The sequence below is a fragment of the Schistocerca nitens genome, chromosome 10, assembly GCF_023898315.1.
Source record: "Schistocerca nitens isolate TAMUIC-IGC-003100 chromosome 10, iqSchNite1.1, whole genome shotgun sequence".
NCBI classification, from domain to species: domain Eukaryota; kingdom Metazoa; phylum Arthropoda; class Insecta; order Orthoptera; family Acrididae; genus Schistocerca; species Schistocerca nitens.
Genome location: NC_064623.1, coordinates 54,381,331 through 54,525,509, shown reverse-complemented (window position 1 = coordinate 54,525,509; position 144,179 = coordinate 54,381,331). Strand labels below are relative to the sequence as shown.

Here is a 144,179-nt window from a genome sequence, read left to right as displayed (position 1 = left end):
TCTTCACAATGTATCTGAAAAGATTCTCCAATAATAAAAATAATATCGTCAGGTCAAATATCAAAGCCATGCTTCTAGTTTTCTCTGACACTGAAGGATTAGTTCGTCACCAAATCGTGCCACAGGGCCACACTGTTAATCAGTGGTACTATCGGGACGTTGCGACGCCTGCGTGAAAATGTGAGGAGGAAACGGCCTGAAATGTAGTGAGACAGTTCACGATTCTTTTATTACGATAACGCACCCGCACGTTCATCCCCGTTACTGCCTGACTGTTGCACACAAAATGATACCACGGTGCTGCCTCAGCCTCCGTACTCTGCAGACCACGCCCTTCCGGTCCTTTATTTCTAAAGCTGGAAACCCCATTGCAAGGACGAATATTTGCAACGACAGAGGAGTTAAAAGAAAATTCGTGGACGGCGCTTCGCGCGATCCGACAAGTAGCTTCCGGAAGTGGAATCTATGTAGGGAGCGGTGTATCAATGGTGGACGGGAGTATTTCGAAGGAGACCATGTACAGTAAGTAAAACGTAAGTGTGGCAAAATTCTGCCGACAACGTCCCGGAATTTCTTTAAGAGATCTAATACAGTCTTTGATGATCAGAAACTCCTCTACGTTGTACAACCCACAGGCCAACCACAGAGCAGACATTAACTCTTTTGAAAAAATGTGGAACCTAGGAAAGCCTAGAATTGCACAATTTGTAGCGAATTAAGTTTTAAAATATTACCTGCACATGTTTAAATAAAAAAAACGACAGTTGACTCCAGCTAGATTTGAAAGTCCGTCCTTTACGTTCGTAAACCGTCAGTCTATCCACTCAGCCATTGAAACGGGGGTGAAACGCTTGTCGATGTAGTAACTATACTGACGAGTTCTTATATGTCAACCGTTTCTACGTGACCGAATAATTATTTTCGAAGAAACGTATGATACGTTAAACTGCAGTGAATCTCGTAATGTACTGTATCCTATCATACAGCTTAAGGAATGAAGAGGAAAGGCAGGCTTTCGGGACAAAAGTATAGGAACTATAAGGAACTGGACACATGGAACAACGTTCTCGTAGAATGAAACAAGTGAGAGCCCTAAGCAAACTACTGTTGAAAAAAAAAAGCAAAAACGAAGTTCATTTATTGTACCTCCAAAAGCGTTATTCTAGATTTAAAACAATAACAATGCTTGACAACTTATAAATTTCAAATACGTTCATCACGTTTTCCATTCTTCAAGCAAATTCCTCGAAATACGATGATCGCTCACGACAGAAAACAGGAAACCCTTCAACGACGAGAAGGGAAATAACAAGAGGTCCCAGTGTGCCACCACGCCATCTGGCCTCTTAGCAAGCGACCACAGAAACGTCAGAATCTGAAAGCCAATCGAAAAGACGTTCTACTCGCTTGTCAGTAGTGAAGGGCCGTACACAGAACTAACCGACCGACCGACATGGAGATGTGGGGTGGACAGACCCCCACCACCACACAATAATTCAATAACAGGGGAGTTTTAAGGACAGAGTTTCTGGAGAAATTTAAAGACTGCATATGCTTTGTGGTAAATGTCGTGCTATAAGTATAGCGACACAGGTACAAGAAATGAGACACTGTCAGTTTTATTAACGAATCGCTAATAGTTTCGTAAGGCACATAGAATAAAACTACGATGGTCTTCAGTATCTCTTTTAATGTTTTATTTCCGATACTTATCGCACACGAATTCTAAAAACAGAAATATCGACATTCAATCGACGTTAATTATAAAACATACTTGCTTCATTGTTATAAGTTTTAAAACGTCCAACCTATATCCATGTTCTATGCTACGAGTAGGGAAGTGCTGGATTTTGTTTTTTTTACAATTCGGACACTTGCTTTTCTTATATATCTGTTGTATTCATTAGATGTGTTTTCTTCGTATAATCAGAAATTAGTTTGTTTAACTGAAAGATCTATTATACTACAAACAACATTCAACGACCGAAAGTAGTGTAACTTAGGGTAACGAAGATTAAGTGAAAACGGACAACCCACACGGTGCAACAGTGCATCTCGCCGGTAGCGCCCGTTTTCAAATGTGTCTACTTTCTTGGCTTGCAGTGCGATTAGACTTCGAGATACAGAAGTATTTAATTTTCAACTATTCTTCAAATGAATGTAGCCGTGACCAGGAGGTCTGAGCTGTGTCACCAACTGGGCGGCCAATAGGAATTTAAAAAAAAAATTGAATTTCAAAGCCCCTTTCCCCCTTGCGACGCCCTTGTGATAACGTTTACATGAATGTTTTATTTATTTTCCATAACCATGATTTTATTCCTCCATGAGCTATAAATCACAGAGCAGGTTTCAGAAAACGAGTTAATAATTGTGGGGGATGCAACAGCAGTGAATCTGAGGCCCTCAACTTCTGCCAGTAACTACGATTCGTAATGCAGTTTATAACCTTTCCTCACAGCTTACAGCTCCACTCATGCAGGGTTCATCCCGTATTAGATAATTACGAAACTCGTCGACTCCCAGCTAGTTAAGTAAGAACGCAGATGCAGTTAAAAATACAGTACCATCTTTGTACATATTCAAAAGTGTACTGTATACAAGAGCGCACTTTAGTAGTTTACGTTTGTATTCAGATTTACGTAACTGAAATAAATATAGAAGTGATAATCTGCACGTAGAAGTAATAATCTGCATGTAGAAAGACCCAGAAATACCAAAACTCGTAAACATTTGAACCATTAGGGGGTCAACAGAAACATCCGATCTCACGCGTCGGCTTTGACCCGTGACGTAAGGGTGTTGTGGTGTGTGACGTCATTACGGCGCGGAGTTTGGTTTGTGAGTGTGGCGTGTTTGTAGATGTTGCCTCGTTGACGTTACCTTAGTAGGAGTTTTAGGGCCTGTAATATATAGTTTACCTTTTTACTGTACTTTTTGTTTTAACGTCGTCTATGAGGCTTTTATCAGTTTGCCATTAGATTGTTCAATCTTTATGGTCTATATGTTTTGTCGCTACTCGTTATGTCTAATGAATCAATATTGTTTTTTCTTTTTTTTATCTTTTGATTGACCTACACATTGATCTGTAGCGTAGCCCTGAATACGAGGTTAGGTTGGGAGTGTTTTTTGGCGGGGGGGGGGGGGGGGGTCAGGGGGGGGGGCGCAGCCCCCCCCTGCCTGGCCTTGAGTACCACTTGTTTATCATCATCTTTGTTTGCTATCAATGTTAGCAGATTGTTCTTGTGAAACCTTTGTGTGTGTTGTTTTTCTATGTGTTTTCGTCTTCGTGATACGTATGCAACGTTTCTATATCCGCCATATTGGAATTGTCGTTTCCGCTATATTTGTGACGTCATGGGTCCAAGCCGACGGGTTAGATCGGACGCTTCCGTATTTCCCCATTAGGGAATAAAGCTGTGTAATTCTGTCAATTTGCATCAACTGAATTGAAGACGAGAGAAAATTTAAGACAGTTTCCAGAAATGACCGTTAAACGTTTTTATAACATACATGAACTTGAATCCTGGTGGCACTAACACTTATTTTCTTCATAATTCTGTCATGCTATTATTCTTAATTTTATATTTTGGTAACTGCAAATGACGTGATAACTGTTTCTCCAAGTGCACTGCATGTATGCAAGTCGTCAGAGCATGTGTGAAGCCAATGCAATGGTTCTTTCTGATTTTTAATATATTGTAAAATGTTAATTTTATTATAGTTATGTATCTAACTGTGGTGTGCATATGCTGAATGGTATGACAGTTCCCCTTATCACTTAGGAGATGCAAAGGATACGAATAACCCAAACTAAAACTTGACCCATTTGGCAGCTAAAACGAAGCACACACTGTACCAGAAACCAACACACTGAATTCTTCAAATCAGTCATGCAACCTTACTTATATAACACGAAATACACTGTACGATATCGAAAAGTCTCCCACATAACTAATATCAAAAACAACCTATCCAAAGATGGTAAACCAGAATACACGACACCTACCAACCACAATAAAACAAAGTAAAAATAAACAGTGCAACCATTGCTGATTAAAAATTTCAACCGACTAACAAATCTGAACAGGGGAACAAGAAATATAAATTCATTTTGCTATTAATTTTCAAAGAAATTATTCGGAATGAGCACTTTACTCAGCAATTGGTTTACTTGTTCAAGAACTTAATAGCACTGCAAAATACGATTTACAAGAAACATAAGGGAGTTCACTTACTGTGGCTGTCGTGCCTGAAGTTTTGTCCCTCCTCTGCAGAAAAAAAGACTTGTGCTGAGGCAAAAAACTTACAAAAAATAGCAAAACCACGCACACCAAAATGAAACATATACACGAAGAGTAACACACTCACACACACACACCCACACACGCCAAAAAAGAAACCAGCACACACTAGAGCTACAGTACTGATACCACCCTGACACCACAACAACTAACACCCAACTTCTGTACTGCCACAAAAACTGCTGTATTGACGCAGCAACTGTACTGAGACAACTACAACACTATTCACACAATAACACAGCACACACTGATCCACTATATTCTTCAGAAATCGCGCAAACGTTAACGGTTACTGTCAGGAAGCGAAATGACTCACAACCCTTTGTTTCGTAGGGCGCGGCAGTGAGCCAGACCACGCGACTCGCCAGCGGCGCCTCTCATGGCGCTTCACGGCCCTACATACGCACCAAGCGGCCGACCATCTAATTGGAGCTATGTCGGTAGACTGCCCGACCGACCGACGAACGTGCAGTGCCAGAATGTCGGGCGCGTAGCGTCAGCCAACAGCCACCCCCCTGGCTCTCTGACACAGCGGCCGCGCATACCTGAGTGGTCAGCGCGGCAGAATGCCACACGAAAGGGCGCGAGTTCGATTCCTGGCTGGTACAGGAGAATTTTCTGCTCACCGACTGGGTGTTGTGTTGTCCTTCTCATCATTTCATCTCCGACGCGCAAGTCGTCCAATGTGGAGTCGAATGCAATAAGCACTTGCCCTCTGCGGCCGAGCTTCCCCGAATGGGGGACTCCAGGCCCACGATGCCGTACGCTCGTTTTCCTTAACCCGATTCAGCGACCGTGTCGTGTGTAGCGCTTTCGTGCCAACCGCTCGCGTTTCGTCACTGCGCGCAAGATTTAATACTGCTCTGATATACATGACAGGGTGTGAGGCGGACGAAACTTTAAGGGCGGAGCTTTTAGAGGAATTTAAAGGATTCAGATGTTAGTGGAACACATCGTGAGAGGAGTATAGCAATAGAGATGCAAGAAAAGAAGCACTTGTTTCATTTTTTAAGGAATCCGTCTGGTTTCGTATGGCACATAGAAAGATGTAAAGTCTGTCGGCCTTCTGCATTTCTGTTTTCAGGTTTCATTTCCTATACTAATGAAATCTAAAAACTGAAATATCGACATTCCATGGACGTTAATTCATAAACTCTACTTGCTTCACTGTTGTAACTGTTAAAAAGTCCAACCTACATCCTAGCCCTCTGCTATGAAGAGCAAAGTGTGGGACTTTTTTTTCCAATTCTAACAGCTGTTAAATGCTTCATTTCTTATGCATCTGTTGTATTTATTAGAAGATGTGCACCACCACTACATGTAGTATTTCTTTCTCGAATTTGAAATGAGTCTCCTGAATTTACAGGTCATCTTTTATGTTACAGCCATAAATAAATTAATAATAACATTATCAACATTAAGCCTCTGTCTTGACTGCATTATTTTTCTTAAGAATGGTTTGGTGACGTTCAGCAGCTCCGAAATGCGTGATTCACCCATTCTTCAATAATTACGAAAATCGTCTGCTCCCAGTTGGTTAAGTAACAGAATATGGGCGAATTTATTTCCTTGCATTAGCCACTTCTTTGCTCACAGCTTTATCCTGGCTTTGTTTGGCCTTGTTACCTCTAACACAGTCAAGACCGCCCCCGTTTTTGTTCCTGTGTAAAACCAAGCGTGATCTCATAGATGTAGTTCAATGAACTTAAGAGAAACAAAACAACAGGGCGGCTCTGTAGACGGGATGTGTGTTAGGCTGCCACAAAATCGGTCGGTCGGACGATAAATTGGTGCATGTGTAGGGGCCTTAAATGTTGTTTTCGGCACACTGGAGGTTTATTATACACACGTCACCGTACGATTTTTTATGATTAAATGTCAATAAATAATAATGCACTGGAGGTAAAAGCCTTATGGAAACTCTAGGAATGAATGATAATAATAATGTTGCCGACTACATTTAATTAGCCGTGGACGATGGTTCGAGCGCTGCTGTAAGCTTTTTTTTTTTTTTTTTTTTTTTCATCTTTGCGTTTTTAATAGATTCTCGGACCACCAGTCACATTGGCATTCGTCCTTGTGCAAAACTAACATGCCATATCTGGTTCTTTTCGTATTTATATTCAATCTGTATATTGAGCAAGCAGTAAAGGAAACAAAAGAAAAGTTCGGAGTAGGTATTAAAATTCATGGAGAAGAAGTAAAAACTTTGAGGTTCGCCGATGACATTGTAATTCTGTCAGAGACAGCAAAGGACTTGGAAGAGCAGTTGAACGGAATGGACAGTGTCTTGAAAGGAGGATATAAGATGAACATCAACAAAAGCAAAACGAGGATAATGGAATGTAGTCAAATTAAGTCGGGTGATGCTGAGGGAATTAGATTAGGAAATGAGACACTTAAAGTAGTAAAGGAGTTTTGCTATTTGGGGAGTAAAATAACCGATGATGGTCGAAGTAGAGAGGATATAAAATGTAGACTGGCAATGGCAAGGAAAGCGTTTCTCAAGAAGAGAAATTTGTTAACATCGAGTATAGATTTAGGTGTCAGGAAGTCGTTTCTGAAAGTATTTGTATGGAGTGTAGCCATGTATGGAAGTGAGACATGGACGATAACTAGTTTGGACAAGAAGAGAATAGAAGCTTTCGAAATGTGGTGCTACAGAAGAATGCTGAAGATAAGGTGGGTAGATCACATAACTAATGAGGAGGTATTGAATAGGATTGGGGAGAAGAGAAGTTTGTGGCACAACTTGACTAAAAGAAGGGATCGGTTGGTAGGACATGTTTTGAGGCATCAAGGGATCACAACTTTAGCATTGGAGGGCAGCGTGGAGGGTAAAAATCGTAGAGGGAGACCAAGAGATCAATACACTAAGCAGATTCAGAAGGATGTAGGTTGCAGTAGGTACTGGGAGATGAAGAAGCTTGCACAGGATAGAGTAGCATGGAGAGCTGCATCAAACCAGTCTCAGGACTGAAGACCACAACAACAACAACTTACGTATTACGAAAATACGCTGTTTCAGTGATACGCTGCATTAAATATTTCTCCAAAATCGTGTCATTTTTTAGTACGCCTTTTTCTGCAAGTGTTGGGAAATGTACATAAACGTGAAACGCGCACGTTAATGTTACACTGATTTGAAGTCCCAACTTAGCGTTGCATATCCGTTTGTAGGCTGACGGTTTTCGTTGGCTTCTCATTACAACAGAAGACGAAACCTGGAAACAGAACAATAATTAACAACGACCAACGTAACATGAATGAGGGCGCCGGTTAGGAGCAAACGGAAACATTTACGATGGCGATTGTGTGGCATTTCATAAGCTGACGCTTGTGAACTGCGGCCTCAGTGTGGAAATCTAGACAACTTAATTTGAATACATTAATGCTACTTTCAAGAAGTTTCGACTTAACCATTGATGTAGCAATTTCACGGCGGATTACATGTTTTTTAACGGTTCAAAGTATCTGAAATTTTTAAAGTGAAATTCACTTTCTCCTACATTAATGAGAAGTTCATGCTTCATATGACAGTCTGCAATGGTTTTCACTGCCACACGTACTTTTTTTCGTAATTGAAATATGTTGGGGTTTGCAGTCTGCATTTCCTTATTCAGCTTATTAAACATTGCAAAAATCAAGAAAATAGTAAGTACAAATGGCTCATTTCTGGAACTTTGCAACTGCAAGCTGCACTCGTACGTTCATTACGTATATTCCCGTACAGCGGAGACATTTTAATTGCCAGTCGCCTGCCCGATGTTGATGAATAAGTGCCATATTGCAGTGCCTGTGTGTTCATAATTACGAAGTATGCGTGCATGCTTTTCCAAAGGACCACAGCATCGTAATTTTGAACCACACAGGCAATGGAATATCGTACAATACTTCGTAAATTCGGACATTTAGTTCTTGATTAATTTTCTTCCTTGTCTCAGTTCAATGATTCCATCTGATTTACAAACTAATTCGTAAAGTTTTCACCAGCTGTTATGATGGTTTTTATACAAAGACTGAAATGCTGTTTTGAAATCCACTTGGTAAATCACTAATGCCTCATACACAAGTGGAATATTCTCCGGGGTTCAGCGTGGTAATTTTTTCGGAGAACGGCATTTTCACCTTTGCCGGTTACCTTTACTTAATGGATCAACAACGAACTTCAGCGGGCGTCAGGTGACGTCCGCCACGAACAATTGAAACGAACAACGAACAAAATGAGATCACAAAAAAATAAAAATAAAAAATAAAATAAAAAAAAATAATTTGGAAAAAAAGAGGTAATCGTCGTGCATTGAGAATGGATGGTTACCTGTTCCCGTCCAACATTATTATTATTATTATTTTTTTACCATATTTCGATCCTCATCTAAAATTATGAGTCTGATTGAACATTGAAGATAATTCGCTTCACATTCTACCCACCAGCAATATCAAGAATTCCAGAAACAATTCCACAGGACAGCTCGTGGCTGCGTCGCAATCATAACAGCTTACGCTCGAGCGTTTCCTCGCGCTGCAGCGGCTACCGGCCACCGGCCAGACGCCACCCGCCGCCTGAAATCCGGCGCCGCCCATGTGAACGCGGCGCCACGCTGTCAGTATATGTATCAACTGTCATTATCGAATTTGTAGTTATCATGTTGCAGTTAAGCATTGGATCTTGCTTACTTGAAAATCATAAACTACAGTTAAGCATTGTAAAATAGAGTCGCAAGTGGAAAATGGTGTAACATCTGCAACACAACGTTTACTTTTGGTATAACAGAGGGGTAAATGCAGAGAAGGCAGCTAGAAAGGTTTGAACTGTGTTTGGAGCGAGTGCTTTTGGGAAAAATACTCCAAAAAAAGATATTCTTGTTTGACCAAAAATCGTTCTGGCATGAATGCTTTTCCACATTAAGGAAGTCTTCTTCTTCTTCTTCAGTAGCTCTACAGCCCTTGGTGAGCCTTGGCTTCTTCAACAATCTTCCTCCACACTTCTCGGTTATTTGCTGCTCTTTTCCACCCCCGGACTCCCATATTGCTGATATCCATTATTACCTCATCGATCCATCTTCTTCTAGGTCTCCCTTTTCGCCTAACTGAATGGATCATACCTTTCATCATTTTCTTTGGAATTCTATCCTCTGCCATTCTCTCCAAGTGTCCTAGCCATCGTATTCGCTGTGATCTAACAAATTTTACTATGTCTCTGCCTTGTATTAACTCTTGTAATTCAGCATTGTAGCGTATTCTCCAGCCTTCTTCCTCCCTTATTGGCCCATAGATTTTGCGTAGTATTTTCCGCTCAATGCTTCTTAGAGCATTTTTATCGTGTTCTGTCAACGTCCATACCTCTGAGCCGTATGTGATAACTGGGCGGACTAGGGAATTATATATTAGCAATTTAGTTTTTCTTGTAACAAGGTTACTTTTGAAAAGCTGCATATTTGCAAAGTAAGCTCTGTTTCCTGCTTGTATTCTTTCCCTTATAACCTTTCCAATACCGTTATCATTTGTTATTAGGGCTCCCAAGTAGTTAAAAGAGGACACTCCATTGAAGCATTTCCCATTGATGTTTAGGTTTTTAGGGGTTCTTCTGGCCTCAGATTGTGACATTACCATATATTTTGTTTTGTTTACATTTACTATGAGGCCAATTTTTAAGGCTTCTGTTTCCATTGCCCGGTATGTTTCTAGGAGTGTATTGGTATTTCTTCCTACTATAGCAATGTCATCAGCGTATGCACATATCTGGCTAGTTTTCATAAATATGGTGCCTCTTTTGTTGATTTTATTTACTGCACTATGCAGGGCAATGTTGAAAAGGACAGTGGAGAGACTATCCCCTTGCTTCACACCTTTATTAAAGTCAAAGCTTTCACTTGTTCTGCTAAGGACCTTTACTTTTGCTCTTGTCTCTGTCATTGTCATTCTAATTAGTCTTATTAATTTAGCACATATACCAAGCTGGAAGTAGACAATGAAACCAATGATGCAAGAAAACCAACACGACAAGAGGTCTCCCAGGCTGTGCACAAGTCAAAAAGCAATCGAGCCCCTGGGGAAGACAGCATAATTGCTGAATTAATAAAAACTGGTGGTGAGGCTGTAATAAAGGAACTGCACACATTAATATCAGATATATGGGAAACAGAAACTATGCCAGATAACTGGAAAATTGGAATAATAGTCCCCATTTATAACAAAGGGGACAGAACAGCATGTGAAAACTATAGAGGTGTAACACTCCTAAGTACAGCTTATAAGATCTTCACAAGTATATTAAACGAAAGGATACGGAAGTGTGCAGAAGGCATACTAGGGGAATATCAGTGTGGCTTTCCACCAGGCAGAGGAACAACTGATCAAATATTTGTGATTAGGCAAATGATGGAAAAGTTCTATGAATATGATACAGATCTGCATTTCTTATTCACCGATTTCAAACAAGCCTTTGACAGTATAAATCGGCAAGAACTATACAGAGTACTTAAGGAAGTCTTGACTACTGATATATGTGATAGATTACTATTTACCATCATGCAACATTTGCATTCAACAGGCAAAGTTCAGAAGTCTGGTGTAGGAGTACTGCATGCTCTAATTCGAAATAACTAAAATCAACGGAGTGACTATTATTGAACGTCATCAGGTCGCTCATTGAGCATTCCTATGCAGTACTGTTACTGGTGACGCGTCATGATGCCATTATCGTTAACTTCCTAAGAAGAAATGAAAGGCTGAGCCCCACCAAAAGACGTAAACTAGAGCAAAGAGTAGTGTGAATATAATATTTTACATCTGATAGCTCCAAAAGTGTGTTTTGGGCTACGAATTCGGCCCCAAGGGATGTGTGCAACACAGCTGGAATTTGTCAACAACTGAGACACATTTCGGTCGCAGTGTAAGAAAATCGAGCAACAAAACTACATCACCTATGCTACTGCATGATAACGCACTATGTTGATTTGAGAAACAAAACTATCCAGGAGAATGATAGGAAAGTCGTCTCTCCGGCACTTGTGTTGATAGGGAAGTCCTCTCTCAAGCATTCGTCCCTCTCGTCGTATATTCGTAATATTTTACCTTTCCCGCTCTTGATTGATCAACCGTCAAGGCAATTCATTTATAGACGAAAATACTCTTAAAACTACTCTGGTTTAATGACACCGTTAGAACCTGTAGGTTTCTACGCGCGTAGAATTTGTAAACAACTTTTACATTGTCAGACTGTTTTAGATATCGTGAAAGAAAATTATGCTGCTGATTAATTTCTCTTTGATGATTACTGTTGCGTTTAGTAAACTAACAGAAAATGCTATTAAAATGTTCACTGTACTAATACAAATTAAATTCAGCTTACTACAGAAACATCACGACGGCAGTGTATCTTAATAAAGGATTAAGTGTCTGTAAGACGATTGTGCCTATTTTAACACGAATTAGTAGGATATTACCGACATTAGATTTCGAAAACATCTGTATTTACTTCATTTCTGTATCATTCGCAAGTATTATGAAAATATGGCATTTCATAGATAAAATTATGTATTCACAACAACAAAAAATATGTCGGTAGAAAATAAAAGTGGCATTAAGAATTTGGCAGTACCTTAAGATTTTCGCTCTGACACTAAGGGTTATTGAAAGTAGCAAGACGAATTTTGCTCGAGCGTTGTCTTACGATTCCCTTACTGGGTTTGTATCTGCCTGCTTGTAGCTCTGCTACAAAAGAATTGAAAATCTGGCTTTCAGCGAGTCTCGAAAGGCGAACGAAAGCAGCTTCCAGCTGGTAGCCAAGAAATGTTACCTGGGAACTGGTTTTTACCTAAAGTGGTAAGACATCCTTTTGTGGTTGAATTGTTGGCAAATGTAAGTCAGACGTGTACTGTTGGTCTAAGCGCTTCGGTGTGTTGAATTTGTATCAACGATTTTTCTACAGGTTTTTTTCTGTCCCAAATAGAGAGCTGAAGCCCCCATTAATATTTTCACATAATCTTGGTGAATTTTGCTCATAATATTTTCGAGTGCGTTCCAGAATTTTTCGACATTTTCGGTGTCTTTCTTATTTTCGATGTTGGTGGGGACATGTGCATTGATGAGTGTATATTTTTTACTGGGGCTCTGAATGAGCATAGTCGTAAGTCGATTGTTGATGTTCCGGCCGAGGTGGCCGAGCGGTTCTAGGCGATTCACTCCGGAACCGCGCGACTGCTATGGTCGCAGGTTCGAATCCTGCCTCGGGTATGAATGTGTGTCATGTCCTTAGGTTAGTTAGATTTAAGTAGTTCTAAGTTCTATGGGACTGATGACCTCCGCTTTTAAGTCCCATAGCGCTCAGAGCCATTTTAACCATTTGATTGTTGATGGGTGTTCAAAAATGGTTCAAATGGCTCTGAGCACTATGGAACTTAATGGTGACCCACATAATTTAGCGCTGACTACCTACTCGAGTAAAGATAGTGTTGTGGCGTCGTCGCTTCTCTTTATTTGGCTCAGACGGCTCTGAGCACTATGGAACTTAACATCTGAGGTCATCAGTCCCCTAGAACTTAGAACTACTTAAACCTAACTAACGTAAGGACATCAGACACATCCATGCCCGAGACAGGATTCGAATCTGCGAACGTAGCGGTTGCGCGGTTCCAGACTGTAGCGCCTAGAACCGCTCGGCCACCCCGGCTAACATGTATACTGACCATTCGTTATTTGACTAAATATGAACTAAAATCTGATTCGTATGTAAATGACATGGGTTAGCGCCGGCACTAAGCAGTGATTAAAGGTTGGATGCCGTTGGAGTCCCGTTACAATGATGGCAAGACGAATGTTCGCAAATCACCTCTATTGCCTCAAAAAACAATTGCATCTTAAATATCGATGGTCCGACGTCCACACTGTCACAGCACGTGAAATACAGCAACGACGGCAGATGAAAATTTGTGACCGACTGGGTTCGAACCTGGACCTCCTACTTACTAGACAGACGTGCTGATCACTGCAGTATTATTTGTTTTAAAAAGTTTGAGAAGACTTTCAGCACCAAGTAGGCGGAGGCAAAGAGGGCAGGAGTCGAAGATCCGAGGCCTGGCCACAATGCCTCCGCTATACCTGTCAGTGAGCAGCGGCATTATTCCCATGTATTCCATGTTTTCACCCATATGTTCCTTTAAATTGTAGAACAAAATTTAAGTAGTAATTAAGGTAACATAAATTACAGATTGCCGTCTCCAATGGCGAGCATTCTTTGTGGAACATAACTTATAACAGTAAAAAGGGTGACGGAAAATTATATAACAAACATTCATTCAGAAATATATTCACAATTTAAGTTTTTATGCATTGGATGCATATGAGGTCTGTAAGGAAGCCATCTATTTTTCAACAAATGAAAAAAATTTCGGAGCCGGCGGGATTTTGCCAAATTAGAACAGTTCTGAGTTTAGAACCAAAGTAAATGAATATTCCAAGAATAAAAGAAAGTTAAAGAATAGTATTCTGCATCTAATCAAGAAAACTGTCCACCTCTTCGTAGCCCACATAAGGCAATAGACAAAAAAATTGAAACCATTCCTTATATTTGTTATTCTTGTTCAGCTTGAAATGTTCTTCTGCGCCGGCCGGAGTGGCCGAGCGGCTCTAGGCGCTACAGTCTGGAGCCGGGCGACCGCGTCGGTCGCAGGTTCGAATCCTGCCTCGGGCATGGGTGTGTGTGATTTCCTTAGGTTAGTTAGGTTTAAGTAGCTCTAAGTTCTAGGGGACTGATGACCATGTGGTGTCACCGCCAGACACCACACTTGCTAGGTGGTAGCTTAAATCGGCCGCGGTCCATTAGTACATGTCGGACCCGCGTGTCGCCACTGTCAGTGATCAGACCGAGCGCCACCACACGGCAGGTCTCGAGAGACGGACTAGAACTCGCCCCAGTTGTACGGACGACATTGCTAGCGACTAGACGTACGAAGCCTTTCTCTCTCATTAGCCGAGAGACAGAATAGCCTTCAGTTAAGTTAATGGCTACGACCTAGCAAGGCGCCATTTGTCACAGTGCATGTATCTTAAAAGTCTCATTTGTATAATCAGGAGAGATGTATCCCAAGGATAAAGTAAAAGTTAAGTATTAAGAAGCTACGTACTTTTCTTTAGTGCATTCATACGTATCCTGTTCCAGACTTCACGCCAGTCGGCGTGAGTGTACGCGTGCCTTATCGGTCACCCGTCACTGTGGACTGTCTGACTTGCCAGTACCACAACAGACCACAGCAGTTAAGTCCCATAGTGCTCAGAGCCATTTGAACCATTTGTTCTTCTGCAATATAAAACATGTACTCTTCTAAGTTTTTGTTTGTTACGACGTGAAACACAAACTGTCCCAGAAACCACGAATAACTGTTATTCTTTGCGGACGGGCAACATTTCCAGTCGGGTTGTAAAGCTTCAGTTATCGGTATATGACGTTCTGTGGTTCTGTTGATAGTGCTAATTTCTTCCTAGTCCAGTTCCAAATTCTGATTCTGTTTTCACATAAGAAGATGTGCGCTACAGTTTCTACAAGCCGACATTTGTCGCAGTATGGAGATGGTCTCAATCTGATTTTCCATAATCGTTCCGCTGAGGGTATGGTTTCGTTTACAACGTCGCACCATACGGCGCTGACTCTAGTTGATAGAATTATATTGTTGATATTTTTCCAGACGTTCCTCCAGTTTTTTGTAGGTTAATTTACCGGAATTGGTTTGTGAAGACGATGTCTGTTAATATAATCATAGACGGTTCTAGTGTTGGTTTGTGCTGGTGGAAGTCTTATACAGTTCCAATCGCCATAGTACTTTCGGACGTAATCTAGGCTGGCATGCTACTTTAACAGGAGCGCTCCTATCCCCACGATCTAACGAGGGGAACAGAAGTTTCGTGATGCCCGTCTTAATGGCATGTATTAGTTTAAAAGCACGTCTTTAATTCCAGGTCCTCCGTTTTGCCTCTGCAAAGTCGCCGTGTGGAAGGATACTTTGAAGATATTTTATTTCCACACATACCAAGAGGCTACAGCAAATATGTTTTATGTGCAGTGACCTGCAGTATCGGTAATACTGCTACGACATGATATATTTTGCTAAGTATGTACGTATTTATAAACTCAACTTTCTGCAGTCGTTCTAACGATCGCATATCATGGTCCTTCAACAAGGTTCCGATGACATTAAGTTTCCGATGACATTACGTTTCCGCTCCCAATTGTTCGTGGTCATGCGCTTGGGATTCGCCCTTAACCACAATCCGAGTTGGAGTCTCTCTTCAGTTACATCTAACCAGTGCGCACTTATTGGACTATCGTAAGAACCGAGAAGCAGGTTGATTTGGCTACAAGAATGCGTATGTTCCTCCAGTATGACGGGGCTCCTGCACATTCTAGTTGTGAGGTGACACATTATCCAATCCTAACATATCCCGGAAGGTGGATCATTTGATATGGGCACTTTCCTTGGCCTTCAAGGTCCCCGGACCCTATCTCTTTGGATTTTTGCCTGCCGGGATGGTTAAAGGCGAAGTCTACAAAGAAAAAGATAGCCCAAGAGCCAATTTGACCGTTCGGATAATGAATAGTGCAGCCCTCATAAAAGAACGCAAAGACGACCTCAGTAGAGCTACACGTGGTGTTATCAGGAGAAGTTAAATGTGCATTGAAGTTGGTGAGTGAATTTTTGAAAATCTACTTTGAATGTCCTCATTTGCCTTTGCTTTGAGTTTGTTTGGGTTACGTACTGACAGCTGTATCTCTGTACTCAATAAAAAGTGGACGCATTTATATGGAATTTTTTTGGTCTGTACTACCACCTGCTAAAATATCTACTATTTCTCCTGAAACACCCTGTATATGGATATATGTGTGGTGTCTGTCCTTTCGGACATGTCCGAAAGAAAATGCTTCATGGCATTCTGCAACGACCTTCGATCTAGTTGCAGGGGCTGATACAGATTTCAGAGCTGCTTGGCTGTCTGAATAAAAGTAGATGCTACGATTTTTGTAGGGTCTACTATAATTCTCCTTCGTGCACATGCTGATAGAAAAAAAAAGTGTAATACTGTGGCCATCTTCCCTAAAGATATTCTATGCAGTACACCAGACCCCATACTTTAATCTGTTTTCGACCTGTCAATAAACCGGTATATTATGTCTCCTGCACGGTGTAGTGGTTCGTTTTTCCACTGCTCCCTGCTTCCAACTGTTACATGGCAAGGTTTATTGAAACAGCTAGAAGTAATTGTATAGTTAGTCGGCATTTACCCAGCCATCGCCTTACTGATTTGGGATTCCGTATATTCTAACTATATCCAGCTATTTCCAATTTTTAGCCTTTATGTCCCTGCCGCTGCCTCCATTTTAAGCCACAGGTGTAAGGCGGGCATGTCTAGCATTATATCCATTCCAAGAGCGGATGTCCTGCTAATTCCATCTGTTTGTGAAAGCAGGCCAGTCTCTGCACTTTGCCAGACTCCCCAGCAGCCACCTTCTGTTCGACTTCGTTCATATTATAGGCCAATATTTTATCATTATTCTTTTAGTATGGGTGTATATCCAGTACGTACTGGGTTTAGACCCCAGTTTACCCTACAGCAACTTCTAGTGCTTATAAGATTATCTTTCGCAGTGGAACATATTCTTTATGTGAGGTGTTCATAATACTTTTCCATCCAGGGCTACCTCTAGATACACTACAACCCTCTCGAGAAACATAATTTTTCAGTATGTGTGCTGGACATGCTTCCCCATAAATAATACTTCACCAGTTTTCGTCGGGCTCGTCTTCAAATACTTTTTCACGATGTTCAGAGCACATAGGTTTAACACTACTAACAAATTTCCTAAGTCTTACTGCGAATAAATCGTCTACTTATTCTTTTCAAGAGTAGTCTCCCGCATTCAGCTCATCTACGAGTTCATTCACCACTAAGTTCTTCATTTCTAACCATTTACTCCAAGGTCGTGTAACTAGAACCCCCTCGACATCCAGGAAAATACAGAGAGCATCCAGAAAGGCTAGTGCTTTTTCTACCTTCCCGACAAGTTGGTGAAGTGTTACTTCACATGATTTGCTTCGCAAGTATTATGAAAATGTGGCAATTTACAGATAAAATTATGTATTCACAACAACAAAAAATATGTCGGAAGAAAACAAAAGTGGCATTATGAATTTGGCAGTACCATAAGGTTTTCGCTTTGACACTTAGGGTTACTAAAAGTAGCAAGACGAATTTTTCTAGAGCGTTGTCTTACGTTTTCCCCATTGAATTTGTACCTGCCCGCTTGTAGTTCTGCAACAAAAGAATTAAAAATCGTGCTCTCAGCCAGTCTTGAAAGGCGGACAAAGGCAGTGTGCACCTGACAGGCAAACACGTTACCTAGGAGCTAACGAACAGGTGCGGGTCTTTGACGCACTTATTAGCTCAGTAGCCGCTATGGCAGATAAATCGCAACATAAGAGACGAGAGTAGTTGTATTTCCTGTGTAGAACCACTTTCGTTGACTCAAAAGCATTAACTGATATCCTTATGTCACATCTCAAGAGACAATCACTAACAGTATTCAATTGAAATGACACAATAATATCAAGTGAATTTAGCAGGATAGTTCTGTGCCATCAAGGAAGTAACTCGTCGGTCACAGAGTTGCCAAACGTATTCTGCGCTGTTGCCAAGTTTCAGTTATACTGGCAGGAAGGATACCGCCTGATGTGTTCTGTGAGTGACCTCGGAAGTGACTATAGCTTCGTCTCAAAGTTGTGGATGGCAAGGGCCGCAAGATCCTCATTATATGTCAATGAATCTTATTCGCATTTCTGTAACTATGTTTAGGGGCTAGAGTACAATTACTTGCAATACATCGATGCACTGAATGCAAACTAAGTGTCATAAATTAATAACTGCGACAATTATTTTTTGTTTTACTGTCTTAATCGGACCAAAGTCTTGCAAGCGTATTCACCAGACGCGATTCACAATTTTGGAGCTTCTCCAGTGGTTGAGTTGGCAATGTATCTTTGCTGTACAATATTGGTTTTGAGATCACTGTCATTGCCACATCCGCCAGAAGACAGGCGGATGTTGTCAGCTTTCCTGACGGATATTCTGCCTATGCTCGAAACGTGAAGACTTAAGGTGAATTCGAACATTCCATATGGCGAAAATTTGATGTTTCTATTCATCCAGCTCTAAGATTCAAATAACAGTTACAATAAGCGGCAGAAATGCGCCTGTGAACCAACAGTTAATAATGCAGTCATAATTAGTGGAATCTGACAAATTCCATCTGTCATCTTATAATTGTGTAAAACTACTTTCTTCATCTCCACAGCACCACAGTATGAACTCAATCGTTTCATAGGATACCTATGCTTAATTTCGTTGTGATTGTTTTCAATGACAGTAGGGGAGGAGCAAAACCATCTGACTTGAAACATACTTTTCCAGTGGGATTTGAATCTTTGGCTACAGTTGCAGTAGCACGTCCAGTGAGGTATCAAAAATGTGAGCAACCACTCATTACTATAGTATAGGCTAGGGCAGAAAGAAGCAGGCTTCCGACACAGTAAAAGATGAGACACTGTCGCTGTCACTTATTAAACAGGAATTGTTCAGAAAATTACAACTATATCTGAAACGTCCCCTTTGAACTATTTTATACACGACTGTGCTTAACCTGACACACAATATTTTTAGCGCAACGCGATCTGACTTTCACAAAATCCCTACAAAAGAATGGCCCTGACTAACATTAAACTATACCTTTCACAAATCACTTACCTCACAAAAATCTTCGCTACTCAAGCTACTGCAATACAGCGAGCGCCACTACTGCCAGCAAAATAAAAGATTCAAACTACGGAAGGCACTAACTACTGATAGGGATAGTTAGCAAATGAAAGATATTAATAGAGAACAAACAATGTATTTACCTTGATATCATCATATATAAATGTAGCAGTTCATGACAAATTTCAAAACTCCGCCATCTCTCTCCCGACATCCACCACTGCTGGCGGCTCACCTCCAACTGCGCAACGCTACGTGCGGTTCACAGCCAGCTGCCTAACAATACAATGGCGAGTATTACAACAATGCAAAGCAGCCACACACTGCACACAGCACAGCCAGTGATTTTCATACAGACGTGGCGTTACCAATAAAAAAACCTAAACAGCCTACTTACATAGCCCCCATGCTCCCCACAAAAAATTTTACAAATTTTTTTTGGGCACTGGCCAATACAGATTTGAAAAATTTTTTCATAATTACAATAACAAAGAAAGCAAATGCACACACTTATTGATACAATGTTGGTCAAAAGCAAAAATTTTCTCGCAGTCCATAAAGACAGTCCTGATCGTTGAATTGCAGTGTTTTTTTCAAAGTCTGAGCAGTAAAAGAAAATGCACACGGGAGTAGTGGATTTCCATGCAGTCTTGAAGAAGTAGTGTTGTCCTTCCAACGGAAAGACAGTGCTGACTCGACATGCAGACAGGTAATGGGCCACAACAGAGTAAACCCACAGCAGAGTCAGTCGACGTTTTGAAGAATATTGGTAGTTAGGTCATCACAGAGTAGACCCACTGTAGTCCTGGTAGAGATTACAGTATTGGTGGGCCACCAGAGGCGCAGACCCACTGCAGTCCTGGTAGAGATTGTGGTATTGGTGGGCCACCAGAGGTGCAGACCCAGTGCAGTCCTTGTAGAAATAATGGTATTGGTGGGCCATCAAAGATGCAGACCCACTGTAGTCCTTGTAGAGATTGTGGTATTGGTGGGCCACCAGAGGCGCAGACCCACTGTAGTCCTTGTAGAAATGGCCAGCAGCCATCTGCTGCGACTGTGCAGGTGCACAATCACCATCGAAGAGTCTTGCGGATAATGTAGCAAGTCCATAACCACCACTTGTGCACTCACAAAGTTTTTGGAATTGTCCTTAGAACCAGCAATGCTGTTATCCAGTCCCTTGCTGAATTTTTAACACACGTGCAAGCACTAACAGTCCCTACTTCTCACATATTGTCCATATACTATGACCAACAGAAACGTGTGCAGTGAAATGTAACTTACAAGTTAATAATATGATGAACTGGTGTCAATTACAATTTTATAACAAGTGAATACAATTACAAAGGTACAAAATACATCATTAAAGAACATAACAATACAGATAACATTTGTAGTAATACAGGCTTTACAAAAGAATAAAAATATATACATCAGTGTCACAAAAATAATGACATAAGTACATACATAAAAGAGCAAAATAACTTTTGAAACATCAACCTCACACATGAGCATTAAAACAAAACAGAATAAATAATGTCTATACATCTTTACAAAGTAAATAACATAGTATTAGAAAAATTCTACAACATAGCTCTCATCAGCTAAACACATAAAGACAGGAAAAAAACAAATATAAAAGAGTACACAAACACATAGCGGAATAACAGAAAGGGAAAGGACAGGGTTTGTTTTACTGCAGTATCTTGCAAACAAAACTTTCTTTAATTCTTGGAGATCTCCCTTCGTTCTTAATTATTTCAAAAAGTGCTATCTATACCTGCTTTCTGTACTTTTTGTAAGACTTCTCAATGCATTTCTCCCAATTCATCGCAACTCTTTCTCTTATGTAGTCTACCCCCTCTTAAGCTAACTTAAATCTACTGAGCTCAGATGCTAAACTAAGGGACGAGGCAATGCAGCAGCATAAAACAATTAATACAAATATCAATGACAAAAAATTTAAATAGGCAAAGCAATTGCAATATTACAACTAATATAAGGCACTGTGCAGCAAACAAGAAAAATAAATCAGTAGTAAAACTAGCTTAACAGAGTAATACAAAGTGAAATTTTGTAGCACTATGCCTGGCAAACAGCCGCAGCAAATGCAATAACTTATATCTAAACATGAGAAAGCTCAAGCAGAAAAATATTACAGTAAAAATGGCCATGTTTAATACCTATGTCACATCTTAACACTAGAGTGATGCATCACGAGAACTTACACTAGCAGATAAGTTACCAAATAGTAAAAAAATTATTTATGCAATTCCTGTGAAGGGAAATGTCTTTTTGTGCTCCCTCATTTTTTTTTAAAAAATTATTATTTACTCGATCTGTAGACAGAAAATATTAGTACATCTATAAAATTTTATTTTAACCAATGCTGCAGTGCAGCTAGAAACTAGATATTAAACAAAATGAGTAAATAAATACATAAAGCAAGCCATATGGCATTTCTCTCAAGTAGCAAGACAATAGCCCCGAAATGTTTCTCATCGTTTCATTAGGCATTTTAGTGTAATCATATGTTTTCAAGTTCGACCGTGTCGTTTTTGCGATGCTGTCTACAAAGGAATGTCAGAAGCGAGGTTAATGGCCTCCTTTTTTTTTTCTACCTGTGCCGCTGGAAGGCACACGCTAATGGCTTTTTTTCGGGCGGCTGTCGCACCTGGCCGCTCGCAACGCATTATGTCACGGTCACTTACCTTTCTTACTGAAATATTTACGACAGCAGTTTCCGCTACAGTGGCAGTCTCATATAAAAATATTTCACAGGTCAAGAATTTGCGTTACAAATCTGTAGAAACAAAATCCTGTAAATATAACAGTGTCCAAAAAATTTTCGTCGGCATCGTGATACAGTCACGCATTTACACACATTTCATAACTCTTAAAGTACGATTCTCGGTTTTCAACATCCTTTTTCACAAACCAGAGTCCCTAAACTTCTATTCATTATTCATATACATATAAACACGTAATCACATTCCTTATATAGCATCAGCTTATTGATTATAAACATACCTCAACAGCATAATACACATCGTCGTCATAAAAATAACATCGTAACACCTCAGTCAATTCTCAAAATCGTCGTAGCTTTCTGCAATAATTTCAAATCCTAAAAAAATATTCTCTGCTCAAGTCAAAAGTGTCATCTGCCTGAAACGTACTTTAAAAATCGTGATCCCAAACCAAATACATCATTCAAAGCTCTCATAGTATCACAATGGTTCCGAAAAAATATGAACAGTTTACAAAGTACAGACAAAATACTATTTCATAAGTGTGAAGTTATCCAACTGTGTAATTACGTAAACATGTGTCACTGATGTAGTAAAAAAAATGTTTATCTCTCAGTTAAATGATCAGATAGCTGTGTAATTCTGTGTTAGAGAAATATGGTACCGATGTGTAAAGTTGTATAAGCAAATACCATATTAGCTAGGGTTCCTTGTGGTTGCCACACACATGGTACACAAAGTAGGCGTGTACCCCCCTGAGGATCAATGTAATTATACCCTCAGGTGTTACAGATTACAGCAATGGAATGAAATGTATCACAGAAAACTTTCTTTGTAATTCAAAAATCTTGAAAAATAAATGTTTTAAGTATAAAATTAATCTCTCAAATGCATGTCCTGTAGTGCTAAATGTGCGTCTTGCTGTAAGATAATTCTGTGGAAGTGTCGTAATCATCGTCCTCCGAAAGCTAAGTTCTGCAGAAGTCAATGTACTTACCTGATGATAAACAAAAGTGAAATGCTTTGTGTATAGATATCGTAGTTATTACGCTTATTGTTGTGATGAAGAAAGTACTGTACTGTAACGTATTGTTGTGCCACGAAAAAGGCTGTCTCATTGTAGCTATACCACAAAAGTTACTACTAAAACATGTTTTTCTTTCCAGAAGAATTCAGAAAACTGTGCAGATATAAAACAGATACACTGCAAAAGCAACATTGTAAATTGTCACTCATTAGTAGCGTCGTGATAACATCGTGTAGCTGTCACATAAACTAACCACTGTGTCCTCTGGTATCTCACAGAAAGTACTTTAAACCCAGAATGTATTTTCAAGTAAACCAAAATGTTGCATTAAAATCTCATTAGCAGTACCAGTATGTGTCCTAAGTATGTAAGCCTGATAGTCATTACTTAATCGTGCAGCTAACAAGCAAGAATGTACAAATAACAACACTGTGTCGTCTGTTCACTATAACAATGCATTCGTAATTTCTGTTTAAATAAGTTCTCTTGGTTCTTGACTGGATATTTAACTTCAAACATTGTTGCATGTTAACAGATTCTAAGTCTGACAAAGCATACTAGTAATGTAAAGTGAAAAATTTTATAGCAAAGACTAAGTTAAAAAGCAGATTATCTTACAATAAACTGTTTTACATGTGAAGTGTGGTGCTATCCTTTACTCTTCATAGTACTCACAGTTTGATTTGAATGCAATTATCATGTTGTACACGTCGGTAAAGAATACTGGAATTTTTTTTCTCAAGGTGAGCGTCAATGTTATTTTTCCCTGAGCCAGCCGGTGCAGGTGGCTGCCTGCGGTGTGAGTCATTGTCTGTTTCTTTGTTGGCGCGTGCCATTATTGGGATTAGGAGACCTAATTTCTACAAATTCACCGTGACGAGAGGGCCCTGCCCTGTTTGAAGCTCGCCAGTTCTGATGGAATTCAGGTCTGTCGTTTTGTCGGTAGTTTACACAGTTTCTTTCTTGTCGGTCACGTGGTGGAGAATTTCTCCCTGAATCGTAACTGCGCGCTGAACTGTTGCGCCAGATTTTTTTTTTTTTTTAACAGCTTATAGTCAAAATCATCGTGTCGGCGAGTCGCATATCGGTCATTGTTACGTCGTGTCGGCGATTCCATCTCAAAATTCGGTGTACCTTGCCAATTTCTTTCGTAATTTCCGAAGTGCCCTGTGTTGTTATTTTGTGTCTGTTCCGTATTTCTATGTCCCTCTTCCTGTGCTGGAGCGCGAGTGTCCTCTGAAATATGTAATTCTTGTATTACTTGTGCCAAATGATCTTGTACTTCCCGGATTTCTCTTTTGTACTGTGTATTGATTTGATTTTGATTTTGTTTGAGTTTTCTAATTTGTTCATACTCTTCTGTGTCAGTGAAGGCTACAGGTCTTGTGTCATTCAGATCATCATCTACCTTTGTAAATAAGTTAGTGACCTGATCCGAAAGTTCGGCTACTTTCTCCGATAGTGAACACATTTCCTCAGTGTGTTTTTCTGAACCAAGTTTCAGAGTGTCCATTTGTGTTGAAATCGAATCTACTGTGTCCTTCAAGTTTTCCTGAGTTTTTGCAAGTTGCGTAACCGAATCGGTAGATGCAACTGAGTCAAATTTAGCTTGCAAGGTCTCATGATTTTCATGAACAGTAGTTTGCAGTTCTTTTATGGCTGCTTCGTGATTCTGTAGTGCATTTTCATGCTGTGAAAAAATAGGTTGGAAATGCTCACAAATTTGTGTTTTTACGTCATTACAGACTTTTTGACATTTCGATTCAATGTGATGTAACTCATTAGTTAAATCCTCACGTGTTTGTTCAAGAGTTTGCTCCAATGAGTCTAACTTTTTAAGATTTTGTTCCATTGTGTCTAACTTTTGAAGCTTTTGCTGTGTTTGTCTCTGATTTTGTTCCATTGTGTCTAACTTTTGAAGCTTTTGCTGTGTTTGTCTCTGATTTTGTTCCATTGTGTCTAACTTTTGAAGCTTTTGCTGTGTTTGTCCCATTTGTTGTATTAATTGTAATAACAATGCATTGGTGTCTGAAACATGTTCCTCAGTGCTTTTCGGCAGTGAATTTGCACCGGCAACATTCACATTTTGACAAGTGGAAAATGTGTCTTGACTCATTTGAGAAAACGGTGAGGACCCAAAACCTGAATCTACAATATTTGCAAAATTGTTTCCTGTCATTCTCGATTCCTGAGGCGAGCTGTTGCCGACCGATCGATCGATAATGCTTCCCTCTTCACTAATTGTTTCACTGTCCACGCCATTGTTTGCCGTCCGCTCCATTTCCCTATGCACAATTACCAAATTACTACTTTGAACATCAGTTAATTCATTACTCGGTGGCGCTAACACACTGCTTTCGTCTTCGCTGTCATTTCTCAATTTACTTTGGAGTCTAGTATTACGTTTTTCACACGCCATTGTTGTCACAATATTTCACACGACAACACCAAAAAACACAATTTGAAGAGCAAAAATAGGGTAACACATTAACATAGGGCACTGAAAATAATATCTAGTTAATTGCTGCTACGAAATACTTGGTGCAAATCTACATGCATGCCACAACTGTTTTACTATACACAATGAAAAACTACAACTACAAAGGAGATTTTCTCAACAATTACGCGCTAGCAATAAACAAAAGCTACACTAATTACACAAACTACAAGAAAAAATCAGAAGATTCCAGTGAGGTATCCTGGCAGGGTCGCCATATGAAACGTCCCCTTTGAACTATTTTATACACGACTGTGCTTAACCTGACACACAATATTTTTAGCACAACGCGATCTGACTTTCACAAAATCCCTACAAAAGAATGGCCCTGACTAACATTAAACTATACCTTTCACAAATCACTTACCTCACAAAAATCTTCGCTACTCAAGCTACTGCAACACAGCGAGCGCCACTACTGCCAGCAAAATAAAAGATTCAAACTACGGAAGGCACTAACTACTGATAGGGATGGTTAGCAAATGAAAGATATTAATAGAGAACAAACAATGTATTTACCTTGATATCATCATATATAAATGTAGCAGTTCATGACAAATTTCAAAACTCCGCCATCTCTCTCCCGACATCCACCACTGCTGGCGGCTCACCTCCAACTGCGCAACGCTACGTGCGGTTCACAGCCAGCTGCCTAACACTTGATATCATCATATATAAATATAGCAGTTCATGACAAATTTCAAAACTCCGCCATCTCTCTCCCCACATCCACCACTGCTGGCAGCTCACCTCCAACTGCGCAACGCTACGCGCTGTTCACAGCCAGCTGCCTAACACTACAATGGCGAGTATTACAACAATGCAAAGCAGCCACAGACTGCACACAGCACAGCCAGTGATTTTCATACAGACGTGGCGTTACCACTAAAAAAACCTAAACAGCCTACTTACATATCTAGTGAAATGAGTAGGTTGATGCAGCTCCGGCCCGGCACTATCACGGAGTTGCCAAACATTTTCCGAATAGCGCTTAGGATAAAAATGTGTGTGTGTGTGTGTGTGTCTGTTCTTTCGGACATTTCCGAAAGAACAGACCCCACGAATCGAAATAGACAACCTTGTTAATCAATTAAAGATTGAAGGACAGATGTCCAGGCTGTCATGGGCATTAAAATAGAACAACGGCGTGAGATGAAAATTTGTGCCTGACCAGGTTCGAAACCGCATTCGTAGTGTCTTTTCTTTTGGACATTTCCGAAAGAACAGACACCACACACATATCTACATACAGGGTGTTATAGGCATTTTTTCTGCAATTAGTATATACTACCACCTCCTACAATATTTACTATTCCTCCTGAAACATCCTGTATAATTATTTGGGTCTAGACGGGTCATCGAAAGTTTTCAGTGCTACACGCACGACATCGTCCGAAGCCTCGCGTGGATACAGTGTGGCCGCGTGCGCGTGCAATCATACACGCGGGGGGGGGGGGGGGGGGTGTAGGGTACCGCGCATGTGGTATGCGGCAAATGATGGGAATTCGCGTCTGACGAGGAGCGTGTGTAGATAGGTGCTGCAGAGAGGTTGGCTGCGGTGTCCCGACAGTGCCCACCGTCGGAGGTTCGAGTCCTCCCTCCGGCATAGGCGTGTGTGCTGTGAATAGCGTAAGTTGGTTTAAGTTAGATTAAGTAGTGGGTAAACTTAGGGACCGATGAACTAAGCAGCATGTTCTCATAAGTTCTTACCACGAATTTACAAAATTTTAAATCCAAAATACTGCATCGCAGTTCTTACAATAGTGCACTAGGTGCGCACTTGTTAGATGTAACTGAAGAGAGACTCCAACTCAAATTGTGGTTAAGGGCGAATCCCAAGCGCATGGCCACGAACAATTGGGAGCGGAAACGTAATGTCATCGGAAACTTAATGTCATCGGAACCTTGTTGAAGAACCATGATATGCGATCGTTAGAACGACTGCAGAAAGTTGAGTTTATAAATACGTACATACTTAGCAAAATATATCATGTCGTAGCAGTATTACCGATACTGCAGGTCACTGCACATAAAACATATTTGCTGTAGCCTCTTGGTATGTGTGAAAATAAAATATCTTCAAAGTATTCTTCCACACGGCGACTTTGCAGAGGCAAATCGGAGGACCTGGAATTAAAGACGTGCTTTTAAACTAATACATGCCACTAAGACGGGCATCACGAAACTTCTGTTCCCCTCGTTAGATCGTGGGGATAGGAGCGCTCCTGTTAAAGTAGCATGCCAGCCTAGATTACGTCCGAAAGTACTATGGCGATTGGAACTGTATAAGACTTCCACCAGCACAAACCAACACTAGAACCGTCTATGATTATATTAACAGACATCGTCTTCACAAACCAATTCCGGTAAATTAACCTACAAAAAACTGGAGGAACGTCTGGAAAAATATCAACAATATAATTCTACCAACTAGAGTCAGCGCCGTATGGTGCGACGTTGTAAACGAAACCATACCCTCAGCGGAACGATTATGGAAAATCAGATTGAGACCATCTCCATACTGCGACAAATGTCGGCTTGTAGAAACTGTAGCGCACATCTTCTTATGTGAAAACAGAATCAGAATTTGGAACTGGACTAGGAAGAAATTAGCACTATCAACAGAACCACAGAACGTCATATACCGATAACTGAAGCTTTACAACCCGACTGGAAATGTTGCCCGTCCGCAAAGAATAACAGTTATTCGTGGTTTCTGGAACAGTTTGTGTTTCACGTCGTAACAAACAAAAACTTAGAACTTAGAAGACCACATGTTTTATATTGCAGAAGAACAAATGGTTCAAATGGCTCTGAGCACTATGGGAGCCATTTGAGTCAAATAAAGAGAAGCGACGACGCCACAACACTATCTTTACTTAAGTAGGTAGTCAGCGCTAAATTATGTGGGTCACCATTAGCGTTACTGTAAGCAGTTTGACAGCATAACACCACCACTACTACTGACAACCTAAACCGCATTATTATCACGCAGTTGTAACTCGCAGTCATTACAAGTTGCTGAAGTTTATCAAGAATAGCGGGAAGCGCCTCTGAAGTTCCATTTGCATTACGCCTAGGACGGAAAGAATCCTAAATGACAGTTATAGGTCACCGAGAGAGGAGAAGAGTCCTCGTACCATCTCAAGTTCTTGCAGTCTGGTTTTAACGCAGTTCCGGATGGTTTCACACTAACGGGTTCTTTTGGCTATCGGAATATTCATATGGGAATTATAAAAGTGTAATTGCTAGAACGCTCAACGACCTTAATAACACCTCATTCTGGATTGAATACGACTCGGAAAGTGACGTCAATTTGACGTTCCGTCTATCTCCTGACGTCTTACTAAATAAAGTCTGAAGTGCACGCACGGTTGTGTTGCCTGCCGCAAGGTTTCTTTGAAGTATTGTGGCAGCTGGCAGTCATTGCTGAATACAGACATGTGCAAATATCCCCACTGCTCTGGGGGAAATCGACTTTGTTGCATTTTTTTCCATACCGTAATTAGCACAGTAACATAAGGCTTGTTCTGCTGAAGAACTTGATGCCCACAAGTCCTTAAATAAGTATCTCCTATCGGGAGTAATGCATGTAAGGAGACAGACTGTTGGACAAAAGAATGGACAGCTCCCTGCTTTTTGCGTTTCCTATAGCGCCTACAATAAGAATCTGGTGTCATATTATGCTTCACAACCTAAAACTGTTAATTTTTATACTTCATACTAAAACAAAAGTTATGATATGAGAAGAGGAAATGACTGATATGCTTCTCAGAACTTTAGTTTTTCGTGTTTATTTTCTACTTCATACCAAAACAAGGGCGTTAATATGAGAAGAGGAAATGAAATATACGCTTCCAAGACATAATATTTCCTTGTGTGCTACTACTGCATACATGAAAGTCCTAAAGTTAATTTTTGTGTATTGGATAAATTTTGATATCACCTCACATTCCTTTGTGAGAAGTTTCCTATTTTCTTGGGATTCAAACAGAGTGGACATTTCATCACTGGTTAATATTCTGATGACTAATGACATGATACTCGTTCCAATTGCTCCATGGCACCTGTGAGTAGAGCCTCACGTTGGTTAGTATAAGAACACGCAGGCAGTGATATCCGCTCACTGCAGTCAGAGCCAAGGTGATTCCTTTCTGTTTATGGCGAAGCGTCTGCTGCAGTGTCCACGCTCAGCCAACATAAACAAATCCCGGCGGCATTGGGCACTGCTAATTGCTTCACTTGTCGCGAGCCTCGACAACAAGAGCGCACTGTCTCTGCTAACGATGCTATGGAGTTAATACATCTTACATAACGTAATATGCAGATCGTGGATTGGGTAAAAATTCAGTTTGTAACTGCCTATCGCATTAAAATACATTACAGTCATATTTGATGCAATATTTATTGATGGTTGTCTCTCTAATGTTAACAGTATTGATTCAGATTGTGCGTGAACACGAAAACACACACACACACACCCAGACAGAAACAGTCATTGATTGCAGTGAGGGTGACAACTTCTATGTGTTGAACAACAAAAAATGGCTCTGAGCACTATGGGACTCAACTGCTGAGGTTATTAGTCCCCTAGAACTTAGAACTAGTTAAACCTAACTAACCTAAGGACATCACAAACATTCATGCCCGAGGCAGGATTCGAACCTGCGACCGTAGCGGTCTTGCGGTTCCAGACTGCAGCGCCTTTAACCGCACGGCCCCTTCGGCCGGCTGTTGAACAACACATGCGCCAGTCAATTCCTCAGTTGGCGTCGAGTGGATGAGATTTTTCAATTACCTTGCATTGCAAGAATTGTAAGGAGGAGACTGAAAGTAAATGCTAAAGAGCTGCGACAAAGCAAAGCTTGACCCATTATCAGATAACTGTCCACATGGGTTTTGTGGACGAGTATACTTTTAGTAACCAACCCACCCACGAGCATTACGTAAGATTTCTCGAAGGCGTTGGGGCATTGTTTTCATTAAGTCGTCGGCAGTGTAGCGTGATGGTTTACGTCCCACCATACGTTTTCTATATTCGTCCAAAGGTCGCTTGCATTTGTAGGTCCACATGGCAATGGCATTGGTATCTCTGCCCACATAGTCTCTATTTGGTTGATGTTCGGTGATCGTGGAACAAACAGCAACAGCTTTATCCTCTCTTGGCCCTGAAACCAATCTCGCACCGCTCTGCTATGATGGATGGTGCTCTGCTCCTGTAAATTTATTGTTATCTCGTTAGTTCATATATTTATATTTAATTAACTTATTTGTAATAAGCACGTTGTATTATTATTTTCGACAGTGTTTAAGAATTCAGGCCCTGTCATAGATAAGTGATCTATATTCAGCAGTCCGATTAAGAATGTGTGTTCAAATGTGTTTGAAATCCTATGGGACTTTACTGCTAATGTCATCAGTCCCTAAGCTTACACACTACTTAACCTAAAATATCCTTAGGACAAAACCACACACCCATGCTCGAGGGAGGACTCGAACCGTCCGCAGCTCGTGGTCGTGCGGTAGCGTTCTCGCTTCCCGCGCACGGTTTCCCGGGTTCGATTCCCGGCGGGGTCAGGGATTTTCTCTGCCTCGTGATGACTGGGTGTTGTGTGATGTCCTTAGGTTAGTTTGGTTTAAGTAGTTCTAAGTTCTAGGGGACTAATGACCATAGATGTTAAGTCCCATAGTGCTCAGAGCCAGGACTCGAACCTCCGCCGGGACCAGCCGCACAGTCGATTAACAATGTGGTTTACCCAGTCTATCACATGATGAGACTCGTAATCGGCTATCCCTACTAAGACTGACTAAATGAATCCGATTAGAACGATCTGGTATCGAAATGAAATTACAGAAATCGGATAATTTGAACGTCTGTATTGCAACAATGCTGCGCACATAAATTCCTATGATGGAGTAACAGGTTGCAACGGTCTAAGAAAAAGTGAGAAATATGTCTACTAGCAGCAATGTAACGTAATTGTAACCATATTTATGTGATGGAAGTACTGAATCGAACAATACACATCTAATTCAGTGGTGGGAAGATACACCATATGGGATTTGCTGATGACATAATGAAAAGAATAATAATAAAAATCCCGTGTGGCCGATAGGGGAAACACTCCCCCATATGGGTGGTACCGAGGAAATCAAATACTTGGGGTGAACCAAATACCAATACAATCCTGAACGGCTATTCAATCCGTTGAACACAAAATCCAGACACGTCTGAGTGAAAATCACTGCTACTCTGGTCACTGTCTGTTAGCTCAATGACCTCGGCTGAAAATATTTGTTTCCAAAGGTTTCAACACCCTCTGGTCATGTCCGGTCTTGGTATTACCCAAACCAAACCAATGAAACACAAGAAAACATGAACTGTGCAAGCAAATTCAACTTTACCCCACATGGTACACAACCCGGCTGTCGACAGGCGGCAGCCGGATTTTCGGATTCTGGGGAGTCCAGGTTAGTACGGCAGAGAATATCTAAGATCGCTGGTAAATTTCCCTACAAGCAGAAAACATGCATTTGAAAACTAAACATCGATACACCGATCCAAGCACGAAGACGAAATAATCTCACAAAAGAAATCGACCGACAAAAAATTCTCAACCTTGCTCTTCGAGAACCACGACTAACTGACAATGAAACCTTGCATTGCGGAAATCAATGCACTTCAAGAGAAAAATACAACAAAAGGTAGCGAAAGGCGTACCAATCTTCGGCAATGTATTTCTCAAACACAGATCTATCATCAAATCTGTCAAAGAAATCACACCCATCAACAAACAAATGGTTCAAATGGCACTAAGTTCTAGGGGACTGATGACCACAAATGTTAAGTCCCATAGTGCTCAGAGCCATTTGAACCATTTTTGAACACCCATCAACAATTAAATGGTTCAAATGGCTCTGAGCGCTATGGGACTTAAAAGCGGAGGTCATCAGTCCCATAGAACTTAGAACTACTTAAACCTAACTAACCTAAGAACATCACACACATCCATACCCGAGGCAGGATTCGAACCTGCGACCGTAGCAGTCGCGCGGTTCCGGAGTGAATCGCCTAGTACCGCTCGGCCACCGCGGCCGGAACATTATCAATCGACTAATTACTATGCTCATTCAGAGCCCCAGTAAAAAATAAACACTCATCAATGCACATGTCCCCACCAACATCGAAAATAAGAAAGACACCAAAATGTCGAAAAATTCTGGAACTCACTCGAAAATACTATGAGCAAAATTCACCAAGATTACGTGAAAATATTAATGGGAGGCTTCAGCTCTCTATTTGGGACAGAAAAAACCTGTAGAAAAACCATTGGTACAAACTCAACACACCGAAACGCTTAGACCAACAGTACACGTCTGACTTACATTTGCCAACAATTCAACCACAAAAGGATGTCTTACCACGTTAGGAAAAAACCAGTTCCCAGGTAACATTTCTTGGCTATCAGCTGCAAGCTGCTTTCGTTCGCCTTTCGAGACTCGCTGAAAGCCAGATTTTTAATTCTTTTGTAGCAGAGCTACAAGCAGGCAGATACAAACCCAGTAAGGGAATCGTAAGACAACGCTCGAGCAAAATTCGTCTTGCTAGTTTCAATAACCCCTATTGTCAGAGTAAAAATCTTAAGGTACTGCCAAATTCATAATGCCACTTTTATTTTCTGCCGACATATTTTCTGTTGTTGTGAATCATAATTTTATCTATGAAATGCCATATTTTCATAATACTTGCGAATGATACAGAAATGAAGTAAATACAGATGTTTTCGAAATCTAATGTCGGTAATATCCTACTAATTCGTGTTAAAATAGGCACAATTGTCTTAAAGACACTTAAAGCTTTATTAAGATACACTGCCGTCGTGATGTTTCTGTAGTAAGTTGAATTTAATTTGTATTAGTACAGTGAACATTTTAATTGCATTTTCTGTTAGTTTACTAAACTCAACAGTAATCATCAAAGAGAAATTAATCAGCAGCATAATGTAAAAGTTGTTTACAAATTCTACGCGCGTAGAAACCTACAGGTTCTAACGATGTCATTAAACCAGAGTAGTTTTAAGAGTATTTTCGTCTAGAAATGAATTGCCTTGACGGTTGATCGATCAAGAGCGGGAAAGGTAAAATTTTACGAATATATGACGAGACGGACGAATGCTTGAGAGAGGACTTCCCTATCAACACAAGTGCCGGAGAGACGACTTTCCTATCATTCTCCTGGATAGTTTTGTTTCTCAAATCAACATAGTGCGTTATCATGCAGTAGCATAGGTGATGTAGTTTTGTTGCTCGATTTTCTTACACTGCGACCGAAAGGTGTCTCAGTTGTTGACAAATTCCAGCTGTGTTGCACACACCCCTTGGCGCCGAATTCGTAGCCCAAAACACACTTTTGGAGCTATCAGATGTAAAATATTATGTTCACACTACTCTTTGCTCTAGTTTACGTCTTTTGGTGGGGCTCAGCCTTTCATTTCTTCTTAGGAAGTTAACGATAAAGGCATCATAACGCGTCACCAGTAACAGTACTGCATAGGAATGCTCAATGAGCGACCTGATGACGTTCAATAATAGTCACTCCGCTGATTTTAGTTGTTTCGAATTAGAGCATGCAGTACTCCTACACCAGACTTCTGAACTTTGCCTGTTGAATGCAAATGTCGCATAATGGTAAAATGGTAATCTACCACATATATCAGTAGTCGAGACTTCCTTAATGTGGAAAATCATTCATGCCAGAACGATCTTTGTTGAAACAAGAATATCTTTTTCTGGCGTATTTTTCCCAAAAGCACTCGCTCCAAACACAGTTCAAACCTTTCTAGCTGCCTCCTCTGCATTCACCCCTCTGTTATACCAAAAACATACGTTGTGTTGCATATGTTACACCGTTTTCCACTTGCGACTCAATTTTACAATGCTTAACTGTAGTTCATGATTTTCAAGTAAACAAGATCCAATGCTTAACTGCAACATGATAACTAGAACTTCAAATTCGATAATGACAGTTGATACATATACTGACAGTGTGGCGCCGCGTTCACATGGGCAACGCCGGATTTCAAGCGGCTGGTTGCGTCTGGCCGGTGGCCGGTAGCCGCTGCAGCGCGAGGAAACGCAAGAGCGTAAGCTGTTATGATCGCGACGCAGCCACGAACTGTCCTGAGGAATTCTTTCTGGAAGTACTTGTTATTGCTTGTGTGTAGAGAGTTAAGCGAATTTTCGATATTCAATCAGACTCTTAGACCGAAATGTGGTAAAAAAAATGCAGTTGGACGCGAACAGGCGACTATAAGTTTAGAGTGCAGGACGATTACCACTTTTTTTTAATAAAAACATTTATTAAAAAAACCAGTGTCACTCATTCCAAATACATACCAAGTCATGCATACGGTTTGATCATTTCAATTGCACTGACGTTAAGGAAAAACAACAGAAGATTGTGTTACTGACGAAATTACCAGAAAGAATTAAGTTAAACATCAAGAAAATTTTTTTTTAAAGAGATTCAAACTTCAACCTGAAGAAGTAATATCTGCACTTTGAATTACATGAGTTGCAATCTTTACAGAGGCATAATTAGTTCTTTATGAGGGATATCAGCAAGTTGGTGGGATAATTTTAAATATAAAACAATTTAATAATCATATTAGACAATTTCTGAAATATTTGAGAATGGCGGAAAGGAGATATATAATAAAGTTGACCAGCCTTCCAACTACACTTTCTGGACATTAATTGAATCTTAAGTATCGTAAGTGATCAGATCTATATAAACAGTCTTTCACTGCGAAACTGACCTACACACCACAGTGCAAAAATGAACAGTGCAATGTGCCAGCCATTGAATATTACATTTATCAGATAGAATCTTATGGTTTTAACCAATCGATGAGGACATTTCTATAAAAACTGTCTATTTCCAAATTTCTAGTATAAGCCAATAATGCACCTTTAATGTTTTGTATTTTGACACTATTAGACACACAATCTCAATGTCACATAAGTTCTGTACATTAGCTTATAAATTTCAAAAAACTACTCTCTGAAGTAGAGAAAGCACACATCATAAATATACTGTAAAACCTTAAATAGTATCCTTAAGGTAACTACAATACTTCACTGTCAACACAGTCTTTTTTTTTATATATTAACCAATGCCCATTCTTTCAAATACAATTTTTAGCATATTACCAAACTTTTTTTTTGTGATTCGAATAGCTTCTAATTTTGTAGAACTCACAAAGCATGTGTACCTTGAACTCTATGATGCTATCGGATCCTAATTTGTTAAGGACGTAGTTAACAAAATTTCCCAGCAACCAGTACACAGCGCTATTTTTTGCTTCTGGGAAATAGCGTGCTTCAGGCCTGTGTATCAATGACAGCAGTATGTTCTTGTAATCAGAGCTATTTGCTCCCGGATTCACTTCCAACTAATCATGTGACCACTGCAAGTATATCTATGAATTACTGTGTCAACTACATGGCATTGTTGACATAAATTTGTTTCACATAGTCCGATTGCGTGCAGTCTTTCATTGGTGCTAACTATGTTGTTAACTGTCTTGTACCATGAAGTTTTTATATTAGACGTGAGCACATTAGAACTAATGTTTTTCCGAATCTCAGTCCACTCAATGTTTGGAAACTGTCGTTCTATTTTGTTTCTTCCTTTGCTTTTCTTTCGTTGCCGCTTTATGGCTCTCGATTTTAAGTGTCGGGACTGCCTGAGTTCGACACTGACATAACTAAACTCAACATAGAAAATCCTCACGTGCACGTAAGCGACTGTTGATATTCTGCACGTCAATCGGGGGAAGCAGGCTTGGAGGTACATGCATCACAAGATCAATAGCAACTGATAATGGCGCCTTGCTAGGTCGTAGCAAATGACGTAGCTGAAGGCTATGCTAACTATCGTCTCGGCAAATGAGAGCGTATTTTGTCAGTGAACCATCGCTAGCAAAGTCGGCTGAACAACTGGGGCGAGTGCTAGACCTGCCGTGTGGCGGCGCTCGGTCTGCAATCACTGATAGTGGCGACACGCGGGTCCGACGTATACTAACGGACCGCGGCCGATTTAAAGGCTACCACCTAGCAAGTGTGGTGTCTGGCGGTGACACCACAGTTACCTCGTCATTATTCCTTATAATGACCCCTATATCGTCAGCATAGGATCTTATAACTTTTATTTCCTGATAATGTTAAGCCTTTTAATGTAGCATGGACATGTCGGAGGAAAGGTACCAGCGAAATGGCGAAGAGCGACATGGACAGAGGACTTCCTTGAGGAACACCTCGTTGTTTTTGCATCGGCCTTGATTGTTGACAATTCACCGCTATTTTAGCATTTATTCCATTTGCTATGTTCTTAATCAACTGTATGACTCTGTCGTTGAAACCTATTTTCTTCAATGTCTGGAGAAGATATTCATGATTTACTACATCGAACGCTTTATAAAAATCTAAAAACAATAAAGCACACTTTATGTTTGTTACAGAAGTTATTGAAATGATATCCCGCTAGATTTTGAAAAATGGTTCTGCCTTGCGCACAGTTCTGATGTTGACTAATAATTTTATCTGTAAGGCATGAAATTCTCTTGTTTATTATTCTAGCTATTAATTTATAATCAGAATTCAGCAGTGAAATTGGACGAAAATTATATAAATCGTTGTTTCCCTTATTTTTTGGCACCAGAACAATTTTACTCTCCGTAAACTCAACCGGAATCATTTTACCCCGAATAACCTCATTTACAATGTCCGTGATTTTCGCACCTACTATTGGCCAGTAACGGATGTAAAACTCTGCTGGCACACCATCCGGTCCTGGGGATTTTTTTCGTGGTGAGGCGCACAGAGTCTCATACACGTCTTCTTCACTGACAACCTCGAGAAAATTTTCGTTGTCATCTTCTGTCAGCTGTGGGGCAAGGATTTCAAGGAATTCTTCCAACGGAGCATCACTACTTTGATGTACAGAATATAGCTCGCAATAATAACGATAAATCTCGTCCATGATATCCTGCTCTGTTCTGAAAATCCTACCGTTTTTTGTTCGAATTTCATCAATAAAAGTCCTTCTCCCGTTTTTCGTATGCTTCACTAAGTGACATAGGGAAGTAGTTTCATCTTCTGACACCGAATTTGCCTTCGATTTTATTTTTAACCCTTCCATTTGACTTCTCTTGATATTAAGTAACTTGCATTTGACTTTTTTGATGTCTGCTATCCGAAGTGAGGAACCTGCTGAGACTTGATCATATAGATCTCTCAAAACGGAATAGTAATACTCTATAGTGCATTTCATTTCCCTTGCGCTCTGGGCACTTTATTGAATAAGAACTTTTCTCAACTTTGGCTTTGAAATTTTAACGCACCAGTCAATAGCAGTGGCATATCTACTACGGGCTCGCAAGCATATTGCCCATGTTTCTTTAATCAGATCTTCTAAATCATGATTTACTAACAAGGAAGTGTTCAAATCCCACTGATTCTTGAATCGGCGAATCGGCTGTCTTGTTAGATTTATGCAAGCTAAGACACTTGAATGGCCTGAAAAGTACGTAGGAATGGTTTGTAATTTTGTCACGGAAGTTTCAAGATTTTTATAAATATATAGTCTATCAATCCTGCTACGTGATGTTGCCGTGACATGTGAACTCAACAGTGGTGGGGTATTTGATTTCCCATATATCCTTTAATTCTAAACCAGTAACGAATTGTTTTAGTTCACTTGAGAAATTAAAATTAGGTAACTGATCTTTTCGATTTAAAACACAATTAAAATCATCTCCAAGTAATAACTGTCTTGGCGATTTCCTTAACAAGTATATCAGGTCATCTTTGAAGAAACGTGCCATGTCAGCTCGATGAGAACTTCCTGAAGGGGCGTACAAGTTGATGATAGTCACATCATAGATATTTAGTCCTATTCCCCTTCCGGATTCCAGTCGTTCCTCCTCGCTTACTGCAATCCCTTCCCTCACCAACGTAGCTGTTCCAACACTTGTCCGGATTTCAGGCGGCGGGCGGCGTCTGGCCGGTGGCCGGTAGCCGCTGCAGCGCAAGGAAACGTTCGAGCGTAAGCTGTTATGATTGCGACGCAGCCACGAGCTGTCCTGCGGAATTGTTTCTGGAAGTACTTGTTATTGCTTGTGTGTAGAATGTTAAGCGAATTATCTTCGATGTTCAATCAGACTCATAACTTTAGACCGAAATGTGGTAAAAAAAAAAAAATGCAGTTTGACGCGAACAGCCAACGATAAGTTTAGAATGCACGACGATTACCATGGTCTACCATGGGCTCACACAACCCGAGAAGATCTCGGAAGTAGACAACACTTCCTCCTAACACTTCGGCATCTTACAGTGTTGCCAGATTGTGCAGATCGACTCGGACTTAGTCCCTGTGGCGGCCGGCCGGCGCTCAGTTTTTACCTGTACCTACACAATTGCCCCCACGCCGTACGTTGACATGATATGGAGACGTACAGTGTTTTTTTATATTTGTTTGTATGTTTGAATTTAGCGTGCTAACAATAGTGTTCAGTTTGCTTCATTCTCGCTGCCGGCTTTCGTGCTGGCGCACCGGCCGATGTGGCGGCTAATTGCTAGACGCCAACTATCAGCATGCTAGAAGCTACCGTCGCACGTGCGTGCACTCGCTTTCTTTGTGCTGATTTCACATTAAGTGTCACACTTTCACCTGAGTGTCACTTATCGAAGAATGCTGTGGCTTTTGTCTTCAGTCTGGGTGCAGTGGGTGTGTGCTTATTGTACAAAATCCGAAGCTGTGGCAGAAAATCTCCATTTTTACGGCCCGGGAGTCATTATTACCCGTCGTACTCGCCATTTTCAGCTGAGAGAACCCTGTGCAACAGCTTCCGTCGATGAGGTAAATACCTGGTGGAACAACTATAGTTCACATGTCGATGTGTCAAGCATTGCGAGCCACGACACTCATATAAGTTATTTCGTTGCAGACGCATGTTCGTGTCACCACACTTGGCTGCCCACTTGTTTTAAGACACATATACACGTCAGAAACATTCTGTAAATTGCTTGTCTTTAAAGTTCATTTCTTCGTATAGAGTTTGGTTTCCAATGAAAATTCGTACAAGTATTGAGTTGCAACAATGTACGTAACGTGATAGCTTATACCTATGGCTGACATTCCATCCATCGCTTATATTACGAACATAGTTGTCTTAAGTTTTAAAACGTCATAAAATTTTCATTTACTGGATTCTGTTACTACAGTTTGTTTGTTAATTTCAACTTCTCTTCGTTCACATCACATGTACAAATTAATTACATACACATTATCATGATACAGTACAAGCGTATGATACATTTATGTTTAGGTCCTTAGGTAGAGGAGGGACGAAAAAAAAAATAGGACTAAACCAATGCGAATTGCTGGCCTAACTACACTTGGCGCCGCCTCCTTAGTTTGGAATGGAAGAAAGGAAAAATACTCATCTACCGGTTCAAGGAACTTTTGCTTCATTGAAATTGTGGTGTCACAGCCAGGCACCACACTTGCTAGGTGGTAGCTTAAATCGGCCGCGGTCCTGTAGTACATGTCGGACCCGCGTGTCGCCACTGTGTGATCGCAAACCTAGCGCCACCACAAGGCAGGTCTCGAGAGACTGACGAGAACTCGCCCCAGTTGTACGGACGACATTGCTAGCGACTGCACGTGCTAAGCCTTGCTCTCATTTGCCGAGAGATAGACAGTAGAATAGCCCTCTGCTAAGTTAAATGGCGACGACCTAGCAAGGCGCCATTTGTATCAGTGCATGTATCTTACGAATAGTCAAGAGAGATGTATTCCAAGGAATAATTAAAAGTTAAGTAACAAGCAGCTACGTACTTTTCTTCTTAGCATTAATAAGTATCATGTTCCAGACTTCACGCCAGTCTGCGTTAGTCTAGCGTGCCTTTCAGCTTTTTATCTACAAGGTGTTGGCCCAGCGGCCGACACATCACATGGCGACGAGTCAACGTGTTCTTTCTATTTGTTTTGCCCTAACTTGCTTGTGTCATGGCTTCGCCACAATCTCCAGATGTACTGTCCGAATTTTATCGCTTGCAGAATCAGCAGACGCAGGCGTTATTGGATGCCCTTGGACAGCTCGTCCAGGGTCAACGTGCGCTGCCACACGATGCGGCAGCCGCCGCTTCATCGCTACCGCAGCCACAACACGCTGTTGCACCTCCCTTTAGACCATACGTGGCGGCCGAAGAAAGCTGGACTGAATGGTTCAGCCAGTTCCAGTTTCACCTCGCCGCCTACAGAATTCAAGGTAATGAGCGGCAACCATTTTTGCTTTCTTGTGTCGGTGTGTCTACCTACCGTGTGATAGTGAAATTGTTTCCCCGACGCGACGTAGCAACTCTGTCCTACGACGAAATTTTGTCTGCTTTAGATGCCTATTTCAAGGAAACAGTAAATGTCGTTGCAAAAAGGTATACGTTCTTTCGTACAAAACGTACGGCCCGTCAGACTAATAGGGAGTGGGTTGCAACATTGCAAGGACTTACTAGGGACTGTGCGTTTGCCTGTGAATGTGGCCTCCCTTATAAAGATACTATGGTGCGTGATGCAATTGCACAGAACGTTTCTGATGTTCGCATAAGGGAACAGATTTTGAAACTAGTTAATCCCTCCCTTCAACAAGTGATAGACATATTGGATAGGCAAGACACACTGGACTTTGCTCAGGAATCATTTGAAACTTCGCCAGCCGTGTGTCACATTGACCGGCCCGCCGGCCGCGCTGCACGGGACGCTACACGGCCCTCGCGCCCGTCCGCACAGCTGCGGCCTAGCTCGCAAACACGTGTGCCGCGTAAGCATGCCAATGCAGTTCTAAAATCATGCCTGCGGTGTGCAACTAGACATTCGCGTGAGAATTGCCCGTCTCGCCAAGCTATTTGCTTTTACTGTCATAAGAAGGGACATGTTCAAAGTGTTTGCCAGAAAAAGCTCAGATCAGACAATCGCAACGATTCCAGGCCCTTTGCTTCGCGCCGGAATCGAACCCAGAATACTCGGGCGCGTGAACCTTCGCCCATGGACATTCATCTAGTTAATGCCACTCCGCCCAGTGTTCCTCTCGCTAACAGTGACAGTGTTCATTCCACAAAAAGTGTGCGTCGACGTCGACGGAAGTCCCGTCACGTCGCACGTGATTCTGTACCAGTGTCTGTTCAAGTTGCACAAAACAGTCGCTTTTGTCGTCAGCAGGACAATAAACTTTTTGTAGATTTGGACTTTGCCGGACAAGTGATACCATTCCAGCTCGATACCGGAGCTGCAGTTTCATTGCTCAATCACGACACGTACAACCAACTGGGCGCACCTCCGTTGCGTGCCGCAAATGTTCAAATGTTCAGCTCAGTAGTTATTCAGGACAAGCAATCCCTGTGTTAGGACAGTGCAGCCTTCTTGCGACATATAAGGGACAAACAAAACGTGTGTCTTTTTACGTTCTTCGTTCTTCTTCGGCAGTGAACTTGTTTGGTTTAGATTTATTTCAATTATTTAACTTGTCTATCGTCAATCAGTTCCTATCAGTGAACCAGACTGTGCCTTCAGCCAGTGTTTCTAGTCTTTGTGAAGAATTTGCAGACATTTTTGCACCGGGCCTTGGTTGCGCTAAGAACTATGAAGCGCATTTGGAACTGAAAGTGAACGCGCAACCGAAATTTTTCCGAGCGCGCAATGTTCCCCACGCATTGCGTGATGAAGTCGCTCGAACATTAAACGATTTAGAATCGCAAGGTGTCATTGAACGTGTGCAGGCTTCTCTCTGGGCCTCACCCTTAGTAATTTTGCAAAAACCTTCCGGAAAATTGAGACTTTGTGTGGACTTCAAGGCAACTGTGAATCCACAACTTGTGACTGCAAGTTTTCCTTTGCCCCGCCCGGAAGATCTTTTTGACAAACTGTGCCCGGGAAAATACTTTTCGAAGTTGGACCTAGCTGATGCGTACTTGCAAATACCGGTGGACGAAGAATCCCAGCGCGTATTGGTGGTTAACACGCATCTTGGATTGTACAGATTCAAAGACTGCCATTCGGGTGTGCATCCGCCCCTGCATTGTTTCAGCAATATTTACAAACTGTTTGTGCGTCGGTCCCTACTGCTGCAAACTATCTGGACGATATAGTGATCTCCGGAAAGACGGAAGCAGAACATCTTGCAAACCTACGAACATTATTTCAGGTCTTGCGACAAAATGGTCTTCGCTTGAGGAAGGACAAATGTGTGTTTTTTGCTCGTGACTTACGCTACCTGGGACATGTCATAAATGCCCAAGGTATACCTCCGAGTCCAGAGCACCTCCGTGCCATACAGGATTTGCCTGCACCGCAGAACTTGAAACAGCTACAGAGTGTGTTGGGAAAACTTAATTATTATGCCAGGTTTGTGCCGCGCGCTTCTATTTCGGCTCCGCTTCATCGCTTACGCCGTAAAGGTGTTCCGTTCGTCTGGACGACGGAATGCGAACGCGCCTTTCGCCAGTTGAAATCGGCGTTGCTTTCGAATTTTTGCCTTACGCCTTTCGATCCCCAGAACCCCCTTTTGTTGATGGTAGATGCATCAGATTTCGGGATCGGTGCTGTGCTTGCGCACAAAGATGGATCGCATGATCGCCCTATTGTCTTTGCGTCAAAATTGCTCTCATCTGCGCAAAGAAATTATTCCCAAATAGAGAAGGAAGCTTTGGCTCTCGTGTTTGGTGTTACTAAGTTCCATGATTTCTTGTATGGTCGTCACTTTACCATCATCACGGACCACAAGCCTTTGACATCGCTTTTTCATCCGAACAAGCCTGTACCTTCACGTACAGCGCAGAAATTCATTCGCTGGTCTCTTTTCCTCTCGCAGTACCGCTACGATATCGTGTATCGGTCCACTGCTAAGCACGGAAACGCTGATGCGTTGTCCCGTTTGCCTGTTGCTGAGAATAAAGCTTCTCCACCAAGGACATTGGGGTATAGTGCGAACGAAACAACTTGCTCGTCGGCACTGTACTTGGTTCGGAATCGATGCTGCGATTACGAATATGTGCTCTTCTTGCATGGCGTGTGCCGCACAACAATCCGCACCGCCGCGGAAATTCTTTGCATGGCCGAAAGCCACTTCCCCTTGGCAACGCTTACACATCGATTTTGCTGGTCCATTCTGGAATGCTCGATGGTTGGTTGTTGTCGATTCTTTCAGTAATTTTCCTTTCGTTGTCCGGATGTCTTCCACGACGTCTTCTGCCACAATCCAAGCGTTGTCTGCTATCTTTTGCATTGAAGGTCTTCCGCAGACTATAGTTTCCGACAATGGCCCACAATTCATGTCCGCAGAATTTCAGTCATTCTGCCAGGCCAATGGTATTCAACATCTGACGTCCGCGCCGTTTTCGCCTCAGTCAAACGGTGCCGCTGAACGATTGGTCCGGACTTTCAAGTCCCAGATGTTGAAGTTGAAAGTGTCGCATTCTAGGGAGGACGCATTGTTGCTCTTTTTGTCTTCGTATCGCTCTCAGCCCCGCGATGGTCGCTCGCCGGCTGAGTTGCTCCACGGTCGTCCTCATCGAACATTGATGTCTTTGCTGCATCCGCCGCATCAGGTTCCTGTGCAGCGGCGGACTCCTGCTTTTGCTCCTGGCGACGTTGTCTTTTATCGCAACTATCGCGGTTCACGGCGTTGGCTCGCAGGGCGCATTCTTCGCTGCCTCGGCCGCGCGATGTATTTGGTTTTGGGGGCCTCTGGTGAGGTGCGTCGGCATCTCAATCAGCTGCGCCTCTGTCGTCGCCCGGGTTCTGCCGCTCCCCGTTTGCTTTCAGCGACGGTGCCGTCCGGTCAGCGCCCTGGGGACCCATCTACTGGCTCGCCTCATCCCCAGGTGTTACCGACGATGCCTTCCATTTTGCCCCATGGCGTCGCCGCCGCCGCAGCTGCCGCAGCCGCCGCCGCTGCCGCCGCCGGCGCCGCCCGCAGTGGACGCTTCGCTGCAGCCGCCAAGCGCCTCCCTGGGTCACGCGCCGCCGTCCGCTTCCGTGACCAGCTGTCCTCCGCCATGGAACTCTTGCCCGCTCCGGACCGGATGTCATCGTGTGTCGGCTCCCCCGACGCAATGGAGGTCGACCCTTCGGCCCCTCCTGTCTCATTACGGGCGCATACACCGCATGTTGACGTGCACCCTGGACTAGGTTTTCAGGCGTTTCCTAGCTCCCCTCGGACCGAATGGCCGGGTGCGGGTGGCACAGCCTCGCCTGTTGTTAGGCTCCCCACCTCATCGCATACGTCAACATTGGGGTCCTCCCCACGGCGGGCGGAAGCCTTATCACACGACCGTTCGCCGATTTGCGGGGGAGGAATGTGGTGTCACAGCCAGACACCACACTTGCTAGGTGGTAGCTTAAATCGGCCGCGGTCCATTAGTACATGTCGGACCCGCGAGTCGCCACTGTGTGATCGCAGACCTAGCGCCACCACATGGCAGGTCTGGAGAGACTTACTAGAACTCGCCCCAGTTGTACGGACGACATTGCTAGCGACTGCACGTGCTAAGCCTTGCTCTCATTTGCCGAGCGATAGACAGTAGAATAGCCCTCTGCTAAGTTAAATGGCTACGACCTAGCAAGGCGCAGTTATCCATATCTGGAGAGAGTCTCACTTGCATTACCAAGAACAATGTACAAGAAGACATTAAAGTTAAGTATATGAGAAGTTCCGTTCTTTTCTTTATAGCTTTCATCCAGTATCCTGTTCCAGACTTCACGCCCGTCTGCGTTAGTCTAGCGTGCCTTTCAGCTTTTTATCTACAAGGTGTTGGCCCAGCTGTCGACACATCACTTATATTCATACATTTTCCATTCCAAATTTACACCTTTTTTTTTTACTAGAACACTTTTAAGAAAATTGGGAATAGCCCATCATCTCCATTCATTTCGAAGGGCTGAGATATTTCTTTCATAAATTTCACATTACGTGCTGTGTCTGTAGGTATTTCACGAATTACACTTACTAATTTAGACTTTACAAAGTATTCTCCAATTACTTTATGTGGGCTCATAGTTTTTACATCAACGAAATCAAAGACCTTTTTGAAATAAGCAAACATTACTACAATATCTGGTGTAAAATTCTCTTTAATTAATTACAGTAGTCCTAAGATGGAGAAATCAATAATAATTGAATGCTACAATATCTTTTGTATTCAGTAATCAGTGGCAAAGGATTGATTTTAGATTAATCCTAGATTACTAAAGCTTCATAAAAACTTACAATTGAAGTCGTAATCAATTCGTAGTTCCCAACAATCTGTTATTGTCATTATAGGGCGTAAAACAGGACACTTTCTACTCTTTTGTGTGATGAACCATACGAGATCTTATAATGGCAATTAACTAGTGCATAAACTGCAAATTATGACTTCCTCTAAGTAAAATATGGAGTAGTAAAATTTACTATGGTTTAGTAATAATGTCGTCCCTTCAGTGTTCTATGGTTAAACATTTCTGCCCTTCCTAAATCACCTTCATATTCAAGTAAATGACTGTCCAGTGTTGTTTCTATTCCACTTAGTAAAATATAGGAAAATATTTTATGTGTAGCAGCTCACAAAGAGATTACTCTGTAGCTGTTAACATCTTGGTTATTGCCTCCCCTGTGCAGTGAATGTATGAAGGCTTCGTTCCAGGCCCCTGGAATTTTTTTCTGTTTTCTAGGTTTCCTCAAAAATTAACTTTAGCTCTTTTATAAAATTTTTGGTTGCGATCATTTCAAATGTCCTTCTGTTGTAGAGTCTTCTCTACTAACTTTATTGTTTCTTAAGGCTGTAAATACTTCTTCAATGTCTTTGATATTCAGAGTTAAATCTTCTTCTCGATTTTCATGAATTTTTGACAATTCCAGTTTATGGATTGGTTCTAGACAATTAAGAAGTTGATCAAAATATTTTGCAAATATTTCGCGATTTTCAGTGCTGCGTAAGCCAAGTCTGCTCTTAAATGTCTGATAAAATCAGAGCTATTATTTTTTAAAGATTTCCTTCATTTCTGTCACTTTCTTCTTTTCAAGTTCGCTTTTAGTTATTCTAATTGCCCTTTCTCTTACCTTTCTTTGCTCTTTATTATTATTATTATTATTATTACTATTACTCTGATGTTCATTTTTCCATATGTTGGTGTTCGTTAGCAAAATATTTTCGCATGCAGATAAAAAAGTTGGTGAATTAAATTTTGTTAGAAGATCTCACTGCAACGAAAAACAGAATCGTTTTAATTATTGCCAATCTAATTTGATTATCGCATCCATGACACTCTCTTCCCTATTTCATGATATACAGAACTAGCTACCCTCCTTTGAACTTTTTCGATGTCTTCCTTCAACCCTGTCCAGTAAGGATTCCATGCTGCGCTGAAATACTCCAGAAGAGAATGCACCACCATAGCGTAGGCACTCTCTTCTGTGTTGCATCTTCTAAGTGCTCTGTGAATAAAACTCAATCTCTGGTTCACCTTCTTCACAACAATTTCTACACTCCTGGAAATGGAAAAAAGAACACATTGACACCGGTGTGTCAGACCCACCATACTTGCTCCGGACACTGCGAGAGGGCTGTATAAGCAATGATCACACGCACGGCACAGCGGACACACCAGGAACCGCGGTGTTGGCCGTCGAATGGCGCTAGCTGCGCAGCATTTGTGCACCGCCGCCGTCAGTGTCAGCCAGTTTGCCGTGGCATACGGAGCTCCATCGCAGTCTTTAACACTGGTAGCATGCAGCGACAGCGTGGACGTGAACCGTATGTGCAGTTGACGGACTTTGAGCGAGGGCGTATAGTGGGCATGCGGGATGCCGGGTGGACGTACTGCCGAATTGCTCAACACGTGGGGCGTGAGGTCTCCACAGTACATCGATGTTGTCGCCAGTGGTCGGCGGAAGGTGCACGTGCCCGTCGACCTGGGACCGGACCGCAGCGACGCACGGATGCACGCCAAGACCGTAGGATCCTACGCAGTGCCGTAGGGGACCGCACCGCCATTTCCCAGCAAATTAGGGACACTGTTGCTCCTGGGGTATCGGCGAGGACCATTCGCAACCGTCTCCATGAAGCTGGGCTACGGTCCCGCACACCGTTAGGCCATCTTCCGCTCACGCCCCAACATCGTGCAGCCCGCCTCCAGTGGTGTCGCGACAGGCGTGAATGGAGGGACGAATGGAGACGTGTCGTCTTCAGCGATGAGAGTCGCTTCTGCCTTGGTGCCAATGATGGTCGTATGGGTGTTTGGCGCCGTGCAGGTGAGCGCCACAATCAGGACTGCATACGACCGAGGCACACAGGGCCAACACCCGGCATCATGGTGTGGGGAGCGATCTCCTACACTGGCCGTACACCACTGGTGATCGTCGAGGGGACACTGAATAGTGCACAGTACATCCAAACCGTCATCGAACCCATCGTTCTACCATTCCTAGACCGGCAAGGGAACTTGCTGTTCCAACAGGACAATGCACGTCCGCATGTATCCCGTGCCACCCAACGTGCTCTAGAAGGTGTAAGTCAACTACCCTGGCCAGCAAGATCTCCGGATCTGTCCCCCATTGAGCATGTTTGGGACTGGATGAAGCGTCGTCTCACGCGGTCTGCACGTCCAGCACGAACGCTGGTCCAACTGAGGCGCCAGGTGGAAATGGCATGGCAAGCCGTTCCACAGGACTACATCCAACATCTCTACGATCGTCTCCATGGGAGACTAGCAGCCTGCATTGCTGCGAAAGGTGGATATACACTGTACTAGTGCCAACATTGTGCATGCTCTGTTGCCTGTGTCTATGTGCCTGCGGTTCTGTCAGTGTGATCATGTGATGTATCTGACCCCAGGAATGTGTCAATAAAGTTTCCCCTTCCTGAGACAATGAATTCACGGTGTTCTTATTTCAATTTCCAGGAGTGTATGTGATGGTTCCAGCGTAAGTTATTCGTAATTGTATCCCTAGGTGTTAAGCTAAATATGCAGCCTTTAGATCTGTGTGATTTATCATGTAAGCGAAATTTAGCGAATTGTTTTTTGTAATCGTGTGGATAACTTCACGATTTTCATTATTCAGTATCAACTGCCACTTTTCGCACCATACAGATATCGTGTCTATAATATTTTGTAATTGCTTTAGATTATCTGATAACTTCACGAGACGGAAAATTACATCATCTGCAAACAATCTAAGAAGGCAGCTCAGATTGCCTCCCAAATAGTTTTGTATGAATTAGGAAAAGCAGAGGATCAATAATACTTCCGTGAGAAACTGCAGATATCGCGTCTGTCTCATTATATGACTTCTTGCCAGTTGCTACAAAGTGTCAATTTCTGACAGGAAATCACGAATACAGTTACACGATCCCCCCCATGAACCATGGACCTTGCCGTTGGTGGGGAGGCTTGCGTGCCTCAGCGATACAGATGGCCGTACCGTAGGTGCAACCACAACGGAGGGGTATCTGTTGAGAGGCCAGACAAACATGTGGTTCCTGAAGAGGGGCAGTAGCCTTTTCAGTAGTTGCAGGGGCAACAGTCTGGATGATTGACTGATCTGGCCTTGTAACATTAACCAAAACGGCCTTGCTGTGCTGGTACTGCGAACGGCTGAAAGCAAGGGGAAACTACAGCCGTAATTTTTCCCGAGGACATGCAGCTCTACTGTATGATTAAACGATGATGGCGTCCTCTTGGGTAAAATATTCCGGAGGTAAAATAGTCCCCCATTCGGATCTCCGGGCGGGGACTACTCAAGAGGACGTCGTTATGAGGAGAAAGAAAACTGGCGTTCTACGGATCGGAGCGTGGAATGTCAGATCACTTAATCGGGCAATTAGGTTAGAAAATTTAAAAAGGGAAATGGATAGGTTAAAGTTAGATATAGTGGGAATTAGTGAAGTTCGGTGGCAGGAGGAACAAGACTTTTGGTCAGGTGATTACAGGGTTATAAATACAAAATCAAATAGGGTTAATGCAGGAGTAGGTTTAATAATGAATAAAAAAATAGGAGTGCGGGTTAGCTACTACAAACAGCATAGTGAACGCATTATTGTGGCCAAGATAGACACAAAGCCCATGCCTACTACAGTAGTACAAGTTTATATGCCAACTAGCTCTGCAGATGATGAAGAAATAGATGAAATGTATGACGAGATAAAAGAAATTATTCAGGTAGTGAAGGGAGACGAAAATTTAATAGTCATGGGTGACTGGAATTCGTCAGTAGGAAAAGGGAGAGAGGGAAACATAGTAGGTGAATATGGATTGGGGGGAAGGAATGAAAGAGGAAGCCGCCTTGTAGAATTTTGCACAGAGCATAACTTAATCATAGCTAACACTTGGTTCAAGAATCATGAAAGGAGGCTGTATACATGGAAGAAGCCAGGAGATACTGACAGGTTTTTAGATAGATTATATTATGGTAAGACAGAGATTTAGGAACCAGGTTTTAAATTGTAAGACATTTCCTGGGGCAGATGTGGATTCTGACCACAATCTATTGGTTATGAACTGCAGATTGAAACTGAAGAAACTGCAAAAAGGTGGGAATTTAAGGAGATGGGACCTGGATAAACTGAAAGAACCAGAGGTTGTAGAGAGTTTCAGGGAGAGCATAAGGGAACAATTGACAGGAATGGGGGAAAGAAATACAGTAGAAGAAGAATGGGTAGCTCTGAGGGATGAAGTGGTGAAGGCAGCAGACGATCAAGTAGGTAAAAAGACGAGGGCTAATAGAAATCCTTGGGTAACAGAAGAAATATTGAATTTAATTGATGAAAGGAGAAAATATAAAAATGCAGTAAATGAAGCAGGCAAAAAGGAATACAAACGTCTCAAAAATGAGATCGACAGAAAGTGCAAAATGGCTAAGCAGGGATGGCTAGAGGACAAATGTAAGGATGTAGAGGCTTGTCTCACTAGGGGTAAGATAGATACTGCCTACAGGAAAATTAAAGAGACCTTTGGAGAGAAGAGAACCACTTGTATGAATATCAAGAGCTCAGATGGAAACCCAGTTCTAAGCAAAGAAGGGAAGGTAGAAAGGTGGAAGGAGTATATAGAGGGTTTATACAAGGGAGATGTACTTGAGGACAATATTATGGAAATGGAAGAGGATGTAGATGAAGACGAAATGGGAGATAAATTACTGCGTGAAGAGTTTGACAGAGCACTGAAAGACCTGAGTCGAAACAAGGCCCCGGGAGTAGACAACATTCCACTAGAACTACTGATGGCCTCGGGAGAGCCAGTCATGACAAAACTCTACCATCTGGTGAGCACGATGTATGAGACAGGCGAAATACCCTCAGACTTCAAGAAGAATATAATAATTCCAATCCCAAAGAAAGCAGGTGTTGACAGATGTGAAAATTACCGAACTATCAGTTTAATAAGTCACAGCTGCAAAATACTAACGTGAATTCTTTACAGACGAATGGAAAAACTGGTAGAAGCTGACCTCGGGGAAGATCAGTTTGGATTCCGTAGGAATGTTGGAACACGTGAGGCAATACTGACCTTACGACTTATCTTGGAAGAAAGATTAAGAAAAGGCAAACCTACGTTTCTAGCATTTGTAGACTTAGAGAAAGCTTTTGACAATGTTGACTGGAATACTCTCTTTCAAATTCTGAAGGTGGCAGGGGTAAAATACAGGGAGCGAAAGGCTATTTACAATTTGTACAGAAACCAGATGGCAGTTATAAGAGTCGAGGGGCATGAAAGGGAAGCAGTGGTTGGGAAAGGAGTGAGACAGGGTTGTAGCCTCTCCCCGATGTTATTCAATCTGTATATTGAGCAAGCAGTAAAGGAAACAAAAGAAAAATTCGGAGTAGGTATTAAAATTCATGGAGAAGAAGTAAAAACTTTGAGGTTCGCCGATGACATTGTAATTCTGTCAGAGACAGCAAAGGACTTGGAAGAGCAGTTGAACAGAATGGACAGTGTCTTGAAAGGAGGATATAAGATGAACATCAACAAAAGCAAAACGAGGATAATGGAATGTAGTCAAATTAAGTCGGGTGATGCTGAGGGAATTAGATTAGGAAATGAGACACTTAAAGTAGTAAAGGAGTTTTGCTATTTAGGGAGTAAAATAACCGATGATGGTCGAAGTAGAGAGGATATAAAATGTAGACTGGCAATGGCAAGGAAAGCGTTTCTCAAGAAGAGAAATTTGTTAACATCGAGTATAGATTTAGGTGTCCGGAAGTCGTTTCTGAAAGTATTTGTATGGAGAGTAGCCATGTATGGAAGTGAGACATGGACGATAACTAGTTTGGACAAGAAGAGAATAGAAGCTTTCGAAATGTGGTGCTACAGAAGAATGCTGAAGATAAGGTGGGTAGATCACGTAACTAATGAGGAGGTATTGAATAGGATTGGAGAGAAGAGAAGTTTGTGGCACAACTTGACTAGAAGAAGGGATCGGTTGGTAGGACATGTTTTGAGGCATCAAGGGATCACAAATTTAGCATTGGAGGGCAGCGTGGAGGGTAAAAATCGTAGAGGGAGACCAAGAGATCAATACACTAAGCAGATTCAGAAGGATGTAGGTTGCAGTAGGTACTGAGAGATGAAGAAGCTTGCACAGGATAGAGTAGCATGGAGAGCTGCATCAAACCAGTCTCAGGACTGAAGACCACAACAACAACAACAGTTACACGATTGTGGCAGTACTCCATAGACACGTAATTTGATTAGAAGCATTTATAGGGAACACTGTCAAAATCCTACAGGCAATCTAGAAATATATAACAAGCTTGAAATTTTATATTGGTAGCACTCATCACTCAGTGTGAATAAAGAGTCAGTTGCGTTCCACAAGGTCGATGTATTCCGAATACTTTCTGCACTCTTAGAAGTCGGAATGCTTCAGCCGGTAATTATTTGTTTTTAGCTGCAACCAACGTCAGTTAGCTGATCGAACGGTATGAGGAATGCAGCCATTGCTGTCTGCTGCATTTCTGTGTTGTACTTCACTTTCCTTAGTTTGTCGTTGTGAGAAGTGTATAACTTGTTGCAGTTGGAATCTTCAGTAAAAATTTCGGCTAAAGTGCACTAAAGTGCCACTGAATAAATGAGAGCAGGATTTCACAGGGCCAGAAAATGCATCAACACCTTTCTGAATAACAAACATTTACTGTAGTGGGTGACTGACAGTCTTCAGAACATGAATCCACGAGGAACTGCAGTGTAGGTTGGAGGGTCTTGGAATTGTTAGCATCCTTCTATTTATGTTTCGTAGCCATTGACTGTGAAGATGATTGGCTCACTGCCAGAAAATCCACTGTGATTGCCAGCATCTCTGATGGTGTACTCTTCCTACTGGGAGCCCCCCTTGAGAAGGGGATTCATACCTCAGGTCACACCTCCCGAACATCTCACAGAGGGACCAATCTGCAATTTGGGAAGGTAGCAGCTCAGCCAGTCACCCTCCAAGGGCCTGACCTGTTCTAGGGTTACGTGCAAACCATACCTGGGGCTGTGAATTACGCATTACCCCATCATCTGTTATGCATCAGACGCATGGGACAACCTTCAGGAGCACACAGGGAGGAGGAGGAGGAGGGGGAGAAGGAGGAGGAGGAAGAAGAAGAAGAAGAAGAAGAAGAAGATCCTCAAACACAGAAGCAGGGAAAAGATAGGAGGAGGTCAACAAAGAAAAGCAAAAGAACAAAAAACAGTGCAGAGTATTCTTATTATGACTGCTGAAAATGCATAATACATTTCCAAACCAGCCCAGACATGATCCCCAAGAGACAGAAATCAGATCTGCTAGAGGATAGGCATGATGCATGGAAGGGAAAAGATGCTGCAAAAGCTGGGGCCCTGTGGCAGTCAAGCACGAACCCACCTGGGATGGCTTTGCCATATTGCTAAGATGGATAAACGTAAAATGCAGTCAACAGCTCATGAGTCAATTCCTAAAATGGCTGATAACTGAGATGGGAAACGTACATTAGAATTGAAGTGGTTAAAAGAAAGGGGATTCAGTCCAAAAATGGTGAACTGTCAATGGTTAATGACAACGAACACAATGTGGTGGGGGTTCTCCAGTTAACAAAAGGTGATGGCTAAATTGACAGTGCCCTACATGCAACCTAGCTAAAATTATCTCTCAGAAAGGGCCAAGAGGTGGTCAGCCAAGAGGTGGTCAGCCAAGCCACCGGGAGAGGTGTTTTTCCCCAGAGCTTGTTGCCATAAAGGGAAGATGAGAGATGGTTCCAAAGTGACACCACCTGCTAATAGATGCCGGCATGGAGACGATCAGTTTGGAAGAACTAGTGGGTCATGGTAGGCAGACTGCAGCCTTGGCAGCAGCATCAGCAGCCTTGTTTCCAGTCAGACTGACTTGACCAAGGACCCAGTCAATTGTCACAGTGCCTCCCTCAAGACTGAGCAACTGGACTCTTTCTTGGACCTGTTGAACTGTGTACATCATATGTAGGTTTGGAAGCGCACAGAGAGAATACGAACAGATGATAATTGAAAAGCCTGTGTTGCCGGATGTACAGCATGGCCTGATACAGGACCAAGAGCACGGTTGCAAACACTAAGCATTGCTTTGGAAACCAATACCAAAAATCTTCAGTGCCAGTGATGAAGGCACACCTGAACCACAGTCAGAGTCATCATGTACACATACGTACTTTCATTAAGTTCCCAGGGATGTTCGAGAGACTTACATCAATATATATAGAATTTGGATTAGTTTCTTTAGAAAGCCAATGAAGTCCAAGGTGAACTTGGACCACTACATGAACTGAAGGTGGTGAATGGTTCACACCCATCAGAAAATTGGAGGGTAGCATGAAGTTAAGCTGCCAGAGTGAAAGTGAACTGCAGAAGGTAAAAGAAGAGAGATGCTCACCAAACTGGCCGTCAAAGGAGTCATTGAAGGAGGCATAGAAAGAGTGGCAGAGCATGGAAAACAAATGGCATGTGTGTCTGCTGACTAGAGCATCATGCCAGTATGACAGCAGTAGTTTGGCAGCTTCTTCATAGGTACTTTCAACCAGGCTAGTTTAAAATGCACCAATGACTCAATGGATTCCATTATGGTGGATTTTATTTAGATGACATAAGGTCACTAGTCTGCGAGGAATGGTAAGAATGGTACTGTAAGTGCCATAAGGTAAAACACAGGGCTTTCAACTAGCCAACAACCTGTTAGCAACACGGTAAGGTACATTTTCCTTCATGTGGATTTCCTGGAGAGCCTGCTCATCAAGAGGCACAGGACATTCTTGTGACGAGGCGGCATCGTCTCCATTACAATTGATACAGTGGGGAGGAGGAGGTGGGCAATCATCCTCCTGAGCATCCCTGCAACAAGTAAAGCATTTTACAGTGTTTTTACAGGAGATTAGAGTGTGGTTTTAATGTTGACATTAGTAGCAAAGCATCACGTTTCAAATGTATGATCAGACTGTGATAACTTCAAAACCTGCTCTGATCTTTGATGGAAGCACAACTTTATCAAAAGTGCATAGGAGTAATGTAGCATTAACCATTTATGTTACCTGATGCACTGCAGTGATGCCCTGATCAGAGAGGTAAGTATGGATTTCTCCCTCGGTCAGACCATCAAGTATCCGAGTGCAAAGAACAACTCAAGAAGAATTGTGTGTTCGGTGGTGCTCAACATAAACAGGATAACGATGGAGCAGAGAAGCTTTATGCAGTTGTTGGGCTTTAAAATCACTATTGGTTTCTAGAAACAAAATACCATTACGTAGACAAAAATCAAGATTTCACCGGGTCAGCAATTACACCAAAACATTTTTGAATAATGAATGGATTTACAGCAGCAAAAAAATGACCATATTCAGTACATGGTATCATGAGAAGCCAAATTGCAACTCAGAGTGCCTTATTCTTCAGCCTCATACCATTCATGTTACATAGAATGAAACTGAGATGAAGGTAAGTGGCCCATTGTGAAAAAATTGCCAATGGCTGACAGCATCTCTGATGGCAAGCTTCTTCCAACCAAGCAGAACAACCTTTTTGGTTGTGTGCCTGATGTCCACTTTTATGGAAGTTGCAACTAATGAATTTCGTCATTCAGATCTATTTTGAAGCTAGACAAATTTTCTCATAAATTCTGACCTTAGAATGGAGGTCAGTATAGGTAAATTAAGATAAGGGAGTATATGACTCAAGTTTAGTCAGAATTGACTCAATCTCTGCATCCAGTTTAAAAAAAAAAATGTTGAATGAGCTGTCAAGCATAAGGCAGCTAACACTTATGAATTTCGATAGTTACCTTAGGTTCTGATTTTACCTACTGATGTTCCTACTTTCTTTACACATTATTAAACAGCCTTTAATATTTTCTGAGCCCAGACTCTCACCATTTTATTTTCCACCCACCAAACAGTGTGAAACATCTGTGGGAAAACAGATGTGATTGTAATATTATTGAAATCAATAAGGCAGGACTGAATGTTTTTAAATAAATTATGTAAAGCTCTTACACACTAGTACAACTCAAGTCAGCATGCACTATATGTAAGCCCCATATCCCAAAGTCCATAAATGCAGGACCCTCTGGATTACCCTAGACTGTGAGCTCCACGGACACATAACAACTTTTCTTTTCCATTTTAGCTTAGAATAGCATGCATCTACCTCACATCCAATATTCTTTTAGTGCAATTTTTTTCCTAAAACACTGAAGTAAGACAGCTGCTCTGAATCTCACCCAACACTAATCCAAAAATGGAAACAAAACTGTACAAATAGATCAAACTCAGTCACTACCATGTCACAGGTGCCAACATTATCCTACAGTTGTTTAGTTAAAAATGCCTTAGTCTGAACATGATACTGTAATTTATTTTTGACTTAAAGATGCATTTTGGAGGCAACGTTACTGTCAGGGAACGCACTTGGTAAGAGATAAACGAGCTGCCAATGTTCCCAGAAGATAGGTGGTTCACAACAGCTAGACACAAATGTATCTCTGCCTCCATCACAGCACCCTCTGCAAGTAATGTAGCATCATTGACCATTGGCCAGAAGTTCCTGCAGTACGTGCTCAATGTCACTACTTCAGGGTAGGATCTACATAGTTGCTAGGACACACCACAACTGTATGATACACTCCCTGCATGCACAACAGTAGGTGAATTAGAAATACTACTTTTCTTTACTGAAATTAGTAATGTCACACTGCCTGCAATTCTTTCTTTCCATTTCTTATGAGCCACTTCCAACCCACCCACTTATTTACGTATCTCCTTGACAGGGTCCAAAGACAGGCAATAAAATTTTCCGTATGTACGTGTAATTGAAAGTGGTTTATGATGACGCACAGCAGCATTGGAAGTGTTAGCCAGTCAGTACAGAAATGATGCAAGGAGTTCCCAGATAGTCCCATAGTCCTCACTCACGCTGTGGCCACCTGAATTTCACCGTTGCTGGAATGGGCTTTAGCTCAATGTTAACTAAACCAACAACCATAAGCCAAAGACCAGTAACTGCTTGTTATTGTTCTAATTACACTATTTTATTCCTACCACTGAAGAGCCATAATCACTAGTTCATACACAATGCTATCAGAATTATTGCTTTTGGCATGTACAGCAGTAATTTTTTAATATATATCCAAAACAATGTTCTGTGTGCATTCCTAGCACACCCTAAAATTGCTGGTTCAAAAGAAATTGATATGAATAGCCCACAAATTCCCCAAAAACGAAACATTTGTGTGATTAAATTATATTAGCAAACAAGGTAATACATTTGGATATATGTGAATACAAACAGCACCATATATTCCTGAATGTAAACATCAAATATTCATCACAGCTCCTAGTCAGTCAAATCATGCTGCAAAAGCACAAGCTCTAATTAGTGTAACTGAGGCCACACTGCAGCGACAGGCATGCAATCCATTCCATATCGACAACAAACCTCCGCACAGCTTGTCTGCATTCAGCCAGCCCAGACTGCCAACTTAGCAACTGCTGTGGACTGCATGGGCGGGAGAAGTTGGGGAATGCCAAAGTCGCGACGGATGGTGGTTGTGAAGCACCGATGTGAGTGCGAACAGCGAGAGCAGCACTGCATTGAGCCAAGCAGGGGGGCAAGTGAATGCCTCTGCTCCAAGAAGCAAATCAAATACTGTGCCTTTTCCAGGGTTTTTAGGTAAAATGCAAACATTACTTGAGTTTCCCCAAGTTTCACCACAACAACAAAAATTCTGGAGTCTTCCCTTTTTTCCAGGATGCTGGACACCATGTTATCACACAATGAAAGTGCCTCTTTGTGTGCTACCACTTGCAAAAACGTCATTTCAATATCTTGAACTATTTATTAAGTATGACCTATGCTACTACCTAACAATTCACAATGCACACTAGAGAAATAGGTTTACTGCCCCCGACTGTCCGCCAGATATGAAAAATGGATGAGTTATCATTCTGTTCTCAATTTCATGTGAAATGTGATATCTACATTTCATACACACAGATTTAATCAGTCATCTATTGAGCAAAGTTAGACTAACAGCCCAAAATCAAATTTTTTCACTGAACAGCTTTCTTAAAATTGGACGATAAGTAATTGGTAGTAGCGGGAGTGGCATGTCAGTAGAGGTGGCAGCATTACGTGAGCAGTACAGTAACAATGAAGCCATGGTCAGCACAGATTGCAGCGATACACCTGTAGCAGTCTGAGGTTTAAAGCATTGGGACTTGTCAGCTGAATGATGAACAGTTGTATCTGCTTAATTAAAACAACTAAGAACAACAAATCAATACAGGAGATGAAAATTAACTGGTGTATAAACTAGCAATAAGTGAAAATAGTTTTATAGGCTTTAGGAATGAGTATAGATAACTTCTTACGACACTGTTGCGCAGCAGAGTATTATTCTTAGCGCGGTTAGAAAAACTTGAAAGTTGTTCCCCATGCAATGCCAGAAGCCGAGCAGATGTGTCACCGGGCAGGCAGAATTTCAGCAAAAGAGACAGTGCGACCAGTATCACAGAAGCTATCGTAAACCCAAATGGACGTATTGCTCAAGCAAGAGCTGTAGTAAAATGACAACATGGAAACAGAGGCTTATGTCATAATGGTGACTGCACAATATGTTGCAAGAAAGCTTAAACTGAACAAGATACTGGACATTTAGTTGCTGACAGCACATAAAGAGCATCTGTAATGTGAATTGGTCAAGCACTGAAGCAACTGAGATAGCTGATCAAATGAAAACACCAGAACAAATCGTGTCATTTATGCCTGACAAGAGCAGAACACACAAGCCCATCCTGCACCAATCCTACCACTAATGAGACAGAGTTCTGTTCAATCCCTGCTGTCCTGTTTAGACCAGAGGCCTATGTCAGTAGATCACCTCATATGGTCACCTACGCTCATCTACGTAGCAGCCAGTTCCGTCAGGAGCAGCTCGGTCCCTGTGAGGTGCACTAACTACCGAATCGAAACTGGCAGGTTTCTGTGATTGCCATCACCTGGAAGGCCTAACTGTCAGAGCCGGGATGAAGATGATCATTCGTCACCACGTGGGCGAGCAACTGCCACTGTCCGGCTCTGTTCCCATGGCGTACTCTTTCGCTACCGGTCTGTCTCTCCCATCTGGAGGCCACAGCAGTTCTTTGAAAGGTGTCCAGTATTCCAGGCAGCACTGTAGACACTTTCTCCATTTACAGTCAGTGGTAGGGTCATGGCTGCTCTTGCCACTGTCTCTCGGAAGACACATGCAGCGGGAGTCAGCACAGTTGTGGCTGAGTGCTGACACAGACCGGACGACCAGCCCCATAATGTCACAACTGCCGAGCCGACCCACTACAGACTGTGTGCCGACTGCTGACTAGTATATTCCACAGTGCTGTGCTTCCACCTGCCCTGCTCACACCAGCTGCCCCATCGATGAAGCTTCTGAGGTCCTATTTTGTGGACAATAGATATTCAACATTGTATTACTGTTTCACTTATCTACCACCTGAGTTGCCGAATACATCTACCTGAGGTGACTGTCTACATTCTGAGCTCCACACTGTTCACCGTTGCAACTCCTGCTACACCTAGCAGTCGTGCTACTGGTTGGTGACTGCATCTTTGGTAGGCTTTCATTTTGTGTGCTGTGGTCACAAATATAAGGAGATTCAATCAGACAAATTTGGAAGGAACTTCTGTAAAACCACAGGAGCCTTCTCACCCGTCCCATTTTGAGAGCAAATCTGAGGGATGGTAGTTACAGGCTGCAAGATATCACTATTTTATTATGTATCTGGGCACATGCTGCCTGTACAAAGGTAGTGTCACTTACATGTAGGGTTAGCCACGAAACAAAGCAATGTACCTAATCTAGGTGGGCCATTATAAGGCGCAAAGTTTAGTTTACCTAATGCCTACAGCTGTGTACTTGCAGCACTATGCCTTCCTAATTTTTGTATATGTCAGATGGAGGCTACATAAATGGCAGAAACAATTGCAGCAATGAGGCATGAAGCAGTTTAGGTCTTTAAGTGGCAATTAGCCATATTGTTGGAAAGTTATGTCACATTACAGAGATGGATACCTTACAAACAAGTGTTAGTTGAGCACAATCCAAGTTGAAGGAGGCAAAAACACTTTTGAATGTACCTATTACTTCTGTAAACCCAGTATGAGATAGTCTCTTGACTTTTTCCAGAGGAAGCAACTGAGGATGTGTATGTATTTACTAATGAACAGCTCAACTCCGTCTGCTGCGCTCTGATAGACTGTGGACCTCCAGAGACTTTGTTTTCATTTAATCAAATTATGTTTTATGTTGTTTTCAGACTGCAACACCGTCCAAGCATTTCATGCAAATTAACACCATATAAGTACAGTCTTTTCAGAACGTACTTTTTATCGAAAGGCATTTCTGGCAGCTCGAGTCTGAAGATTTGTTGATCATGCTTTTTCCATATGAACTTTCATTATGTATCAGCTATTTCTTTATATCTAACCCAGAACTCTAATACCAATTTTCATAAACTTAGCCTTAATTATTTTCATCCCCTATTTCACACCCTTAGAAGTGGAATTTCAGCCAATCTTCTCTTAAGCAATGCCTACAGTGCAAGATCCACACCTCCTTCAAATTTAAAGTTTCCATCCTTAGTGGTCTGGGCTGGACAATGATTCAGTCCGCTCACTCTGCTCAGTCCAGTCAGTCCGCTCAGTCCATTGCCTTTGATACATAGATATTTGAAGGCTGCTGCTAAATTTGGTCATTGGAAATGCAAAATGTGCTTGCACATCGCTCAGTGATGGTAGATGGGTGGCAGAGCAGCTTGCCTTGAAGTAGTGATGGGGAGCTCGTGAATGAGTCGTTTAAATGAACGCTTCACTCCAGTGAAGTGTGAACTAACCACTCAATTTCAATGAACTGGTACTTCAAACTCTCCACAGATAGTACACTCCACACTTTTTTTTCCTAGTTCGTTCACTCACTCTCTTCCCCCCTCTCTCTCTCTCTCCCCCACTACATTGGAGCTACGTCACTCGTTCCCCCTTCACTTCAATCCTCCCTGTACTGCCTGTCGACGAATCGCGCGGTGAAATACACTTAGAACAACAGTTGCACTTTGCTTTCACATAACCTAAATCGGCGAAGAAACCCCAAATTACACTACTTTTACACGATCGCGTGTTGCTAGCCATTGTATAAGCGTGAACAGACACAACAACTGCTTTCGAATAAAATAAAGAGGGATTTTAACTGAAATCGTACCAATGACTAAAGGTGACAGTTTACGTTTTGAATTTAGAGGGTTATTATTCTCAATAAAAATAAAATCTCCAGGAAAACTTCTGAATAATTACTTAACGTAGGTATATAGACTTTGTGACAGTGGTAAACATACTCATTCTATTTTGGATTAAATTTTAAAAGGAACATAAACTTGGACTGCATTTCGTTGGTAACCCTAGTTTTCAGTCCATAATTACAACAAATAAGGTTTCACTTGGCAGATAAAGACTCTTTTTGGCGCTTCATGAGAAAATGTCGAGCAAGATTAAATGTAATACCTTCTTTATATGTGACAGGCTTCTCTGTTTATCTTTCCTTTGTCCCCTTCGACCATCCTGTATTTAAGTTAACTCAGACGCTGTAAGAAACAAAACGTTGCATGCACGTTACTGCATAGTTCGGCCATCTGTTGGTAAAAATATGAAGTATTACGAAGCTTTATTGTACGAGCGAGGCGAAGCGAGCGTAGCCGCGGCTGAACGGCGAACTGGGCAACTTCGCCAGGCTTCCGTACTTCATGAATGAACTACTTCATTAGAACGCTTCACGGCAAAGAGTGAAATGGATGAAGTACTTCACGTGAATGAACGAGTTCGACCCATCTCTACCTTGAAGGACTAAATCAGGGGCGGGCCGTTACCAGGTGTTCTGCGTGCACACAGGGGCAAGCTGGCCACCCGCTTACCTCCCGTCTCCACCGTACCTTCTGTCCGCTCCTTCCTCTGCAATGCGTTTTGTTTCCTAGCTTGCTTTATTGATGAAGGAATAAGATTAGTAGGAGTGCTTGAAAGATGTCATGTTTTGAAAGAGTACCTATTACCTACGACACTTTTTATTTAATTATCACAGGCGGAGTGGTACAAAATTTCTACATACAGACAAACACAAACAGTTACTTAAATTTTCATCACTGTTGTTTGCTCTTAACCGACACTTACTAATTCAGCAAATGGTTTTCGAGCTCTTGCTATATTAAGCGCAATCTTGTAACTTGCACGTACCGCTGGGCTACTATTGTTGTCGTCCTGAAAAATTGAAAACAGTGCTCCATAAAATGTTATATCAGTTAGACGAGAGACATGACGAAAGGAAGTCGCAGATCTCTCGTGACCACAGCAACTACGACAGATTCATCTAGTATCGTCAGATCGCTCTTCTTAAGCTCAATTTCCCCATCCGCTCAGAATCCAACAATAAATTGTACTCATCGTGAAATTTATTATAATGGCCTTCAATACTAAACTTCCGCTGACCAGCGAGAATACTGCCACATATTAAACATTTCGAATTTTCACGTTTTTGCACAAAGAAAAAATTATTCTCCCATTACTTTTTAAAAGATAGCAAATCTCCACTTCTCCGTTTCCTTGTTTCACTCTGCATTTTCCGGTTCTTGAAATACAACGTTCACTACGTAGTGGTCGCTTCGCATCAACGTCCGCAGCTTAGCCTGGCACTACACTGCAGCAACCTGCCGGCTGTCGCCAACTGCCCCAGTCGACGATTGCACGCGAGCAGCACACGTGCAGTGGAACATCTAGTTTTACCAGTGGTACCCTAACACGAAAGATGGTTGGTCAAAAAAGCACATTGAGTCAGTAGAATCACTTTCAGGGAGGATCATAGAAGTAATGTGCAAAACTATTAACCGATTCGGAGTGAGGAAACAGTTTTTCTGCAGGAGGCAGAGAAGAGGAAGTTAGATGTGTGTTGATGGGACTTCCAGCTGACAATGAGAAAGGTAAGAATGGGGAACTCTAGCAATGCCACCAACCTTCATATTACAAATGTGTAAGTGTGATATAAGGCATGTGATCATCTGAATAGGAGTGTGTGTGGTATGAGTGTTCGTTGAATAATTGTTGTTAAGGTATTTCACAGAAACAAAGACAATATGGGAAACAATCCAAAGAAATTAATTTACTCTAACAAGTGACTGAAGACTGCGAGTCCTTTGTACCAGGATAGACAGCACCCTAAACAATGTCTAGATGTTTGTAAGAGTTTTGGTTCACCCTGTACGATTTCACCATCTATGAACATTTTGGACAATCTTTTTCACTTCAATTTTATTAGATCCTTTGATATCATGATTCTCAACATATATTAAATTCACTGCTAAATAAAAATACACATGGCAAAACTTAAGCCCAATAACCAACAACTTCATCACTTAGTGATTAGATCAGATTCAGTTTTCCTTCCATAGCCCCAAAAATGGGGTAATTCTCATGGGTGTGGAACAAGACAAAGTATGACAAACACAAAACATTTGAATGTTTGATACACCAATCATTTGTCAGGAGATTGTCAAAATATGACAGTACTTTACACTAAATTTGAACTGCTTGTATTTACAAAATTAATGCACTGTCAGCATGAAACATTTCTGCAATTTTAATAGATTTATCATACACAAAATACCTAACAGTGACTGTTGTGATGAAGCGTTAACAACACTGAAATCTGACATTTTTACTTAAGCCCATTTGAAAGTCCCTGTTATGATATTCATCTATAGAGCAGAAAGAGCTGCCTATTCAAGTGCAATTGAATAATCTGTTTAAACTGCTCTTTACTCAGAAACCAAGCTTTCAATGGGAGGATGCAGCAAGACCTCCACCACCCCCTCAGGTAATCAATGAGGGCAAAAAGCTCTACATGAGGGGGACGAATAGATACCACCATCATGGGCAAAACATTAACACCAGGCCAGCCACTTTGGTGCTGTCTACTAGCACTAGAGGTAGTGTTTTAGGAAGATTACGATACCACCTCAAAGCAGCCAAATTTGTGCAGTCTGTTAGTAAGTGGCCACAAAAGGTGGGTTCTACATTGGCAATGAAGGGGATCCTCACATCAGAACGTGGCCAAGAATCAGCTTCCAGCAATCTATGACATATAAATGACTAAAGGTGCAGTTCTACAACTCAAACTTCCAGAATTGGCATACTGGTGGCCAATACAATTTTGTATTACGCCTCTACGGGGAGGAGATTTTCAGATTGTACCGACGCCTTGACCAACGACGGAAGAAGAAAGCGCGACTGATGTCCTCTCTCGCCTTGCTGTCACGGTGCCGAGATGAATGTGCTACACCGAAGTTCTTGAGATGCAAGCGCCTATTCACCACCGCCCAAGCACATCGTATCTACGACAGAATGGAACGAGCTTTTCTTCGTGAGCTTATACATACAACACGGAGAGACTTGGCAAGAACGGATCAGGAACTTCTGGACATTTTCTATCAACTAAGTAGCAGAATGCATCGAGACGACTGGGACAAGATCGACAGCATCACTCACAGGAGCATGCAGAACGAACTCGAGCGCTGCACCGAGAGGCAGAAGAAAAAGTTAGAAAGATGCCGGAAGCCGACCGACAAGGCGATTCCCGACATGTCACACACAGTGGTCAACCTCACTGAACGACAATTGACCCAAGAGGAAGTGTCTGTTCTTCAAAAAGGAGGGAATTTCGCTATCATCCCGAGAACTATACCTATGGAGGACATCATTGCCAACACCGAAGCAGCCATTCGGACCCTTCCTTGTGAAAGGGCAGAGGAAATACGCACTGAAACAGCCAGGATACTGCACCGAGCAAAACCACCAGCTTGCAACCTGAAGAAAGGAGAGGTACAAGCCATTAAGAATCTCAACGCCGACAAGAGTATATTGGTACTGCCTGCCGATAAGGGGAATGCGACCGTCGTAATGAAGACCGAAGATTATGAGCAAAAGATTCGAGACCTATTAGATCCGACGACGTACCGAAAACTAAGCGCAGATCCGACGCAGCGTATCACTCGGAATACGAATCGATTAATCAAGGCGTCTTCTCTGCCGGCGGACATACAGAGAAACCTGCGGAACACGGAAGCCCTACCACCTCGGCTGTATGGATTACCCAAGATCCATAAGAACAACGTTCCACTGAGACCGATCGTTAGCGCTCTTGGCTCACCAACGTATAAACTGGCGAAACACTTGGCCTCTCTGCTCCAGCCACACGTGGGAACGACCGACACATACATTAAGGACTCAGGACATTTCATTGAGAAGCTGAAGAAACTGAAACTTGCTCCAAACGACATCCTGGTCAGCTTTGATGTTGTTTCGTTATTTACGAAAGTGCCACTCAGCGACGCTCTGGAGCACATCGGTTCCATGTTCCCGCGAGACATCAAAAAGCTCTTCCATGCATGTCTCACCACGAGCTATTTCACGTGGAATGGCGATTTCTACGAACAGCTGGAAGGCGTCGCCATGGATAGTCCTCTCAGTCCAGTGGTGGCCAACTTCTTCATGGAACAATTCGAAGCACAGGCACTGGACTCGGCGACTTGCAAACCTAAGGTGTGGTACAGGTACGTCGATGATACTTTCGTGGTGTGGAGCCATGGTGAAGAACAGCTCGGTGAATTCCTGAGACACTTGAACAGCCTCCATGCCAACATAACATTGACCATGGAAGTAGAAAAGGACAAGAAACTGCCATTTCTAGATGTGCTGGTCACAAGGAACGGCGAAAACCTGGGACACAGCGTGTATCGAAAACCAACACACACGAACCGATACCTGCACAAACTATCAAACCACCACCCGAGCCAGAAAAGAGGCATGATTAGTACGCTCGTAACGAGAGCAGGACGAATATGTGAGCCTCAACACCTCAAACGAGAAATGCAACACCTGGAAACTGTTCTGAGGAGTAATGGGTACTCCACAAATTACATTAGAAGTGTAACAGAGCCAAACACTCAGCGAAGTAAGGAACCAGAAAAAGAAATGTCGGGTACGGCCTTTCTGCCATACATTCCCAGAGTGACGGACAGAATCGGCCGTATATTGCGCAAACACGGCGTAAAGACGATTTTCAAACCGACAAGGAAGATCAAAGAGTGTCTTAGATCGGCGAAGGAGAAAAGAGACCCACTTGCAATGTCGGGAATATACCGTATACCTTGCACATGCGGAAAAGTTTGTCGGAATGACTGGACGATCCATTAACACCAGGATCAAAGAGCATAAGCGACATTGCAGGTTGGGGTAGGTGGAGAAATCGGCCGTGGCAGAGCACGCACTGAATGAGACCGACCACGTAATAAAATTCGCCGACACGGAAGTTCTGGCTGTAGAGAAGCACTATCACACGCACTTGTTCAGAGAAGCTGTAGAAATCCAAAAACACGCGAACAGTTTCAACAAGAAAGAGGAAAGCCTTAAGGTAAACGGATCCTGGCTTCCCGTACTGCAGCGAACGACCATCACAGGTAGCAAGAGGAGAACCGCACCGGAAATGACCGCGGAGAAGCCCTCGGACGTTGGCGCGCCAGGTACATATAGTCTGCGGCCGCGAGCTCGCCTCCAGTTCACCACCGGCAATGGAGGGTGAAGCTTTGACAATGCCAGCCACTCGTGCTGGCGAAACGTCAGAAAAATCATTAGATGAACGTCGGCCGAAGAACCCGAGACAGAAGCCAATAGGCAGTTTGTCGCCGCCTCATTAGTTATGTGGTCTACCCATCTAATCTTCAGCATTCTTCTGTAGCACCACATTTCGAAAGCTTCTATTCTCTTCTTGTCCAAACTATTTATCGTCCATGTTTCACTTCCATACATGGCTACACTCCATACAAATACTTTCAGACACGACTTCCTGACACTTAAATATACACTCGACGTTAACAAATTTTTCTTCTTCAGAAACGCTTTCCTTGCCATTGCAGTCCACTTTTTGTATCCTCTCTACTTCGACCATCATCAGCTATTTTGCTCCCCAAATAGCAAAACTCCTTTACTACTTTAAGTGTCTCATTTCCTAATCTAATTCCCTCAGCATCAACCGACTTAATTCGACTACATTCCATTATCCTCGTTTTGTTTTTGTTGATGTTCATCTTATATCCTCCTTTCAAGATACTGTCCATTCCGTTCAACTGCTCTTCCAAGTTCTTTGCTGTCTCTGACAGAATTACAATGTCATCGGCGAACCTCAAAGTTTTTATTTCTTCTCCATGGATTTTAATTCCTACTCCGAACTTTTCTTTTGTGTCCTTTATTGCTTGCTCAATATATAGACTGAATAACATCGGGGATAGGCAACAACCCTGTCTGACTCCCTTCCCAACCGCTGCTTCCCTTTCATACCCCTCGACTCTTAAACTGCTTTCTGCTTTCTGTACAAATTGTAAATAGCCTTTAGCTCCCTGTATTTTGCCGCTGCGACCTTCAGAATTTGAAAGAGAGTATTCCAGTCAACATTGTCAAAAGCTTTCTCTAAGTCTGCAAATGCTAGAAACGTAGGTTTGCCTTTCCTTAATCTTTCTTCTACGAGAAGTCGTAGGGTCAGTATTGCCTCACGTGTTCCAACATTTCTACAGAATCCAAACTGATCTTCCCCGAGGTCGGCTTCAATCAGTTTTTCCATTCGTCTGTAGAGAATTCACGTTAGTATTTTGCAGCTGTGACTTATTAAACTGATAGTCGGTAATTTTCACATCTGTCAACACCTGCTTTCTTTGGGATTGGAATAATTATATTCTTCTTGAAGTCTGTGGGTATTTCGCCTGTCTCATACATCTTGCTCACCAGATGGTAGAGTTTTGTCAGGACTGGCTCTCCCAAGGCTGTCAGTAGTTCTAATGGAATGTTGACTACTCCGGGGGCCTTGTTTCGACTCAGGTCTTTCAGTGCTCTGTCAAACTCTTCACGCAGTATCGTATCTCCCATTTCATCTTCATCTACATCCTCTTCCATTTCTATAATATTGTCGTCAAGTACATCGTCCCTGTATAGACCCTCTATAAACTCCTTCAACCTTTCTGCTTTCCCTTCTTTGCTTAGAACTGGGTTTCCATCAAAGCTCTTGATATTCATGCAAGCTACCTCTCATAACGTCATCAATATGTGTTCTTTGAGCCATTTTCAACACACAGTCACCATTAGCACGTCTGAAAACGTCTGCACACTTACTTGCTGCACCGTACTCTGACATACACCAACACACCTCTCTGTATGTGGACTGCTTCCAGCGCCACCGTGCGACGACCGCAGGTCAAATGCACCGCAGGGTCATACCCCGACGTGATTTAAACCGGCAAACCGCCCATCAGAGCGTTGTTTCACCATGTATCAGCATTATCCTCAATTTATGAGCATGAGTGTGTATAGTGTCTAGTGGTAGTTTCGCGGTTCTTCTTTTCGTAGATTCTCGCGACAGTAGCACGTGAACATTCAACTAACTTCGCCGATTTCGAGATACTCGCTCACAGGCTTTGCGTAATAATAATCTGGCATTTGTCAAAGTCGCTTATCTCAGTGCATTTCCCCATTTACAGCCCATATCTTGACTAGGGCGATCCCCCGTCCATGTCTGCTACGGTTACATACTTTTGTTACCGTGTCACATGCCCGCAACGCTACCAGGCAGCATCCAAAGTCGCAGTGGGAAATGGTCATAATGTTTTTTCTTATCAGTGTTCATTACTGAGGCCACCGGCTTGGCCGCAGTGGTAACACCGGTTCCCGTCAGATCACCGAAGTCAAGCGCTGTCGGGCTGGGCTAGCACTTGGATGGGTGACCATCCGGTCTGCCGAGCGCTGTTGGCAAGTGGGGTGCACTCATACCTTGTGAGGCAAACTGAGGATTGAGAAGGAGCGGCTCCAGGCTCGGAAACTGACATACGGCTGGGAGAGCGGTGTGCTGACCACATGCCCCTCCATATCTGCATCCAGTGACGCCTGTGAGTGAGGATGACACGGCGGCCGGTCGGTGCCGTTGGGCCTTCAGGACTGCTCGGGAGGAGTTTCGTTCAGTTTTTAGTTCATTACTGAGTCTACTCGACTATTAACAATGCCGAGGTAGCCATTTGCTCTCGTAATTGGTTGTAAAGCTCATCTGTCTTCTACACTTTCAGAAGTTATGAAGTAGTGCATGCGCTCTTCTGAATGTTCCTTGCTAATACGTGAAGAAGCAATGAAAAGCAGGCCAACGCAGAGTCTCATTTACCCTGTCATCACAATATCTATCTCCTTAGCCTAATATCCGAGTCATTCTGTACTGTCTCCAACCACAGAGACCTGAATAATCTCAGCTGGTTACCGAAAATACTGCTCAATCTCTGATTTAAGCCTGAGGTTCTAAAGAATATAGCGACCCACGTCGGGTTACGTGGTATGGTTTGCAGATGATGCTCTCATTTACCGTCTTGTAAAGTCATCAGACGATCAAAACCAATTTAAAATGATTTAGACAAGATTTCAATATAGTGTGCAACGTGGCAATTGATTCTAAATAATGAAAAGTGTGAAGTCATCCGTATGAGTAATCCTACTAAAATTAATCCGCTAAATTTCGGTTGCACGGTAAATCGCACAAATCTAAAGGCTGTGAATACGTCGAAATGCTTATGGATTACCATTAAGAATAACTTAAACTGGAACGGTCACTTAGATAATGTTGTGGATAAGGCTAACCAAAGACTACGATTTATTGGCAGGACACTCAGAAAATGGAACAGATCTACTAAAGAGAGAGCCTACACTACGCTTGTCCGTCCTCCTCTAGAGTATTGTTGAGCGGTGTGGGATCCGCATCAGATAGGTTTGATGGAGGACATCAAATAATTTCGAAGAAGGCAGCTCGTTTTGTGTTATCGCGAAACAATGGAGAGGTTGTCACGGATATGATACACGAATTACAGTGCCAGTCATAAAACAAAGGCGTTTTACGGTGTAGCAGGAACTTTTCATGAAATTTCAATCACCAGTTTCTTCCTTAGAGTTTGAAAATATTTCGTCGGTGCCTACGTGCACAGGGAGAAATGACCATCAAAATAAACAAGTGAAATCAGAATTCGCGCGAAAAGATTTAAGTCTTTGTTTTTTACGCGCGCTTTTCGTGAGTGGAACGGTAGGGTAGCAGCTTGAAGGTGTTTCGATAAACCCTCTGACAGGCACTTGATTCTGAATTGCAGAGTAATCATGTATATGTAGATTTTGATTTAGAAAAGAAGATATGCGCCAACCAAAGACAGGGATTTATTGGCAGAACACTTAAAAGTGCAACAGTTCTACCGCCTCCTTACGCTTTTCCGCCCTCTTCTCGAGTACTGCTGAGCAGTGTAGGATCCATATAAGATAGAATTAACGGAAGACACCAAAAAAGTTCAAAAGAAGGACAACTCGTTTTGTACAATAGCGAAATAGGGGTGAAAGTGTCACAGGAATGATACGCGAAATGGGGTGGCTGTGATTTAAACAAAGGCGTTTTTCATTGCGATAGGACTGTCTCATGAAATTTCAATCATCAGCTTCCTCCTCTGAATGCGAAGATATTTTGCTGGCGCCCACATAAACAGGGAGAAATGCTCTTCAGAATGAAATTGGATAAATCAGAGCTGGCACAGAAAACTTTAACGATTTGCGTCTCCCTCTCGCTGTTTGTGAGTGGAACGGTAGACAAATAACTTGAAGGTAATTCAATAAGTGCTCTGCCAGGCACATCAGTGTGATCGCAGAGTAGTCATGTAAATGTAGATGTAGATGTAGATCTACTCTATATTTGACTCCATAGATATGCCCACGATATGAGCGCGCCAGAGATAATACGTAGTTTACAGCTGAGACCACAGAACAGCTGAATAACTGCAGAAGGAGCTAAATATTGTTCAGTGATGTTTTCATAATCACCACCGCTTTGACGTGCTGAATGGACGATGAAAATTTGGAGCAACGCTCCTCGCAGTTGAAAACCCCCGTACGCTGAGGTGGCTACTCCTGTTTTCTCATTGTTTGGCGGAAGGAAAAATTGATTTTCGTGGTTGAATTGTGTGTCGACGGGTCATGTTGCTAGTGTGGCGACTGATCATATGGAGCGCTGTCGTCGCGCTCGTGAGCTGTGGCTACAACACGCCGGAGGAGATTCAGGAGGGGAAGGCGGCCTTGGAAGGAATGCGACGCGAACGGAAACGCGAGGAGTTCGCCACAAACCGGATATTCGGAGGATTCCAGACACACGTGGGGCTGTATCCTTTCGCCGTGTACCTCATCACCAAAGACAAGCAGGGGTATGAAGACTGCTCCGGAAGTCTGGTGGCGCCTGGTTGGGTCCTGACGGCGCGCCACTGCAAGGGCTCAGGCGCCTGGGACGGTGAGCTCGCCTGCATCTGCATGACTACTACACAATTCACACTTACATTCTTGGCAGAGGGTTCATAAAACAAATTTAAAACACTCCCCCTCTCTCTCTCTCTCTCTACCGTTCCACTTGCGAATTTAAAGTGGCAAAATTGAATGGCAAATCTTTCTCTGGGAGCTCCAATTTCTCTCATTATTATTATTAGTACTAATATTTTTCTCTAATGGACTAGTTAATCATCATGTGCCAAATTCAGTTCCTTAATAATAATAATAATAATAGTAACAGTAATAATATTTTCATCTTGAATGCGCCAATTAATGACCATGTGCCAAGTTTATTTCTTTATTTTTTCCCCTTTTATTCCATTACTCTTTAGCCTTTTCACTACTTTTTTTCTTCTTGTTTTCTCAACATTCCAGTCCAGTTTTTTTCCACTGTCTTCTCTTGGAATCCATGTGCATACAATACTTTTTCCCTAAACACATCTCTGTCAGCTGTTTCTTCAGCTTTTAAACAATTTTTTTCCCTTAATACCTTTTTCCTTCATGGAACCAAACATTTGTTGACTTCTTGTTCCAGAGATATCTGAAGCTCGTTTTGATTGATCTACTGTCTTTCATCCAGTATAAATACCCAAAAAGTACCAGTCTCCTTTTCCTTATTACTAATTCTGATGCATTTTCTGTTTCGATAAACTTCATCATTACTACACAATTTATAACCTTACACTGTTTCTCGTGGACGTAACAGCTTCCTCATAATTCGCTCTTCTTGTATGTCTCATTTACCTAAATTATAGTTCCATGATAGACATACTCTTGTATACACAGACATTCTAGTTTCTCTACTGTGTTGTAAAGCCTTATTTCTGTTTCTTTCTTTTTTTAGATAGGCATTTCTTTTTGTAAAAGTGTTATGTTATAGCGTTTGCTCTTCCCATTTTATATATCCTTTCCTCTATACAGATTTCTCCAAATCGTTTTCTTAGATTATTTCACCAAGATATTTAAATTTTTTAACCCATACAATTTGTACAATATCTACTGTCAAACGTTTTTCTGTGGATTTTTAATGTCTGTAAGATATTTATTTCTCTCTACAATAATTCTAAAGCCAGTCCTACTGGCTATTTCTTCCAAGAGATTAAGTTGTGTTACAGCAGATCTCACATTTTCAGAAAATACAGCGAAGTCATCTGCAAAAGTGAGACAGTTTATTCCAGTATTTTTGTTACTTTTCCCAATCTTATTCGTCAAATCTTATATTCATACATTTTCCATTCCAAATTTACACTTTTTTTTTTTTACTAGAACACTTTTAAGAAAATTGGGAATAGCCCATCATCTCCATTCATTTCGAAGGGCTGAGATATTTCTTTCATAAATTTCACATTACGTGCTGTGTCTGTAGGTATTTCACGAATTACACTTACTAATTTAGACTTTACAAAGTATTCTCCAATTACTTTATGTGGGCTCATAGTTTTTACATCAACGAAATCAAAGACCTTTTTGAAATAAGCAAACATTACTACAATATCTGGTGTAAAATTCTCTTTAATTAATTACAGTAGTCCTAAGATGGAGAAATCAATAATAATTGAATGCTACAATATCTTTTGTATTCAGTAATATGTGGCAAAGGATTGATTTTAGATTAATCCTAGATTACTAAAGCTTCATAAAAACTTACAATTGAAGTCGTAATCAATTCGTGGTTCCCAACAATCTGTTATTGTCATTATAGGGCGTAAAACAGGACACTTTCTACTCTTTTGTGTGATGAACCATACGAGATCTTATAATTGCAATTAACTAGTGCATAAACTGCAAATTATGACTTCCTCTAAGTAAAATATGGAGTAGTAAAATTTACTATGGTTTAGTAATAATGTCGTCCCTTCAGTGTTCTATGGTTAAACATTTCTGCCCTTGCTAAATCACCTTCATATTCAAGTAAATGACTGTCCAGTGTTGTTTCTATTCAACTTAGTAAAATATAGGAAAATATTTTATGTGTAGCAGCTCACAAAGAGATTACTCTGTAGCTGTTAACATCTTGGTTATTGCCTCCCCTGTGCAGTGAATGTATGAAGGCTTCGTTCCAGGCCCCTGGAATTTTTTTCTGTTTTCTAGGTTTCCTCAAAAATTAACTTTAGCTCTTTTATAAAATTTTTGGTAGCGATCATTTCAAATGTCCTTCTGTTGTAGAGTCTTCTCTACTAACTTTATTGTTTCTGAAGGCTGTAAATACTTCTTCAATGTCTTTGATATTCAGAGTTAAATCTTCTTCTCGATTTTCATGAATTTTTGACAATTCCAGTTTATGGATTGGTTCTAGACAATTAAGAAGTTGATCAAAATATTTTGCAAATATTTCGCGATTTTCAGTGCTGCGTAAGCCAAGTCTGCTCTTAAATGTCTGATAAAATCAGAGCTATTATTTTTTTAAAGATTTCCTTCATTTCTGTCACTTTCTTCTTTTCAAGTTCGCTTTTAGTTATTCTAATTGCCCTTTCTCTTACCTTTCTTTGCTCTTTATTATTATTATTATTATTACTATTACTCTGATGTTCATTTTTCCATATGTTGGTGTTCGTTAGCAAAATATTTTCGCATGCAGATAAAAAAGTTGGTGAATTACATTTTGTTAGAAGATCTCACTGCAACGAAAAACCGAATCGTTTTAATTATTGCCAATCTAATTCGATTATCGCATCCATGACACTCTCTTCCCTATTTCATGATATACAGAACTAGCTACCCTCCTTTGAACTTTTTCGATGTCTTCCTTCAACCCTGTCCAGTAAGGATTCCATGCTGCGCTGAAATACTCCAGAAGAGAATGCACCACCATAGCGTAGGCACTCTCTTCTGTGTTGCATCTTCTAAGTGCTCTGTGAATAAAACTCAATCTCTGGTTCACCTTCTCCACAACAATTTCTATGTGATGGTTCCAGCGTAAGTTATTCGTAATTGTATCCCTAGGTGTTAAGCTGAATATGCAGCCTTTAGATCTGTGTGATTTATCATGCAAGCGAAATTTAGCGAATTGTTTTTTGTAATCATGTGGATAACTTCACGATTTTCATTATTCAGTATCAACTGCCACTTTTCGCACCATACAGATATCGTGTCTATAATATTTTGTAATTGCTTTAGATTTTCTGATAACTTCACGAGACGGAAAATTACATCATCTGCAAACAATCTAAGAAGGCAGCTCAGATTGCCTCCCAAATAGTTTTGTATGAATTAGGAAAAGCAGAGGATCAATAATACTTCCGTGAGAAACTGCAGATATCGCGTCTGTCTCATTATACACTCCTGGAAATTGAAATAAGAACACCGTGAATTCATTGTCCCAGGAAGGGGAAACTTTATTGACACATTCCTGGGGTCAGATACATCACATGATCACACTGACAGAACCACAGGCACATAGACACAGGCAACAGAGCATGCCCAATGTCGGCACTAGTACAGTGTATATCCACCTTTCGCAGCAATGCAGGCAGCTGTTCTCCCATGGAGACGATCGTAGAGATGCTGGATGTAGTCCTGTGGAACGGCTTGCCATGCCATTTCCACCTGGCGCCTCAGTTGGACCAGCGTTCGTGCTGGACGTGCAGACCGCGTGAGACGACGCTTCATTCAGTCCCAAACATGCTCAATGGGGGACAGATCCGGAGATCTTGCTGGCCAGGGTAGTTGACTTACGCCTTCTAGAGCACGTTGGGTGGCACGGGATACATGCGGACGTGCATTGTCCTGTTGGAACAGCAAGTTCCCTTGCCGGTGTAGGAATGGTAGAACGATGGGTTCGATGACGGTTTGGATGTACCGTGCACTATTCAGTGTCCCCTCGACGATCACCAGTGGTGTACGGCCAGTGTAGGAGATCGCTCCCCACACCATGATGCCGGGTGTTGGCCCTGTGTGCCTCGGTCGTATGCAGTCCTGATTGTGGCGCTCACCTGCACGGCGCCAAACACGCATACGACCATCATTGGCACCAAGGCAGAAGCGACTCTCATCGCTGAAGACGACACGTCTCCATTCGTCCCTCCATTCACGCCTGTCGCGACACCACTGGAGGCGGGCTGCACGATGTTGGGGCGTGAACGGAAGACGGCCTAACGGTGTGCGGGACCGTAGCCCAGCTTCATGGAGACGGTTGCGAATGGTCCTCGCCGATACCCCAGGAGCAACAGTGTCCCTAATTTGCTGGGAAGTGGCGGTGCGGTCCCCTACGGCACTGCGTAGGATCCTACGGTCTTGGCGTGCATCCGTGCGTCGCTGCGGTCCGGTCCCAGGTCGACGGGCACGTGCACCTTCCGCCGACCACTGGCGACAACATCGATGTACTGTGGAGACCTCACGCCCCACGTGTTGAGCAATTCGGCGGTACGTCCTCCCGGCCTCCCGCATGCCCACTATACGCCCTCGCTCAAAGTCCGTCAACTGCACATACGGTTCACGTCCACGCTGTCGCGGCATGCTACCAGTGTTAAAGACTGCGATGGAGCTCCGTATGCCACGGCAAACTGGCTGACACTGACGGCGGCGGTGCACAAATGCTGCGCAGCTAGCGCCATTCGACGGCCAACACCGTGGTTCCTGGTGTGTCCGCTGTGCCGTGCGTGTGATCATTGCTTGTACAGCCCTCTCGCAGTGTCCGGAGCAAGTATGGTGGGTCTGACACACCGGTGTCAATGTGTTCTTTTTTCCATTTCCAGGAGTGTATGACTTCTTGCCAGTTGCTACAAAGTGTCAATTTCTGACAGGAAATCACGAATACAGTTACACGATTGTGGCAGTACTCCATAGACACGTAATTTGATTAGAAGCATTTATAGGGAACACTGTCAAAATCCTACAGGCAATCTAGAAATATACACTGCTGGCCACCGTAAATGCAACACCCTGAAGGAAGCATCCGAATCATGTGAAAATTACGTCATGAGTTTGCAGCGATGAGATATTCAACTGATTAGAATTTCAGCGCAGACGCACATCACGCGCGCCTGTGGCGCCACCTCATAGCGCCATTTAAGGCTTGGCGATTTCGACGAGTGTACGTTCGGTACGTGTGTTTACCTTGTGGTTGTTTCACAAGACGATCAGTTATGCCTCGTAGGCAATAGCGAACATCTTTTGATCAAGTATCCGAGTTCGACAGAGGAAGGATAGTGGCTTACCGAGATTGTGGATTATCATACAGAGAAATCGCTAGTCGTGTTGGACGAAACCAAACAACTGTAATGCGGATATGTGACAGTTGGATGCAGGAGGGTACGACGGACCGACGTGGTCGATCGCATTCACCTCGGTGCACCACTGCATGTGCTGATAGGCAAATTGTGCGCATGGCAGTGACGGATCGCTCAGTGACATCCCGAACCATAGCACAGCACATTGCGTCTGTAACGCATCATCCTGTGTCAGCGCGTACCATTCGACGCCGTTTACAGCAGAGTGGTCTGTCCACGAGACGTCCATTGCGTCGTCTACCATTGACGCAGAACCACAGACGTCTCCGTCGCCAATGGTGTGATGACAGACGGATGTGGACGGCAGAATGGAATGACGTTGTCTTTACGGACGAGGCACGCTTCTGTCTGCAGCACCACGATGATCGGATTCGAGTGTGGAGACACCGTGGAGAGAGGATGCTGGACAGCTGCATTATGCACCACCACACTGGTCTTGCACCGGGTATTATGGTATGGGGCGGTATTGGATATTACTCTCGCACGCCTCTAGTACACATTGCCGGTACTTTAAATAGCCGGCGCTACATATCCGAGGTGCTGGAGCCAGTTGTCCTTCCTTACCTTCAGGGCTCGGCCACAGCCATATTTCAACAGGATAATGCGCGACCACACGTGGCACGCATTGTCCAAAGGTTCTTCGTCAATAATCAGATTGAATTGCTTCCCTGGCCGGCTCGCTCTCCGGATCTTTCGCCGATAGAAAACATGTGGTCCATGGTTGCTCAACGAGTGACCCAGATTACATCCCCAGCTGCCACACCAGATGATCTTTGGCAACGTGTGGAAGCTGCTTGGGCTGCTGTACCCCAGGAACACATCCAACGTCTCTTTGACTCTATGCCGAGACGTGTGGCAGCTGTGATCTCCAACAATGGCGGCTACTCTGGCTACTGATTCTGGCAGGAACCACATGTCACAGACTTCTGTAAACGTAATCATTTGATACTTGGTCAACATGTTATCTACAAAATAAATTTTGTTGTGCTACCTCTTGTCTTTCTTGGTGTTGCATTTACGGTGGCCAGCAGTGTATAACAAGCTTGAAATTTTATATTGGTAGCACTCGTCACTCAGTGTGAATAGAGTCAGTTGCGTTCCACAAGGTCGATGTATTCCGAATACTTTCTGAACTCTTAGAAGTCGGAATGCTTCGGCCGGTAATTATTTGTTTTTAGCTGCAACCAACGTCAGTTAGCTGATGGAACGGTATGAGGAATGCAGCCATTGCTGTCTGCTGCATTTCTGTGTTGTACTTCACTTTCCTTAGTTTGTCGTTGTGAGAAGTGTATAACTTGTTGCAGTTGGAATCTTCAGTAAAAATTTTGGTTAAAGTGCACTTACAGTGTCTTACTTCTGTTGCGTGTTGCTGCTGGCGATTCATTAACATTGGTCATAGCCATCAGGGAAGACCACTGGACGGATGGAACAGAGACTTAAGGAAGACAGCTAGTTTGAATTGGCAACGAGTGGCTCAAAATCAATAGAAATTGAAGACCCTGCTGGCATCCTGTGTTGGACACCAAGTGATGGAATTGGCTTATGATATGTGGGGCAAGGTGGCGTAAAGTGGCTACAATAAGGAAAATTGAATTTTCACCAACTCATAATTTTTAATAGAAGCTTGCCGCTTATGCATTTTGAACGTACATAAGGTATCAAAGCAATTATTTTTAGCGGAAAAGGAAATGCTATGACAACTATATAAACCTTTTTTTTTTTTTTTTTTTTTTTTTGGAAGCTTACATGTTGGCCAGTTTTCCCTACCTACAGGCATTATGTGGCCACTGCCTGTCCACTTTTACATATAGGCAGTGGCGACTTGTGAGCATGCATTCTGGGTGTTCACAAATTTTTAGATTCAGTTTAATATGAGAGTGTGGAATTAATAGCATCTCCTGTATAGATAGTAGTTATGCTTATCAACACTCTTGCACAAATCCAGCCACTGCCAAAAAGAAAAACAGTAATAATAATAATACGCACGGATGATGGAGCAAATACCAGAGGACTGGAAATACGCTCTAATTCAACCCGCTACACAAAAAGGGCGACAAGACAGACACCAACAATTACAGAGAAATTTCCCTGCTCCCAGTCGCTTACAAAATCCTTTCCAAAGCACTTTTAAACAGGATAGAATCCCAAGCAGATCCAGTAATTGGTGAATACCAGGCCGGATTCAGAAAAGGACGATCATGTGAGGAACAGATCTGGTGCTTAAAGACGATGTCACAAATGAGTAACTGAAGAAACACAGTAATTACATTCATAAACTTCAGGAAAGCATACGATTCAGTGGACCGTTAAACCCTGTTTAAAATCATGGAAGAATTTGGGATCGACCGAAAGACACGAAAGATCACAGAACAGACACTTACAGGAACAACATCCAAAGTGAAATTCATGGGCAAAATATCAGAATTCTTCGAAATCAAAACTGGAGTCCGACAGGGAGACGGATTATCCTCATCGCTTTTCAATATTGTTCTAGAAAAGATCATCAGGGAATGGAAATCTCATATAAAGGGCATCCAAATTGGTATAAAAAAAGAGATCCGAATTAAAATCAAGTGCCTTGCTTTCGCTGACGATAGTGCAATCATCACCAATAACAGTACACAAGCGATTCACGCAATGGAGAACTACGTGAAATTTCACAAAAAAACCAAACTACAAATATCTTACGAAAAAACCAAATATATGGAAAGACAGCCAGAAATAAATCCCCTTTAATCACAAACTTGCACAAGTCTGCCATTTTAAATAACTCGGAGAAAATATACAGTCCTCAGGATTAAACCGAATCGCCAATGAACAAAGAATCACCACGCTCCAGAAGGCCTACAGGCTAACATGGACGTATTACAATAAGAAGTGCATTTCGACAGACGCAAAATTAAGGCACTATAGAACAGTGATTCTTCCAGAAGCAATCTGCGCAGCTGAAACAATGGTGGTTGATGGAATTCTGAAAACATCCCCAGGCTGTGGCTAAGCCAAGTCTCCGCAATATCCTTTTTCAGGAGTGCTAGATCTGCAAGGTTCGCAGGAGAGCTTCTGTAATGTTTGGAACGTAGGAGACGAGGTACTGGCAGAAGTACAGGTGTTAAGACGGGACGTGAGTCGTGCTTGGGTGGCTCAGATGGTAGAGCACTTTTCCGCGAAAGGCGAAGGTCCCGAGTTCGAGTCTCGGTCCGGCACACAGTTTTAATCTGCCAGGAAGTTTAATGGTGACTGATGTTCATTAAAAAATTAGCGAAATAGAAAAGCAAGAAAGAAACATTCTCAGGAAAATTTACAGGACAATGAACAAAAACGACATTTGGATGAAGAGACTACACAACGAGTTCTATATAATGACCAACACAGTAACAGACGAAATCAGAAAACGCCAAGTCAAATTTTATACATGTATCTACAGGATGGAAGACTCCAGATCAGCAAGGAAAATTTTCATTATTATAACAAATTGTAAATGCGGCACAGAATAGCTGAAAGAAGTCGAAAGGGATCTGCAGCAGATCAACATAAAAAATCTCGCAGACCGTATTCAGTACAGGAAAGAACATCGCGCTATCCTGGTAAAAAATGGACAGTAGAATGGAAGAAGAAGCATTCGGCAGAGGATGAAGAGGTTTTGGGAAGCAAAGAAGAAAAACACTTAGCCCTAAATCCCCGGCTGGTCCTAAATGATCAATTGCAAGTAGGCACATCACCACTCTTAAACTTTACACAATAAAGTAGACCTGCTACTAACCACAAAGTGTCCCAATAGTAAACAAATTCACACCCAAATGTAATGTAATATCCCTTATGTGTTTACATTCCTAACAGTAACTCAACTGTAACAATGTAATATTTGGTATATATTAATGCACAATTTTCTAATAACAAAATGTAACCGCCAAAGAAAACATGCTGTTGTACAACCAACAATTAAAGTCCAGTGCAACTATTCACAACAAATACCAAAAAATTGTAAATTTGTAATAATGTGTATTCTAAATTGTTGTGTACATAGTTCCACGTAGCCAGGGCGTACACAACTTTCCCACTAGAGTGCGCCCCGCTAAGCACAACAGCGCAGGCGCAGCGCTCGTCCGTCTCCGCACTACGAGATGGCGCTGCCATAAAGACGGACCAAATTCTGCTTCCGCCGATCCGCTTATTAATATGTAACGCAGCCAATGAGATTGCTGCTAAAGTAGAACCTTTCCTCCTCGCGGATCACACTAGCGCAGTGATACAAGAACGCGCGAGGTATTATAACGAGTGTACAGACCTCTGATCAGTCAGTCTGCATTAGTCTGTAGTCAAGTTTCAGTCTGCGCCTAATAAGATTATCATATTCCTGTACATAGCCATGAAGAGAAATGTATAGACACTTTGTCAAGTAACAGAGATATGTGAGAATAACATTAACGTACCAAGACCAAAGGAACTTCAGATTGTCAATCGTAAATAGCATCCAGAACCAAGTTAAGTTATTTTTATGCTTGTTATTATTTTAATAAATGTTTGTAAAAATTAATCAAGTTCTGTTTAAAGTTGGTCACCGTCAATCTGCTACTCTAAGCGTGCAAGTGGCATTTCTATCGTCTGACCTAATGGCAGAAGATAAACACGCCAGGATAAGACCACGAGACATATTGCTGACACTCGCCTACTTCGCTAGAGCGACAAGTCAAATAATCTGATGGTGTGTGTACCGAAGGTCTTACAGTACGCACACTACATAAATAATTCTAATTGTTGCCATACATGGCACTGACAAACCATAAAATGTGATTTTTTATGTTAAAGAACAGTTTTACAGAACAAAAAGTTAAAAGACCCGTTTGACAATTCCAAAGACAATACCACAGCTAAAGATCGTATGTAAGTGCGTTGTATCTGGGTCCAGAATGTTTGGTTCGTAAGTACACGAGCTCCTTGTAAACAATAGCCAGTAGTTATCTGAAGATTGCCTAATAAACCGAAAACTAGTTCATACAAATAAAAATCAGTAGAACAAAAAACCGCCTAAGTGTTATTCAACCCTCAAAGAAGAAAAAAGCCCGGAGATGAAATTATGAATTCAAGTTCAATCACTCTCCTAAAGGGGAACAATCGTTATAATAATAATAATACGCATAACTTGTCTGAAAAAAGAAAGAATTGTTAATGGATGCTGGCCGAAGTGGCCGTGCGGTTCTAGGCGCTGCAGTCTGGACCGCGAGACCGCTACGGTCGCAGGTTCGAATCCTGCCTCGAGCATGGATGTGTGTAATGTCCTTAGGTTAGTTAGGTTTAACTAGTTCTATGTTATAGGGGACTGATGACCTCAGAAGTTAAGTCGCATAGTTCTAGGGGACTAAAGACGAAACAGCGTGTAAGCTTTCTTTACTCTTCATATCGCATTTTTGTGCAAGTGGAAGTTTTCGTGCTTTTTATTTTTTTGGACAAATGTACAAGATTCCTAACACATTTATTAAGTAATGAATTAACTTGCAGGCTGAAAATCAGACGTTCTTATGTTGCACACACACACAACAACTTACGCTTATTATATACTTATTTGTTCGCTAGAGGTCACGCTTATTTGATTTGAGCACTTTCTCCGCCAATAGATCTGGTCTGAGAGGCCCTAATTCCTTTGTGGCTACCTCTTCCTAGCAATTTTCTTTTCTGTTAACACTTAAAACAGATTCAACAGAGTTCATGTTGACACTAAACAACCAACTCCAAACACAAACTGCACTTTACGAAAATGATTAAATTCATGTACTTCTGTCTACGAAAATGATCACTTGACTAGAACCGAAATGAAGCGTTGAGAACTATAGGGGCCAAAAGCACGCCATCGTGTAACTGAACATCAAAGAAACCAGTGAGAGTGCTTTTCATGAATGTTAATTTATATAACATGGGCCTACAGCACAGAAAAACCTGACCCACCGTAAGATCAACAGAAGCATAAATAAATGCCACAGTCTCACAACTGACGATGACGCACTTTATGGTTTCCGGCGCCTCAAATTGATTACTTTATCATAAAATCCAAAACTTAGTTTGATATATTTGATTCATAATCACACATAAAAGGTTTTTCTGTCAGTATGACTATAACATGTATTCATGCCAGATCTAATTTTACTATATAGTGATTGCATTGGCGTAACTGCGGAGTGTGCTACCGCCTAGCAGGATTTATTCGAAGTGAACAGGGATAAAATTTGTGGTGTCACCGCCAGACACCACACTTGCTAGGTGGTAGCCTTTAAATCGGCCGCGGTCCGTTAGTATACGTCGGACCCGCGTGTCGCCACTATCAGTGATTGCAGACCGAGCGCCGCCACACGGCAGGTCTAGAGAGACTTCCTAGCACTCGCCCCAGTTGTACAACCGACTTTGCTAGCGATGGTTCACTGACAAAATACGCTCTCATTTGCCGAGACAATAGTTAGCATAGCCTTCAGCTACGTCATTTGCTACGACCTAGCAAGACGCCAGTACCAGTTACTATTGATACTGTGAATCATGTAACGTCAAGAGCGACGTTCACCATTAATGGATTAAAGTTAAGTATTCCACCAGCTACGTCCGTTTTTCTAAATTCTAATTTCCTTGTGCTGTTCCAGACCTCACGCCAGCCTGCGTGAGCTAAAACGCGTGCCTATCGGCTTCCTCTTGTAACCTGGTGTTGGCTCTCCTGCCAACCCACAATAAAGTTCATCCTTTACACCTCTTGCAAACTTGATCCCCCTCACCCGCTTGTCTCTCCTATCCTTTCTCACTCCCGTCCACTGCCGCACCTGTACTCCCACATCCCACCCACGCTCCAGCTCTCCACTCTCCATACCCTTGCCCAAGGTGGCTCCCGCCAACTCCCCCTCCCTGATGATGCCCTCATCCCCTCCATCTACCCCTCCTACCAACTTTGATCCTCCCCTTCCTCCACCTGTGTTGTTCCTCCAGGGCACCCTCTCTCCCTTCTCTCTTTCCTCCCTCCCTTCCTCCCTCCCTCCCCTCCTCCTGGGCTTCCACAACCCCCCTACCCTCTCCCCTCCCCCTCCCTTCACCTCTCCCTCAGGCATCAATACCCTCCCCCTCTCGTTCCGAACCGCACCTCTTTCCTTTGTCAGGTCCCTGGCTTTGTGTGTGAACAGTGCATCTTTGTGCGCCAGAGACCGTTGCCAGTGCTCGTGTGTGTCTTCGCGTCAGTGCTTCAGTGTCTCTACATTTGTGCTCCTCCGTTCACGTGTGTAAACTTGTTCTTCCCCGTTGTGTTTAGTGGTGAACGTTTTTTATTCAAACAGTGCGCCCGTGAACAGCTTTGTTTATTTTACTATGCCTGTCTCCCGTTTTTGTCCACCATGTTTGTTTGTTTTTCAGTCTTTCTGTTTCCTGTATGTGGGCGAAGAGCAGCATACATAGACTGCTGGTGGCCTACCTTTATTGTAAAGGTATAAAAATAACAATACAGAAAAAAAGGACAAAATTCTCTTGCAGTGTGCTGCCACCTGGTGACATTGACCCAAACTTGTAGTTGAGTGGTAAGGGCTAGCTGTGCACATCGTGACCTGTGCACATTGTTTATTAAATCTTACTCATTTGGCCTGTAAAGCAATCACATCACACCAGTAGTAAAAGTTCCTTAAACTGTGCACAACTGAAGGTGTGCTCATGATGCTGTAGCCAAGTTTCACGGAACCTAGAGGAGTAGCAACGTGGCATAGCGTGGTGGATTTAGTGCCGTGCATTTCAGATTACTGCATCTGCTCTACATTTAACAGCATTCAAATAAAAATAACCTATATCTCCGAAAGGTATTCTTGTGATCTTACGCAACAGCCGCCACTGCATGTAGGTTATTAGGTTGAAAACGATGAGGTCTTTTGTTTCACTCTAGCAACTGGAATATTAACCTTCTTAGGTTATTCCCAGTAAATTAGCCGGCCGAAGTGGCCGTGCGGTTAAAGGCGCTGCAGTCTGGAACCGCAAGACCGCTACGGTTGCAGGTTCGAATCCTGCCTCGGGCATGGATGTTTGTGATGTCCTTAGGTTAGTTAGGTTTAACTAGTTCTAAGTTCTAGGGGACTAATGACCTCAGCAGTTGAGTCCCATAGTGCTCAGAGCCATTTTTGAACCCAGTAAATTCACAAAATCATTGCTCCATCTCAGAAATATAATTAAGGGTTTCTTGCTCTTGTTCTTTATTTCACACTCCTTAACCTTCTCATGATTTTTTCACCAACTACCACACCTTTATCTTTTCCTTTAATCACCATTTTCTGTTTGTTACGTGGAACATTATGTTGCTTTCCTGCTGTGAAATAGGTCAGCATATTATTCTTATCCCCCTCAATTGCATTACTCACTTCTGAACATATCATATTTTAAAGGCATCTTGACGCCATAGCATCCAAAACAATAACTAGCAGCTGCAGTTGACCATTTTGAATAGGATTTTTATACTATGCAAAATGAAATAAAGATAGTTTTGAAGTACAATTACACTACTGGCCATTAAAATTGCTACACCACGAAGATGACGTGCTACAGACGCGGAATTTAAGCGACAGGAAGAAGATGCTGTGATATGCAAATGATTAGCTTTTCAGGCATTCACAGAAGGTTGCCGCCGTTGGCGACACCTACGACGTGCTAACATGAGGAAAGTTTCCAACCGATTTCTCATACACAAACAGCAGTTGACCGGCGTTGCCTGGTCAACGTTGTTGTGATGCCTCGTGTAAGGAGGAGAAATGCGTACCATCACGTTTCCGACTTTGATAAAGGTCGGATTGTAGGCTGTCGCGATTGCGGTTTATCGTATCGCGACATTGCTGCTCGCGTTGGTCGAGGTACAATGACTATTAGCAGAATATAGAATCGGTGGGTTCAGGAGGGTAATACGGAACGCCGTGCTGGATCCCAACGGCCTCGTATCACTAGCAGTCGAGATGACAGGCATCTTAACCGCATAGCTGTAACGGATCGTGGAGCCACGTCTGGATCCCTGAGTCAACAGATAGGGACGTTTGCAAGACAACAACCATCTATACGAACAGTTCGACGACGTTTGCAGCAGCATGGACTATCAGCTCGAAGACCATGGCTGCGGTTACCCATGACACTGCATCACAGACAGGAGTGCCTGCGATGGTGTACTCAACGACGAACCTGGGTGCACGAATGGCAAAACGTCATTTTTTCGGATGAATCCAGGTTCTGTTTACAGCATCATCGTGTTTGGCGACATCGCGGTGAACGCACATTGGAGGCGTGTATTCGTCATCGCCATACTGGCGTATCACCCGCCGTGATGGTATGGTGTGCCATTGATCTACGTCTTGGTCACCTCTTGTTCGCATTGACGGCACTTTAAACAGTGAACAATAAATTACAGATGTGTTACGACCCGTGGCTCTACCCTTCATTCGATCCCTGCAAAACCCTACATTTCAGCAGGATAATGCACGACCGCATGTTGCAGGTCCTTTACCGGTCTTTCTGGATACAGAAAATGTTCGACTTCTCCCCTGGCCAGCACATTCTCCAGATCTCTCACCAACTGAAAACGTCTGGTCAATGGTGGCTGAACAACTGGCTTGTCACAATACGCCAGTCACTACTCTTGAAGAACTGTGGTATCGTGTTGAAGCTGCATGGGCAGCTGTACCTGTACACGCCATCCAAGCTCTGTTTGACTCAATGCCGAGGCGTATCAAGGCCGCTATTACGGCCAGAGGTGGTTGTACTGGGTAGTGATTTCTCAGGATCTATGCACCCAAATTACGTGAAAATGTAATCACATGTCAGTTCTAGTATAATACACTTATCCAATCAATACCCGTTTATCATCTGCATTTCTTCTTGGTACAACAATTTTAATGGCCAGTAGTGTAATTCACACATTCCAATTCGTTACAAAGGGATAGAATAATGGTGATAGTGGTGGTGGTTGTGGTTAGTGTTTAATGTCCCATCGACAACGAGGTCGTTAGAGACGGAGCACAAGCTTGGGTTAGGGAAGGATTGGGAAGGAAATCGGCCGTGCCCTTTCAAAGGAACCATCCCGGCATTTGCCTGAAACGATTTAGGGAAATCACGGAAAACTTAAATCAGGATGGCTGGAGATGGGATTGAACCGTCGTCCTCCCGAATGCGAGTCCAGTGTGCTAACCACTGCGCCACCTCGCTCGGTGATAGCTTAGTATGTGAGGCATTCAATAAGTAACGCAAAAAAATTTTTTCTCAGCCGGTTTCTGGTGAAAACATGCGAAATTTCTTATAGGACATTATGGAATATTCCTGCTTCAGCGCCTGTGGAATTTCGTGAAATTCCGGCGGTGCTATATGTAGCCTTCTAAGTGGCGTCTGTAACAGAGGTGCTTTCGAAGGAGAGAGCTGACACTCAGTTTCTTTCTTCGGAAATCCAGAGCCTCGCTGATATTTACAGGTGATTGCAGAATGTCTACAGAGACATAGCAGTGAACAAAAGAATGGTGAGTCATCAAAGGAGGCGTCTATCATCATCGCAAGAATGTCGCACAAATCTGATTTCCCACGTGCCGGCTGGCTGTAGCTGGAACGTGAGGACACTCTCATTCGACCACCTCACTGCACAACTGGGAAGTCAGTTCCGGCGAGATTGTGCACCAGCGCTCTCACCTGATGATGGCGGCCAGTTGGACCGCGGAAATATTGTGTCTTGAAGACGTCATGATCCGGCTGCATACCCGAGAAGAATATTATAAACGTAACTGCTCTGCCAAATAAGGCTTGCAACATTATTGTTATACGTCAGTTAGTCCCGCACCTCGGGCTTCCCAGAGTAGGTCAACAGTATTTGGCACTTTCGCTCTCATTCTAACCCTTGTGAGCCTTCTGTTGTTGCTGTTCTCAGGGCTGGTATCAAGCAGGCTTCATACGCTGGTACGTGCCTGTTGGTTACAAAGTTCTACGGTGGCAACCTACTACATCGTCTAGACGACATACGAAGTTACATGGTAATTCCTTGAAGAGTAACTAGCGCCCTGGGACCGCGTCTGGGGGCGTCTGCATTTTCCCAAGGCTCTCCCCTTACGGTTTACTTCATGTAACAATATCTCTCTTACTTTCGTCTGCCCTCAGCATCGTCTCTGCTTCCTCGCCTTGGAACGCCTGTCCTCCTTTCTCACAGCTTCAAGATAACACTAAAGTAGCAAGCAATAATATATATATTACATGACATAAGGTCGGGGGAGCGATGTGCTGACCACATGCCCCTCCAAATCCGCATCCAGTGACGCCTGTGGGCTGAGGATGATACGGCGGCCGGTCGGTACCTTTGGGCCTTCATGGCCTCTTCGGGAGGGGGGGGGGAGCGTTATATGTTATACGCCGGAGCCCTTGCTAGAGGGTTTACTATGTAGTTTAGTACAGTTGTACAGGGTTATTACAAATGGTTGAAGTGATTTCACAGCTCTACAATAACTTTATTATTTGAGATATTTTCACAATGCTTTGCACACATATACAAAAACTCAAAAAGTTCTTTTAGGCATTCACAAATGTTCGATATGTGCCCCTTTAAGTGATTCGGCAGACATCAAGCCGATAATAAAGTTCCTCCCACACTCGGCGCAGCATGTCCCCACAATGAGTTCGAAAGCATCGTTGTTGCGAGCTCGCAGTTCTGGCACGTTTCTTGGTAGAGGAGGTTTAAACATTGACTCTTTCACATAACCCCACAGAAAGAAATCGCATGGGGTTAAGTCGGGAGAGCGTGGAGGCCATGACATGAATTGCTGATCATGATCTCCACCACGACCGATCCATCAGTTTTCCAATCTCCTGTTTAAGAATTGCCGAACATCATGATGGAAGTACGGTGGAGCACCATCCTGTTGAAGGTGAAGTCGGCGCTGTCTGTCTCCAGTTGTGGCATGAGCCAATTTTCCAGCATGTCCAGATACACGTGTCCTGTAACGTTTTTTTCGCAGAAGAAAAAGGGGCCGTAAACTTTAAACCGTGAGATTGCACAGAACACGTTAACTTTTGGTGAATTGCGAATTTGCCGCACGAATGCGTGAGGATTCTCTACCGGCCAGATTCGCACATTGTGTCTGTTCACTTCACCATTAAGAAAAAATGTTGCTTCATCACTGAAAACAAGTTTCGCACTGAACGCATCCTCTTCCATGAGCTGTTGCAACCGCGCCGAAAATTAAAAGCGTTTGATTTTGTCATCGGATGTCAGGGCTTGTAGCAATTGTAAACGGTAAGGCTTCTGCTTTAGCCTTTTCCGTAAGATTTTCCAAACGGTCGGCTGTGGTACGTTTAGCTCCCTGCTTGCTTTATTCGTCGACTTCCGCGGGCTACGCGTGAAACTTGCCCGCACGCGTTCAACCGTTTCTTCGCTCACTGCAGGCCGACCCGTTGATTTCCCCTTACAGAGGCATCCAGAAGCTTTAAACTGCGCATACCATCGCCGAATGGAGTTAGCAGTTGGTGGATCTTTGTTGAACTTCGTCCTGAAGTGTCGTTGCACTGCTATGACTGACTGATGTGAGTGCATTTCAAGGACGACATACGCTTTCTCGGCTCCTGTCGCCATTTTGTCTCACTGCGCTCTCGAGCGCTCTGGCGGCAGAAACCTGAAGTGCGGCTTCAGCCGAACAATACTTTATGAGTTTTTCTACGTATCTGTAGTGTGTCGTGACCATATGTCAATGAATGGAGTTACAGTGAATTTATGAAATCGCTTCAATCATTTGTAATAGCTCTGTAGATGGTCGCTTGTAGTATATCGCGACAATTCCGTGATGATTGTAAACCATGTAGCCCAGATTACAGGAGGGGGCATTGCACGCACCCATGTGGGGGAGGTAGACCCTTGACTCATACTACCTGCCCGCAGCTATCGTTTTCGCTGGTGACGTCGACTTCTCGACCGACAGAGTCTTCACCAAGATCAACGTCCAGATCCGCGTCGCGGCGACGGTCAGCTACTACAAGCCGCCCACCCCAGACAGACTGGACCACGACATCATGCTGCTGCACATGTACCGCGCCTTCGAAATGATCTCCGGCTTCGTCGGCATCATACCCATCACGGAAATGAGACAGTGAGTATGTCAGACTGGTACGACACTTCATTCTCGAGTCCTTCTCGTTACGTCTAGCTCATTACCACCGTTTTTTACTTCTAACCCACCTATCTGCATTCTTCCAGCACTATCGAAGGCCGTAGAATACAACGGGTGTTAGGTGTATACATGTAGATATTTCTAATGATGACTGCGGCTGTGTGCTGAACAACATTACGAGGTTAATCCAAAAATTAAGGTCTCTTATTTTTTATAAGTACATAGACCTGTTTATTTCTACAATGGTTTACATCAGTTTACAGCTTGAACATTTAGCTATTTTTCGACATAATCACCATTTCTGGCGATGCATTTTTGTAGACGATGTGGCAGTTTTTGTAAAATGGTTCAAATGGCTCTGAGCACTATGGGACTTAACATCTGTGGTCATCAGTCCCCTAGAACTTAGAACTACTTAAACCTAACTAACCTAAGGACATCACACACATCCATGCCCGAGGCAGGATTCGAACCTGCGACCGTAGCAGTTGCGCGGCTCCGGACTGAGCGCCTAGAACCGCGAGACCACCGTGGCCGGCGGCAGTTTTTGTACGCCCATGTCATACCAACTCCCCGCCATGCTGCGAAGAAAGATGCCGTCACTGCCGTGATTGATGCTTGGTCTCAGCTGCGAAGTGGTATGCACAGGTTTCGTCACCCGTGACAATTCAGTCCAGAAAGTTGTTCTGTTCGCCGGCCGGGTTGGTCGAGTGGTTCTAGTCGCTACAGTCTGGAACCGCGCGACCTCTACGGTCGCAGGTTCGAATCCTGCCTCGGGCATGGATGTGTGCGATATCCTTAGGTTAGTTAGGTTTAAGTAGTTCTAAGTTCTAGAGGACTGATGACCTCAGAAGTTAAGTCCCATAGTGCTCAGAGCCATTTGGACCATTTGTTATGTTCGGTTGCAAGGCGGTGAAGAAATGCCGTGGGAAGCATCAACTCGTTGCCGCATGTGGTCCTCAGTTAGCATGCGTGCCACCCATTCCTTCCGGTAGTTCAATGTTCCCCTTAAAATTCTCTGAGCGGTGCTTCGGGAAACCTCAGGAACCAACGTGCAGAGATCATCCAGGGTGATCCGCCGATCTCCACGCATACTTTGGTCAACCTTCAACACTGTCTCCTCAGAAATTAACGGTCTCCCGCTCCTTTGTTCGTCGTGAATTTCGGTCCGACCAGCTGCAAACTCTCTACACCACTTACTAACGTTTTTGACATCCATGCACGACTCACCATACACTTCCGTCAATTGGCGATGGATTTCAGTTGACGCAGTGCCCTTTACGTTCAAAACCGAATAAATGCGCGCAATTCGCACTTAGCGGTAACATCTAACAGGAGCTCCAATCTCATCGGCTGCCAAGCCCGCATGAAACACTCTTCATAACAGTGTGACCAACTGTCACACAACCAGAGCTCTGTACTTATAAAAAAAAATAGGAGACCTTATTTTGCGATTACCCTCATACATTAGTATTTACTGCATTTGCAGGCTAATGATTATAACTACTATAAGTAGCATGTTTTTAGTACCTCCAAGTACATAAGGACCACGTAAAGCAGGGGCGGGCAGGAATCCTGCACGTGTGCGGTGCACTTGCACGCGTGCAGTTAACAGGTGTTCCGCGTGCACACAGGGGCAAGCTGGCCACCCGCTTATCTCCCATCCCCACCATACCTTCTGTCCGCTCCTTCCTCTGTAATGCGTTTTGTTTCCTAGCTTGCTTTATTGAGTCAATGAATAAGGTTAGTAGGAGTGCTTGAAGGAAATCATGGTTTGAAAGAGTACCTATTACCTACGATACGTTTCATTTAATTCTCACAGGTGGAGTTTACAATACGTTTAATATCTGGATCAAAATTTCTACATACAGACAAACACAAACAGTTACGTAAATTTTCATCACTGATGTTTGCTCTTAACCGAGACTTATTAATTCAGCAAACGGTTTTCCAGCTCTCGCTATATGAAGCGCAGTCTTATAACTTGCACATACCGCTGGGCTATTATTGTTGTCGTCCTGAAAACTTGAAAACAGTTAGATGAGAGACATGACGAGGGAAAGTCGCAGATCTCTCGTGACAACAGCAACTACGACAAATTCAAATGGCTCTGAGCACTATGGGACTTAACTGCTGTGGTCATCAGTCCCCTAGAACTTAGAACTACTTAAACCTAACTAACCTAAGGGCATCACACACATCCATACCCGAGGCAGGATTCGAACCTGCGACCGTAGCGGTCGCGCGGTTCCAGACTGTAGTGCCTAGAACCGCTCGGCCACTCCGGCCGGCCAACTACGACAGATTCATCTGGTATCGTCAGATCGCTCTTCTTAAGCTCAGTCAGTTCCCCATCCGCTCAGAATCCGACAATAAATTGTACTCGTCCTTGTGAAATTTATTATAATGGCCTTCAATACTAAACTTCCGTTGACCAGCGAGAATACTGCCACATATTAAACATTTCGAATTTTCACGTTTTTGCACAAAGAAAAAATGATTCTCCCATTACTTTTTAAAAGATAGCAAATCTCCACTTCTCCGTTTCTCGAAATACAACGTTCACTACATAGTGCTCGCTCCGCATCAACGTCCGGAGCTTAGCCTGGCACTACACTGCGGCAACCTGCCGGCTGTCACCACTGCTCCGTTCGACGATTGCACGCGAGCAGCACACGTGCAGCGCTATGCGCTCATGAGCCGCGTGCAACGTTTGTCCGCCCATGACGTAAACCATCAATGTTTTTTTTTTCCCCTGAGCATCAGGTCAGATGTTGAAGTGTAGGCACATGAATGCATAATGGTTAGTCTATACTGACAGGTGTAGTTCACTTTGTGCTGTTATTACTAACATGCAGAAAACATCAGGTAGTAACAGGTAGGCGCTTCAGTCCGGAACCGCGCTGCTGACACGGTCGCAGGTTCGAATCCTGCCTCGGGCATGGAGGTGTGTGATGTCCTTAGGCTAGTTAGGTTTAAGTAGTTCTAAGTATAGTGGACTGATGACCTCAGATGTTGAGTCCCATAGTGCTCAGAGCCATTTATACCATTTTTTTTTTTTTGCTTGTGGGGAGACTTTCGGACACACGCAAGAAAACAACAAACGGACTGAAGTGAGTAAATATTAAGGTACCAATGATCACAGTATCCGTACCTATACCCCTAACTTCCTGTGTAGTCCATGACTAGCTAGGCAACTACTTGACAACACACATGCTAGACCAGTGGTTCTAGACCAATCTTTCTCAGGCCGCAACCTCTGAGTGCAATCCGCTATTAGCTAGTACACCCCCCGCCCCCAGGTACTTGATCCCACCATCAACAACTTTAGCTGCTAACTTTCAAATGAACATATTTCTTGCAAAACTTATTTTTATTATAATGAAAGACAAATTATATCTAGTTTTTGTACATGTTTTATTAAACCATGAAATACTGAGTCAATGAAAGAATTAGTATTGATTATTTCTAAAAACCTTTCTTATATAATGACGGAGCAATTCATAGTGCACCGCAAGTGTTACCTACAACTCCTCCTCAGGAAAGGAAGATAACTATCTACATTTAGGGTAGACACTTGTTACTCTCTTTCAAATTCTAAAGGTGGCAGGGGTAAAATACAGGGAGCGAAAGGCTATTTACAATTTGTACAGAAACCAGATGGCAGTTATAAGAGTCGAGGGATATGAAAGGGAAGCAGTGGTTGGGAAGGGAGTGAGACAGGGTTGTAGCCTCTCCCCGATGTTATTCAATCTCTATATTGAGCAAGCAGTAAAGGAAACAAAAGAAAAATTCGGAGTAGGTCTTAAAATCCATGGAGGTTTGCCGATGACATTGTAATTCTGTCAGAGACAGCAAAGGACTTGGAAGAGCAGTTGAATGGAACGGACAGTGTCTTGAAAGGAGGATATAAGATGAACATCAACAAAAGCAAAACGAGGATAGCCGGCCGCGGTGGTCTAGCGGTTCTAGCCGCTCAGTCCGGAACCGCGCACCCGCTACGGTCCCAGGTTCGAATCCTGCCTCGGGCATGGATGTGTGTGATGTCCTTAGGTTAGTTAGGTTTAAGTAGTTCTAAGTTCTAGGGGACTGATGACCACAGATGTTAAGTCCCATAGTGCTCAGAGCCATTTGAACCATTTGAAAACGAGGATAATGGAATGAAGTCGAATTAAGTCGGGTGATGCTGAGGGAATTAGATTAGGAAATGAGACACTTAAAGTAGTTAAGGAGTTTTGCTATTTGGGGAGCAAAATAACTGATGATGGTCGAAGTAGAGAGGATATAAAATGTAGACTGGAAATGGCAAGGAAAGCGTTTCTGAAGAAGAGAAATTTGTTAACATCGAGTATAGATTTAAGTGTCAGGAAGTCATTTCTGAAAGTATTTGTATGGAGTGTAGTAATGTATGTAAGTGAAACATGGACGATAAATAGTTTGGACAAGAAGAGAATAGAAGCTTTCGAAATGTGGTGCTACAGAAGAATGCTGAAGATTAGATGGGTAGACCACATAACTAATGAGGAAGTATTGAATAGGATTGGGGAGAAGAGAAGTTTGTGGCACAACTTGACCAGAAGAAGGGTTCGGTTGGTAGGACATGTTCTGAGGCATCAAGGGATCACCAATTTAGTATTGGAGGGCAGCGTGGAGGGTAAAAATCGTAGAGGGAGACCAAGAGATGAATACACTAAGCAGATTCAGAAGGATGTAGGTTGCAGTACGTACTGGGAAGTGAAGAAGCTTGCACAGGATAGAGTAGCATGGAGAGCTGCATCAAACTAGTCTCAGGACTGAAGACCACAACAACAACAACTTGTTACAGAATATGTCTCCTCTGCACCACACCTCAGCACTGTCCACCACCAGTAGCTGAGTGATCAGCGCGACAGAATGTCAATCCCAAGGGCCTGGGTTCGGTTCTCGGCTGGGTCGGAGATTTTCTCCGCTCAGGACTGGGTGTGGTGTTGTCCTAATCATCATCATTTCATCTCCATCGACGCGCAAGTCACCGAAGTGGCGTCATATCGAAAGACTTGTCATATCGAAAGACTTACCCGGGTTCGATTCTCGGCTGGGTCGGAGATTTTCTGCGCTCAGGGATTGGGTGAGGTGTTGTCCTAATCACCATCATCATTCCATCTCCATCGACGTGCAAGTCACCGAAGTGACGTCATATCGAAAGACTTGCACCCGGCGAACGGTCTCCACTATGGGGGGCCATAGTCACACGACATTTACATTTACCTCAGCACTTGCTTTACCCACAGCTTGCACCCGCATTTAAAATAAAGCAAGTTGAAATGTTTTCAAAATACTTAGACCTACTATTTGTAAATCATTTGATTGCTGGATTTCTTACTTCTGAACTGGCAGAAATTGAAGAATAGAGGCTGCCAATGCTTTGTGTTTGACCACTGCCATTAATATTATTATTAATAATAAAGTAATAATATTAATTAATATTATTTATTGTCGTTATTTATTTATTATTATTTATCATATGGCTGTACATATACAGTTCACAGTAATATTTACACAATGAAGTACAAAAGGAATATGCAACAGCTCTGGTCTATAGAGTGTTTTGTATAGAGTGTTGTCTATAGAGTGTTGTCAAGGCATTCCATCCATTCTAATCTTATTGCGGGGGCTTTGATGATATCATTCCAGTCTCCACTGAAACATCTCTTGGGACGTTTCTCTACAATGTGGTCAGTGGTCTTCCCTGATCTTCACAGTCACACAATGAGGTGTCTGAGAGTCTCCATTCGTACATGAAGCACTTAGTTCTTCCATGTCTACAATGGCCTCTGTTCATTTGACACCAGGTTCTTCTAGGCAGTTGCAGGCGTGATACATTTGGAGGTTTTTTGAGGCCCTGACGACATATGATGTTGATATTTTTACATGTCTCCTTCCAAACATCTTCAGTCTTCTTTAGTTGGTTCTCACGAGCTGTCCAGAATGGAATTGAGATGCAGGCCAGGTGAAGTGAGTGCAAGTTCCTTGATAGGTGGCCTTTGGAAAAACTCTAAGTTAGTAATCTCTCATTCACAGGTCACTGCTTGTTTTCACAAATGCTGTGGAGCGGATAGCTAAGGTAGAGGAGTTGATCTCAAGGTGTCTGTTATGACTCTTATGTTATCATTCAGACGGAGACTCAGTTTACTTACATTACTGGCCATTAAAATTGCTACACCAAGAAGAAATGCACATGATAAACTGGTATTCATTGGACAAATGTATTATACTAGAACTGCCATGTGACTACATTTTCACGCAATTTGGTTGCATAGATCCTGAGAAATCAGTACCCACAACAACCACCTCTGGCCGTAATAACGGCCTTGATACGCCTGCGATTGAGTCAAACAGAGCTTGGATGGCGTGTACAGGTACAGCTGCCCATGCAGCTTCAACACGATACCACAGTTCATCAAGATTAGTGACTGGCGTATTGTGACGAGACAGTTGCTCGGCCACCATTGACCAGACGTTTTCAATTGGTGAGAGATCTGGAAAATGTGCTGACCAGGGCAGCAGTCGAACATTTTCTGTATCCACAAAAGCCCATACAACATACGGTCGTGCATTATCCTGCTGAAATGCAGGGTTTCGCAGGGATCAAATGAAAGGTAGAGCCACGGGTCGTAACAATTCCGAAATGTAACGTCCACTGTTCAAAGTGCCGTCAATGCGTACAAGAGGTGACAGACGTGTAACTAATGGCTCCCCATACCATCACGCCGGATGATACGCCAGTATGGCGATGACGAATACACGCTTCCAATGTGCGTTCACCGCGATGTCGCCAAACACGGAAGCGACCGTCATGATGCAGTAAACAGAACCTGGATTCATCCGAAAAAATAACGTTTTGCCATTCGTGCACCTAGATTCGTCGTCGAGTACACCTACACAGGCGCTCCGGACTGTGATGCAGCGTCAAGGGCAACCGGAGCCATGGTCTCTGAGCTGATAGTCCATACTGCTTCAAACGCCGTCGAACTGTTCGTGCAGATGGTTGTTGTCTTGCAAACGTCCCCATCTGTTGACTCAGGGATCGAGACGTGGCTGTAAGATCCGTTACAGCCATGCGGATAAGATGCCTGTCATCTCGACTGCTAGTGATACGAGGCCGTTGGGATCCAGCACGGCGTTCCGTATTACCCTCCTGAACCCACCGATTCCATATTCTGCTAACAGTCATTGGATCTCGACCAACAAGATCAGCAATGTCGTGATACGATAAACCACAATCGCGATAGGCTACATTCCGACCTTTATCAAAGTCGGAAACGTGATGGTACGCATTTCTCCTCCTTACAGGAGGCATCACAACAACGTTTCACCAGGCAACGCCGGTTAACTGCTGTTTCTGTATGAGAAATCGGTTGGAAACTTTCCTCATGTCAGCACGTAGTAGGTGTCGCCACCGGCGCCAACCTTGTGTGAATGCTCCGAAAAGCTAATCATTTGCATATCACAGCATCTTCTTCCTGTCGGTTAAATGTCGCGTCTGTAGCACGTCATCTTCGTGGTGTAGCAATTTTATTGGCCAGCAGTGTACATGCGCACACTTGTGCCCTACTGATGTGCAGTATTTAACCCCAGAATATGAGTATACAGGAGTCTACGCCCTATAGCAGTATAGTAGCTACTAAGTACACTATTTAAGTTTGGAAACACGAAGTTATTATGGACAATGTAACGGAAGATGATGATGATGATGACGTCCCATACTTCTTGACAGAGCGTAGGGGACGATGCGGGAGACCCGCACCGCCGTAATAAACTGCATTTTATTCTTGAATTTTTTTTTTTTTTGTTCAAGTCGATTCAGTATTTCTGCTATCCAACTGTTCGCCATCTTCAGGAGAACGCTGCTCCTGCAGATGAGTCCCGCTGAGATCTAATGCCACCTAGAGAGAGGTGGCACAGTGGTTAGCACACTGGATTCGCATTCAGGAGGACGACGGTTCAATCCCGCGTCCGGCCATCCTGATTTACGTTTTCCGTGATTTCCCTAAATCGCTTCAGGCAAATGCCGAGATGAAACTTCCTGGCAGATTAAAACTGTGTCCCGGACCGAGACTCGAACTCGGGACCTTTGCCTTTTCGCGGGCAAGTGCTCTACCAACTGAGCTACCCAAGCACGACTCTCGCCCCGTCCTCACAGCTTTGCTTCTGCCAGTACCTCGCCTCCTACCTTCCAAACTTTACAGAAGCTCTCCTGCGGACCTTGCAGAACTGCCGCACAGTTTTAATCTGCCAGGAAGTTTCATATCAGCGCACACTCCGCTGCAGAGTGAAAATCTCATTCTGGAAACATCCCCCAGCCTGTGGCTAAGCCATGTCTCCGCAATATCCTTTCTTTCAGGAGTGCTAGTTCTGCAAGGTTTGCAGGAGAGCTTCTGTGAAGTTTGGAAGGTAGGAGACGAGGTACTGGCGGAAGTAAAGCTGTGACTACGGGGCGAGAGTCGTGCTTGGGTAGCTCAGTTTGTAGAGCACTTGCGCGCGAAAGGCAAAGGTCCCGAGTTCGAGTCTCGGTTCGGCACACAGTTTTAATCTGCCAGGAAGTTTCATATCAGCGCACACTCCGCTGCAGAGTGAAAATCTCATTCTGGAAATGCCGAGATGGTTCGTTTGACACGGCATGGCCGAATTCCTTCCCCATCCGGCCCTAATCCGACGAGACCGATGACCTCGCTGTTTGGTCTCTTCCCTCAAAACAACCCAACCCAACAAACTGAAGCCAGGCTGAAAATCGGCGCCCTATAGTGGCCTCCATACTGTTCACGGCCCGTTTGCCGCCTATCACAGTTGCTGCCCTTCAAGGTTGGGCAGGTGGCGCCGCCCTTAGCAGAACACCGGTGGCAATGATATATCGCACTGAGAGACGATTTTCGAGGAGTCGGATTGGCCACACTGAAGAACGTTTTGTTTTGATGCGGGATTGTACAATGTTTCACGCCCTGCTGAGAGGAAACCCATTGTCTCTATTAATTAAATTATCCACCGTCCCAATTGAATTGCCTTTTTATAGGCACTGACCCAAAAACCGGTAGCGTTGGCAACTATCACAGTTTCGACAAATTTCATACCGTATCCCTCGTTTGGGCAATGTTCTGGTACCGTCGGTTTTTCTAGTTTTTGTAGCCTCGTATGACGGCGATGTTTTACGCACTTGTGATGAATTGTGCGAATCGAGCTGCCGATGTAAGCCTTCCCACGCTCACACGGAATCTTGTATGTACCAGGCCTCCCAAACCCCAAATCATCTTTCACAGAGCCGAGTAGTGCCCGAATCTTGAAAGGTGGACGGAACACACCATTAACGTTAAAACTCCTTAAAATTCCTCCAGTCTTAAACGACGTGCCCCCAGCATAAGGGATGAAGGCCACCGATAAGTGCTCATCTTCCAGCACCCCCGGTGATTGTCCATACTCCATAGCCCGACTAATCTGCTTCTCAGACTATCCATTTTCATTACAAACAGCCATCGAATGCGCAAATTCTTGTGGTGAACTGCCGGCGTCGGAAATGACATATGCTGTGCGTACCAGAGTCCTAAGGACACACCGAGCGAGGTGGCGCAGTGGTTAGAACACAGGATTCGCATTCGGGAGGACGACGGTTCAATCCCGTGTCCGACCATCCTGATTTAGGTTTTCCGTGATTCCCCTAAATCGCTGCAGGCAAATGCCGGGATGGTTCCTTTGAAAGGGTACAGCCGACTTCCTTCCCCGTCCTTCCCTAATCCGATGAGACCGATGACCTCGCTGTCTGGTCTCCACCCCATAAAACAACCCAACCCTAAGGACTCCACTGCGTTGGTGTGGTGGATAACAAATCTTAGAATACAGATACCGATTTGCGTGAGTCGGCTTCCGGTGAACACCGTGCATTTTATTGTTTTCTAAATATTTATTAAGCTCATACAATACCAATGTAAATGCAACTATTAAATTTTAGATTGCTCAGAATAGCCACTCTTTCCTTTAATCATTATCATGCGCACACTCGGGATACAATGGGTCAATTTTGCCAGTGTTTAAATTGGAATTAGCACCTCTCACACGAGGGACGTTTGAAAAGTCCGTGCAAAAATAAAAACTACTTACGTGTTTGGGGTGAACCATTTTTATTTTTCGACGTAGTCTCCTTTTAGACTTATACACTTCGTCCAACGCTGTTGTAATTTGTTGATCCCTTACGACTAATAGGAACTGTCCAAGTCTGCAAAATAGCTATTAGTTGCTGCTACCACCTTCTCGTTTGAACAAAATCTTTGTCCCGCCAGCCATTTCTTCAAATTGGGGAACAAATAGTAGTCCGAGGGAGCCAAGTCTGGAGAATAGGGTGGATGAGAAACGAGTTGAAATCCTATTTCCATTAATTTTGCGACCACAACTGCTGAGTTGTGTGCTGGTGCACTGTCGTGATGGAAAAGGACTTTTTAGCGGTCCAGTCGCCTGCGTTTTTCTTGCAGCTCGGTTTTCAAACGGTCCAATAAGGATGAATAATATGCACCTGTAATAGTTTTACCCTTTTCCAGATAGTCGATGAAGATTATCCCTTGCGAATCCCAAAAGACAGTCGCCATAACCTTTCCGGCCGAAGGAATAGTCTTCGCCATTTTTGGTGCAGATTCTCCTTTGGTAACCCATTGTTCAGACGGTTGTTTTGTCTCAGGAGTATAGTAACATATCCACGTTTCATCCACAGTGACGAAACGACGCTTTAAGTCCTGCGAATTCTTCCTGAACAGCTGCAAATCATCCTTGCAACACTACACACGATTCCGTTTTTGGTCAAGCGTGAGCAATCGCGGAACCCACCTTGAGGATAGCTTTCTCATGTCCAAATGTTAATGCAAAATATTATATACCCGTTCACTCGAGATGCCAACAGCACTAGCAATCTCACGCACCTTAAATCCATTTTATCGATTTTATCAATGATCTCTGGAGTCGTAACCTCCACAGGGCGTCCAGAACGTTCAGCATCACTTGTGCCCATATGGCCACTCCGAACATTTTGAAACCACGTATAAACTGTTCTAATCGAAGGTGCAGAGTCACAGTAATGCTTATGAAGCTTCTATTTAGTCTCCTGATGCGTTTTGCCTTTCATAAAGTAATCTTTAATCAACACACGAAATTCTTTTTCGTCCATTTTTTGACAAATACTCGACTTCCTTGGTTCACACGAATGCCAAACACAAAGAAATAGACCAATATGGGTGAACCTTGGCGTGCATTCTTTCCGAAGATGCTACTAACTAAACATGACCTCTATACGGGCCGGTGGTGCCGTCTCTCGGACTTCGCACGGACTTTTCAAACTCCCCTCGTATGTGTGTCCCACTCATGATTCCCCGTTTTTGGATCTTCCTGTCCAACTCATTCCATACTAATTCGACTGGGTTACAGTTATGGGACTGGGGAGGCCATTCCATCTTCTTCAAAATTTTCTGAAACTCTAGAGATTTCACATAGTTCTGACACATGCTGGATGTATGCATATTTCGGGCCGTTGTGCTTGTTCATTTTTCCATCTACCTTCACCAAATCTCCGACTTTATTCCCTCCAAAATATCTCCATGCCATCACAGTTGGAAATCATGGATTAATCAGCATACGAATTGATGGCGTTTACTTCCAAATGTTTCCAACTTGGATTCATCAGTGAATAAGGCTCTTACCCAATCCCCTGCTGTCAAATGGTGGTGTGTCATAGCCCACCGACGCTCTTTTCTTCTTGTTAACGGGGCGCAACAATGGTTTTTATTGGAGGTTGTTTTCTGCTGTCTCATTGTTGACTCTCTTTTTGGAAACTGAATAATGGAGCTAGTTCTGTCTATTTCTGAAACTACCTACAGTTTTGAGATGGAATTTACGTGAGAGATTTAAGTGTATGTGCCGTACCTGTCTCAATTTTACTGTCACAGATGCATGGTGCAAAGAATAAGGTATGTGCATAGTGGGAATACTGTGTGAAGAAGATGATGTTCATACATTCGTTTCACCAGCTGTCACCTCTGCCTGTTTTGTCCTACATTGATGATAGTATTTCAAATAAATGAAATTGTGGGTAACTTATGTAACCAGCATATTACAGTATTACGAAATAGTGATAGTAGTAATGATATTTTAAAAATAATTCAGTTTTGTGACCGATACACGGCTGAATCTTTTTGTTTTTTATCGCTCAGAAAATTACATTTCACCCCGCCGGGGGTAATTAACCCCTGGCTGGGAATTACTATACCAGACGGATACCAACTGGGTTTCCGTAAACGTCGCAACGCATTATCTGCCTTAAATAAAGGTAACAGATGACCTGGCAGTTTTTATGGATGGACAAGGTGCGACTCTTCTTAGATTTTAGCAAAGTCTTTGATAGTATCGACCTCGAAATTTTTACTTGCAAAACTTACTAGCCTATGTTTTTTCGGCGTGATTTGTTAATGGAATTCTTCTGTGTGGATGCATTCAAGACTAGATCACATCACCCCACACATGTAGGAGTTTCATATATCTGTGAACTCAGGGAAATAAATTTGTATGTGGGCACATATGTCCCGCTGATCACGAAACGGGCCCCTGGCTAGATTTTAATCAACTTACTGCCTGTCCTCATACATTGTTTAAAATGAAACCTCCATCCCTATGTATAAGGTTTTCTGCATCTTCATTTCGATAGACTCCTTAATTATGCTGTCCCAGAAATTGTCCTTTGCACTACGATATTGGTTGCATCGTATTTCATTTCGCTATTGTATTGGAGGCAGTGCTCGAAGACAGCTGATCTGCTTGCTCGTTCTAGTCTGATGTGTCGTTGGCCGTGCGGTTAAAGGCGCTACAGTGTGGAACCGCGCGGCCGCTACGGTCGCAGGTTCGAATCCTGCCTCGGGCATGGATGTGTGTGATGTCCTTAGGTTAGTTAGGTTTAATTAGTTCTAAGTTCTAGGCGACTCATGACCGTAGAAGTTAAGTCGCATAGTGCTCAGAGCCATTTGAACCATTTGATGTGTCGTTGACGTTACTTGAATCTCTCGTCGACTGTTGGGTCATGGAAATGGAAATGTCGTGTGGCTAGGGCCTCCCGTCGGGTAGACCGTTCGCCTGGTGCAAGTCTTTCGATTTGACGTGACTTCGGCGACTTGTGTGTCGATGGGGATGAAATGAAGACGATATGGACAACACAACACACAGTCCCTGAGAGGAGAAAATCTCCGACCCATCCGGGAATCAAACCTGGGCCGTGAGGTATGACATTCCGCCACGCTGACCACTCAGCTATCAGGGGCGGATTGTTGGGTTATGACCATCTGTCGCACAAAAGACGTGACACATTTCCATGGAATGCCGTATGTACCCGGTTTTCGGAGGCCTAGATCTTCTCTGACATCACAAAGCGTACCTTTTGTCTTACTTGTTAGTTTATGGGGGTGAAATACACCTGGATATCACGTTTCCGGAGGAGACTACCAATCTACGGATTCTCTTGCTTGGTCTGAGTCTCAAGTCCCTCTATCAGAATGAAGATCTCAGGAAATCTAGTACACAAGGACGGAGGTTTCAATTTGAATACCGCTTGGGAACCAGCAGTCAGTTTGTAAACTCGGCGCGAGAACAACAGCATGAGGCAGGTTCAATAATTAAAGAGACAAATTGATGTACAAATAAACTGAGGATTTTTTTCTTTTTTACAAAAAGACACAATTTCTAATTCTTAATACAATCACAAACAATATAAATACACCTGTCCCAATGATGAAATATTTTTTTGTATCTGATGCAATGAAGTCTGTCTTCTGGTTGAGCCACTTCATTATAAATTCTCTGGCTAACGCCTTGTTGCTGAATATTTTCCCACGTAATGCCTCCTTGAGTGGACCAAAGAAATGAAAAACTTGTTTATGAAAGGGTTGCATTCCCTTTCGTATCGTTCTTTCAATTCTCTTGATATTTTGAGTCTTGTTTCCTTTGCGTGAACTCCTTCGGGACCCGCCTTGCATTTGTTTTGCTGTACTTGAGCTTGTTACTGACAGTGTTATGGACTGTGCCAACACTTATTGCAAGTCGTTTTGCTATATGTTCAGCTGTAGTCGTAGACCCTTCGAATAATGGCGTCAGAGGGGGGTTCAAGTGAAGGAGCTGTTACTTTGTCAGGACATTCCTCGCCAGTCACTGAGGTTCGACCGTTTTTGAACTGTCATAGCCACTTACATAAATCTCCACGACTCAAACAATTTTCACCATTCTGTAAAATCATTCGAGATTAGATTTTTCAGAAAGAAAAAAGCGAATGACTGACCATCGGTCAACTAATGTGGAAACTTCAAGCGGACACGCCATCGTTAAATGCAATGTTGAGGTTATAAAAGAAACAATATTTATCGATCAAGTTGAATTATTATTTTAAAAAAGAAAGTTTTCTCTATTTTGTGTGGTGCTCTTTAGTGGTAACTGAAAAATAAATTTTGATGAGGGGGAATTAGCCGGAGTGCCGTTAGTTAAAAGAAGCAGCCAAGTGAAAAAATTGATAAGTTTAGCTTATCACACGGTACAGATAACTTTACCACTAAGAGAGAGAAAATTAATATTTCAAGATTTTGCCTAACCCGCTTTGGTACCGTGGAGTGGAATGACCGCGCACAACGTTTGTTGGCCGTATATCGATCATTAATATCTCGCGTTATGCACAGAAGTGCTCCCGGAATCTGCGCTTTGCGCTTACAGATCGGTTTAACAGATCTCAGGGACGCACGAATGGCTGCTACAAGTTCGAATATCAATGATGTTCGGCAGCGGCCAGCAAACGACTTTGCGGCAGTATTTTGTTGAAATGAAACATGAAACAATAACAATTATTCATATATTGACGACACTTTTACATAGATAAATACTTTACACACCTCGTAAAATCTTTCAAGTACAAGCGATCATTAATATATAACTGAAGGCAACTTTACTGTCATTTTACTTCAGTCTCTTCTTGTTCTCGAAGCTTATTGTATGGAAAAATGTTCAAGACACTTCGCTGCGCTCCTTTTCGGCGCGCCTGATCACATAAAATTCGATTGTTGTTGCTACTTGCGCTACGTCAGATGCATTATTTGCCAATTAAATAATACAGTTGCTCTCTTTCGCTAATTTTAACATCTGTATGCTCTCTCACATTTACGTATTAATTACAGTTTTACATAGTAAGACAGTTGAAAGACAATACTCGGAATTAATACAAAAAATACAGCGTTTTTCACGTAGGTTTACATAAATTATTTTAGTTTTGGGGCTTAAATTTATTTTCACATGAAAAGAAACGTTTGAATCTGTTCTCGGCTCGTCCCAATGATGCCAACCTAGTATCATGAAAGTACAAAATCTCCTCCTCTAGTCTGTTTAATTATCGAGTATCCCTCGTAGTTCACAGTCTGGTTTGGTTGGAGACCAGGCAGCGAGTGCACATAATTGAAAAAGGTACAGCACCTGAAGAAGGTGGCTGGGTCGATGGTCGAAATGTAGTGTATAAAATGGGAACAGTAGCATAAGGAAACATTCGACTAGCAGCCTAAATTTCCATCAAAGTGGAGAGCAATGGCATCGATCATACTTAACATCTTGCCAGCAGAGCGTCATGTCTGAACCATTAAGTCTGTTTTGGCCAACTGAATCATACCGAATGGTGGCCTTCAGTGTCACTCGAAACTTTACGGAAAATAATTTGATTCGTTGGACACGTTATAATTCTGATGGATGGTTTGGATGACGCGATGCAAATGACGTCACACAAATGTCTCAACAAGCCTCTGCAATAAAAAAAATAAAGACTCTTAAGCTACAGGTGGGCACCTGTGGACAGTTGAGAGCGACAGCTTGGGGCTACACTGGACATTTTCGATTCTCATAAGTCACATTGGAGATAGGTGTATCGTGTATTGTGCATTGTACCGGGGACCTAGAAACGACGGAGAGGCTTCGTCCAGCCATAGGCCTCAGTTGTTTACAACCCCACAACAGCCCACAGCAGCCCACCCATCCCACTGTTGCCCCACAACAAATCCAGGATTATTGTGCGGTTTGGCTCCCAATCTGCAGGCTGGCCGGCACACCAGACCTCGACGCAAATCCGCCAGGCAGATACGTGCCTGAGACTGGCACGCTTGCCCGCTCGGGAAGCAGCGCGCTAGACTGCGTGGCTGGCCGGGCGGTCTATGGAGACAGGTAGTAGAATTCCATTTTGGTCCACTGAATCGTAGTGAAGAGTGGTCTGCTGCACAAAGTGGTCTCGCGATTAGGGGCGCCATGTCACGGACTGCGGGGCCCCTCCCACTGGGGGGTTAGACTCCTGCCTTGGTTCAAATGGTTCAAATGGCTCTGAGCACTATGGGACTCAACTGCTTAGGTCATTAGTCCCCTAGAACTTAGAACTAGCCATACCTAACTAACCTAAGGACATCACAAACATCCATGCCCGAGGCAGGATTCGAACCTGCGACCGTAGCGGTCTTGCGGTTCCAGACTGCAGCGCCTTTAACCGCTCGGCAACTTCGGCCGGCCCTGCCTTGGTCATGGGTGTGTGTGTGTTGTTCTTAGCATAAGTTAGTTTAAATAGTGTGTAAGTCTAGGGACCAATGACCTCAGCAGTTCGGTCCCTTAGAAATTCACACACGTTTGAACATTTTGAAGAGTGGTCACCAGCGTCACCTGGAATTGTGCAGATGATAATTTGATGCGTAGGACACTTCGTATTTCTGATGGACGGCTTGGATGGCGCCACATGAATGATGCCACAAGCCTCTGTAGTAAAAAGTAAGCCTCTTCAGCTGCAGGTGAGCACTCGTAGAGTGTTGTGGAGAGTTGTTCAGCACATCTGCAGAAAGCTGAGAGCGATAGCTTCAGGCAACACTGGTCATCATCTGATGAGTAGTGTTGTGGCTCCACTTATGGCAGACACACAGTATGTGATCAAAACTATGTATTACTGAACTGAAAACTAGATGTCACTAGAAGCGGACCCGCCAGTATAAAAGAAGGTGAGAACGTTGTCTGTAGTGAAGGAGAAACAGCAGAATACGTCCGTCCTTAGTGCTCAGTGACTTCGAATGTGGAATAGTCACTGGATGTTACTTCAGTAACAAATTTGTCAGGGGCATTTCAACCCTTCTAAAGTTACCCAAGTCGGCTGTTGGTGATGTGGCTGTAAACTGGAAACACGATGGGACGAAAAGCAGGCAAAGCAAGACCAGGCAGACCACGTGTATAGTGCATATGGAAGAGCATGGCCAGCATACGCGGAGACAGCAGGGCACACGTGGGGAGAGCAGTAGTGGTGGGCGTTACGGGCAGGCGCTGTAGGGGAAATGCTGAGCGCTGGAGGGGAAGTGCCGTTGTGAACTGAAGCCTAAGCTCACATATTTCTGTAAATATTAAGCGGGGCCCCTTCGTGCATGGTGACCATTCAAAAAGACCTGTCACCATGTTTAAAGCTTTCCTGGCATATTGATTGTTCCATAAAAACACGGGAGAACTACCGGATGTCAGTAACGTCCTGCCACGATATTTCGACGCAGAGTTTTCTGGCCATCTTCAGGTGAGTACCACTGTAGCAGTACTGGCGAGTATGCTTTTTTTCCCTTTATTGTGATTTCATTCCCCTGCCCCATATGGGCAGGGGAAGGCTGTCAGCGGCACAATCCGCCGCTCTTCAGCCGAGTGCCGTGACAACTAAAACAATAATAAAATGATACATACGTAAGGTGATAAAAAAGGGGAACATAAAACAGAGTAAGGGGAGAAAATGGAGGTAAAAATACACAGACATGGAGACGTTCACAGGGGACAGCTAAAAAAGTCACCAGAAAGTTAAAAAAAAAACACAGTTGGCGATTCTTAAAACACAGAGAAGACACTGAATGGACATTCACAGGGTAAAAGTCGGCCACAGTATTAAAAACACTCCAGAACAACACACTTAAAACCCACTTGTAGCACACATGATGAAGAATAAAACTGCCAGGTGAGACATGCCGAAGGAAAGGTCAGAGAGGGTGGAAAAGGAGGGGAGAGCAAGGGGCAGCAGGGGAAGCGGCGGGAGGAAGAGAGTAGGGGCGTCAGCAGGTACACTAAGAGGCAGGAGACACGTGGGGCGGGAGGTGAAGACAAGGCAGGAGGGAGTGCAGAGACACTGAAGGGGAGCATAAGAGAGGGAGGGAGATTAGGAGGGGGAAGCCGCTCAGAAGGGAGGGAGAGGGAGCCCTCAGGAGGAGGCAGGGAGAAGGTGGGGGTAGAGTTTGTAGGAAGGATGTACGTCAGGGCGAAGTTCATCATCTGGGAGCGAGTACGCGCTATAACAGGATTTCAAGCAGAGTTTAGTTGATAACCGGTGTACAGAAAGCCCACTCATACAGACCTGTATCTACAAGCTACTAGTTGCCACCATCCAGCACAAACAATGGGCGTTTTCAAAACCTTGATCTACCGTGCCCATACCATCTCTGATGCCGACATTCTTCAAGCCGAACTGGAACACCTCCAAAAAGTATTTCTGAAGAATGGCTTTTCAATTAGGCAAGTGAACAGAGTGATGCAGACCTACAAACGGTGGAACAGTGAAGAGGAAGAGGCCTTCAGGTCGACTGCTTGTCTACCATTCATTGAGAATATTTCTTCACAGATAGGCAGAATATTGAGAAAGTATCAAGTGAGAGTCATCGTTCGCCCTCCATCATAAATTTCATCACTAGTGGGATCCGTTAAAGACGACCTGGGCCTGCGTAAATCAGGTGTTTACAAAATCCGTGTGAATGCGGCAAATCATATATAAGGCAAACAACACGAACTGTGCAGGAACGCATTGTGGAACACCGACGGCATACTCGCCTTCTCCAACCCACCAAGTCCGAAATCGCCGAACATTGTATTTCCACAGACCACTCCATGAATTACAACGACACAAAAATTTTGGCCCATACATCAAACTTTTCGAGCTCAATTACCAATGAATCTGTGGAAATAAGATTGTCTGACAACGCGATCCTCATCAATCGTGATAGCGGTTATCAGCTAAACTCTGCTTGGAGTCCTGTTATAGAGAAACCTCGTAGTCGACGTAGTTATCTGAATAAAGATGAAAATCGACCTGATATCGATACGCCAGGCTTTCACAGTGGAGGGCGTGAGGCGCAGCGCACGGAGTTGTTATGAACGCGCACGCTGAACAGCGCATGCGCAATGTCACAGTATGGCTTTAAATAGCGGAGCTCAGCGCGTACTCGCCAATACTACTACAATGGTACTCACCAGAAGATGGCCAGAAGACTGCGCCGAAATATCGTGGCAGGACGTTACTGATATCGTGGCAGTTTTCCCGTGTTTTTATGGTACAGATGTGTCACCTGTTATTTGATTAGCACCTAAAAAGAATTCCGTCGAAAATGCAGCTATTTACTTTCGCCTGGTTTGTTAACCATTTGTAACTTTCAGGGAAGTGTCACGGGTGGGGAATTTTGAGTAAAACCTACACATTTTTCTTGTTGCCATGTAAAAATTTCTTTCTTTTGCTGGATTTTACATGGTCCCACCTCACTAACAAGTTGTGCAGGTGCAACTGCTAGAGAATTCTGAAAGTCTTTTGTTAAGTTTATCAAGTCAGGAATTGAGGAAAAGCAAGGTCAGCATCTTATGCAAAATAAGCGTGTGATGAGTTCACTTTTATTGTCCCAAAACCCATAGCATTTCTCGTTTCGCCAGCTATCGATGGCCCTTAAAAATTACGCCGTTTCATCGGAAAAGTATGTAGTTAGTGGAATAACACGGTAGATAATGAAGTTTTAGGTAATAACCATACAGCAAACTACTCTCATCTTTGTGTGCTGTCATTTGCCAAAATCTCATTTCGATATCTCAAACCGTTGATGTAATATGAGGAATGTTTCATGGCATTTTGACCTGCTGTATCCTGACATACATTGTATAATTACCACTATTTATGTATTTGACTTCTTGGTTTCAATGTAATATTTTACGTAAATTAACAACTTTGTACCTCTGACTTCCTACGTCAGATGGGGGTTACTGTGCTGTAACAAAATCTGTTATATTTGATATCATGTTATTTGTATATTTTTCTTCGTCACTAGTCCTGTAATCTGACACCATATAATTTTACCTGTTGATTTTTATTCTTACATGTTTTTTAAGTTGTTTGAAAATAACACGCCAGTGTACGTTAGCAAGATGTGCAGTTCCCCCTTTCTTTTTTGCCAAGCGTTTTTTAATGTACAATTTTAAATTTGAAATATTCAATTGATTTGCAAGTGCACTTTGGTATTTTGTGGTAATCTCTTGCCAAACAAAGTATTGTTAAGTCTTCACGTGACACCAAGACCCTGTCACACCGAGGTCTGCTGTATAGGTGAATGTAAACAGCGGCTTCAGTTATTGTGATCGTTTCGCAAGCTTTGGTCACTGATAATAACTTGACACCAGTGCCTATGAGTTTAATTTGTACACCACAGGTATGTTCTTTCCAACAGTTGGTTTATACTCAGGTGTATTTGTGGTTTTTTATTACTCACTGATCGCTATGTGAAATTTTTAACTTCCAGCACTGAAGATGATCACTATGTGATTTAAAATCGATTTTGCTATCGATAAACCATCAATATTACGGCCAACGCTGACCTTCCTTCTAATTTCACGTACATGGTCGTTGTGCACACAGCACTCCATGGAGTCGCCAATCAATGTTGTGGATGTTTCACTCTGGCTTTATTGATGGCGCGATGCGATCGCAAATTCTCTGAAGACTGGTGACAGATAGAGACCTACCAAGTGTAAAGAAAAATTCAATATGTTAGCTAAATTTCATGCACAGCAACGTATGAAATAATATGCACAAACACCAAATCATAGTGACTCTTATTTTTAACAGCAAACTTTTTCGAATTTCGTGCAGTGTCACAATAACTATGACCGTTAATGTGTAATAGGATGACAGGAGTGGGTGACGTGCTGGGGGTTGTAGGGCATGGCTGGGTAGAAGAAGGTGGCTGCTTTTAGCAATCTTCCTCTTTATTGTCGGTTCTTCCAATACATTTTCCGGTAGCTCAGCCACATCACTCGTGTCGTGGTGGATACGTGCTGATGCACGCAGCCCCGGGTAACACGACGCCGCGTTCGGTCAGCAGCTGTGCAGGCGGTATGAGGTTAGGCCGGTATTACACTATCAAATTTCTTTGTCCAATATCTTTGTCCAATATCTTTGTCAAAGATATTTGATAGTGTAATAGGGATCTTTGACAAATGTCGTCCAATATTTGATCAAATCTAGGCCGATGCCGTATATTTGATCAAAGAAATCGCTTGTCTTCTGTTCACTGTAATGCGATATGTTACCACGCGGAGCGCTAGCATCGCTGCAGCGTTCTGTCGTCTGTAGTGTTTTTATAACCATTGCCGGTAAATACAATTGGTGTGTGCCGACAACTACAGAATTAATAGAGATGTCTGAAGCTGATGAGGCGCTTTACAACGTGAGGCACCCTGAATACAAAAATAGATTAAGAAGATTGGAGACCTAACCTAAACTAACCTAACATAACCCTCTCCTGTAGCAAGGAATCGGAGTGTTATAGTGAGCCTGTCTTCTGAAGATGTAGCAGTTCTTAAGTGAAAATTGTGCTTTGTGATATGAGGATACACTTCATTGAGCACATACAGAAATGTATGCTCATCCATTCTTAAGTAATTGATGTACGACTTGACGTCTTCCACTGTAAGCTCACGTAACAAGTTTTGTTGAATGCTTTTATCGTGTCGTCGTAAAACCCACGGCTTCACCCAGATTAGATTAGTTTTTCGTTCCATAGATCCGTGCTGAGGAGATCCTCGTGGATGTGGAACATGTCGATTTTTTTAAGCTGAAATAAAAATACTAATAGTATGAATAAATACAATACATCATTTGTTTCTATTAAAAATTTCGCCAATGGAGTAGAAGGAGTTGGCCAGTAGTAAGTCTTTCAGGCTCCTTTTAAACTGATAAACTGATCTTTATTTCTAACTAAATTTTTTATGATTCCTGGCAAATTATTGAAGATGAGTGTTCCTGAGTAGTGGACCCCTTTTTGAACTAAAGTAAGTGCTTTTAAGTCCTTGTGCAGATCATTTTTGTTCCTGGTATTGTATGTATGAACTGAGTTGTTTGTTGGAAAAAGAGATATATTATTTACGACAAATTTTATTAAGAAGTAAATATACTGAGAGGCAGTAGTTAGTATACCCAGTTCTTTGAAGAGGTTTCTGCAGGAGGTCCGTGAATTTACTCCACAAATAATACGTATTACACGCTTTTGGACCTTGAAAACTTTTGTTTGACTTCAAGATTTACCCCAAAATATTATCCCAAATGACATTATGGAATGAAAGTATGCAAGCTTTTTCATTTTTATGTTGCCTATGTCTGCTAACACTCGAATTGCAAATACAGATTTGTTAAGGCGTTTCTCCAGTTCTGTGGTGTGCTCCTCCCAACTGAATTTATTATCAAGTTGTAATCCGAGGACTTTTAAGACTGTCAACCTCGTATGTATGGTTCCATTTTTTCCCCCCACTTCTTTTCCTCATGTGCACACAATGCAATTGGAGTACGTAGAACTGCTGCGGTTAATAACAAGTTGTTGTCAGCCATCTTGAACTTTGACGAAAAATTTGATGACAGTGTAATACCCCTTGTAGCACTACGTCAAAGATCTTTGTCAAATATATTGGACGGAATATTGGATCACATATTTGATCAAATCTTTGACAAAGAAATTTGATAGTGTAATACCGGCCTTAGCAGCACGAGGCCCGGCCCAGCTCGCCTCCTGCAGGCGCGGCGGCTCGTGACGACGCCGGGAGTCGCCGGTGCAGCAGCGGGCAACGCCCTCTGTCAGCCGGTCCTCGGGAACAGCGTCACCGATGACGACGACGTAACAGCGACCGAACGCCCAATCCGTCGAACCGATACCGACACCCACCTCTGGTGCCCTTAAATAGTGCAGACCGCTGCTGAATCCGTCAGTTACGCGGCGCCGTGTTAACTAGAACGTTCTAGATGAGTTGGCTAATGCAACCGCGCCACACGCGGACTGCGCCTGCGTAATTCTGCTAATGCTGCGTTCTGGCTGTCGATGGCTGCCGCGCATGTACTCACGTACCGACGCTCGTTGCAAAACTGTGTCACCTGCGTAACGCGCCGGCCAGCCTTCATCCGCCATCTGCCGTGAGGCTGGTGCATCGTGCACTGAAACACAATAAATCACAATTTCGCACCATATTCGCTAAAAATAACCCCTTGTCCTCTACAAACGAAATTATGGGCACATCACAATGAACCGGACATAGAAAGCTACAAGTAAAGAAAAACTGAAATCCTTTTTACCAAACAGTTTCTGTAAAATCGATCGAGAGATATTGTAGGGTGTGCGTGTCGATACTGTGATCGCTGACTGACCGAAAGATGGCAAACACTGGTCGGCCTCCCATTCTGAAGAAACAAAAGAAACTGGTCGCTGCCTGTCGGCCACCGTATCCTGCGCGACGTATACTGAGGGGCTGGGAGTGTCGAGCATTGAGGAGGTTGGTTATAGAAGAAATCGCAGCAGAAGAAACCACTTGTGCTGGCATCAGTGTAGCTAGAACAGTGACTGAGAGTAACTTGTTAAAAAGAACAATGTACAGTGGTTAGGCAGCTCCTCATAAGCCACAGATTTCTTCAGTCAGTGCTCAGCAGTGGCTGATGTGGTGTAAACAGCAACGCCACTAGACGCTGGATGGCTGGAAAGGAATTATTTGGAGCGATGGATCACAGTTTACCTTGTAGCACAGTGATGGAAGCGTTTGGGTTTGGCGAGTGCCTAGAGAACTAGGGGTAGTTTCTCCCAAATTCAAGAGCACACGACGAACCAGGGACCGACGTATGCTAGGAGGCAGCTTCAGGGATAGGATTGGATCGGAGGGCATTAAGCTTTTGTATGTCCATCCTTTTAGCGGGACATCTCTGAGATGACGGCTGTTTACTATTGTGACAAAAAATTGAAACACCTACAACCGTCCTTATGTTTTCTGTGGAACTCTCCCATTACCTGGTAAAGTACATCAAGCTTTTGTATGTCCATCCTTACAGCACAATGTCTCTGGGGCGATGGCCAATTACTATCATGACAAAAAATTAAAAAAATTACCCTACCAGGTAATGCGACAGTCCTGCAGAAATCATAAGGACGGCTGTAGTTGTTTTTATTTTTTGTCATGATAGTAAACGGCCTTCTCACAGATGTCCAGCTAAAAGGATGGACATACAAAAGCTTGATGTACCTTACCAGGTAATGGGACAGTTCCGCAGATATTATAAGGACGGCTGTAGGTGTTTTTATTTTTTGTACGATAGTAAATGACCGTTGTCCCAGAGACGTCCTGCTAAAAGGATTGATATACAAAAGCTTGATGTACCTTACCAGGTAATGGGACAGTTCCGCAGAAATCATAAGGACGGCCGTAAGGTGTTTTTATTTTTTGAACGATAGTAAACGACCGTCGTCCCAGAGAAGTCCTGCTAAAAGGATGGACATACAAAAGCTTGATGTACCTTACCAGGTAATGGGACAGTTCCGCAGAAATCATAGGGACGGCTGTAGGTGTTTTTATTTTTTGTCACGGAGAACATTAGGATGAGAACAGAATAACAGACGTCCTTGAGAGAGCTGTAAGGCTGAAGTGGCAATGGGTCAGACACATAGCTCAGCAAGCAGCAGGTTGACCCCATACAATAGTTCACTGACGACCATAAGACCACAAGAGAGGCACTGGAAGACACCAAAAGTGAAGTGTCGCTGGGTGAAGCTGGTGGCTGGAACACGATGATAGCAGGTGGCTCAAAATCCAAGGCAACAGAAGAATTTGGAAGAGGCATATATCCAGCAGTGGACTGAGATAGGCTGAAGATGAAGAAGAAGGAGAGAGCATTGTGTACCGTATGCAGTAGAGGAACAGTTTGTAGACGATCACTGCGACAATGTACCCTGTGATAAAGCAGCATCTGTGAGGCAATTGCTTGTGGACAACGACATTTATGAAAACGGAGGGAACACCTTTGGGGTGAGTTACATTGTCAACTTTCCTCCGGACCCCATTGTCCAAAATCACTATTTTCTCTGATTTCGGCTCTTGGTGAAGAATTCAGACACCTCACTTGTAGTGTCCCCAGCAGAGATCAAGACGTAGAATTGGCGTTACCGATACTAATGTCCGCTTGTAAGTGTTTAGAAACTTTTGATCAGTTATTGTACAGAAGTGGAGAAATATGTTTTCATTTTGTGCTGACTAATAACAAACAAACTTAAGATAAAGTTTCTGTTGATTATTCAGTCATTTCATATCACGTCAGACATATAAAACTGTGAACCTCCAACACTGGACAAAGTGACATCAAGGTATGTTGAAAAAAATAACGGGAATTTTTATCTTTGAATAGCATTTTATTTGCTCATCCACATCAACATTATTCCCTTCAAATTAGTCCCCACTAAATCTCATGCACTTATGCCAGTGCCTTTCCCAATTCCTGATACACTTGTGGAAGTCGGTATTTGGGATAGTTTCCACGGTTTTTAATCTCAGCAATTGCTTTTTAGTCTCATCTGTGTTTGTAAAATGACGGCCATTCACAATTTCCTTTATTTGTGGAAATGGTTCAAATGGCTCTGAGCACTATGGGACTTAACATCTGAGGTCATCAGTCCCCTATACTTAGAACTACTTAAACGTAACTAACCTAAGGACATCACACACATCCATGCGTGAGGCAGGATTGGAACCTGCGACCGTAGCAGCAGCGCGGATCCGGACTGAGGCGCCTATAACCGCTCGGTCACAATGGCCGGCATTTGTGGAAACATTAGAGTCTCTCATGGAGGCACATCTGGAGAATATGGAGGCTGAGGCATTGCATTATTTATTGTCTTTAGCCAAAAATTCACGGACAAGCTACGATGTGTGAGCAGGTGAATTACCATCTTGCAAAATCCATGAATTCTTTCTTAGCAAATCAGGGCATTTTTTTCGGATTACTTGACGCAGATGGCGTTGAACTTAAGAGCAGTGCTCCTTAATAACCGTTCGACCCTGTGGGAAGAAGTCGGAGTGAGGGTTATCTTCACATTTGCCCTCCCTTGACAATCTTTCTTTGGTGCTGGCAGTGTGTTTTACTAGTTATTTACTTACTTTACGTGATCACGTGCAGTTACAAGGCTCTACTTCCACCGGATTCTGTATTTGTGCCTTCTGTAACCAATCACCCTCCCTGCCGATCTGCAAGTCTTCATGGGTTACGTCTCTCCACCTTCTCGTTGGTCTTCCTGGAGGTCTTCTGCCGTAGGGAAGAAAATCCATAGATTTCAAAGGCCACTGATGTTTATCCATCCGAGCAACATGTTCTGCTCATACTAACTGCTTGTTTCTCACCAGGCGTCTATTGTAGATTTCATCCAGTTCACAATTATGCCGCCGGCCGGTGTGGCCGAGCGGTTCTAGGCGCTACAGTCTGGAGCCGAGCGACCGGTACGGTCGCAGGTTCGAATCCTGCCTCGGGCATGGATGTGTGTGATGTCCTTAGGTTAGTTAGGTTTAAGTAGTTCTAAGTTCTGGTGGACTGATGACCTCAGAAGTTAAGTCCCATAGTGCTCAGAGCCATTTGAACCATTTTTTTGAAGACATGTCTGGAGACGCCCCAGACAGCAGTGGGAAGCCAACCTGAATATCGACCACCATATGGTCCGACAACCAGGAGTGATCATCTGGTGTACCATTTCTTCTCATGGAAGGTCCTCTTTGGTTGTCATCTGGGCACTCTTAGAACACAACAGTACGTAGACGACAGTCTTCGCCCCGATTTGTTACCCTTTATGGCAAGCCATCCTGGGCTTACATTTCGGCAAGATAACACTCGACTGCAGAAGGCGAGAGTTTCTCTACTGATTGTCCTCTGGTTTGCTGCAACCCAAACTTGGCCAGCGAACTTGAGAGCATTTCAAGCATTGTGGACAGGACCCTCCAGTCAGCCAGTGCTTCTGACGATGTAAGGCGCCAGTTGGACAGAATATGGCACGATACCCTTCAGGAGGACATCAAACAACCCTATCAATCAGTCCAAGCCGAATAGCTGCTTGCATAAGGGACAAAACGTTATTGATTTGCTAAATTTGTGAAGCTGTTTCTGTTGAACAAATTATCCACTTTGTCTGAAACTGTAATCATTTGTTTGTCTGTAGATGTACATCTCATCTAGCTATTCCGTTCCATTCAGATGTTTTCTTCATGTGGCGCCTGTGGCGAAATTAATAAAAAACAGTTTATATTTTAAGTTCCACGTCCTTCTTAATTTAATCAGAGTTCTCACCTTAGACGTAGAATTAGTCCTTCTGCCACAATATTAATGCATTAGTCGCCATCGATATCCTTCTCTTTGTTGACCGTGTGTACCATCATGAGTCAGCATCGGTTCACTTCACGAAGACGGTGGAAACCAAGCAATACTATGCTACGTTGCTTTAAATGATTTTCGTAATACTTCGATACTTCTCACTATTTTTTATTCCCAATAAGACTTGCTCTGCTCGTCGCACAAACCATAATTACTAACCCTTCCGCACACTCCAAAAATCACGTCCATCATCCACAAGGCAACCATCGAAGAAAAAAAATGTCCCTTAGCTCCTTGGAGTATCAAACAAAAGAGAGTCCAATGTGAACTTTACAAAGATTACAATATACATGCCTCTCAATTTATCTTTGGCGCAGCTTTTAAGATATTGTATGTCTCTGCATATGGAACGTGTCATTACAACTGCCCCCCTACTGTATACTGTCACTAGAAAATTTTATTTTATTGACAGGATACAGTAGTCGACCTTGCAACTGATAGGTTTGGGGTTCTTTTATTTACAAACTTCACTTTTATTATCTCATTTTCATGGCACTGTGAATTCTTTGGTAATTCTGAGTGTGTGTCAGTTTTTTTTTTTTTTTTTTTTTTGTATACTTATGCTAATGTTTTCAAACCTTAATCCTAATATACAAAGTTCTGGTTAATACTGAGAAAATGACATCATGTAGTAAAGTTCGTACAATAAAATATACAATGAATACAACGTTACATACAAATGTTTCCTCCCTCATGAGAGGTGAAAATTAAGTCCTTGTATTGCTTTCTGTATTTATTCTGGGGCGACGAGCTTTGTTCGCTAGCCCGTGTTGAATATGGGCGGGCGATACGCGCGCCTGATTGTTTGGTCGTCCGTTATCGGGCGACGTTGGTTGAATGCGCGCGCCTGTGCACTGAATATGCACCGACATGCATGTACCGTCGAGACTTCCGAACCTCAGTATGCATGTGCTTTTTGTAGTTCCTTCCAGTACTTAGACTGGATACGACGAGGTACATTGGAATATGTGCCCCGAAGAACACACCACACTATGTGCGAGGCGGAGGACGACCCCGTCGATGCAGCTCCTGGTAAGAAGCGTACCATGTCAAACTTGTTTGGCATAGTCTTTTCTTATTGTGACGCCATGGGTCGTTTGACAATACAAGCTTCAATTTTCGATGTCACTTGTTTAGGCTCGCTGACACTTGCAACGTAGCACTACTTTGCACAGTTTTAATTTCTATACACACCACTTTAACCGCGAGTATTGCGATCGAAACTTTCCTTTCACTTCACTTTTTTTTTTTTCGCATTAACCCCTTTTACCTATTGTACCGAGATTCATTCCCTCAATACTTCAGGTCAATGTACATAAGTATTCACAAAATTGTAAGTCACGGGACTTGGCATGAAATACAAAATACATCACATACAATTGAATAACAAATACACATATAATACATTGGTTACATTAATTACAGGAAAAAACTATCGACGAACATTGAAAAATTTTTGACCACTCGAAGTGGCTTCTTCGTCTTGGATTTTACTGACACACACACCCTTTTCCATTAATCTGTTAGAAGGAACAAGTCCTTTGTTTTCCTTCTTGAACTCGAGTGTAAGTTAAGGTTTACCTCCGTTACGTCTTCTTCATACGCAACGACATGCATCAGCATGCAGAGAATACACCTGTAGCCGCTCCACTGAAGCTTGGGAAGGGAATTTTCTACCTTCTACTTAGGGTAGTGGCAACGACTACGTGTATGCTACGGTTTTTTGCGTATAAAATCTGAAAATGCACGAAATAATCTTTTATATGCAGCATCACCCTAATATGTACAGTGTTTCTGGTGTATTCTGGTGTGCTTGTAAATCATTAACCCTAATAAAACTTCCTACATTAACATGGACATATAAACATACAATCTTGAAGTTCAGGGTGTAGCTATTATTAATATGTACAGTGTTTCATAATAGCGGCACGCCCTTGTGTGCGTGTATCATTTTCAGTTAAAGTGCGCTTATAGGCGTCTTGTGTTATCATGGGAGAAAAAGTACAGGTATTTTAATGCATCGGTTGTCATGAAAATCTATGTACACGAATAACCCGACTTTCATATCTTCAGTGCAGCATGAAATTCTGTTTTGCTTACAGGTCGTCGATCACACTTCTTACCTGTTTCTCGTACAGCGGCGATATCATTTTCATTCTTTGTGACTGTAAATCGTAATATGTATGAAAGATATAATTTTGACATGATTTATCATTTCATGTTTCAAGTGTGTAAAGTAATTCATGTCTTCCTTCTGCATACATGAGTAAAGAATCGCTACTGTTGCACTGGGTATCAGATATTTCGTATTTTCTCGGAAACTCGTAGAGTCTTACGGTTTTAATTAAGTTGTTTCTTGACGTTAGGTATACATGCTTATACGAGGTTGTCTTAGAGTTTAATTTTCCTTAAAAACTTCTATGTTGTTTAGGTTCCGTACATGTACAGAGCTTCTTTCGTCTTCCACACATTCATACATACGTTTATACACAAAAAAATATCTACCACTACAATATACACTTTGCTGGTGGGGCCCTTTTTCGGTACCCTGCACCATTCCTTCAATATTCCAAAATAATTCAGGGTGTGCTGAGCATCGTCCCTTCATACTAATAATACTTACAACTAAATATTTCTTCTTACATACATAACAGCCTTACGGTCCATTAATGCGCAATCATTCCATATTTTCCTCCTTTACACTTTAGCTTTCGGACATGTAACCTCGTGTATAGCTTATATATTCTACAAAGTTGTTTGCTGAGTGCTTCAGGTGTTTCCTAACGTTAATGTGTGTCTCTCTCTCTATAAACCCTAGGTATTTGTTTCGAGAGCGATTCCGTTCATTACTCACGCTGCATAGATCTGTTTATTATTTTCCTATTTTAAAGCTTGTCATTCTTTTCCTTAGTCACAAAAATTAACGCGTTTGCCTTGTTATTCATTCTGAAAATCGCTCGCTACTGTGTAATGTAAATGCATGCGTTATCTCTTTTCTCTCCTCTTTGCTGCTTTTTCCCTATATGTGGTTGTGTGTTGTTCTCGCGTGTACATAGCCTTTCTTCCGGTTATCTATCTGTTTTATTTATTTGTACAAGCTAAGACTGTTTACTCAGTATAATATAATATTACAATACCGTCCATGACCAGTATGTACTTGTATGTTCACTTTTATTAAGTAGTACCAGCTTATAATTAAATTTTCTAAGTTACTATTTACAAGACTTGTGTACCCTTTCCTTTCTTGTTTTTTGAATGGCTTTCATCACCGTGTCTCATAGTAAGAGTGGTCTCAAAACTTTTAAACGTTCCGCACATGCGCGCTTACGTACCACGACTGGACTGTAGGTGCGGGGAAAACTCTGCATTGTTGATGAACATTATTCGTGATAGCCACCATCGTGTAATAGAGTCACGTGACGCCTGGACTCGACCGCGCATGCGCCTTCGCGCTTTGTATACACTCAGCTGATCGGACAGGGAAGGGGGAAGATTTCTCCCCGGCTCGCTGCCTACAGCGCGGCCAATGACCTCGTCTTGACATGCAGCTATCACGTGCTCATTCGCTGAGCGTTGGATTGCAACTTCGACGTGTGGTTTGTTGCTCGTCTCACGCGAACAAACTCTGACCTTCGCGCTAATTTGTCTTTGTTCCCCTCTCTTAAATAACTGAGTTAGACTACAAAAGTACCGTATGGTTTATTTTATAGTGTTAAGACTCACAGTAACATATGTTTCATTGGGTTTGGTTAAATATGCGTTTTTAAGCTGGCATATGCCCCCAGTTGTTCACACGTTTCCAGCAATTTTACTATGTGATCCAAGGTTGTACAATTTCAATTTTGCTAAAATAACATATAACCTTTAATGGAAAAATTCCTTGATGTCCTTGTGGGGGTATAACCCTTTCACCTTGCCCGTTCGTGTGTTACCTAACAGATAACATCCTGGGTGAGGTTTGTCTATTATAATGAAAGGGCCATCATACAACAACTGCCACTTTTTGTTTAATGCCTTAATTTTAGAGGATTTTGGGTGGGTACGTAATAGTACTTCCTGTCCAATGTTAAATTCTGTAACCTTTCTTATCTTTTTGTTGAACTGCTTTCTCCTTATTTCTGCTTGTTCTTCCATCTGTAGTAATGCTTGACGTACCTTTTCATCTAGGTTTATTTGCTTTGTGGCTAATTTAGGTAAAGGTTTAGCCCATTCGTCAAGTTCTGTGCCTTGAAACATTAACTCTGTAGGTGTAAAGCCTGTTGAAGTATGAATTAAATTATTTACAATATGCTGAAAGGGGGCTATGTATTCCACCCACTTTGTCTGTTTATTTGGTGTATAAGTTCTTATAAAGCGATTAAATTCTTTAAAATTTCTCTCAACTGGGCTCGATTCTGGGTGAAATTTGGATACCAATATATGTTTTATGTTTTGAGATTCGAGAAATGTTTTCCATTTATTACTAGTGAAGTTTGTTGCATTATCAGTTAATACAATTTTCGGTTTTCCCACTAGTGGTATGTAGTCTTCTATCATGCGTTTGATTATTGATCCCGACAGTACTGCTTTTATAGCATACATTTTTAAGTACTTTGTGAAGACATCATAAAATGCGATCACATATCTGACTCCTCCCCTAGCTCGTGGATATGGTCCAGCTGCGTCCACGGAAACTAGTTCTCTTGGTCTAGTTGGAATGATAGGGTGTAATACGTCCAAACAAGATCTATTAAGATGTTTAACCTTCTGACATATCGTACACTTTTTTATTATTTGTTCAATTCTGCGTCTGAGGTTCGGGAAGTAACAATACGTTGATATTTTCGCTGTACATTTTGATACCCCATAGTGCCCCCATACTCTATGTGTGTGTCTTATCAAATTGTCTATGTATTCTTCCGGGATGCAGACACACCAGGTGTTGGATTGTGTATTGCGCCTGTAGAAAAGAACATCGTTTGACACTGTGTAATATTGTTTCAATGTACTATTGTCATCTGCCTGCAGTTTTTGCATAACTTGTCTCCATCTATTGTCTTCCTTTTGTAGTTTGCTCATGTCTTTACACATCTTTCTGTAATATGGTTGAAATGTGCCGTCATGCATCAGAAAAACTCTAAAATCGGAAGTCTGTTCGATCAATTCATTGAACTCGCTCAAACCTTGTGGCAAGCGCGATAATGCGTCGGCAATTACATTCTGTTCACCCTTGATATAAACTATCTCGAAATCAAATTCCTGGAGGAATAAACACCAACGTGCAATCCGTTTGTGCAACAATTTGCATGTGAGTAAAAACGATAATGCTTGATGGTCACAAAACACTCGTGTATGCCTTCCCCAGAGATAGTACTGGAACTTGCGGAAAGCCCACACTACAGCTAACGCTTCAAGTTCAGTTGCCGAATAGGCTCTTTCACATTCCGTTAACGTTCTACTGGCAAAACTAATTATGTTTACTTTCTGTTCTCCATTGTCATTTACTAATTGGAACAGACAAGAGCCTAATCCCTGACATGAGGCGTCCGTGCTCAAACAAAAGTGGTAGTTCATGTTAGGATGCTTCAGAATGGGTGCGTTTATGAGTGCTTGCTTGATTTTTACGAAATCTTCCTCACATTTTTCTGTCCACAACCATGTGTGGTTTTTCCTTAAAAGGTTGAGTAGGGAATCACTATTCAGTAACTGTTTGGGCACGAATTTTCGAAAAAATGACGTGAGCCCCAGAAAAGCTTTCAATTGTTTACGTGTTTGTGGTGAGGGGAAATATTCTATGGCATCAAGCTTTTTCTGATCTGGTAAAATTCCACCTGGTGAAATAATGTGGCCTAAAAATTTTATTTGATCCCTTCCGAATTCGGACTTCTTAAAATTTGCTGTGACGTCATATTCTCGGAACTTTTGGAACACTTTGTGTACCAGTTCTACATGCTCTTGCCAGGTCTCCGTGGCTATCAAGAGATCGTCTACATACAACGTCACTTTGCTAATCAGTTCTGGACCCAATACTCTGTCTAAAGCCTCTATAAACACCCCAGCACTCACGTTGAGTCCAAATGGCAGTACTTGGAATTGATAGCTTCTGCCAGCATGAATGAACGCAGTATATTTTCTGCTATCAGTGTGTAGGGCTATTTGCCAATACGAAGCCTTCATGTCAACGGATGTTAAATACTTCATTCCATGAAATTTAAGCAATTGCTCATCTAAGTTCTCCGGCCTAGTGCGTATTGGTACGATGATCTTATTGATTTCCCTCGCATCAAGTACTAATCTGACTGATCCGTCAGGTTTGCTAACAGCTAGGATGGGACTGCAGTACGGTGAATGTGAAGATTCTATCACCTTCCACAGAACCATTCTATCTATTTCTTTGCGAACAGCTTCCTTCTTTGCCCATGGTATCGTATATGATTTATGGCAGTACGTTTTATGTGGGTAGACTTCCATTTTGTATTCGTAATTTTTGATTATTGTCGGCTGTTTTCTAAAAATGTCTCGGTATTCATAAATAAGATCTGCTAGTTCATTTTGTTGAGTCTCTGAAAGACAAGTGGATTTTCCTATCTTCTCGTGGGCGGCTTGTTCGTTAATTATTTCCGTGTCTAATTGTTCGGGGAAAGGAATATCTATCAATAACACTTGTGGGTGAACTAATTTTACTTCAGCTTGTTCCTGTACTTGGCCATTACGATCTATTGTTGACTTTACAAGATTGACCTTCACACTACGACTGCCCACTCGGAAATAGCAAAGTCCACTGCCTATGTCGATGTTTACTTTATGCTGCCGGAAAACTTCCATACCTAAAATACAATTGACGATTAATTTGTCAACGATTAAGAAGGTACAGTTTATCGTGACATCGCTAATGGTAACAGGTATTTGCGTCTGCCACTTGATACTTTTTGACTTGTTACCTACAGCTGTCAAGATTTTACATTTTTCCGTTGGCAACACTGGTACTTTTAATGCTTTCCAAACTTCTTTAAATAAACTGTTAGAAATAATATTCGTAGATGCGCCTGTATCTAAAATTACGTTGGTAATTATAGTTCCTATCTTTGCTGGTATTACAGCCTGCACGAGGTCACTTACCTTGTCCGGTGCTTTCACCTCTTCTTCACATAGATCATCTTCTACGGTAGCATCCTGATCATATCTTAAAAATAATTGTTCAAGATGTAATGTGTGCTTGTTTGTGCCCCCTGTTGTCAAATCGGTCGGCCGGTGGGAGCTCATTACGACCGATTGTTGTTTACCGGGGGAGACAACGGCGTTGCTTCATTACTGTCCGTTACCTCTACGAAGTGTACTGAGTGGTTATTCTGTCGCCAATTAGTTTCCGGACCGCTGCGTGCAACATTTTCTTGCGACCGGCCGTCGCTATTCCTCCTTGGTCTGTCATTCCTATTACTGTAACTATTGTAATTTTCATGTGTGTGCCGCCTTTCATCACGCGGGCCTGACCAATCATTCACGTGATTTCTATCATTTCCATACCGGCGTGGACCGTAATCTGTACTATACCTTCGGTCTTCCCGTCTCTGTGGCGCCGAATTCCTCCGATTTCCGTAATTCCAGGTTCCATTATTTGGCCTTGTCGCATACGGATGCCAACTGTGTGGGTTTTGTCCACTGCCATTAAAATGATATCCGTTACCGTTGTTTTGATTGGTTCCGGATTGTTCATTCCGATTACTTGTGCTCGTCTCTTCTTCGTATATTAGATCAATTGAGTCAAGCACGGAAAGAAAGTATTCAAGGTCGTTCTCCGGTATGGTTACCAATTTTTCGCGTAAGTTCGCGGGTAGTCTGTTTTTCAGAATTTTGAGAACATCTACGTGCGGTATTGGATTGTTCCAATAGCGCGTCTTATTCAAGTACTTTTCGAAATACTTTCTCAACCCGCCGTTTTTTAGGTTGAACGGTTGTGGGTTGAATACCTCACGTCGCAGTCTTTCTTGGACCCCAGCAGACCTATATTTCTCCAAGAAAGCCCGTTCAAATTGTTCGTAGGTGACGCACTGTTCAGCCACGTCTGTGGCCCACAAAAGTGCGTCGCCTTGTGTGAAGCCTACTACATATCTAATCTTCTGTGCCTCACTCCAGTTTCTTGGTAAGACATTTTTAAATGCTCTTACAAATACGACTGGATGAGTTTTTCTGGATTCTGTGGAGAAAACTGGAAACTGTCTATGTTTCAACAGGCTCTCATCGACTAGAATCGTCGAGATGCAAGGCGACACGCCTACTGCCTGTTGCAGCACCGCGTTTGGCGAATAGCCATTGTTTGCCTGTGCCGGTGCGTGCACATACGCCGGACTGGGCGCGTGATGTTCTGCGTTATTGACATCGTAATCTGGCACGGGCGAATAAGTGTCGCGCTGCCTATTGCTTGACGTAGGCAAGTCATTTGAAACATTCAGTCTACCCGCGATTTCCTTACGTATTCTGTCCTCGGCTACTTTGATTTCATTACCTAATTTTTCAAAAAGTTTTGTTTCCCGGTCAGTTATTGATTCATTTACATTACCGTTTTCTAAAGTTTCATTTATTTTGATAATGTCCGCGTTGATACGTCGAGTCTCCTGTTTCAGAAAACCGACTTCTTCGTTAACTTTATTAACCTGGTCAGGTATTTCTTCACATGCGGACTGTACTCTTGTTAAATTTAATTCAATAGCCTGTACGTTTTCATGTATTTCTTTTTGTACGGTTTGTGTTTGATTGTGTGTTTCTACTATTTCTGACAGTTCCTGTTCCTGTTTGTTTGTAAGATCTGAGAATTTCTTTTCTAGGTCATTCGCCAATACATTGTATACACTATTGACGGTTTTGATGACTTTGTCTTCGATCTTTTGATCGATTTCATTGGTGAGTTTATTTAAGCGTTGATCGAAATGTCTGTGCATGTTCGCCAGTTTTGTGTTCGTTGTGTTGTGGCTGATTTCCAGATTCGCCAGTTTTGTGTTCGCTGTGTTGTGACTGATCTTTAAATCAGATAATTGCTCGCTCACGTTTGACATCAGACTATATAATGCCTCAAGCGTAACTGACGAAGCTTGTATGTTTGTATTTATGTCATTATTTGTTGCCATTGTTTCTCTGCCACGGTCTGATTGAATCGAAACCGGGCTAGGTTCACTGATTTCACGCGAAATATTTTCATCTGATCTGGTAATCGATGCTTCATCGACTGTGCACAAGGTTTCATTTGCAAGTGGTTCGTTATTGTTAATCCCTGTGGAGTGCAATTGAATTGTATTTACTTCTACATTATGTTGTGCTGAAAAACTAATTGCGTCATCATTTACGTCACTATTGTCAGAATCGGTGACGTGTCCATGAACATTTGTCAAATTAAAATTCTCCGATTCCATTATGAAGATATTGTTTTTATCTGTACTTTACTGAATCTAAATCTTTAAACTCTCTCGCAGTTGAATTAATAAAAATATCTCGCGATTGTTATTTGTATCGCGTCGGAAATTTACAAGATGGCGCACTACGTCTTCTAATTCTGCGATTGTTGAACATAAAAAAGTAATTATCAAAGTGTAATTGTGTGTTGCCACAAACACTACCAGAACTTTAATGTCTAAAGGAAAAGGTGCTGCTTTAAGTGGAGCTAAGCCAGGTGCAGCCACTGCATGCGTTTGCGCTTTCCTACCTTAATTACGGCTGAGCTGCGTCACTCACGATTACGTTAGGTTTGTAAATCCTTGTCCTTGTTCCTTCTGGTTATTGTGCCATCCGTTTATACAGTTAATATTGTTTCACCATATTCGTCATTTTCCATGTGCGTCATGTAACAGAGAAACAGTAATTAGTATAAGTACATTTGTAGTACCACAATGAAGCACTTACTCTTTGTTCCACCAGCACTGTCCTGTCACGGTCGCCAGTGTGGCGAAATTAATAAAAAACAGTTTATATTTTAAGTTCCACGTCCTTCTTAATTTAATCAGAGTTCTCACCTTAGACGTAGAATTAGTCCTTCTGCCACAATATTAATGCATTAGTCGCCATCGATATCCTTCTCTTTGTTGACCGTGTGTACCATCATGAGTCAGCATCGGTTCACTTCACGAAGACGGTGGAAACCAAGCAATACTATGCTACGTTGCTTTAAATGATTTTCGTAATACTTCGATACTTCTCACTATTTTTTATTCCCAATAAGACTTGCTCTGCTCGTCGCACAAACCATAATTACTAACCCTTCCGCACACTCCAAAAATCACGTCCATCATCCACAAGGCAACCATCGAAGAAAAAAAATGTCCCTTAGCTCCTTGGAGTATCAAACAAAAGAGAGTCCAATGTGAACTTTAGAAAGATTACAATATACATGCCTCTCAATTTATCTTTGGCGCAGCTTTTAAGATATTGTATGTCTCTGCATATGGAACGTGTCATTACACGCCCTTTTTTGTCTTGGAGTGTATCTCATGCAGCTGTTGTTCGTCAACAGTATCTGTTCTTTCAAACCTACAAGTAATTATTGCAAGCCTATGCAGGCGTATGACGATAACAACATTGGTCTCGATTTGTCATTTCTCATTCTCCCTGTTGCTGTAATGTAAGTAATGTTGCGAGCATCAGGTGATACATTTAGTGAACTGTGACTTACGGATGTTGAAAGAGTGATGTATAGATGTCTGCAGCGGTCCAGGAAGCGTGCACGGGTAGCCGAAGTGGTTAAGCTGACCACTTGCCATAAGCAGGAAATCCAACTTCGAGTCCCAGTGCTGCACAAATTTTCGTATGTCACTATTGAGTAATATGGCAACGGCCTTGCCGCAGTGGCTACACCGGTTCCCGTGAGATCACCGAAGTTAAGCGCTGTCGGGCGTGGCCGGCGCTTGGATGGGTCACCATCCCGCCGCCATGTGCTGTTGCCATTTTTCGGGGTGCACTCAGCCTCGTGATGCCAATTGAGGAGCTACTCGACCGATTAGTAGCGGCTTCGGTCAAAGAATACCGTCCTAACGGTCGGGAGAGCGGTGTGCTGACCACACGCCCCTCCTTATCCGCATCCTCCTCGGAAGATGACACGGCGGCCGGACGGTCCCGGAAGGGCCACTTGTGGCCTAAAGACGGAGCTTTCTTTCTTTCTTTCTTTCACTATTGAGTAATAGATATATGACAAACATAGCTGATGTCAAAGAATACAAAGGCAACGATTTGATATTGAAGTAAAATTAAAGTAAATGGTTGTGAACAATTACCCCATCACAACCAAAGAAGTCGTTGGTGATGTCTGTACATCAACTTGCTCATGCCATAATTTTTTCTCGGATGTTTTGGGTACGCAACGTCTGACAGGAAAATTTGTCCCAGAATTACTGAATTCCGGTCAAAACCGCAGTGAATACAAGTTGGCCTGCAGTCGCTAGATTAAGCCAACAACGATGTAGAATTTATTAATCTTGTCATAACAAGAGATGGAGCATGTGTTTACGGTTATAACGTCGAAACTAAGGCCGTGTCCTACGTGAGCGACAGAAGCAGGCGACAGCGAGCGACTTACGGATACGCGACACTCCAGCATCAAGCAGCAGCATCGGGCGACAACCTTGGTGTCCTGTGTGCGAGCGACCATATCGCGCTACAAGATGGCTGCTTAGAGCCAACCAGCTGTTTCTATAAAACGCCATCCCTAACCTGTAGAATACTGTAGTAAGGCTACAGAATTAGGTTTACTTAAGAAAATAAAGCGAAAAGGAATGCTGTGCATGAAATTTGCAATGGGAGCAATCTCGATGGAGAATTTCATAAATATCAACTACGAAGATCACCAGACAAATTCTTCGAATACACCTGAATGAGCTGAGGAGCATTCGATTATCTCATAAATACATGAAATACGAATGTTTTTTTTTTACATGATCAAGAACTTTTAACAGCCAATAAATGCGGAGGAATGACTACTACATGACTAACTACGCTAAATACAAACAAGTACACAGATTGATTACATTTACCTGTTTCTCTCCCTTTGTTTGGCTATGAAAATTGGGACAAAACCTCATGGTGTAAGTTAGAGGGAGTCTCGTTTTGGCTTTGCTCAAGCGTTAACAAAAACGTATCGAGTGTTAATCATATGATACAATAGTTGTTTCTGAACGCTGTCATTCCCAAAATTCGTCGTTTCGATATCTTGAACCATTTATGAGATACGACGATTCCCGAAGCGCAGGAAAGATTCGGACGCGCCGCGAGTTACCCGTCCGGGGATATAACAACCAGTATCTCAAGAATGACAAGAGATATCATGCCGGTCTCAACTTTAAATACAATTTAGACATACTGGTTACATTTCATACGGAATAGTGTATAGCCTTAAATGAACTACACGGATAGTCTACGCAATGTGGTTTTACCTCTGCAAATTCTTAAAAATTTCGTGCAGCCATGTACTCAATTTCGTGGAGCACAGTAACTACGACGAATAACGAAAATAAATTCAGACCTTTATTGTTTAAACATATCAAGCTATAGGTTGCTGCGGAAGAATCAAATTTTTTCACAATATAGTTTTCTTAAAATCGGCTGTTAAGTAATTCATAGCTGCCGTCGCGTCCGCTCCACTGTTTTGCCGAGAAGACACGTGGCTGTCGCTCTGTGTCGTGCGTGCTGGAGCGACAACATTCAAACACGTTTGAATTCAAACGTCGCCATTTGCAGCGGGAGACAGGCAGCTACACAGATGTCGCCCACGTAGGACACTTCCCTAACTACACCTGCGGTTGTGTTTTGTCGCCTGAAGCTGTCGCGCACTGTCGCTCGCTTCTGTCGCTCACGTAGGACACGGCCTAAGACAATAACTTTATCTTTAAACTCTTCCATTTGGTCCGTGCTTGCGTAGAAAAACAACAATATGGGAACTGTGAATCCACCTTGACGCAAAAAGCTTTTAGTTATTTACACTCCTGGAAATTGAAATAAGAACACCGTGAATTCATTGTCCCAGGAAGGGGAAACTTTATTGACACATTCCTGGGGTCAGATACATCACATGATCACACTGACAGAACCACAGGCACATAGACACAGGCAACAGAGCATGCACAATGTCGGCACTAGTACAGTGTATATCCACCTATCGCAGCAATGCAGGCTGCTATTCTCCCATGGAGACGATCGTAGAGATGCTGGATGTAGTCCTGTGGAACGGCTTGCCATGCCATTTCCACCTGGCGCCTCAGTTGGACCAGCGTTCGTGCTGGACGTGCAGACCGCGTGAGACGACGCTTCATCCAGTCCCAAACATGCACAATGGGGGACAGATCCGGAGATCTTGCTGGCCAGGGTAGTTGACTTACACCTTCTAGAGCACGTTGGGTGGCACGGGATACATGCGGACGTGCATTGTCCTGTTGGAACAGCAAGTTCCCTTGCCGGTCTAGGAATGGTAGAACGATGGGTTCGATGACGGTTTGGATGTACCGTGCACTATTCAGTGTCCCCTCGACGATCACCAGTGGTGTACGGCCAGTGTAGGAGATCGCTCCCCACACCATGATGCCGGGTGTTGGCTCTGTGTGCCTCGGTCGTATGCAGTCCTGATTGTGGCGCTCACTTGCACGGCGCCAAACACGCATACGACCATCATTGGCACCAAGGCAGAAGCGACTCTCATCGCTGAAGACGACACGTCTCCATTCGTCCCTCCATTCACGCCTGTCGCGACACCACTGGAGGCGGGCTGCACGATGTTGGGGCGTGAGCGGAAGACGGCCTAACGGTGTGCGGGACCGTAGCCCAGCTTCATGGAGACGGTTGCGAATGGTCCTCGCCGATACCCCAGGAACAACAGTGTCCCTAATTTGCTGGGAAGTGGCGGTGCGGTACCCTACGGCACTGCGTAGGATCCTACGGTCTGGGCGTGCATCCGTGCGTCGCTGCGGTCCGGTCCCGGGTCGACGGGCACGTGCACCTTCCGCCGACCACTGGCGACAACATCGATGTACTGTGGAGATCTCACGCCCCACGTGTTGAGCAATTCGGCGGTACGTCCATCCGGCCTCCCGCATGCCCACTATACGCCCTCGCTCAAAGTCCGTCAACTGCACATACGGTTCACGTCCACGCTGTCGCGGCATGCTACCAGTGTTAAAGACTGCGATGGAGCTCCGTATGCCACGGCAAACTGGCTGACACTGACGGCGGCGGTGCACAAATGCTGCGCAGCTAGCGCCATTCGACGGCCAACACCGCGGTTCCTGGTGTGTCCGTTGTGCCGTGCGTGTGATCATTGCTTGTACAGCCCTCTCGCAGTGTCCGGAGCAAGTATGGTGGGTCTGACACACCGGTGTCAATGTGTTCTTTTTTCCATTTCCAGGAGTGTATTTACTTATTTATTTCCCAAACTAGTTTCAGCGACCAATGTCTCCATCATCAATGGGTTTTTTAAAACATGCAGAAAATGGTATGGTTATAAAGCATTATAACACATTATTACATTTGCACTGCTTGTTTTTTAAATATTGTATCTATGGATACTTTCATACTACCTTATTTATTGTATGTAACAACATGGGTATATGAATTGTTGTCGCTGTTTGCAGCACATTTTCAGTGCTTTTTCTGTTGCTGCATTTCTCCATATACATTATGCCATCTGCAAGATGACATGATGTATAGTATTTTCTGCATGTTATCGATTTAAGGGGGATAGGACGTCAAATGGGCTGACTTAGAGCAGGAGAGGCTCCACAGGACATTTTAATTTCCACTGTCTATACTTTTACAAACGAATTCACAAAACTTTGTCAGCATGACCAGGATGGATTCAGGATTCTCACTCATAGCAGTGGAAGTTCAAAAACATAACAAAATATTTTTTTACATGTGATATTTCATCATTTTTTCATTTACTATTGGCTACATTTGTTGCTATAGGTACACTTTTCTTCATTAGTAAGAGACATTCTTCGACGAATTTTGCACAGCATACAAACCATACTTACAGGTGCATGAAACTCTAGACTTTATTTAATTTATGAAAAAATGTTTAGAAAAAACTCAAATTTTATAGTTAATAGTCTCAATTTTTACCAAAGTTTTTAATATATTTTGGAAAAATCTAGAGTTTCATACATCTATAAGTATTATTTGTACGCTGTGCAAAATTCACCGAAGAATGTCTCAAACTTATGAAGAAAAATGTACCTGTAGCAACAAATGCAGCCAATAGTAAGTGAAAAAATGATGTAATTCCACACGCAAAAAAATGTATTTTGTTATGTTTTTGAACTTCTACGAGTGTGAATCCTGAATCCTTCCTGACAAAGTTTTAGGAATTTATTTGTAAAAGTATAGACAATGGAAATTAAAATGTCCTGTGGTGCCTCTCTTGCTCCAAGCCGGCCTGTTTGACGTCTTGCTCTCCTTAAAGACCCCACTGGCGATGGCTATATTTGTCGCTGAAACTAGTTTGGGGAATAAATAAGTAAATAAATAACTAAAAGTGTTTTGCATCGAGGCTGCTTCACAATTCCCACATTGTTGTCGAAAGTAAGGTTAAACGTCCCAGAACAAACGTTCTGGATCGCCAAGACCAAAGAAATTAGTTTTAGCGACGACGTCGAATCGTCAGTAAGAAGAACTGCTTTCGAGTTCAGTGCCGTTTACGTGAAGAAATCTGAAAAAATTCCCGCATTTGGGGCCAATCAATATTTACAGCATCTTCACCACGATAAATGCACATGCTCACACTTCGTTGCTTGTTCGCGAATGTTTGGCCAGCACAATACAGTAGTGATGCCCCAGCCTCTGTACTAGCCTGACGTGGCCCCATTTTACATTTTCCTTTTTCCAAAAATAATCGAGAAGTTTTTTGGAGGGTTATAAAAAGCACTGGTATAAGTGCATACTATCTAATGGGGACTATTTTCAAGGAGGTAACGTTGATGTAGAAAAGAAATAAAATATTAAAAAAATATTCCACCTCCTTTTTTTGCTCGACCCATTACACACTTATTCGACTAAGTTGCTAGTGATGCTTTGTGTAAGTTTCAGTTAGACGTAAAGCCATTGTTTTAAGGGAACCATTGCTACCTCCAGGTACTCCGAACACTTCAACGAGAGGTGCACTGTAGTTGGCTTTGGTTTGCGAGGCAAAGACCTGAAGCCAGAGACTGGGATCCAGAAGGGAGCCAGCTTCATGATGGAGCCCGGCCCCAACTGCAGGTTTCCTGGCATCGACGTAAGTATCACTTCATCTTCATACACCTGGGGTGTTGTCGAATTGCTATAACCCTTAGAATAACCTTCCTTTGTTCTTTGATTACGTTTCTCCACTCAAATTAATTACATACTTCATTTAATAACAAACACAACAAAATTGCTTTATGCAAAGAGCAAGCAAGAAAATATAAACGCAGAATTAATCAACGAAGAACCGTAGATATAAACGCCGAGGGCTTAAACAGACTAATCCAGAGGAAATGAAGTTTAAATTTTAAAAAAATATTACGTATAACATTTACGGAACTAATTATAAATGGAAGCTCATGAAATTAAATCATTCCAACAGTGCACTCAAGGAATGATTCTCGTTACCTTAATACACTGAAGAGCCAAAGAAACTGGAACGCCTGCCGGGTATCGTGTAGGGTTCCCGCTAGAACACAGAAGTGCGCGACGTGGCATAGACTCGACTAATGTCTGAAGTAGTGCTGGAGGGAACTGACACCATTAATCCTGCAGGGCTGTCCATACATCCGTAAGAGTACGAGGGCAGGAGATCTCTTCTGAACAGGACGATGCAAGGCATCCCAGATATGCTCAATAGTGTCCATATCTGGGGAGTTTGGTGGCCAGCGGAAGTGTTCAAATTCAGAAGAGCGTTCCTGGAGCCATTCTGTAGCAGCTCTGGACGTGTGGGGTGTCGCATTGTCCTGCTGGAATTGCCAAAGTACGTCGTAATGCACAATGGACATGGATGGATGCAGGTGGTGAGACAGGATGCTTACATACGTGTCACCTGTCAGAGTCGTATCTAGACATATGAGGGGTCACATATCACTCCAGCTGCACGAGTCCCACATCATTGTAGAGCCTCCACCGGATTGAACAGTCCCCTGCTGACTTGCAGGGTCCATGGATTCATGAGGTTGTCTCCATAACAGTACACGTCCATCCGCTCCATACAATTTCAAACGAGACTTGTCCGACCAGGTGAAGTGTTTCCACTCATCAACAAAGCAATGTCGGTGTTGACGGGCCCAGGCGAGGCGTAAAGCTTTGTGTCGTGCAGTCATCAAGAATGCTCGAGTGGACCTTCGGCTCCGAAAGCCCATATCGATTATGTCTCGTTGAACGGTTTGTACGTTAACACTTGTTGATGGCCCAGCATTGAAATCTGCAGCAATTTGTGGAAGGTTTACACGTCTGTCACGTTGAACGATTCTCTTCAGTCGTCGTTGGTCCCGTTCTTGCAGGATCATTTTCCGGCCGCAGAGATGGTGGAGATTTGATGTCTTACCGGATTCCTAATATTCACAGTACGGGAAAATTCGCACTTCATTGCTACCTCGGAGATGCTGGGTCCCATCGCTCGTGCGCCGACTATAATACCACGTTCAGACTCAATTAAATCTATAGCAGCCGTAACCGATCCAACAACTGCTGAGACACTTGTTGTCTTATATAGGCGTTGCCGACTCCAGCGCCGTATTCTGCCTGTTTACATATCTCTGTATTTGAATACGCAAGCCTATACCAGTTTCTCTGGCGCTTCACTGTATTAAACACCCTTTAAAAGATTATCCATCTGAGCTTGGGACTGTATATGACTTTTAACCAACAAATAGATATACACTACTGGCCATTAAAATTGCTACATCGCGAAGATGACGTGCTACAGGCGCGAAATTTAACCGACAGGAAGAAGATGCTGTGATACGCACATGATTGGCTTTTCAGAGCATTCACACAAGGCTGGCGCCGGTGGCGACACCTACAACGTGCTGACATGAAAAAAGTTTCCGACCGATTTATCATACACAAACAGCAGTTGACCGGCGTTGCCTGGTGAAACGTTGTTGTGATGCCTCCTGTAAGGAGGAGAAATGCATACCATCACGTTTCTGGTTTTGATAAAGGTGGGATTGTGGCCTATCGCGATTGCGGTTTATCGTATCGCGGCATTGCTGTTCGTGTTGGTCGAGATCCAATGACTGATAGCAGAATATGGAATCGGTGGGTTCAGGAGAGTAATAGGGAACGCCTTGCTGGATCCCAACGGCCTCGTATCACTAGCAGTCGAGATGACAGGCGTCTTATCCGCATGGCTGTAACGGAGCGTGCAGCCACGTCTCGATCATTGAGTCAACAGATAGGGACGTTTTCAAGACAACAACCATCTGCACGAACAGTTCGACGACGTTTGCAGCAGCATGGACTATCAGCTCGGAGACCATGGCTGCGGTTACCCTTGACGCTGCATCACAGACACGAGTGCCTGCGATGGTGTACTCAACGACGAACCTGGGTGCACGAATGGCAAAACGTCATTTTTTCGGATCAACCCAGCTTCTGCGTACAGCATCATGATGGTCGCATCCGTGTTTGGTGACATCGCGGTGAACGCACATTGGAAGCGTGTATTCGTCATCGCCATTCTGGCGTATCACCCGGTGTGATGGTATGGGGTACCATTGGTTACACGTCTCGGTCACCTCTTGTTCGCATTGACGGCACTTTAAACAGTGGACGCTACATTTCATATGTGTTACGACCTGTGGCTCTACCCTTCATGCGATCCCTGCGAAACCCTACATTTCAGCAGGATAATGCACGACCTCATGTTGCAGTTCCTGTACGGGCCTTTCTGGATACAGAAAATGTTCGACTGCTGGCCTGGCCAGCACATTCTCCAGATCTCTCACAAATTGAAAACGTCTGGTCAATGGTGGCCGAGTCACTGCCTCGTCACAATACGCCAGTCACTACTCTTGATGAACTGTGGTATCGTGTTGAAGCTGCATGGGCAGCTGTACCTGTACACGCTATTCAAGCTTTGTTTGACTCAATGCCCAGAGGCGGTTGTTCTTGGTACTGATTTCTCAGGATCTATGCACCCAAATTTCGTGAAAATGTAATCACATGTCAGTCCTAGTATAATATATTTGTCCAATGAATACCCGTTTATCATCTGCATTTGTTCTTGGTGTAGCAATTCTAATGGTCAGTAGTGTATAATTAACATCACTATAACATGACAAAAATATAGATTGTCCAAAGGTGTAGAGATTAGCATGAAATGAAAAAAAGAATGATTTATCTGTAAAGCAAATAAAACTTTAAACCAAGCTGGCAAGTACAGCAATTAAAATTGGGAAGCTTGAGGGTCTTCCAGCACCAGTACGTCTCGCAGTGCTTGTCGCACTAATATCATTAACACCGCTGGATGAGAGGTCCATCTGTTTCCCAGTTCCTGATCATCGCTCTAAGCGCTTCCAGGTGTCAAGGGCCTAGCTGTCCAGTGGGGCCAACTACACGACTTCTGACAGAATGGAACGTCCCGGCGGATCATCGCGTGTCCTCGTCACCTGGGGCGGGATCGAGGAGGCTCTAACCATGCGGGGGCACGTTGTGTCACTACGGCTTCGCCTGCAGACTGCCAGTCAGCAGCCCGCAAGATATCATCTGCATTGCTGGTGTAGTTATCTAGGCAACCAGCCAGCTGATCTGGCAACGGCAGTCAGTGGAATTCCGTTGTCTCACTGACGTGAGGCGTGAGCTGGGCGTGATGAGAAAACACAGAACTGCAAACTTGAATGAATAAATGTCAAGTTGCTAACCATGTTTTTATTGGTGCCGAAAGATGCTCCACAGGCTCCACTACGCCATCCTGACAATGCAGAGGTGTGTCTTCTTGGTATCTCTACAAATCTGATGTGCTATGGACAGTTGGAAGTGGTAGGAGAGGGAGGGTAGTGTGCAGTGCAAGGAAAGGAGTAGATGAGGAACTGGTCTGCGAGTTGCATTTTACAGCAGAATGCTAGGTGGTGTATGCCTAGGGTGTTACACAGTGAAACTAAGTTTTTTTTAAGTTGTTAGTGAATTTGTTCGGTATTTCGGAGGAAAGGCCAGCTGGGGATGACTGCACAGTTTTCGAACAGATTAGAAAACACCTATTTGATGAAAACGTTGTTGCGATTCTTCAACAAGAATTGGACCATCTGAAGAGCGTGTTACGGAGGAATGGTTACAAGGAAGGGCAAATTCGGAAGGCTCTACATCCCACACCGATGAATCTCAGGAGGCGGCGGCCTTGGCTATTATTCCGATTTGTGGGGCCTTATCCGGAAAATTTTGACGCATTTTACGTAAACACCAAGTGAAAACCATCTTCCGTCCTCCAAGCAAAACCAAGAGCCTTCTTGGTAGTGTCAAGGACAACCTTGGTCTACGTAAATCAGGGGTTTATCAGATACCTTGCCAATGCGGTAGTGTATACATTGAGCAGACCATTCGTACCATTGAGGCACACTAGACTGCAACAGTCCAGTAAGTCGGCAATTGCTGAGCATAGCCTGTCGGAACTCCACAGCATGGATTATGACCAAACCAAAGTCCTGACACAGACTTCCAAATACTGGGACCGTGTCATCAAAGAAGCCATAGAGATTAGGGTAAGGCAGCCACAACTAAATCGCGACAGCGGTTACATCCTTAGCAAGGCGTGGGAATCCGCGATTACCCGGATTAAGAAGAAAAAGTATATTTCCGAGAGCGGTGCCGGCAGACCCTCCTGAACGAGAAGACCTAGGACGCAGCGCCCAGACGGCGGGAGAACGGACGCTGTAACTGGACCGCGCGCGGGGCGCGGACCGCACCGACTCATAAGAAGCGCCCACCGCCGGTCAGTACATCACCGCACCTGATGATGGCAACGTGGTCGACTGCCGAAATATTGTGTCCTATGCACGCTCATACCAGGCTGTTCACCCATTTATTTCGTCAAAACGTTGTTGTTGAAGAGGTTTTTTTTTTTCATCAGTCTTCCGATTGGTTTGTTTTGTCCCTCCGCGAATTACCCTCCTGTACCAGCCTCTTCATCACAGAGCAGCACTTGCAACCTACGTCCTTAATTATTTGCTGGATGTATTCCAATCTCTGTCTTCCTCTACAGTTTTTGTCCTCTACAGCTCCCTCTAGTCCCATAAAAGTCATTCCCCTATGTCTTAACAGATGTCCTATCATCCTGTCCCTTTTCCTTATCAGTGTTTTCCACGTATTCCTTTCCTCTCCGATTCTCCGCAGAACTTCCTTATACCTTACCTTATCAGTCCACGTAATTTTCAACATCTGTCTGTAGCACCACATCTCAAATGCTTCGATTCTCTTCTGTTCCGGTTTTCCCATAGTCCATGTTTCAATACCATACAATGCTGTACTCCAGACGTACATTCCCAGAAATACTTTCCTAAATTTAAGGCCGATGTTTGGTACCGTATCAGTAGACTTCTCTTGGCAAGGAATGCTGTTTTTGTCATTGCTAGTCTGCTTTTGATGTCCTTCTTGCTCCGTCCTTCATTGGTTATTTTGCTCCCTAAGTAGCAGAATTCCTTAACTTTATCTACTTCGTGGTCATCAGTCCTAAGGTTATATTTCTCGATGTTCTCATTTCTATTACTTCTCATTACCTTCGACTTTCTTCAATTAACTCCCAATCCATACTCTCTATTCATTACTCTGTTCATTCTGTTCAGCAGATCATGTAATTCTTCTTCACTTTCACTCAGGATAGCAATGTCATCAGCGAATCGTATCACTGATAGCGTTTCACCTTGAATTTTACTTCCACTTCTGAACCTTTCTTTCAGTTCCATCATTGCTACCTCGATGTACAGATTGAACACTAGGGGCGAAAGACTACATCCTAGTCTTACACCCTTTTTAATCCGAGCGCTTCGTTCTTGATCGTCCATTCTTATTATTCCCTCTTCGCTGTTGTACATATTAAATATGATCCGTCTCTTCCTATAGCTTAGCCTACATTTCTCAGAATTTCGAACGTCGTGCACTATTTTACATTGTCGAACGCTTTTTCCAGGTCGACAAATCCTATGAATGTGTCTTGATTGTTCTTCTAACTTGCTTCCATTATTAACAGCAACGTCAGAATTGCCTCTCTCGTGCGTTTACCTTTCCTAAAGCCAAACTGATAGTCATCTAGCGCCTCCTCCATTTTCTTCTCCATTCTTCTGTATATTATTCTTGTAAACAACTTGGATGCATAAGCTGTTAAGCTGATTGTGCGGTAATTCTTGCACTTGTCAGCTCTTGCCGTCTTCGGAATTGTGTGGATGACGCTTTTCCGAACGTCAGATCGTATGTCACCAGACTCATACATTCTACACACCAACGAGGATAGTCGTTTCGTCGCCACTTCCCCCAATGATTTTAGAAATTCTGATGGAATGTTATCTATCCCTTCTGCCTTATTTGATCTTAAGTCCTCCAACGCTCTTTTAAATTCTTCTAAATCAAAAAAATGGCTCTGAACACTATGGGACTTAACATCTATGGTCATCAGTCCCCCAGAACTTAGAACTACTTAAACCTAACTAACCTAAGGACATCACACAACACCCAGCCATCACGAGGCAGAGAAAATCCCTGACCCCGCCGGGAATCGAACCCGGGAACCCGGGCGCAGGAAGCGAGAACGCTACCGCACGACCACGAACTGTGGGCCCTCTTCTAAATCGACTCCCGTTTTTTCTTCTATCACATAGACAAATCTTCCCCCTCATAGAGTCTTTCAATGTATTCTTTCCACCTATCCGCTCTCTCCTCTACATTTAACAGTGGAATTCCCGTTGCACTCGTAATTTTATCACCCTTGCTTTTGATGTCACCGAAGGTTGTTTTGACTTTCCTGTATGCTGAGTCCGTTCTTACGATAATCATTTCTTTTTCGTTGCCTTCACATTTTTCCTGTAGCCATTTCGTCTTAGCTTCCGTGCACTCCCTATTTATTTCATTCCTCAGCGACTTGTACTTCTCTATTCCTGAGTTTCCCGGAACATTATTAAACTTCCTCCTTTCTTCGATCAATTGAGGTATTTATTCTATTACCAATGGTTTCTTCGCATTTACCTTCTTTGTACCTATGTTTTCCTTTCCAACTTCTGTGATTGCACTTTTTAGAGATGTCCATTCCTCTCCAACTGAACTGTCTCCTGAGCTATTCCTTATTGCTGTAACTATAGCCTTGGAGAACTTCAACCGTATCTCGTCATTCCTTAGTACTTCAGTATCTCACTTCTTTGCGTACTGATTTTTCCTGACTAACGTCTTAAACTTCGGCCTACTCTTCATCACTACTATATTGTGTTCTGAATCTATATCTGCTCCTGGGTATGTGTTACAATCCAGTATCTGATTTCGAAATCTCTGTCTGACCATGATGTAATCTAACTGAAATCTTCCAGTATCACCCGGCCTTCTGCAAGTATACCTCCTCCACTTGTGATTCTTGAACAGAATATTCGCTATTACTAGCAGAAATTTATTGCAGAACTCAATTAGTCTTTCTCCTCTCTCTCATTCCTATCACCAAACCTATATTTACCTGTAACCCTTTCTTCTACTCCTTCCCGTAAATGACTATTAGATTTTCACTTTCCATTACGTACTGAATTACCAGTCAAATATCCACAGATACTTTCCATAGGTCTTCATCTTACGCTTGCGACATCGGCATGTGTACCTGAATTATCGTTGTCGAAAATATCCAAATTTCAGTTCGCAGGAGAGCTTCTGCGAAGTTTGGAAGGTAGGAGACGAGGTACTGGCGGAAGTGAAGCTGTGAGTGCGGGGCGTGAGTCGTGTTTGGGTAGCTCAGTTGGTAGAGCACCTGCCCGTGAAAGGCAAAGGCCCCGAGTTCGAGAGGCGCTACAGTCTGGAACCGCGCGACCGCTACGGTCGCAGGTTCGAACCCTGCCTCGGGCATGGATGTGTGTGATGTCCTTAGGTTAGTTAGGCTTAAGTAGTTCTAAGTTCTAGGGGACTGATGACGTCAGCAGCTAAGTCCCATAGTGCTCAGAGCCATTTGCACCATTTGAACCCGAGTTCGAGTCTCGGTCCGGCACACAGTTTTAATCTGCCAGGAAGCTTCAACTATGTATTATTCTTTATAGCCTCAGTAAGTAAGGGTTGAGTATGAACCAGTTGGTCCGAAACTAGTCGCCAAACATATGTACTGCAAATGTGACAGATTTGTTAATAAACACTCCATGAATAAATATAAATTTGTACTTGTAGATGTGCAGTACAGCACAAGTAGCGTCACACTACTTGTTGACAGATTAACGGCCTGTGCACTTTCGACGTCGCCACGAAGTCCGTGTGCCGCGGCGACTCTGGAGGACCCGTCTTCTGCAAGGGCGAACAAATCCAGATGGGCCTCGTAGTGGGCGCCAAGTACAAGAACTGCTGTTTTGAGTGGTGCGGCGCGCCCGTCTGGAAGAACGTGCACATGTTCGTGGGCTACTACCGGGACTGGATCGAGGACGCCATCACACCAGGAGCGCGGGGGCGCGCGAGCTTCCGTGGCAGCCGGCCCGCGGGCACCCCGCTGCTGGTCTCCCTCACTGGTCTGGCGGCCTGGCCTGTCTCTCCAGCTGCTCAGTAAAAGCCCCTCTGCTACATTAATGAGATGTTCCTTTACTACTCCCGAGGGTCGGCCTAAGTACGGACTCCACTGTCAAGAAAGTAGAAAAACGAAATTTTTAAGTGCTGTTTAGAGTAGACTGTACCTCAGGGTTCTATTTTAGGTCTACTGTTTTTCTTTACATAGAAGGTGGTCCACTGATAGTGACCGGGCCAAATATCTCACGCAATAAGCATCAAACGAAAAAACTACAAAGAACGAAACTCGTCTACCTTGAAGGGGGAAACCAGATGGCGCTATCGTTGGCCCACTAGATGGCGCTACCATTGGTCAAACGCATTCCACTGCGTCTTTTTAAACAGGAACCCCCAATTTCTTATTACATATTCTTGTAGTGCGTAAAGAAATATGAATGTTTCAGTTGGACCACTTTTTTCGCTTTGTGATAGATGGCGCTGTAATAGTCACAAACGTATAAGTACGTGGTATCACGTAACATTCCGCCAGTGCGGACGGTATTTCCTTCGTGGTACATTACCCGTGTTAAAATGGACCGTTTACCAATTGTGGAAAAGGTCGATATCGTGTTGATGTATGGCTATTGTGATCAAAATGCCCAACGGCCGAGTGCTATGTATGCTGCTCGGTATCCTGGACGACATGATCCAAGTATCTGGACCGTTCGCCGGATATTTACGTTATTTAAGGAAACAGCAAGTGTTCAGCCACATGTGAAATGTCAACCACGACCTGCAACAAATGATGATGCCCAAGTAGGTGTTTTAGCTGCTATCGCGGCTAATCCGCACACCAGTAGCACACAAATTGCGCGAGAATCGGGAATCTCAAAAACGTTGGTTTTTGAGAATGCTACATCAACATCGATTACACCCTTACCATATTTCTATGCACCAGGAATTGCATGGCGACGACTTTGAACGTCGTGTACAGTTCTGCCACTGGGCACAAAAGAAATTACGGGACGACGACAGATTTTTTGCAATGGTTCTATTTAGCGACGAAGCGTCATTCACAAACAGCGGTAACGTAAACCGGCATAATATGCGCTATAGGGCAACGGAAAATCCACGATGGCTGCGAGAACTGGAACATCAGCGACCTTGGCGGGTTAATGTATGGTGCCCCATTATGGGAGGAAGGATAATTGGCCCCCATTTTATCGATGGCAATCTAAATGGTGCAATGTATGCTGATTTCCTACGTAGTGTTCTACCGATGTTACTACAAGATGTTTCACTGCATGACAGAATGGCGATGTACTTCCAATATGATGGATGTCCGGCACGTAGCTCGCGGGCGGTTGAAGCGGTATTGAATAGCATATTTCATGACAGGTGGATTGGTCGTCGAAGCACCATACCATGGCCAACACGTTCACCGGATCTGACATCCCCGGATTTCTTTCTGTGGGGAAAGTTGAAGGATATTTGCTATCGTGATCCACGCCTGACAACATGCGTCAGCGCATTGTCAATGCATGTGCGAACATTACGGAAGGCGAACTACTCGCTGTTGAGAGGCATGTCGTTACACGTATTGCCAAATGCATTGAAGTTGACGGACCTCATTTTGAGCATTTATTGCATTACTGTGGTATTTACAGGTAATCACGCTGTAACAGCATGCGTTCTCAGAAATGATAAGTTCACAAAGATACATGTATGACATTGGAACAACCGAAATAAAATGTTCAAACGTACCTACGTTCTGCATTTTAATTTAAAAAACCTACCTGTTACCAACTGTTTGTCTAAAATTGTGAGCCGTGTTTGTGACTATTACAGCGCCATCTATCACAAAGCGAAGAAAGTGGTCCAACTGAAACATTCATATTTCCTAACGTAGAACATGAATATGTAGTAAAAAATGGGGGTTCCTATGGCAGCGCCATCTAGCGAGCCAACCATAGCGCCATCTGGCTTCCCACGTCAAGCTACACTCCTGGAAATTGAAATAAGAACACCGTGAATTCATTGTCCCAGGAAAGGGAAACTTTATTGACACATTCCTGGGGTCCGATACATCACATGATCACACTGACAGAACCACAGGCACATAGACACAGGCAACAGAGCATGCACAATGTCGGCACTAGTACAGTGTATATCCACCTTTCGCAGCAATGCAGGCTGCTATTCTCCCATGGAGACGATCGTAGAGATGCTGGATGTAGTCCTGTGGAACGGCTTGCCATGCCATTTCCACCTGGCGCCTCAGTTGGACC

General features: G+C 43.0%; 1 protein-coding gene and 1 pseudogene across 1 annotated transcript; both read left to right on the top strand.

Annotated features, from left to right (window-relative positions):
• The first annotated feature begins 68,712 nt into the window (after positions 1–68,712).
• Positions 68,713–68,830, top strand: LOC126211036 (5S ribosomal RNA; annotated as a pseudogene).
• Positions 68,831–71,065: 2,235 nt separating this feature from the next.
• LOC126209857 (serine protease ami-like) lies at positions 71,066–141,955 on the top strand. Its single transcript, XM_049938984.1, has 4 exons — positions 71,066–71,372; positions 89,525–89,732; positions 133,369–133,510; positions 141,629–141,955. The coding sequence occupies exons 1-4, from the start codon at positions 71,066–71,068 to the stop codon at positions 141,953–141,955; spliced, it is 984 nt and encodes a 327-aa protein (XP_049794941.1).
• The last annotated feature ends 2,224 nt before the right edge of the window (positions 141,956–144,179 follow it).

Excerpts from the sequence above, each read along its gene's own strand:
- LOC126209857 (XM_049938984.1), top strand. The coding sequence starts at position 71,066 with ATGTTGCTAGTGTGGCGACTGATCATATGGAGCGCTGTCGTCGCGCTC. Across the intron at positions 89,733-133,368 it reads CCCATCACGGAAATGAGACA|GTACTCCGAACACTTCAACG; the intron begins GTGAGTATGTCA and ends TGCTACCTCCAG. Across the intron at positions 133,511-141,628 it reads GCAGGTTTCCTGGCATCGAC|ATTAACGGCCTGTGCACTTT; the intron begins GTAAGTATCACT and ends ACTTGTTGACAG.